This window comes from Onychostruthus taczanowskii, unplaced genomic scaffold, assembly GCF_017590055.1.
Source record: "Onychostruthus taczanowskii isolate IOZ18803 unplaced genomic scaffold, ASM1759005v1 scaffold94, whole genome shotgun sequence".
Classification (NCBI taxonomy): Eukaryota; Metazoa; Chordata; class Aves; order Passeriformes; family Passeridae; genus Onychostruthus; species Onychostruthus taczanowskii.
In genome coordinates this window covers 2,464,753-2,608,931 of record NW_024507435.1, presented here as the reverse complement: position 1 = coordinate 2,608,931, position 144,179 = coordinate 2,464,753, and the positions used below count along the sequence as shown (strand labels likewise).

Sequence of the window (144,179 nt, the reverse complement as noted above, 5' to 3'; positions counted from 1 at the left end):
AAATTAAATGTTTCACCCTTACAGCATATTGGAACTTTTAAAACTTGTTTTTTAGAATGCAGATTTTTGCTTGTTAGCATTTTGTTGTCATTGCAGAGCTGCGTACTGGCCCATTTTGCTTTCTGTGTTGCATTTTATTCTGGCAAATATAATATGGAAATTTGTCTATATTTTTTTGTGCCAGTTGACATTTTCAGGTACATTTGAAAAAGAACTCAAGTGTTTCAGGATATTTTAAAAGCAAATCTGTAGGTAATTGAAAAAAATTAATTAATCTATGTTTATAGCTGATGTGGAGAGGGGTGAAGGGACAAATGTTGCATGTAGAGTTATTGCACGTTTGTTTGGCAGTAGATTTCCAGATCCCTTCAGTGTACAATGAGATGAAGATGGAAAGAAAGAAAAAAAAACCACCAGCTTAAGTGAAATGATTGTTTTTGTTAATTTTTTAAAAATATTAGTGGACTGGGAAGAGAACTCCTATTTATTTATTGCAAAAGTGGTGCTGATTTAGCTGGATCACTCTGTCATTCATTAAACTGTCAGAAGAAAATGAACAATACTGGGGAGTGGAAGAATGTGAAAACTGTAGAACCCACTCAAACACAAGAGAGTTTCTCATGTGTCTGACCATTCATCTGTCACAAGGGACTGTGTAGGGATTACAAAGAACAAATGGGCTGGTTGGTGTCTGTTGGCCTCACGAGGTGGAGCTCCTCTCCTTCCTTACTTTACTCTAGGCTCTTGGAGGAATTGCCCTGATTCTCAACATTGCATAGAAATACCTTCAGTCTGTGCTTCTGTCTCTGTCCTCCTGGCCACTCACCAAGTGTTGCTGCTCTCTTTTATGCTGCTTGTAGCATTCATTAGCCACATGGTTAAGTGGATAATAGACACGGACCAGTTGGAAAGGGATCAGGTTTTTGATTGTTGAAGGCTCTGCTGAGTGCCCAGACCTTGCAGATCACATGCCTACACCAGTGCTATTCTGGCGCAAATAGAAGTCAGGACCCTCTTTCTCTTTGGGGAGTAAGATGAAATTAGATCAGTTTTAGCTTAAAACTATGCCCTGAGCATGTGGCTGGATATGATGCTGTCTAGTACAATTGCCATTCCCATAGGAAGAAAGGGATTTCTGTTACATTTCTGTGCCAATTAATATACTTCCTCTGTTGCTGGGGCAAGTCCAGAAAACTGGTCTGATGGAAATGTTTTTTCTTTTTTGGAGATTGGCAGAAGACTGACTAAATCTTCTGTCAGATCAGCCAGCAGGACTGTCTTTGTGGTTGCACTGTTACCAGGTCTGGTGGAGAGGAAGCTAAGGAAGAGAGAGGTGAGGGGGAAGGAGGCAAGGAGAAGCTCTTCTTTCAGGAGAAGCCCACAGTTGCACCAGATTGGAAGGTGTTGGAGACATATTACATCTAAATATTTAAAATAACAAAGTACAAATTTGAGTAGAATTTCAGTTGAGGGTACATTTCTTTCTGTCCTCACAGAATAATCACCTGTTTTTGAATAAAAAAAAGTTGGTCTTCGGTCATAAAGGGAAAATTTAATAAGAATTAGAACTACTTTTGTCATTAACAAAACAAACCACTGTTTTAATTATTTTGAATGCTTCTGGGGTTTTTAGCTCTTTTGAAATGTTTCTCTTTTTTTGTGTGTGTTAATAAAGTCAGACTTAATAATCAGATTTTGCAGTATCCACAGAGATTAGCTGATTTGGGTCTTAAAACCAAATGTAAAGTAATATGAATAGTAGCTCATTGAACAATTTTATTTACTGAATAAAACATTAGATTTATTACATAGTATACATGGACATAGTTGAATTAGCAAAACAAAATTAATTGCAACTCTAATACCTCATAAAACTCGAAACTTATACCTGCTTGTTTTAAACATTTGAATACATTGGTTTTTTTGTTCCACATGACTCAGATTCCCACCAGCCTGCTAAGTGTGTTAATTTATGAAAGCTGTAAAAGGCAGGCATTAAAAAAAGTCATAGAGGGTGCAGAGTGCCCTTCAGCACTGATTACGTGCTCATTATCTCTGACTCCCCTTGTGCGCTTTGTATCCTGGTTCTTTAGTCTCAGGAGACACATGCATGTGGTCCTTTGTCCTGAGCTGCTGCCTGGGAATTAAGGGAGCTGTGATGCTCCTGTTGTCCATCAGCTCAGGAGATGCAACTAGTGAACAAAAGGGTGCAGGAATGAATTAAAGCACAGGCAGAGGCACTGGCACAATGTGAAGAGAGATTGAGAGTGTGCATATGGTGATACCCTCGGGGTGGCAGGAGGGAATTGAAGGCACCTGAGGACCTCCCTCATCCAGAATATTGGTGTGTATGGGTTTTCTGAGCTTCTACCTCTCTACATCCATCTTCTGGATGAGTGCCACCGAGCACTCACTTGTCATTTGCCTATTCATTATCTGTTCTCTTCCCTTGGCCCTCTGACAGAAGAGTTTGGGGTATAAAGCTGTTAGTTCAAGCTCAACTCAGACAACCTGATGACATTAACAAGGGAAAGGAGGATGTGTTCTGAGAAAACAGTGGGTTGTTTGTTCACTACCATTGTTTTAGGATTAGGACTACTGCCTGCACTTGAGTAGTACATGCAGCACCAACTCAGTAAGTTTGTTGATGACACCAAGCTGTGTGGTGAGGTCGACAGGCTGGAGGGAGGAGATGCCATCCAGAGGGACCTGGACAGGCCTGAGAGGTGGGAGTGTGCAAACCTCATGAAGTTCATCAAGGCCAAGTGCAAGGTCCTGCGCCTGGGTTGGGGCAATTCCAAACATGGATACAGGCTGGGCAAAGAGTGGATTGAGAGCAGCCCTGTGGAGAGGGTCTCGGGGGAATTGCTGGATGAAAAAGTGAATATGAAAACCTGTTGCACTCTGGGCTGCATCAAAAGAAGCATGGTGCATGTTGAGGCAGGGGATTCTGCCCCTCTGCTCTGCTCTGGTGAGACCCCCACCTGCAGTGCTATGCCCAGCTTTGGGGCCCCCAGCATAAGAAAGACGTGGATCTGTTGGAGCAAGTCCAGTGGAAGGCCATGAAGACTATCAGAGGCCTGGAGCACCTTCCATATGAGGCCAGGCTGAAAGAGTTGGGGTAGTTCAGCCTGAAAAAGGCTCCAGGAAGACCTTAGAGCAGTCTCCCAGTACCTAAAGAGAGGGCTCAGCTATGCCACGTGAGCCACAGATATTAAAGTACACAGTGAAGCTTTGTGGAGCTGGACAACTTTCCAGAACAGTTGGTTTTTCCCCAACTACTTCTTCATTAAATAAATAGTTAAATGTATATAAAGACTTATACAAAGAGCACTTTTAAAAACTCCCGAATCCTCTTGCCTTCCTAATTAGGTTTATTTTAGAAAAGAAAACTTGTTGGTTCTAATGTATAGAGCTGAGTTCTAATACATTATTTTCTTTTATATTATGTCAATGTTGGTAAATTTGAGCTTTGAAGGCACCCTAGAAGTTTGACTGTATTTTTGTAGGAAGGACAATTATAGGCATAATAACTGCTTAAAATCAGGTTTCATAATGTTATTTAAATATTGGAGATTTATATTCCAAACATTGCTTATCATGTGATATGTTGCCATGAGGCACAATGCTGTAAATGCAGGGAATCAAAACTGTGCTTGTCTAGTCTGTGCACAGCTGCAGGCAGCCTCTGGACATGTGCTCAGAGCTGCCCTGCTGGAGCAGGAGAGCAGCCACTGCTGAGAGGTGAGCACTCCAGCTGCCTCTGGAAGGTCCAAGAGTTTGGCTGCTTTTGTGGTTGTCCACTATTGCGGTTTGCTCTGAAGTGCTGAATTTTAATGTCACACCGTTCTTAATCCTGTATAATTCAACCAGTTTCCAGTGTGAGGCCTTTGAAAGACTGGTGGCTGTTCTCTTTAAAGCTTTCTTAGATAGAAGTGAACATTGAGTACAGGGCTACAAACTGATTTTGCCAGGCAGGATGGTGGCTGTAGCATGTACTGCCGTTGTGCAGCAGCTCTCTGCTTTGTTCTGGGTTCCACAGAATTTGAAGGAGCTTCAGTTTCAACTAGGACCTCAGTTCGTACTTGACTTTACATGAAGCAGTTGTAAAACTTTTAATGTCTGACTTTTATTTCACTTGAAATGGGTTGAAAGCATCTCAGGCAAATATATAAATCTCCTCATCTTTCACATGTAATGTTAACAGGCATTTGAAGAGATCAATGTAAAGTCTTATGAGATCCATAAACCTTTTTGATTGCAGAAGGAAAATGTGTTCATTTCTGAAATCTCTCTGAGAAGTAGAAAAGAAAAATAGGTCATTAATCCAACGTAGAACAGAAAGTGTGAAGTTACAGCTTGCAAATTATTTTTGTTCAATGTACTATTAAAAGATGGAGACTGGTAACCTTTGCAACTACAGAATTACAGTTCTTTTTAAAGCATTTACAGAAGATGCCTATTCATGCTATGGTTTTCAGTTTTCAGATGAAGAAAATATGCTGGCTTGCTTGAGTTGACCTTTGCAGAGTTATCTCTCAAAAAGGATCTGTAGTGCATGCTTTTTTCCTTACCCTGACCTTTTTTCAAGGAGGAAAAGAGAAAATGTTGAATGAATTTGGTATATTGTATCTTTCTCAGGGGATAGATTGGTTGATAGTTTTGGCTATGTCAGGGTGAAAATAAAACTCTGTGTTTGTGACAATTGACCTGAGAGCAGCCGTCAAACATGTTTTTGAGTCATGAAAGTATTTTAAAATGTTCCTGTCAAACAATGGCATACAAAGTTCTTCCTTGACCTTGGAAATTATTGCTTGTTTTAACAAAACAATCTTGTGGGATCTCTAGTTTCTGTGAATTAGGACCAGTAGGGTTCTTCAAAATTAATCTGCATTATCATTAATGTAATAAAAAAATCCAATCCTCCATGTCAGAGCATCATAATTAATTTGTTCTAGTGTCAGTCTGCTTTCTATCATGCTGCATTTAATTTTTTAATGGAGGTTACAGGAAGAGAGAAATCATAACAGGACACTGAGAATTGAACTCTAATTTACATGGGAAAATATTATAATAGTAAAGTAGCAGTAAATTTCCTTTGGGAAAACAAGGTTTTCTTTGGTACTGTTTTTCTTGGTGAAGTTGTATGTGCTTTGACCTTGTCCTCAATGACCTCAATAGAATAATTCCATAGACTTAAATTCACTACAGGATTTAATGTATTTTCCTTTTTCTTATATTCCCTAGATAATTTTTCTGATTTCATAGGAAAGATAAATTTATTTTACTTTTAGATAACGAGCTTGTGCTAATGCCAGGATGTTATGAACATTTCTAAAGCTTTTGCACAAATGCCTGTGTAACTGAGTTAAGTGAATCAACATTTTCATTCCACATTTAAAATAATTTACACTTCTTGTTCTTACAGTGGCTGCAACATAGAAGTATCCTTTCAAGTCCCTGAAGAAAGAATCCTGTAAGTAAACTTATGGGAGTTAAGAGTGTGTTACATATTCTATATTCTTCCTAATGGACAAGTGAACAAGAAGTCACTATGTGGCTTTTCATATGTCCAGCTTGCCTAACAGAGCTCAGACAGAGGCAGACGTTACACCTCCTACTCCTGTTAATTTAGGAGTGATTTTGATTGCACATAATATAATATTATATTAAAGCAAGTCTAAAGGTGGACTTTGAAATGACATCTCGAGGATGAATGCCAGTTTAGTCAGAGGGCATGTGTTTGCTACCAAACTTTATTCTCAAAACTTTTGCACAGTCTTTCTAAAAATGAAGAAGTTATAGAAATCTAATTTTTTTGTAAGAGTATTTAATATATTAGCTTTTATCTCACTGCAGCATTACATTTCTAGCCCTTTCCAGTTGCAGTCATGCTGTGGATATAAAAAAAACTACTACAAATCATGAAAGAAGCAGGAATAAAATATCACAATACTTCGACATCTATGGCATTATCTCCCTAAAGAAAATGCTTTGGTGTAGATGAAGAATTGCCTCTCTTCCTGACAATAAGGATCCTTCAGGTTGAGAAACTTTTTAAAATTCACTTTCAAGAGCTGTATCAAGGCTAGTTAAAGTGCTGTAGAAGTACCAGTGTAACCATTTCGTCTACACAAGTAATAACTTAAAGAACACAGTAGTTTTATCTTTGCCATCTCATTATCCTCTGGACACATATATTCCCTACTCCTGGCTCAGGTAGTAGAAGTACTTTGTCCTGGACGATTTTGGGTGCATACTGGGGTCTAGGAGAATTGTGAGAGCTGAAGAAACCTCATAGTCTCCTGTGCAAGTTTCCTGTCTCTAAGGTGGCAGTGTTACATACAACACTTTGCTGTTGCTAAGACCAAAGACTCTGTCTGTCCCTCAGTAAATACAAGATATATAGGTCCTCAGCTAAACTAGAGGGGAGGTTTGGTGCTTTGCTGGGCTTCGCAGGTATTTTGGGTTTTTTTTTTTTTTTTTTGAAAGCTTCCTGCAGAGTCTGGGTTTGGAGTTTTGTGTGATACTGTCATGTGTCTGCAAGTATACATAACTGTAAGTAGTTTTTTTAAATTCAAAGCACAGAGAATGTATTTTTCTTTCGCATCTGGACTGTGGCTGCAGTTGACAAAGTAGTGTTTCTAACATATAAGTGACAGTACATTTCTGATATTAGGATAAGAAAAGGAAATTAGTTACCATTTTGTATTAACTTCATTCTAATATTGCAGCTGCTTGGATTAGAATCAGTTTCCCCTTAAAAATGGGAATGGTATTCATTCTAGGATAGCTGGCAACCACCCTTCACTGGTAAATCCATTATGTAATTGTTACTGGTGGGGGTAGGAAGATTCAGTAACAAGTACTGTGCTGCTAAATGAAACTTTTTTAGGAACAGGAACTCAGGATATTGCACATTACAGAGTGGATCAAATTAGTCTATCAGTAGACTTCATCCAGAAAAAATGTAAGAAAATTTTGTGCAATTTTATGGATTGCCATATCTCTGTCTTGCAGCTCTTTTCAGTGAAGAAATGGGTTAAAAATCCTTTCTCAGATGGTGGATAGGGAACTTGAAGCCATATTATCTATATGCTTTTTCTACAGCCTGTGGTAGCACTGAGAAATGTTGTGGTGTGGTTCACAGCTTATCTCCACGGGCAGTTTTGTTGACCCAAATGAGGGAGTGGGGCATGTGAATGAATAAGAAATCTTAAGCTAATACCACCTTTTCTCCACAACATAATCTGATGGTTTTTGTTTAAAGTGAATTAATTTTTTAAAATGGAATGGGGTGGTCCTTCATGAACTTACCTGAATAAAACCTCTGTGGAAAAAAATACCTCTCTGGAGATGATTGCAGTGTGACTCATTAGTCACTCACTTTCATCAGTGGTGACTGAGAGAGCTGAATCATTTTGAAAACTGAAGACTCTTTTTCTGTATAAAAATAAACTTGTATCAATGAATGTTATTAGTGGATGACTGAAATGTTGTTTAAACCCACGAGTCCTTTAAAATTATAAGAAACAACATAAACATATTTTCCAAATAACAGTCTTAACTATGGAATTTAAGTTACTTTCTTCATGCAGATGTATCACCCAGAGCCTCAGATTCATTTTTTTCCCTTAGCTGGAGGTGTTTGGTAGAGCTAATAGGCAGAGATTTGCAAGGAAGTTCCTTACTTATTTGAAATAATATATTATGGTTGCTGTTAGTGAGCACTAGAGGGCTCCTTAGACTAAAGCAAAAGAATACAATGTCAGGTTTGTCATCGAGAATATGTCTGAGGCATTTTGGTATCTTGAATTAAATAATCAAAACCAATGTTTTCATTAGAATAGTTTAAGGCTTCCTTTTTCAAGAAAAAATAAGTCAGTGTATTTGAAAGGAGAGGAATATAGCCTGTTGTTACATAGCAAGTGTTTGAATTTTTGAGAAGCATTGCCTTTACATGTAGGCATCCTACTGGTTTAAATTTTTATACATTTTTTGATTAGCAGTAAAGATTTTTTTCATGTTCCCTTTCCAAGTGGTTTATTTTAAGATCACTTATGTTTATGGTTTATATTTCTTTCTGCTTGTCTGTCCACCTTTAAATGTCTTTCCTTACATGGTGGTTAGTTTATAATAGGCCCTGTATTATGAAGCCCAAATCTGCCTTGCAATCTCATAAATGTGATTGCTGTGTGCAGAGGTGAATGTGAAAGAGAATTCTCTTTCTGCTGTGTGCAGAAAGAGAATGTAAAATGTAGCTGTGGTTCTTTGGAAGTGTTTTTCAATACTTTGGACTTGCTTTTCAAAAAAGGGCTGAACGTTATACGTTTCATGAATGTCAAAAATGATTCTTAGATGGTCTGAATTTCTAGTGCAGCCTAGAAAGGCTTTGCCATCTTACACTGGCTGATGTGTGGACTGAGTGTGTTTATTCCAGTGTTAGCTGATACCATTTGGGGAGAGAGGAGGGCCTATAAAACCTACTCTATGCTGATGGGAAAAAAACCCAAAACATAAAAGAGGATCACTCAATAAGCTGTAGGAGAACAGTGGTCTTGTTGTCTTGGTTTACACAGTCTTTGTAGTCAGATTTTTGTTTTTATACATCCTCTTGATTTTTCCTTGTATATTGGTTCTTGTGCATAATATTTTTGAGTGTTTTTCAAGGACAACGTGGTATTGCAGAAGGTAATTGATATTAGAGAAAGGGAGAGACATTAAAAATGGAATTAGTTATTATGGTACCCAATTTACATCACTCTAGGTAGCATAATTTTTTATTGTCAGAGGGAAGCCTGAAATTATGAACCAAAATTAGTACAACTGCGCTTTCAAATGTAAAGCTTTTTACATAGACACAAATGTACACTTGTTTCAAGTGTAGACTTTGTAGAGAACAATGAGTAGGCTGCTAATCTAGAAAACTGAAGGGCATTTTTTTCCCAATAGCAAGTCAATCATCAAAGCAGCAAGTGAGACTTTAAATAAAGGCTGAGAGATAGTTTATTTGTGGGACCAATGTCCTAGAAACCAGTGAAGATTTTTCTGTCTTAAATAATGTTGGCAGCAGCAGGGTAATTTTACTTGAGACACTTTCTTTGTCAAACATTCCCCACTTTGTTGTATTTTCCTGGCCCTAATGTACTGTATCCCGTCACAGGTATATGCAACTTATTTTTAGCCCTTGCTGGTGGTGTTCTGTACAAAACATTCTGCCTCCAAGTGGAATTTTTGGAAGTAAAGAAATGTAATGATGTAGTGGGCCCAAGAGCAGGAGATCTATTTGAACTATCTATTGAACTAATCTATTTGATTTATCAAATCAAGTGATCAGAGTTGATCTTGATTTATCAAATCAAGGTCAGAGTGATCTATTCCCATCTGGCTTTTCTTTTAGGTTCCTGAGACTTGGTGACTCAAAATAATCCTTGTTCAAAAGGGGGCTATGAATTTACAAGAAGGAGTCTTTCCTAGTCAGAAAAGATTCTTAATGTTAAGTGAAGTGTAACCTGACCAGAACAGCTTGCAAAGAGAGCAAGGAAAGAACACTGTGGTCCATTTTATAATTTTCTCTCCTCCAAGTGCCATCAAGCTCATTTAATTGCTTCTACATGCTAGAAGCTCTTGGGGAAAGTGGGAGAAAGAGAATATTTGGAGAATGGTATCTAAGAGTGATGGAGGTGGAATTGGGGTGCTTTGCCTGCCAGGGAAAAAGATAGGGAAAGAAGATACCGTGTTGAAAAGCAATAGGCTGAGGCATCTGCTGTACTGAGGTCAGACTGTGAGGAGGAGTGGGGAAGGTTAGGGGGAAAGGAGGCAAAGAAAACCTGCTACAAGCACAAATGGTCCCTGGCTAGTCCTAAACCTTCTACCCCTCTCAGAACCCTCTAACTCCTTGATGGTACCCACTCCCTAGGGACCTTTGGGAATCTGTCCAGATCTCTTTCACGTACTCACCCTTTCTCCATTGCAATCCAACAACTTCCCCATCTACCATAACCCTACTCCTATCTCCTCTGCCCTACCTATACCCCTGCTCTTCTGCTGTTTCCAGATATTGCTGGCCCAGGAATGAGGACAGAAATACTTAGTTTCTTCTCATCCTTAGGGCAGTAGCATTTAGTTTTATCTATCTTGCTGAGGTGCCTTGAAGTGATTCCATGGAGGATAGCATAGCTCTCTTCCCCCAAACACTGCTAATATTAGACCTAACAATTACCAGAATCAAAGTAATTTCAGTTTTCTTTGAGGATGAATGCACTGTCTGTGTAGTTCAGTTTGCTGCACACAAAGTGAATTTGAGTTATGGACATTAGACTTCATTAAAATTTCTTCTGGCCACTCTATAGCCAAAGACATGTCCAGATGCTATATTTCTATTTTTCATCACTGATGAAGCATGATGTGTGTGGTGGCTTAGATTAGAAGACTGCAGTCTTGGATCTGTCTCAGCTGCTGCTTCTAACTGTCATAGAACCAAAATAGCATAAGCTACAACGCAGTTCATAGAGCTTGCAAAACACACTTGCCTAGGGAAAATGCCAGCCAGGTATCAAACACTTTGGCAACGAGAAGGTTCCTTTGATATAATCAGCAGTTTATCCCATGAGTGCAGTCTAGGATTAAGGAGAGCCTGTGTTGGCACTAAGCTGAATAGACTGAATGCTCAGTGAAAAGAACATAATGCATTTAAAAAATATTTCAGTCTTCTGTGTCTTGGTTAGCTCTATTTGACTAGGCTTTGTTTGAATAAAAACTAGAATGTGAAATACTGTGATTCCGGGAAGCCCAAGCTCATTTCCTAGTTCTACTAAGTTTTTGCTAATGTGACTTTATATATATATATATATGTAATTCCTACTTGAAATAATTGTAATATTTTTAGCTTTTTCAATTCTAGGTTTTAGGGCAAGATTCAAATAATTGCCAAGAATTGCAGCACTTCAGGAGGAAACCAAGTTGTAACAAATAGAGTCAGGAAAGATTAATGTATTTCACATTATTAAAAGATAAAGGCTTATGTTTAAAAGAATCAAGTAATTCTAAAATGCTAACTTGTCTAAGGACAGGGTTCTTTGAAGGAGAATAAATTTGTTCTGTATTACATAAATTCTGAAGCAAAAACTTGCTGTAGACAACATTTGACTATATTGCTAGTAAAAACATTTTGAAAAATTAATGAAATGTATAATTTTGACATTTTGTAAATAAAAAATTATGCTAAGCCTAATCATCAACAGAAAAATCAAGAATTAAAAGCACATTTAGAACTCTGTCTTTCTGATGAAAGAAATCCTGTTGGGAATTTTAACAAATGTAGGGATTGGGAATTTTAACAAATGTGGGGAATCCTCTTTCATATGTAGTATTATTTGCCTCAATGTCTCTTTCAGTTTATAACAAGTTATATGGATATTGTTCTTCAAAAGCATGGCTCTTTCTAGAGGAAAAGGTAATGTCTATGTGGATTGTAGAGAGGCAGTGAAAGAAAAGGAAGGGAAGTGAAATGTTAATGTTAGACCCTGACTTCTGCTGATAGAAAAAGGTGGTGATGGGGCCAAACCAATTCCCATTACTTTGTATACCAATAGGTGTGGGAATGCTGAAGAGGTCTGTGGTTTTGATGAAGTTTATAAAACCCACAGATATTTAGTAACCCATATAAGCAATATAATTAATAACTTCTCATATAAATGCAGCTTATTCTTAATCTCAGAAGCTGGGCTTTGGCCACTATTATCACAGCTAAATACTTTTCTGTGATAGGTATGCAGATACATTTTTCTCTACCCTTTATTCTAAAATTGATGTTTCCCAGTTTTCAGCTGAGAAGTTAGCTGGAAGTGGGAAATTTTATGTGGGTGGTGGTAAAAAATAACCCTTTTTCCAATGCAAAGCATGCAGACACTCTCAGTGTATCCAAGACTGTGTCCCTATCTTTCCATTCTTGCTTTTTTATTTAGTTTCATGGGACAACCTGTCCAAAGATTCACAAAGACAGGCTGGATCCTGTAGACTTGCCCTAACTATCCATGTTCATTTTGCCAAGAGTCCATACTTTTTCCAGTTGCACATTTCCTCCATAGAGCAAATTTTGCTTTTGGATCCATGACACAGTTTAAAAATACAAATACAAAAACTGTCTGACTGCTATTGAGGTCTCTCTTTTAACACAGTAGCCAAAACCTTGTTAAATCTCTTGCTGATAAAGGTCTGATATCTCTCAGCTAGAGGAAACTGAACAGCTTGCCACAAGTCCATCTTTTTTGAGGAATTGCATAGCACATCCTCTTCTGTCATGCCAAGGCCTTTCTATAGGTGGAAGATAGGGTTGAGAACTTCAGTCTGAGGCAGCAGCGCTGATATTCTTAGATATCTTCTTACTGGCTTCAATAAAGTGCATAAAACTTAGTAACACACTTAGTGGCTATTTTCTCTCTTTTGAGTTAGCTGTGTGAATAAACTCCCAGAAGCAGAAGTTGTGCAATGAAAATAATTATCTCAGGACATTTTGAAGGGTAAATTTTCTGGTAAGTCTGTCGTGCTTACGTGTTTCCTGAAAAGAACCATGAAGCATCTCAGCAGCCTTCTCAAGAGACTAGATTTTCTGCCTTCAAAGAAAACACAGGGTGTCCAACCACCCTGTGTATCCCTTTGTCTGTCCATCTTCCCTCTAATGGTGTTGGACTCACTGCCCAACTTGTAGTGGTTCCTGCCAGGTTGGAGGAGACAGAGTTCAGGTCTAGTTCATTATGTTCAGCTGCTGCTGGTCACCCATCAGTACAGATGTAGCACTAGGCTGGCAGGAGCTGGGAAGGAGGAAGGACGAGTGCAGTGACTCTGAGAAGGGGAAGGGCATGGAGAGGAGGCAGTGCAGAAATGCTGTGGGAGGACACTCAGGCCGAGCTGTGTGTGTTGGAGCAGTTCAGGTATAGTGCAGGATTGCTGTGAGGGAACATGGGCAATACAGCCGTGTTGCACTGGAGGGCTCAGGCACTGCATTACACTGTGGGTGCTAAGTGGAGGACATGGTTCTGTAGGAAACCAGGCTTCATTAGTCCTGCAGTTCCCAGGGTGACTTACAGAACAGTAGGCATGCTTTGACATATGGCTGTATACCAGCAAAACTTCCTGTGAATGGCTGGAAGACTGAGTGCTTTCTTTTGTTCCAAAGACACATTTTCATTTCTACAGAAAATGGAATTATTGAGGGCCTGCTGAGGATAGAAAGCCTGTAATTTATCGGGGAACTGCACTGGTAGGCATAGCTAATCTGCCTAATCCATTGCCATTAGCATTGAACAGACAAAATGTTGAAAGCATACCTAAGCCTGCTGGTGATACAAAAGCGCCTAAAGCTAAATAGATTTTTTTGTTTCTTGAGATTTATAGCTCACATATGTTTGCTATACAAAAAAACCCAAATCCAACTGAATAATATTACTGTAACTTAGTTAAAGCTTTCTATTGACAGTATAAATCATGAGGACAAAGCTAGATTCCCTTTTATGTGCTTTTAGAATATGGATATAAAAATAGATCTTTTTGTGTTCATATTTCTTCACAATAGTTTAAAAGAATGCAGAGGCAGTAGCTCTACTGAAATGGATCTTTAAAATCGAGACTGGCATGTAGTTGCATTAAAAGGGAAATTCAAGCTCCTCTGATGAGCCTCAGTTTTAGAGGGGATGGAATTATCTTTGGTCCTTGTATGCAACTCTGCTGATTCCCACTGAATCCTTTCAAAAGAATACTTTTTTCTAACATTCACAAATGTGATTGTTTAACAACATTATCCCGCACAGCATAATGTAAACAAAGTAAAAAGGCAGAAAGAGGAGTGAATAAAACTTAGTGAGCAAGCTGTGGTCAGTGTGGAAAAACAAACAAACAAACAAAAAAAAGGGTAAAATGTAGTTTGGTGCACTGTTTGGTGCTCTGGATCTCAAAGGTTTTTATCCTGCAAATGAGCCACTGGGAACACCAATAACTTCCTCCTCCAGCAGCATCTATCTGATTTCAGTTAACAAAGATCCTCATGAACCTGTTTGGTGTAGTCTGATGAGATAATGTGTTAAATCCTGTGATAGCTGGTCGTAATTGCACTTCTCTTCAGACATGATTCATCTTTTACACAGTAGTGTGTTTTTCTTCAGCCTACTAATGCCAGACACTATCCAGTTATCACAGCTCTTAATTTGCATTCTCTCTTTAATGTTTTCTGTGCTTTTTCACTGCAGTAGCTTTGACTAAGTAGTCTTCTATTTTATTGACTATTCCCCTTTTAAGCTAGGGTAAATAAATAATAACTGTGACCTTCGTTTTGAAGTGTTCAGTATTTATTTTGTTCTTGAAGAACCACTGAATAACTGGTCAGAGCTGGTTTTCAGGTGACCTTGTAGCATGTTCATTTATCACCTTGCTCAGCAGCTTTTTGAAGGAGATGGGGTACAGAAGCAGAGGGCTTTTATCACCTTTGTTTTTTACCTCTTGGAAACCTTACTGGAAATTCACACACAGTGCTCGTATGCATTAGTGATTTTGCCATTTGCAGAAGTTGAAAAGCTCATTAGATACCATCAGGTTTGTTTTATGCATGATATTAAGACGAATAATGCAATTGTATGATCAAAATACTTGACTAAAGGTTGTCCAGCACTCCAGATGTTGGTAACATGCTGTGTGAACCTTTTGACTTTCAGGCCAGACCCCTCTGTCAGTGGTGTCTTGTTTTACTGTTTTACTCCCAACATGGAGCAGTTGTCCCAAGAGGAAGTCTACAAACGTAGCACAGCCCAGAAGAGGCTGAATAGCTGCAGAGAGCACAAATGGGCCAATACTGTTTCCTTGTAGTTGGTGTCAGTATGGGGGGAAGGGACTGAAAAATATATGTATATAAAAAAAAGGAGAGCTTGTTCAGTTGGGTCAGGCTGGCAAAAAAGATTAATTGTTCTCACTTGGAAGTGGAGGTGGAAATAGAGGAGGAGTTCTGGAGCCCATGATGCTTCTCAAAGGCAAAAATCTTTCTCAGTGTCTAAAATCGTGGCAAGGCAGTGCTCGAGAGTTATCTGAGCTTCAGGGGAGCAGAGTACTGTTCTGCACACACTTCATGGGTTTCAATTACTCTGCCAGACAGTATTGAGTAGTATTGAGTCTGCCACTTGACTGGAGGCAGGCTTGATAAAGACAGCATTCATGATAATTAAATGGCTCAAACAGACTTTGAAAAGAGAAATGTGTCTAGCTAAGGACAGGGACTGTTGATCTCTTGCTGACTTTGTCAGCAGGGCTTGGGACTTTGTATCCAAGGAAAGGCAAAGCTTTGTGTGACACTGCAAGGGGGCTGAGTCAGGGGATCACTAACCTGTCTGCCTGGCTACTGTCAACCCCAGTGACAGACAGACAAACAGAAGCTTTCTAGAGCCTGGTCTCTGCATTCTTCTATGTCTGTTTTTTAGGAAGCTGATCCACACCGAATTGTTCTTCCAGTGTGGTCCGTGGAGCCCTCCTTCATTTCATAGCATTTAAACACTCTGCTTTGTTTCTATCTCCTAACTAAGAGCTAATCCCCCCTAGAACAGTTTCCTTGTATCATTTTTCAGGACAATCAGTTACTGAAGCTCCAGTTACACATGCCAGGGAAAGTTCCTCTCAGTTGTGCACGTCAGCAAAATGTCTTCCTTTATTAAGGTGACTCCCATTGTGGAGGAAGGCTACATGGCAAAACACAGACTCTGCCAGAAACACCTCCGCATCTGAGGTGTTGGCAATATTTGTGTCATGATGAAGTAATTGGAGCACCCTACTGATTACTAAAACAGGTTCTTTCAAGACCTGTCTGAAACAGTGAGGATTTTTGAGGGGGAGGGGGCAGGTAGTGGGGGGGTTGGTGGATGAACAAGGAAAAGCTGAAAAGGGGGGAATCTCTGAGGAATTGTTCACTTAATGCCATGCAGGGACTGTCAGCTTTGTGATAAAATGTTTGACATCAACGGATGCAGGAGTGCTTTATGAGATGGGGCTCTTGAGTCTGGAAAAGTATTCTGGCCAATGGATAAAATCTGCTTGAAAAAGTTTGTTGTTGTTTTGGGGATTTTGTTGGTTTTGGTTTTTTTTTTAAGTGACAAAATGATCGATTCTGGAAGCAGTGAAAGAAAATGTGTGGTTTTGTTGTGAGTGGTTTTCAGGCATTAGGTGTTACCATCAAACATCCTGTGGTGCTGGCTGTGGCTGTTCAGCTGTTTGTTCAGTCCCTGCACTGGCCTGTAGCTCGTGCTAAGAACCCTCTCTCCCACAACCTTTCAGCAGGGAGGATTGCTGCTTCTCCTCTCTACCTTTCTGATCCTCCACAACTCACTGCTACTCCCTTGTCTTCTGCCATCAATGTCATCCTTGCTTGTGTTGTTATGTTTTATGTGGGCCCATCTATAATAAAAAGCACCTTGCCTTATTATTCATAAGGGAAACATCTCTTCTTTCAGCTTCTTTGCTTCCTCTATGACTTGTACCAGTGGCTAGCCAACAGTGATGACTAGTTAATGCTGGTCAAGAATTGCAGCTATTCATTTTCTTGATGAGGAGGAAAGGAGACTGAAGAAGAAATGTCAAATGTTCAGACTGGTTTAATTGTGTACAAAGGTATCTTGTATCTTCTTCCTGCCTTGCTTTTTGTGTTATTTCACAACTCTTCCTCTGGTTCCCTCTGCTGCAATTCAGACTGTGAACTCTTTCTGACAGTGTTTTTGGATGATACCTGGCAGGGGGACCACGGTCTGAAGTAGGGTGCAGAAAATCTGTAACATAAAAAGTATTGATACCAGGCTACTTCATAGTCTCACAAAGTACAGCCTCTTATCATTACTTTTAAAAGAAGAAATGTTAGCAGTTAGGAATTGTCAAATAGGTGTTACCTGAAGGAGTTGCCTTCTGATAATCCTATGCACACATTAATGACAAACATTAAAAAGTCATGGTCATGCACATTACATTTGCAGTAGCACAGGAAGCCAGATGTAAATACTAGAAGAAAAAATTGCTTGTTCAATACGTTTCACAAGACACCTTTAAGGCAAAAACAAGATCAAGCACACTGGAGCATGTTATATATTTTTACAGATAACAAAAAATCATGAGCTAGTGCCATATTCACAGTGGGATATTTGGGATTTTGCTTACTCATGGAAGTAACTATTCTGAAGAAAAGGTGAAAAGATTTTAGACTTTTAGGGTAGATTCAGACAGGTTTCATACAGGTACTGCAGGAAGTTTTAGGAACTGTCTGCCAAACATTTTTTGTGGCTGAGGTAATAAGATAGAAAGGGCATGAGTCAAAGGGAAGATAGTGGGAAGGTGGGAGGAAGAATATGGGAAGAGATTCAGAAATGAGAGGTATCAGTGGCCCCTTGGCTCCTCTGCAAGAATTTTGTATTTATTTTGTATTAGCATGTAGTATTTAGGCAGGTAGAATGTATATGGCATTTATCTCTTCTACCTTAGTTTGGCAGGATTGATGGAAACACATGTAGACACATTGTATTGTTTGAATGATCATTTGTATTATCTTTGAAACAAATATACTTCATCATATCAGTGATGTTCACTAGAAAACTTATTTTTATAGGGACTAAATTTTCATCTTTTAATTCACTCCAGATTTCCCTTTGAAAATTTGTGTTTCACTGCTTTGTCCTTGAATGCAAGACACTTTACAGTCTGTAACAAAGCATACATGACAACTGAGGCATGCGTTGCATACTTTGTGTATAAGTAAGTAAGGTTTTGGAGTTTTTTTGTAGTGTTACAGATGATAAAATTACTGTGCTTTTGTACAGTAGGTCAGAGGGTGTTTGTGGCAAAGTCTAGGAAAAAAAAATTCTAAACCTTTTATCTGTGCTCCAGGTGTTTTTTGTTAAAGAGCTGGAAAGCCTATTGCAAATTCCTGAAGTTGACTTCCAATGGTTGAAACCAGCATGTCAAATGAAAGTGTTTCCTCTTTACTTCCTACTGTGTGTAATGAAACTGAAAGGCTGTACATAGCCACACGTTTGAAGAGTACCCAGTAAAGTGCCCTAACTTTTGCTATGATTTTGTGAAATGATCAGTCTGATCCTTAAAGGTTTGAGCTGATTTAAGTCTCCTGCTTAACTGAATTTCTTAGGGAAATAGAGCTCATGTGGATTACACTATTTGTCTGCTGATATGCTTGACAACTTTCTGAGCCATCGATGTAAAAAGTCAGGCAAGACTCCCCTGTTGCACATTTTCTGGTACATCCAGTCAAAAAACCAGCATCACATATAAGGCTCACTAATCAGTGTGCATGTGGGGCAGTGCAGTTTATGACTGCTCCGGGGGCACTTTGGAAGCGATACCAGGGAACTAGGGTTATTGTTTCAGTAGTCTTAAGGCACACAAATCCTTAGAAACCAGCCTTTGTCAGTTTTGCTGCTCAACTACTTCTTCACATACAAGTTTGGAGCATAAAATCTGCTGAATAAATAAACCTCCATTCCTGAGGAAAACCATGGTTTGCAATGCCTTCTGAGTGAGGAAAATAATTTACTCACTGTCTGTTTTTCAGCAACATGCTGGAAACACTTGTACAAGTGTTAATTATTTTAAATTCATAAACTTTTTGGAATCTTTTTACAGTAGAAAAAATAAAGTTGTTTGGCAATGGATGGTATAGAGAGCAGAGATCTCGATTGTCAGTTTATGGATGCTTTAATTTGAGAGAATCTTAAACCTTCATACAGTGCCAATAACAGATTTTGTGTGGTCTAGACAGAGTGATGGATGGGCCTTGTGGCCCATTATAGTATTGAAACTCAAAACGTCTTGGTATCTGAAGTGTTGCACATTTGGGTTATCACTAAGAGATAAAAAATTTATTGCGCACTTGTTGCCGTTTGAAGGAGGCTGAAGCAACTTCTCTGTTTCCTGGAAAGACAATCAAAGAATGAAAGCACATTATTGGAATTTTTCCTTCACCGTCACTATCTCCATTCCCGTCATACTCTGCTGTGTTTAGTGGAAATTAACTGCAGCAGAACATCCAGAGAACATCTGATTTCCTGTAAAACATTAATTTTATTTATTCTTCCTACATGTTTTTCAGTTCTCTCCTCTCCTTCCTAGTCCTATTGACAACAAAAGAAATCACACACAAGATCAGCTGTTTGCTTTATGTAAAATATTGCATCAAAATAATGACTCATTGGAAAAAGATTTCACACAGTAAACACACTCACAAATACCCACTCAGGTCAGAAAAAATGTTATCAATAAGGACAAAGGAAGTTGTCATTTTAGTTTTTGAACAATCTTGATTCATGTTTCCTGTCATTTTCCTTGGGGAAATAGAAACAATTATCATTAAATAAACAATTTAACAGAACTGCTAGAAATACTTCAAATCTTTAAACTAGTATTATCAGGAATAAATCCATAGTTGAAATAAGCTATAGTCTCCTGCTGTCCAACTTCAGTTTCCACATGCAAGTTTGGGTGCTACATCTCACATCACGATCTGATACTATGTTTAACCCAAAGGTGAGAAGCCGTTGTTGTAAACCCTGTTCCTGTGGCAAAATGTGATGATCAGCATATTTCAAGAGGATCTCAGGTGGAATTTCTTGGTTCTTACCAAGTTGTGCTGTATAATTACTCTGAGGTTTGCTCAGTAGGAAGCAGCCTGTTTGTTCCAGTTTTGTCAGCCCAGAGAGGTGCTTTGTGCTGCTTTCCCAGCTGAAACCTGTGGCAGCTTGCTCCCTGGGACATCCAAAGACTGGTGGCATGTTTGTGATCACCAGGAGGGGTGCTGGGTATGCTACACATCTAGATTTTGACACTGGCTTTGTTCTCTGCAAGGGTATTGGGAAGTGCAGTTTGTCATCTTTTTGTTTATGTTGTTCAAAAAGCCATGAAGATGTACAAAGCTAAAAGGTCTTAGTGCTTTTCATGTGATGTTCTAAATACTCGGTGTGTATGATTCTCCTTCCCTTTCACTTGCTTCTTTTTTGGTATAGCAAATGTACTCTATTCATGAGCCAAAATCAGAAAGACTGGAGAGTGTTATGCTCAGTCTCTTCATGCTGCTAATTTCTTATTCAGGAGAGTGAAATGGTTTCCCTGCCTTTGCCACTGTTAGAATTATAGAGCATTTTACAGCCATTCCCTCTTGACCTGTCACTACTCACCTTTGTAAAAAGTTTCTCCCTAGCTCTCATGTAGGTCCCTGGAAAGTGCTATAAGGTCTCACTCAACTCTTCTCTTCTCCAGGCTGAACAACCCCAGTTCTCTCAGCCTGTCTTTGTAGGAGGTGTGCTCCAGCCCTTTGATCACCTTTGTGGTCCTCCTCTGAACTCACCCCAGCAGGTCCATGGCCTTCTTGTGACCTGAGAGGGGCAAGCATCACTGCAGGTGGGGGTCTCAGGAGAACAGAGCTGGGGAGAATCCCCTCCCTCACTCTGCTGGCCATGGCTCCTGTTACGCAGCCCTGCGTACAATTGGCTTTCTGGGCTGCAAGTGTACATTGCTGGATCACGTCCAGCTTCTCATCTACCAAACCTTCCTTGAACTTTGTGTTGAGCTCCTCCTTAAACTTCATGTTCCCTCACACCTCCTTGGCAGATTTCAAGATCCTGGAAGTTTCTTCCCGTCTGCCTTCTGCAGGTGGGATCTGACCTAGCTTTGCTTGTTTGGTAAGTGAGAGAGGTGTCAGGTTCTTTCTTGCAAATAGGCCAGTTGTTTCTCCTATTGTCTGAAGTCTCTTCCTCTTCTTCCACAATGCAGCATTTCCATTCCCTGTGATTTAGGATATTGTTTTTCCCAAGCTGTGTAAATTGCAAGCATGTAGAGAGTTACCCTAAGGATAATGAAAGGAAAAATTTAGTTTAGAAAAATTTACTCACAGTCAGAGGTCACTGAACAGATTTCTTCACCTTGTAAGATAGAACTCATGGAAACTAAAAATTCAGAGTTCACACTTCAAAGCTTTGTTTATATATTTTATATATTTGTTTATATTGTATAATGCAAAGTAATTCTTGACGGGAACGGATTTATTGATGCATTTTGCCCCGACTGTGTTTTGTCATATCCCAGAAAATATGTATACATGTATAAAATCAAAACTTGGAGGAAATACTTGATCTGTTTAAATTTCTTCCTGATGAGTATAGGGCAGCTAAGTGGAGCCAGGGGCTTTTCAAAGATGAAGTCAAGCTTAACAAAAAGATGAGCTCACTTGTAATTTCTTCAATGACCGCAGATAGTACTGAAGCAGAAAACACTATTTGCTTGGATTTTAGCAGTGTTTGGAAAACCAAAGGTTTTGGTATGTCTCTTGCCCTCCTGCCCCTGATCAGTCGTGTAAAACTCCGGTTTCTTTTCCTGGAGATTCTCTCAGCCCAACTGAGTACCCCTAATTTTATAAGAGTCTTAAACAAATTACCAGGTTAAAAGCACCTATTTTTAATTAAATTACGTAGCAGTTGATTGTAACAGATACAAAAATAAACATTAAGGAAACCCTTCTCAAATTATTTCAGTGCAACTGAATAAATCTTTACGTCACTTGCAGTTAGCCAGCCATGTGCTTGGTTTTGAGTTCCATATCCTAATTTTGGGATTGTTGAATTTAACAACTGCTTGCTAGCTGGTGAGTGTTAAAGGTGTCCTTTCAAGGAGATTGTTGTAATTGCTGTCTGCTGTGCTCTGAGCAGAGGAGAGAAAAAAGTTTTATCACTATCCTAACGAGAATGTGAAGCAATCTTGGATTTTGTTACTTCAGCTGTGATGTGATAAGAATGCTGCCAGCAAACAGCTGCACATGTTTTAACACGTTGCTGCTTCTCATCTGGGAAGTGGTACTGTGTCCTTGTTGAATGCTGCCATTACAAAGGTGGCCAGCCTAAAGCAGCAGGGAGAAAATAGGATCACTCAAACAGCCCTGCTGTGGTGCACTGAGAGGCTGAAATCCTTAGAAGTTATTAGTTGTGTTACCTGACCACATGATTAAATTCCATAGAAAGAAAAGTGGATCTGGACAAACCTTTTCATATCTGGTCTCATCATAAATGGGTGAGATGTAAATTCTGGTGAGGAAAGGAGACTGTAAAAGGGGTGTGGAAAGGCATTGAGACCCTTCCTGGAAGCTGAGTAAGGAGAGGGGATGCTGGGAGAGTGGGACAAGTTCTTGGTTTTTCCCTATGGGTATGCTTCAGCTCCATTATTTCCCTGCATAGCCAGTCCATTGGAGTAACCGCTGTCCAGCCCCTCTTGGAAAATATTTCTCACCCTAAATAAACCAAAAGCTGTGTGTGTCATACTTCAAGAAAAGTTATGACTCAAAGGTATATATTAGCTCCTCACCTTGGTCCTTCCTGCCAGATGTCAGTGAAAGTCCTCTTGTTGGCTTTTATAGCCATAAAATTGTCTCAGCTTTGTCTCATCTCTGACCTGCCCATCCTTGACTTGAGAGGTTAGTTAAATCAACAAGGTCTGGGCTGAAATGTATTATTAGGTGCCCCCTGCAACCCTCCCCTCCAAATTCTACCTGTCTTATAAACCTCTAGATGGAGTCTCATCAGGCTAAGGCAAAGCCATCACCCAGGAGACTGGCTTGGGCTGGAAGGAATAAAGCTGCCTCTTACTATTTACAAAAAAAAAAAACAGTCAAGAGCTTGAGGCAGGACAGAAAACACAGTAGAATCAGAGACATGAAAACAGTGCACATTTTTATCTCATGACAAGGACAGGTTGATGACCTCCTCTGTTACAGAGGAAGCTTCCTGTGTTGGCTGCCAGGATGGTTTTCCCCTCTGTTTTTAAACTGATGGTGATTCTGATGTCTGAAATCACTGCAATTCCAGGTACATTACCAAAACACTTCGTTAAAAGTCAACAGAATGTGTCATTTTGGGCACACAGTCAAAAGGGAAAAAAAAAATCTTTGCTGGATTGAATGTCTGTGCCATGCGCTGAAGTTAGCTATAAGCACAGTTAATAGAAAATCAATTTATCTGAGCCTTAAGTTATCCCCATGAAATCTTTACATACTCTTGTTAAAAATATGTGCTAACTTTAAGAGAAGGCGGGAGAAGAGGATAACTTCAGTGTCTCCTCTTTCATGTGTATTTAGTATGGTTCCTTCAATGCTGCTTTGTAAATTACTCTTTTCACAGCTAGAGGGTCTCACATGTTACCTGATGCCCATAAGAGCTGAGCAACTCTACTTCTGTTTGTGTAACACATGACTAGGAGAGCAAAGCAAGCTGTTTGGTTTCATTTTATTTTTTATCATCAGTTCATGAGGTGCTGCTGGTTTGGGGGGGCTACATGTGCTGTCCAGCTGGGGACCTGGGACCTGCTTGCACAGGCTGGCCTCTGGGCCTGAGAGGTGTCCCATGGCCCTGGCTGCAGTGTCTCCAGAAGCAGTGCTGTCACCTCATTGATGGCCACTGTGTGGCTGGGGAGGGACACAACTGCCTTGTGAGATGGTGGCTGGCACACCTCATGTCACAGGAGAAGGTCAAGGTGGGGTGTGACAGTAGCCTCTTCCCTGTGTCCTGAGTGCAAGGAGGTGGCTGAGGATGTGCCCTGGCCTGAGAGCGCTGCTCTGGCTCCCCTGGGCTGGATGTCTGCTGTTCACTGGCAGCTCATCAATGTCTTATTTATGGCAGGCTCCTAGAAACTTAGCTTGTTTTCTTCTTGCAGGCTGGTTCTTCATGTACATAGTGAGCAGAAAGGAGTTAGCCTAAGCAAAAATTTCTGTAAAGCTGTTTGGTTGCCAGTGGCAAAATGCCTGCTCGTGGTGGTGCTGGTAGTAGAGCTCTGCTACCAGCAGGTTTTGCTCTGGGGGCAAATACACTTTGTCTCTTTTGATGTTTTCAGGTCTCAAGAAGACAAGGTGCACTGGAATTCCAGTAATACACTGTTAAAGCCATTGGCCTGGATCTTTAAGCTGAAATTTCTAAGCACTTGAAACCCACCCACTGGGGTAGCAGGCTGACTTCTCATGGTTTTCTGCTGAGGCTCTATTTTATTTTTTCCCCTCTAACACGGTTCTGTATGGATCAAATACCAAAATATAGTTTAAAGTATAAACACAGGAAAAAATACTGATGGAGAAGAAATAGAACTCATGGAAGCCATATGATTTTGTTTGGAGATGGTCCACTGTGCCAACAAAGTTTAATGAATGTTGCATTTTTCTTGGTTCATAGGAACAGGATGAGTGCAAGTCACCTAGCACTCTTTGTATCTGAGACAAATCCACTCATTTTGAGATCATAATCATAAATCTTCAGTAGACAGTGTGCCATCCCACTCCCTTTTTTTACTGTAAAATTAAAAGCTCTTTACATTGCACCTACTATTCTTTCAAAATAATTTAACTTGATTTATTTCACTCTAATAGAAAACTCCTTATAATAAAGTTTTATGTTTTAGCTAAAGGGATTAATGAAGATTTCAAGCCTGGTTTGTCAAGGAGTGACTTGCATACCAAGTCAGAATTGTAGAACAATAGGGTTATTTAAACAAGAAAAGATGTGGTCCTGATTTTCTTGTAGCTGTACTGATTAAAGCTTGTCTGCATGCAGAATATTGCATAGCTCTGTATTTTTCTGCACTGACATCTGATTTCTAGATGGTTGTATAAATACATATATGGAATAGAGATTCCTTTTTAAAACATTTGGTTTATGAAGGTATCACAAATGACTTTTTATGGTGTAATTCCCCTTTAAAATAGTTCCCATTGAAGACAACTATTAATAGTCCATGACATCAGGGGCGTCACACTTTCAACTTCAGATAATATATGTATACTCCCTCTGCAAAACCCCTTCCTGTTTTGTTTTCAGCATTGGTTATGCTACTCATTAATATCTATTTCTGTTGTGAAACTATCTCTCTTACATCTACAAATACTTTCTTTTTCCACAGGGAAATAGATTATTTGCATGTACACTAAATAAAATTGATAAAGACTAATTTTTTAGTTAGGCTCTGATTTTAAAAAGCTTGTTATAAAACCTCTTTTTATATTACACCTATGCACAGCAATTGCTGTTCAGGTGATTTGTTGTTTTTTTTTAGTTGAAAACTGCGAAACATGATATTGAAATTTTTTTTCCCTCATAAACTTTATGTTTTTTCTTTATGTAGAATTACAATGAAACTGTTAGTTATACACTAACTCAGCGTTTTCACTTGCTGTTAATGGTATTTTGTTTGTGGGATGTCAGTGATCTTTTCACTGGTCACGCTATTACTTTTTTACCCATCTATGTCAAAAATTAATTAGTAATTTCAGTTAATGAAGAGTGGCTTAGTCATTTCTGAAGTATTTCGAGTCACTGCAAGGATGACACAGCCATGTTAGTAATTAACTATGCCAGCCTTTATTCTTATTCTGGCTAGTAACTCAACTAAAAGTTTCCAGTGATACTGCATTTTGACATCTCAAAGGCTCAGCTATTCCCCCAGTCTGGAGGTATAAAAGCATCAGTTAAGCGTGTCCAAAAAATTAATTGGACCCTTTCAGTTTTGTGCTGTCTATCACAGCTGTCCAAGAAGAAGGCAAACGGGGAGAACTTAGCTTGTGCTGTGTCTGGAATTGTGTGACAATGTGAACTTCTCTTCTATTTGTTGGCTCAGAAAGGAAGCCAATCAATCTGGGTAAGAGATTCAGGGATTTGAGCTGGGTAGCAATTTTAGCATGACTCATAACACTTCATAAAATTAGCTTGCCAAGAAGATGTGCTTCTGTGAAACTGTGAAGTACCTGGGCTTGAGGTACAGCTGGAAGAGAAATCATTTTGACAGAAGAGCTCATAAAAGTCCAGCTCACGTCTTTTGGTGATGGCAATTGAAAGAATCATCAGTATTGATCATCTCAAGTCCTTATAGCCTGAGCTCCTGCACAGTGCCACATCACCTTCAGCTCCCCTTTGCTGTGGGGATCCTGGAGAAGCACAAAAGTAGGGGCAAATACTGAAGAGAAGATGGAAGCAGAGGCATAGCCAGCTGTCCACAGAGCATCAGTAAGTTATTGTCTGGCGTGTAAATCCGGGCCCCACAGTTTAGGATTTGACACCCAAGAAGTGGAGTGCTTGGAACAAGCATATCTTAGCATTTCCAGTTAATTAAATGTCTCGAGAAGCATTATTTTTTTCAACAATTTTGTGATGTCTAAAGGAAAATAATTTTGTTGTAAGCAGTTTTGCACATTTATGCAATCACATTATAACTTGCATGGAGACAGTAGGAAATGGGATAAAAATACAATGGGATGTTTGTAGCCGAAGTTTCTAGAATTTTTGTGCATTTTAATGTACTAAATCTAGTTTTCATAGTTTAAAAGAACACCCCCCCCCAGACACAAGCTGGCCTCATCATACCTGAAGGGAAGATGGGTAGTCTTTGTTGTAGTTCTGTCTCTTCACTGGTGGAGGCTACTTCAATGAAGCTTGTTTTTATTTTGTTGTGCCAGCAAGGAGTAAGTACCAAACCAGATGCTACTTTTGCTACTCTGATGTTGGCAGCTGCCCTGCTCTGCTTCTGAACTTACTGCCCTGCTGTTTTTCCTACACCTGCATGAATGACATGATTTTCTTCATCCTCCCTCTCTCACCACTCTCCTCCTTGAGATAATTGCCTTTTGTTCATGTGCTGTGGTGCTGAGCACAGGGGCTGAGAACAGGGAGAATTTTCCTGCTGAGCTTCATCTGTGGCCTATCAAGTACTTGTGTGATGGAGGCAGAGTAGCAAAGGGGGCAGCTGCAGGAGGAAAATATAGGAGTTGGAAGCAAGAGGGAAGGTAGTGAAGAGAGTAGTGATAGAGGCTCAAGCTATTTCATACTAGAACAGAACATGAAGCATAAAAATCTAACCAGAGAAGGAGAATTGTTTTCTACTCATAAAGTTGTCCAAAGAATTCCACATTTTCAGTACTGCTCTAGAGCCTAAAAAATAGCTCTGAGCCTTCAGTGTTTCTTGAGTCTTGTCTAGGACTGGCCACTGCTGAGAATATATATGTCTGCTTCTGCTGGGAATTGCTCTCCTTGTTCAAGTGGCAGTAAATGTGACGTGGCTCTAGTTTGCCTAATCCTGTTGTAACCGTGTTGATGAACACCATAAGGATCAGCAAGATCCCACATGTTGGAACAGCTATATTTTTTCTGGTTATTATCCCCTCCCTCCCTAAATATATATAAATAATATATAAATATATAAAATTTGTATATATAAAATTATATAAATTATACATATCTTACATAACTATATCTAACATTATTTATAACACCCAAAGGTATTTTAACACAGTGTTAAATAGATAAATTCTAAGTTTTTACTTATTCTAAGAGGAAAAGAATATATGATGGTAATTCAAGCAAAGCTGTAATATAAAGGAATAATTCAGCAAGGAGGCTGAATTAAAGTTGCACAAGCTTTTTTTTTTTTTTTTTCTTTCCCCTTAAATTAATCTGATGCAGTATAATTGTCTGAAAATAACTAAAAGCTCAGCTGTGAGCTTTTATACATCCCGGAAGAAATGCCTATATATAATTTTTCACAGGAAAGTACTGAAGGCAAAACGCCAGCAATGATTGCATGAAGTACAAAGTAAATTTATTTCATCATAAGAAAATTGTAGATTAACATTTATACTTCCTTCTGTTTTTCTGCACTCTCTGCACTCTGATATATCTATATTTCTTATCTGTGGGTGTGGTGCATTTCCTACAGCAGGAAAAGTTCTTGAGGGTTTGGTGTCATGTGGCACAATTAGATATTCTCCTGCTACTTACTTGGCTGATGTGATTAGGTCTGGAATACGGAACTGCAGGATTCCCAACCCCTCTTGCACACAGGGACAGCTTAAAGAGTGAAATTTTAGTATTGACAGAATGAGACAAACACCATCATCATTAAACACTCACATCTGAAATTGCATGGGTACTTTACTTTTGAGTTTAGATTTTTTGCTCACTTCCCCTCCAACGTCAACACATCACACTTTTTTTGGGTTTTTTTAGATGACATTTTTCACAAGCAGAAGCCAGCGAGGTTTCAGACATCAGCTGCTATGCAAACTGCTCTCCCCAGCAGGTTAATTTGGGAGGGCTTTGATGAGTGTCACATCTAAAGCCTCGCTGCTCTCAGTTTTACCTTGTCGGGGCTCGGATGGGAGCCGTGGTCGGAAGCTGCACAGAGACCCAAAGCCGAAGGGGAGGGTGTGCCTTGGCTGGGAGCTGGCCGGCTGTCAGGAATCACCTGCGGCTGAATTGAGTCTGGGATGGGAAGTAGGAAGTGCTGTGCTCAAGCTTCCTGTACAAATAAATGCAGCTTTCCCACAGCCGCTGCATGCGGGCTGTGACGCGCGTGTAAGATATAATGGCAGCGTGCACTTAATAGCAGGGAGGGGATGATTCCTCGGAGTGGCACGGGGGCTGGGAGACGAGCCCGGCTGCAGCCCTAAAAAGTGTTCGGCTGTCAGATAGCCAGGGACGAGGAAGGGCGTGTGGGAGCCAGCGGCTCCACTGCGAGCTCGGGGCTCTGTGACATCGCGGTTCTTGGGAATGCCCGGCTCCGAGTGCAGCCCCTGAAAAGTCACACAGCCGGCAGTGAGCGCTGCTCTCCTTTCAAGGTATGTTGGAATACAGCTTTCTGTCTGGTTTTCCTTAAGAGCACAGGATACCCTCAAAGAACAGAAAGCCAGCATTTGCTTCTAATGGAAGAAAGTGGAAAAGGTTTTTTTATTTTTATTATTTTTTTAAATTATTTATTTATTTATTTTTAGGTAAGGACTAAAATGATTAAGTAGCTAAAATAAATGTTATTTGTGGTTTGGCTAAAATCAAACTATGTAGTGCTTAGAACTGAGGCAGAAGGAGATCTTGACGTCCTGACTGTTAAAAGGCTGAAAATAAATAGACGTCAAGTACTTCCCAAAAGGGTGAAATTACTTTTGTCAGTGCAACTTTTGGAGAAATGTCTGTGTAAAGTGTTTAAAAATGCTGCAAAATTAGGATATATCTGTGTGAAAGGCAGTTGCTAAAATGGCATATGTATTAGTATAAATAGAAGAACTTCTTTCATACTGAAAAAATACCTGATTAAGCTGGAGGAAGCTTGAGTTGAAAATGCTGATACTTCCTCCTGGTTTAAAGGCATTTCTTCTGCTACAGTTTCATGCAGCTGGTATCAGGAAGGAAAAAATACGTTCATCTGTATTGTACATGTGTTAACTTCTAATCCGTGTTAATGTACACTTCTAATCTGATCAGGGTTTAGGGTTATGTCGTTTATGTAAGCACATACAAAATATAGCATACTTTAGTTTTCTAGTTTGCATTTAAATTTTTTTTGATGCTGAGAATAGACAACTGCATTTACTGGAATGTTTGCACTGCTTTCTCATCATAAGGCTTTCTCAGTGCAAAGCAGCTTTAGTAATGAAGATATTGCAGTCTAATTTATTTTAAAGCTCTGTATTTTCTGTAATACGAAAGCACTCTGCTTCCTAACTGCATACAGCAATATCAAATGTCTTCCTTCAGAGATCACTGTAAGTTGTAAAATATTTAAAATTACTATAGTAAAGAAAGCATTGCAGCGTGGCTTCGAATCCTCTTGGTCAATAGACACCAAGTGCTTTAAAGAAGTAAATTTTAGCAGAGATACAGGCTGTGACTGAAATACCCCCATGCAGCTTTCCAACTGCCTGGGAGCAGGCAGAGCAATCTGATACGTTTGGCTGCCCTCAGCCTGAAGGGCAAGTGGTCTCGGTTAAGGGCAGGCACTGGGTTTGGGATTCCAATATTTACGGAAATAGAAGTTTCAAAATCCTGTTCTTAAATATCTTTCAAAACAAACAGATTGTCCTGATGCTTGTCCTGTATAGGACTCGTCTGTGCCTGAATGTGAGTGGGTGTCTGAGTTGTTGCTTTAGCATGAAAGTGGCTGAAACCCTTCCATCAATGAACATAAGCTATTTTGGTGAAAGTACTGCACATTGATGAGGCTGCATGGCTGCAGTTATACTGCTGAAAGTAACGCTTTAGATTATGGATTGAGAAGTGTGTGTTTGCAGGGTGTCTAAAGCTGTAGTAAAGCGGAGGTATTCTTTCAAACTAAACCAGAGCTACTCCAGAGCCAAGTAAGTGTGATGAGAATCAGACTCCTTTTCTCCCATGCGTCTTACTGGCTGAAGGGGATATTTCACACGAAGTCCTGTCTGCTCACACAAGGACACAGAAACCTCCCTAGGCTTCATGTGGAACTAGCATTTGGCAACCTGCAACAGTTTCTGCTCCCCATGCTGAGGTATATTCTGCATGCACCTCGCTGGTGGTTGTGGGCTTCTTTCCCGCAGATGTGACATTTTGGTGATTCTGTTTGTGTGATACTATCCCTTGGGGCAAAAGTTAGCAATATAAATAGCAAACAATATGGAGCTTTTTTCTCTCTAGCTAGGTTCTTGGATTGCACTCTATTCTCTAAATGCTTCATAAGCTTTCTAGAAATAAATAGCGTGGAAGTGGTGGTCTGGCCTTTCCCTTTACGCGGAGGAAAGTATGTACTTGTCCATATTATTATTGTGAGTTTAAAATGCAACTGTGAGAATCAGCAAGCTACTCCATAGGGAAACAAGCAGTGCTAATGCTTAACCTGGTTCACAGCTCATTAGTATGCCTCTGATATCATGTGTGGTGTGAGCCTGAGCCCTGTGCCTGCAGTTAACCCCATTCAGATCTTTCAGTGGTGAGACCCAGTGGAGTGTGTTGCTTTGATGTAGCTTGAAAGAACTGCTGTAGACTTGCTGTCCCTCTTCTGGAGTGGGGAGTTTTCTTGAATGTGCCTGAAACTTCCCAGTGCCTATAGATTGTATGGATCAGATCCATAAATATCTCCTGGGCTAGTAGTACTGTGATATCTGAGACCATAATTACAGCTCTGGGCCCATGGATATCTCAGGCACACGTGAACAGAATACTGTGGCAGGCTGCCAGTGTCGCTGTGAGCCGAGTCCATCAGACCTCCTTGCATGTCCTAAAGCAGACTTTGCCTTCAGCTTCATGAGGCTGAAAGTGATTCTGGAGCTGTGCTTTTCCTCGGGTACTTACTTGCCCAGAGCTGGGTACAGTTCCCTCCTCTTCCTCTGGTTTCTCCATGCCAAAACAGAGCCCAGTATAATGCACTTCACAAATTGTCTTCTTTGCCCTTACATTCATTCCATTTGAAAACTAATCTTCTTTTGGTTTGAAAAGGGAAACATTGAACAAAACAAGAAAGAACAGACCCAAAGGGAAAGACAGCAGTGATATTAAGCTCAGCCTCTAGCATTCTGTATTTCTGCTGAAGCATAGCTGAGCTGCAGTGCTAGACTATGAGCCTTCTCACTTGACAGAAGCACAAGTCTGAGGGCCATCATACACTGCAAATTTGCCTAGTCTTGGACAAACATTTACAGAGATGCTTGTGCCAAATAACTTTGTGCTGATCAGTAAGAAAATAGTGTTTAGTAATCGTTCTGTGTCTCTTCTAAATGGTTTCAGCTCAGTGGGAACTGAGTGGGCTTTACATTCATAAAGTAGGTCACTGCTAGGAGATACTAAAACGCTAAAAAAAAAAAAAAGTATCTCAAATTACAAAGGTCCTTATCCTTCCCTTCCTGCTGAAGTAAAACTTTTCCAACTCCTAGTCTTCCAGGAGGAACAGAGGTGCCAAGTAGGAATTTTTAGGCTCCAGAGCATAACTAGGTTAATTGCATTGCAAACATGCTTTCAAATAAAAAATGTAGCTATGTAAAAAAAACACTTTGTTTATAGAGTTTACTTGATCTCTTTGTATGTATTGGTACTTGTGCACAATGACATATGTGTTTCTCATTTTTGGTTTCTTTTATTCTATTATAATAATGAAAAAATGTCATGAGTTGCCCACCACGGTTTTTCCTATATTTTTAGGGGAACCTGCTCAGCCTGCAAGAGAAAACCCATAATATGTAGTTAGAAAGGTCATCAGTTTACCTTCTGCTTTGAGTGTCCTTGGTTCCTGCAAGCACAGTTCCAGTTTTGGTGGAGCTTGGGCTAACCTAGCATCCTTGCTCCTTCTGAATGAGTCAATATCTCTGGAGTCCCAATGCCAGCCAGCACCAAGCACAATGATTTGGTACACATGAATCTGTCTTTTGGATCCATGCACACTAGAACAAATTCCCTGCATGGAGTTTCTTCCTGTGTATTTCCTGAGCTTGTTGTAGACGCTGCCATCAGGGGTACTTGTTATAAGTGCTTTTTGTTGCAAGGAGAGACAAGAGAGCACAGAATCATGGAATGCCTTGGGTTGAAAGGGCCCTTGAAGACCATCTAGTTCCAGCCTACCTGCCATGGGCAGGGACACCTTCCACTAGTTCATAGTCCTATCCAACCTGGCCTTCCAAGGATGAGACATCTGCGGCTTCTCTAGGCGGTCTGTTCCGGTGTCTCACTACCCCTCTGAGGAAAGAATTTATTCCTAACACCTAATGTAAATCTCCCCTCTTCTAGTCTAAAACCATTCCCTTGTTCAGTCACCATCTCCCTGTGTAAAAATGACTTTTCCTTTTCTTATAGACCCCCTTTAGCTACTGGAATGCCACACTGATATGTTCCTGGAGCCTTTCCCTCTCCAGACAGAACAATCCCAGCTCTCCCAGCCTGTCTTTGGAGGAGAGTTGTTCCAGCCCTCTGATCGTCTTTGTTGCCCTTTTCTAGACGTGCTCTAAACAGGGCCATGTGCTTCCTGTGCTGAGGACCACAGGGCTGGATTCAGAATTCCAGGTGGTGTCTTAGCAGAGTAGAGGGGCAGAATCCCCCTCCCTTGATCTCCTGCCTGCTTTGCTTTTGGTGCAGCTGAGGGTGTGGTTGGCCTTTTGGACTGCAAGCACTGATGCTGTTGACTCATGTCCAAGTTTTCATCCACGAGCACCGCCAAATCTTTTTGGCAGAGCAGCTCTCAATGAGTTCTTCTCACATTCTGTACCCATGTCTGGGATTGCCCTGACCCAGGTGCAGCACTTTGCACTTGGCCTTGCTGAACCATTTAGTTCTTATGCACCCACTTCTCTAGTTTGTCCAGATGCTGGTTAGGAGACAGAATACTGAATCACTTTTTATTAGAAGGAAAAATTACCATTTTACTGTCATGCTCATGCTTCTGCCCTTTAATTGAGACTGTCAGTATATTTCTGTCTGTTGCAAGCTTTTCTGCCTTTTGCTTTGTTGTAAAAATGAGGAGAGGATGGAAAGCATAAGATGTGAGTCATTACTCAAGGAGTGGACGTTGTCTGGGTATCTGACAGAGGCGTTGATGATATTCAGGTTTGGTTATACAAACTGTTGAATTTTCAGATAGACAGGAACGAAACTTGCAGATCTGAAAACATTTATGTGTTCTATATATTTGAAAAAGGGAAAAATCATGGGTACAGAAGAGCCATATCTGTTTTTGGGGACTGAAACAATTCCTTTGAGGCTACCTCTGCTTACACTCTTATGTACTGTATGTTGCTGTGGCGTGGGGGAGATTTCTTTGCACATGTATATATATAGCTGCAAATAGTTCAAAATTGCACGCTCTGAATCTCTATGTACATAGAAGGAAAAACACGTTTCATGACAACTAGCATCCAGGCTAATCCTTTGCATGCAAAGAAAATTCCAGAATTAAGTAGAAGCAGTGACACACAGGCTGGCACTGGTTATGTCTGAGCAGGAGATGGGAGAGTTCATGTGTTCTGCCTGTGATTAATTTTTGAAGCATTCTGTTGGAGGTGGGGAGATGATGAAGGAAAACAAGCCAGTCTTCCCCCCCTTCAAAAAAAGAGGGTTTCAAAGCTGTAGTCATTGGGGAAATGGAGCTGATCCTGTGGGCTGTTTACCATTGCAGTCGCTGGAACATTTTTCACGGCAGCGGGCCCTCTGCCAACCACCGATACTGGAACTCTTCCCCATGGGGTTTACCCATTTTAGGGCTAAGATAACATCCACAGGGCCAGCAACAACTTGCTTGCTGAAATTTTGCACAATGGAGAAGATGCAATCTTGCACCCTCTTGACCTCTCCACTGCCGCCCTGATGGTTTCAGTGGTGAGGACTCTTCATCACAGTTGCCACAGAAAATCTGTGGGAAAGGCAATCATGCCCTTTGGCAGGAGTGAAGTAGAAGCCACATACATGTACATAATTTAGACAATACTACTATGAGGACATGTATTTTTAGGATTGGTCAGTTTTTGTTGCAAATACCCAAGCAATGTGCATGGCTTGAGCAATTTCAGCCCCCTTGTTAACTTTGCTTATCACATTTTGGGAGGATGGACCAACAAATCAAGGAAACATACACTTGTGAAGAATAGAAAAAAGTCAGGAATTCTTGTCTTTTCTCCCAATTCCGCGACAATGAGGACGAAATGCCTGTTTTGCCTATGGGCATGAGTTGTCATGGTCATAATTAAAAGACCAGCCAGCAGAAAGTTTCTAGAAAGGTTTCTGTAAGACTGTAATCCTATAATGTAACAAGTCTATGAGTTCTTTTCAGTTCTACTTAGTCATTTTTCTGAGAGTTTGGGAGGTGGGGCAGGTTCTTTCCAAGTTAAGCTCCCAGTTGCTTATCTTTGTGCACATAATGCACAGGTCCATTGAAAAGCACTCCTTTGGAAATGCTCCCCTTGGCAGGACTTGGACTGCATGGCTAAGATCATGAAGAGACTAGCCAGTTGCTAGCAGAGGCTGAGGCACTTGAGGCTGAAATCTCATATGTTTGCAGGTTGCTGTTCTCCCTTGGAATTATTTCTGTAATGAATGTTGAAATTTGGAATAGAAGTGAGGGAGTGATGAATACAAACCTCTTACTGTGTTTGATGGACCCTTCTGCATTATTACATGTCTTATACTAACATCTGGATTTCTAAGTAGTTGCATAGAGCCCCTGAGAAACTAACTGTGTTCCCTGTGCTTAGCACAGTACAGGCAAAAGTCTTCTTGTGAATGCTTGGAGCCTGAAGCACAGAGACAGAAGGGGAATGTGGAAAATAGGGTGGGAGAGGGCAGGGCAGCAATGAGACAGCATTGTCTTGTGTGATAGACAGTGTCATCAGCCAAGCAGTTTTTTTACTCAGGTTTAAGCAAATGTTGTATTTGTCTTACACTGTTAATAAAATGCAGAGCAAAATAGATAATGTGTGTTAAAAATGTTTATTTTTAAAAATGGGAATATACAGTTGTTTTAATAATACATGTCTGTTAAAGTTAGTCAAGAGTATAAGACTACGTATTTTTGCTATTCCAGCATAGTTTACGTCCTCTGTTCAGCAGCATGTATGTGAGGCCTTTCAGAGGTTAGAGGTGCCCCAAATTCAAAGCGTGGGCATGTGGGGCTCCTCCACACTGGAGCAGTAAGCAATATGGAAGGAATTGCCTGCAGCAGAATTCCTCCCAGGATCTCTCTCCCAGCATGCTGGGCTCTTACCTTTTCCCATGCGTGGGATGGGAAAGAGGGAGATGAAATGTGAGTACTGAGAGTACAAGGAGAGAGATGCTAAGTCAGGGGACTGTTACTGGTGTTTACTTCTACTTTTTTGCCTCTGCATATCTGGCCATATAGCTGTAATTTTTCCTTTCCTCATCTACAGTTGCCTTTGGAAGGACTCATTGAGGAGCTGGCAGAGGAGTGGTTTAGGGATGCACTCTGACTAGTTTAACTACCAGTCAGGAAAAGCAGTACTAATAATTACTTCAGTAAATGTGTTTAGTTTCAAAACAGGCTTATGTCTGGGTCCAAACCTCTACTATTGTTTCTTGCCAAATTTCAGCACAGCCAGTAGCTGTTCATGTTGTTTTCTTAATGGCAAAGGCTTATGTTAGAGATAGTGACTTCCCCAAGGTCTAATCCTCAGATTTGACTCCCAGTCTTTAATTCACTGACTGTCCTTGTAGCTAAGACTTGAAAGTTACCACTGGGCAAGCTTTCTAAGTCATTGAGATACATTTGGAGCAAGGGCAGTTTTCAATGTTTTAATTATTTTATTTTGGTTACCTCAAATAACATATTTACTGTATAATAATGAGCAGTGTATTTGGCTGTAAGATTAGATAAGGGCAGATTAAAATATTATATGTATTAGTTTTGTTCACTGAGCAGTCACACAAAAATCATTATAGGAGGAAAATCAGCTTATTCTGTTATTTTTGTTGATGTAAATCTAAAGTTTTTTCAATGCTTGCAGTGAAAAAGTCTGTAGAACCATATTCTTGCAAGTTTGCACTTTCTGTGGCTTAACAAAACTACATGACAGAGATGTTAAAGGTGTCGTCTTATTGCAAGCACTGAAAGAAAAATTGTCAGATCATCCCTTCCAAAAATAAACACACATTAATTTTTTTTCAATAGATGGCTTTCAGTACATTCTGTTTTCCACTGCTTTCACTTTAACAATGTCTCTTTACAAGTATTTCCTAAAAATCCTTTATGTTAGAACAGGCCAGTGTTGCAAATGTCTTCTGAACACACCCTATCTAAACAGTAAACATTCCAGCTCAGGGATTTAGCATAAAACCAAGGTTTTGTTATCTGATTAACAAAAATAAACATTTTTTTCTGTGTCAAAGGCAAATTGTTACATCTGACTTTCTATTCCTGTTTCAGCAGAGACAGCTAGCCAAGTTATCAACCCATTTGACCTCCCAAAAGGTCAATTCCTTTTACTTAGTAAATGCCACAGTTACCAAAAGCCTTAATGTGGTCTGAAAGAAAGAACTATCATTTGTCATTTTGAAGAATGTGTTTTTATTTAATAGTGGTATATTACTTCTTGTCAACAGGATGTTAAAAGTAAAGTCCACCAAACTAGTTTGGGTGGAAATTCCTTGTAGCTTAGCATTAACATATGTTGCATAGTGTCATTAAGAGCAGAGGATGTTATTTAGAAAAGCTTTAGATTTTAATCTCAGACCTGGTAACCAGTACTTGGAATTTCACTTGGTATAATTTTGTTGTTTGAATATGTTTTGGAAATATTTGGAAATGTTTGATGCCAAAACACTCTTAGTTTTCTTGTCTGACCGCATTTTGTTTCACTGCATTTTGTGCTGATCAACTTTGCTGAGCACTTTGGGCAGGATGAACATAAAACCTGAGGAGATTCCTGCTGTTGACATCCTTCAGGACCGGGAGGTCACCATAATCCTGTGCCTGGGGCCAGCACCATCCCACTGCTCAGCGCAGTAAGCCTGTTACATCTGGGTCACCCCGTGATGGAAACCCACAGGCCTGCCCTGCACTCACATCCAGTAGATCTGGTGCAGGAAGCTTTCCAGCCTGCCAGTGTTGATAGAGCTGTGTCCTGCACATTGATATGTGCTAGTTTCAAGCGCAGAACTGACTGAAAGTGGTGGCTTCTGCAGTATGGTCTGACCTCATCCCATGCAGAATGGCTTGCTCTCATCCTCATGGACTCCATGAGTATTGCCATGGTGTGGCTCCTGTCAGTATTGGAAAGAACCAAATACCATGTTTTGATTATACATTTCAGTTTCATAACAGGCTGAGTTATTTCTCTTTTAGTTGACATGTTTTTATCTTTAAGTGATCCAAAAGTGCTTTTCCTAGCTCCCTTCAGCTGTGAGTTGCAGCATTTATTTCACCATTATCTTGCAGATTCCCTGTTCTTGACCTCTCCTGCTCTTTAAGAGTGGAAGGGGGAATCCCTCGCTTTTTTCCCTCTTGTCTGTTCTCAAGCAGTATGGCAAGGAAATCTATAAAGTATTACCACAATTTCTGTTTCAGAAAGAGAAAATATTCTGCTATATTCATTTAATACCCATGGTCTTCTTGTAGAAAACCTCACTTCCCTGAGGACATATAGACATAGGGTCACAGGAAGTTGCTGTGAAGAACTGGTGTTCTAAATTTTCAAAGTTATTCATACCTCACAGTATTACAGTACAGTAGTTATCCTACAAGTGTATTCTCAAAGCCTTGTGGAGACTGATATATATGTGTTCTAGTGGTGTTTTGGTTTATTAGAATGTTTTTGAATGATTGGGTGCTTGTGATATTTGGGAAGCTATTCAGTGTGTATTTTAAATATCCTAAATTGCTGGTATAAAAATTCCTGGCAGAAATCTGGATCATATTCCGAATTACTACAGTCAGTCCACTGCATTCCTTTAAAAGTATTTGATATATTTATTTTTTGGTTGCTAGCATGATATGACAATACTCCATATAGCTACTGCTTCTTGAACAGCAACTCAAGGTTTTGGGTTTTTTTTCCCAGGCATTCCAATGAAAGCAAGTGAGAGAAATTGCCTTTGGTGTGTTCTCATCTACCAGCACATTTACTTAGGCTGCTTGTCCTTTAAACAAGTTTTCTGACAATAAAAATTTTACAATGTAGAAAGCTGTCATGAAATGTTATACCTCTGACTTTTCTTAAGCCTTGCTCAAAGAAAACAGATATTGAAATGCTTTTATTCTCTCTAATGCTTCAGCTTGGTAGCATATTATGGTAATCCAGAAATGGGTTCTCCTTGTACACGCATGTAATCAAGTGCTTGCTCTTTTAAGGCTCAGATGTAATACAATAATTCTGAATATATTAAAAATGTATTTAAAATGAGACCTTCTATTTGTGGATCTGGTTGCTTTTTTTGAGAACATGATTTCAGAAAATCTAAGTACTTGTTTAACTTCTTAATAACCTCATTTAAATAAAGTAGAACATTCAGGCTTTGATACACAGGAACACTTAAACATGTGATTAAATGTCATTCTTGAAGATGAAGGCTTTTTTAAATTGTGGCTTTAGTCATATGTTTTACAGCCTAACTGGATCACTGTGTGATAAGTAATGGTGTATGGACTGGAGAGGTAGTTCTGTGTAGGCAGTGCATATCATAAGGAGAAATTAATGCACCATGGGTTAGTGGTCTGTGTGTAAGACCACAGACACTCCAGTGCACTTGACTCAGAATAAGATGAGATGCTGAGTTTAAAAAACCTGTCTTAGTAATGAATTTTGAATGACATTGTCTTGAGAGAGCTTGGACAGCTAAGGACTTGTAACCAAAACTGGTAATGATGTCATTTCACTGAAATTGATAGAAATGTGGGTTACTGACAGCTGTCTTCACAAGTCCTAATGTCACAGCTCAGTTTATATCTTGTAATTTGACCCCATTTTCTTAATACCACTCTGTTACATTTTTTAAATCTTTCTGTAATTACTTTTTCCCCAAGGACCTGATTTTTAGCATTGGTTTTGAACACTCATGTTTTTCAGTTAGTTTTCTTTTTCTATTTTAGTTTTTAAGGAGGGAGCCTTAGTTACAGGAAACAACAGAATCCTGAGTGAACAATGTCAAACCAGGTTTTTGTATGGCACTGAAGGAATTTCATAATGGGTGGATTACTTGAAAAATCTCTAGGGCATGAGAGAATGACTTGCAGTGCTTGCAAATGTGCCTCCAAGAGAGTTTAGTAAATACCTAGTACACTAAATAGGAGTGTAGCACACATACTGTGAGTTTGTTTTGATGCTAAATTTTTTTTTTTTTTTTGTAAAAGAGGGAAGTGCTGTGCTAGGTGTTAGACCCAGGTATATCCTTATACCTGTAGGGGAAAACACATTAAGGACCCTTTTTGTTCCATTAATGTTTCCTGGAGCAATGTGTCTCCTACTGGTGCATTTCTTGGCTTCCTTCTAATTGCAGGCAAAAGCATACAGCTTTGCTAACTTCAGCAGAATTGTTTGTAAGCATAGGAGTTGAAGTAGCTTCTCCAAGAGCTCTGTTTGGATGCAGCATGTGAAAAATGAAAGCATAACTTGTGGTGCTGAACTTACTCCATTGATTCTCCTCCAGCTTCAGTGCAAGAGGCTTTAATAAATTCTCTGTGATGTTTCTAAGTGGTGAAAGTCACATTCAGACACACTTTTTTTTAAGCTAAATACAGTGACTTGGTTGCAGGCACACCGACAATGTCCTGTTTTTGCAGCTCAGGAGACTGCCTGCCTTGTTTTCTTTATCGCATCTACAGAGTAACTTCTGTTCTTCAGTAGTAGTCGTGGTTTGAGGCAGCTGGGCAGGCTCAAGTGAGCCTTTTTGTGACTGTAACAAAGATGTTACCTTAAAATTCCTGCTTACAGGGAAAATTTCAGCAGTAGGTTGCATCGATTTTTGATACCTCTATGGAGCTGGGGTGGCTTGGCCTTGACTGTCTCCCAGACCCCACCCAGCTGCTCTCTCACCCCCATCACAGGAGTTAGTAGTTTCCACTTTGGGGTGCTAATGCCAGGATTTGCAATGGGTACCTGTCTAGAAGCAGGTATTACAGATATTTACTGGTAGGAAGTAATTTTCAAGGTTAGATATCAGACACTCTAGTGTCAGGAGGCCCTGAAGGCAAACAAGTTCTTCATTCCTTCTTCCAGTGCTTTTCTTCTGTTTTTCATATTTCGCTTAAAATCTCCATGCTTTCTGTTAGTGTTTCTGCTTGAACTTACCCTTCTCAGTCCTTTCTGCTTTGAGCACACTAATGTTTTCTTGCTTACGGGCAGCGTTGAGATGTTCTGGTGCTACAAGAAAGCAGAAAGCTTTGTCACTCCCAGAGACAAAGCAAAAGTGTCTGCAGGCAGATGAGTGGAACGGAAACGTTGAAGGGTCTGAGTGCTTGGCGAGCTGTGGTCCTGGTGACTGTGCAGTTTACAGCCCACAGGGCTGACCCTCCCCAGCTTGCTTGCATTCGTTCAGACTTTGTGGTCCTGCTTCGTCCTGTGGCATCAGCACCATCAGGGTCACAGCCAGGGAAGTATGAGTGTTCTTATGAGCTGAGCAGCATACAATTTGAGGAAAGATGTCCAATTTCCTGGAAATCCTGTGCAGTGTTAAAGGAGTATGATCTGCGTGTGTGTACGTGGCTGATAGAAGTAGACAAAAAAAATGGATCTTCCGAGTTCCTGAGTGTTTACGCATTCCGGGGCCAGTTTGACCCTTCCTTGTCGTGATTCATGCTGGTGCAGGATTCAGACCAGTACATTTCTCTGGATTTGAATGCCCTCAAGAAGTGTTTATCAGTATTCCGCAACATCTCATGGAGCCTGTGCTGCTGTTCAGTGGAGGTTTTTTTTGCGGAGTTGAGGTGCTGCACTACAGTTTCAGTGACGCATTTCTTGCTTTGTTTGGGATGCTTTCCTAAGCAGGTCATTTGTGTTTGTAAGCATGAAATGGAAGGTTTTAATGCTTAACTGTGTGTTGTATTTATATGAGTGTCCATTGTTTTTCAGAAACTTTCCATTTACTTTAATTTCTGATCACTTTTGTTCATATAACTAAATATGGAATGGTGTTTTACTTTCTGCTCCTTACTTGTTCTTCAGTGACTCCCTCGTCCTGTGCACAAGACATACACCCAAGATGCTTAGTTTTCAATCTAACCTATTGGCAACTCACTTGTAATTGCAATAGGAATTTTAATCCTCTGTAAAGATGGATGTGTAATTAAGTAATGACTTCAATCTAACCTATTGGCAACTCACTTGTAATTGCAATAGGAATTTTAATCCTCTGTAAAGAGGACTGATGGATGTGTAATTAAGTAATGACCGTCTGTGGGATAAGTGTAGCAAAGTGAAAGCCATAAAAATTCAGAGCAGCTGAGGTGGAACTTCATGGCTTCCCTGCCGCACTTGGAAGAGGCAGTTCTGCCAGGCTGATAAAGTTGAGGAGATAGTTGAAGATCTTGAGAGAGGACAACTGTTGGGGAAGAACAGGAAGAGTAGTGGCTGGGAACTGGAGGAAGATATTGTTACCACCATCTGATCTGATGATGATGAGAATGAGATCAGGTCTTCAGGGGAGGTTCAGAGCCCAGCTGCTGCTGAATGGTGCTACCCTTCTCTGTTACCCTGAGCTCTTCCCCTAGTGTGTGTCCCTTGGCAGCAGTAGCAGAAGTCCCAGTTCTAATGGGCAGATGGAAGGAGCAGTGGGCTGGGTTGCTCTGGGAAAAGCAGCAGGCCCAGCAGGCCATGTGCCTGCTCTCCCTTTGACAGGCGGGTGTTTAGTGCTAGCAGGATGGCTTTGCCTGTGCCAGCCTGAATCAGAGAGCTGCTTGTGGACAAGCTGGCCTCTCAGGGACCATGGGAGGAGTGCTCTTCCTGGTAGCCATGGTGTTTCCTTCAAGGGCTGAGCAGGCAGGACACGGAGCTGTCTCCATGTTCTCTGATGCTGTTTGCTTCGTTTGATGAGTTAATGGGGCTGCAGTGAGTGAGCCAGCCTGGGCTGGCTGGGGGTGGATCCTCTGATGTGCCAGGTTTGCTTGGTGCTGTCTGCTGGAGTTTTCCACAGGGACTCCTGCCTGTTTTAGGGAGAACCTCAGCTGTCCTCTGGCATCTTAGTGTGAGGGAAGGGTAAATGTGTGCAGGGGCAGGGAGCAGAACTGAATTTAACCTGCAGTCTTCAGGGACAAGGGGTATCATCAATGACAATGGGATATCATAATGAGTCCCTACAGCCATCACACTGTGGCATTAGGTTGCTACTAGCGCAGAGCAGTGTGTCAGGTGCCTGCTCTTCACTGTCACACTGAGTGCTGCATTTAGGCCATCTAAAATTAGCCTCTAGCCTTAAACCTCAATCATACACCTGAATCTTCCTACTGCTGCCTTAATGCTGCCTGCATGGAGGGTCATAACCCTTTTAGTAATAAGAAGAACACTGACTTTTGAAACAGCTCTATCCATTTTATATCCATTCCCTCATCTTGAAACATTCCTACCTGTTCTTTTGTGCATCTGTTCTTTTAGCATTGCTGCCTTTTGCTGTGTAAATGAAGAAATCTCAGATCACTGCAGAGTGAAGGTGAGTAGCTCACCTGTACAGATGCAGCTGCTGTTGAAAAGCAACCTGAGTAAATATGTTACAATTCTCCTAAATACTGAGATAACGTCTAGCATGTAGGTTTAAATAACAGGTAGTTCTTGATCTGCCATAGCGTTTCCAGTGACTCAGTGTCCCCCCCCACCCCGCTGCAGTAATTACAGAAGATTGTTGCAGTTCCTGACTCAGAGGGAGACTTCCTTCTAAGGCTTCTGGCCATGCTGGAGCTCCAGCTCTGCAGCTGTATGGAGCAAATTGTGAGGGACATCAGGGTAGCAGGCCCCAGGACTGCAACAAGGATAATGTGGGAGTAGTGTATGTTATAAACTAGTGATAGCAAGCCATAAAAAGAGAGTTTGCTTTGGATTTGTGGTCAGGAGTTTGGTTGCCAGAATCTTGGCCATGATGCTCATATATCTTGAAATTGTGTGCTTACAAGAAAGACATTCCAGGTACAAATCTGGTGGCTTCTCTGACAGGATAGTCTAGGATAGTCTAGGAAACTACCAAGTGTAAAAATTAAAAAGGAGTAAGTGTTCTCTGACCCAGATTTATTGTGTTTTTGTGGCTTTTGAAGAGAAAGTGTCTTCCTGCAGATTGTGGGAGCATGAGGCATGAAGCTTTGGGGACAGGCCTGGGGATGGGCTCAGCTGTCAGTAAGGTTATGAGGTGGGAGCCGTAGGGATAGGTTCCACAAACTCTATGAGCCCCATCATTCTCCCCCTAGGGAGGAATTCAGCAGGCACTGCAAGTTAGTACATCCCATATGCATTGATGGTCTGCAGCTGCGTTTACCACTCTGGCAGCCACAGAATGGCAGCAGGGATGTGCTGCCAAATGTGACCTGACAGCCCTGCCCAGAAGGTGCTCAGGAGTGCAGGGGAGGCCAGCAAAAGAGGACCAAAGGGCTCAAGTCTGTAGTTTCCCTCATGAGCTGTCAGATCTGACAGGCACATCAGTAGGTCTTGATTGGTTTCATGTTCGTGCAGCCTTTGTTTGTGATGCAGCTCTTCAGATTTAGTAGAGCTGCACTCTTGGTGCTGCTGCAAGCAGCTGTGCACAGCTGGCCATCAGGTCTCTGCTTGTAAAATATGTGTGAAGGTTGTCTTGCCATCAGCAAAGTGTATTCAGAAGGAGGTCTGTGGAGGTTGAGCCGAGTTTCTTAGAGGTGTGGATAGATTTTTCTGTGCCTTAAATACTGTAGTGAACCCCACTGTCTGTGCTGAGGTGAGTAAAATCTGCAAATAGGCTTTGCATTGTTTCAGCTTAAGCACAAGGATGTTCTCTAATTCCTTTTTCAGTGTTACTGTGTAAGAATGAGGGTCTTGAGATTTTTTTTATGATTGTGGTGCAGTGTTTTCAAATGTTTAGGCCAGAAAGCATTACATGCAGACATGGCATTTCCATCTGCTGCTCATCAAAGAAGAGAAATTTCATCCCCGAGCACTGCTGTGACGTGTAGTGAAAACATGGCTCTGGTGAGCATCTCTCTGTCAAAGTGCTAGTGCACTTGGCTCACAAACATCAGTTAGATGCCTCAGAGGTCTGTGAAATAAATAGAAGAGCTGGAAGCCAGGAAGTGGGATGCTTTTTGGTATCATTAGGGCAATGCAAAAAAGAAGACTGCACATGAAATGTTTTTACTCATTTGGTTTTAAGCTCCAGATCTGTGTGAAGTAGCACATGCAAGCTGAAGCCCTTTCCTGGGTTTAGATGCCTTCACCATCCCTCTTGCAATAGAGTGCCAGCTCATTGTCTTAGTGACAGAGAAGGTGAAGTTCATGGTACCCATCACCAACATTACAGACTAAATGTTTGAAGTGCTTGCCTAGAAAGTAGGAATCTGGTCTTGTCTTGCACTGCCTAGGGGAGTTTCCAAGCCACCAACTGGAATAGAAAGTGGGAGTGCAGACACTCACTGGAACTGTGTGGGTGCAGTGAAGACTGAAGGATCCCATTTGGGTGAGTCTGAAACTCATTTGAAAAGGCAGAGTGATATATATATATATATATATATATATATGTATGTATATAAATAAAAATGCCCCATCTGTGTGAGTTTTGTTTTGTGTTTGTTTGGCTTTTTCTTTATTTTGTTGTTAAGCAGCCTGACTGAGGTGCTTTGTGCCAGCAAGGTGAATGCTCTCAGAGAGCCCAGCCAGTTCAGGTCATTTGAGGAGGTGTGCTCTCTTTGTAAATTTTGAATGGCCTGAAGTTGACACTGGCTCCAAGATGTTGAGTAGTACATTTTGGGTGTGCAGGTACTTTTATGGATCTGAGATGTAAATTTTCAAAGCAATGGAAGTGACTGCATGGCTTGTACGAACTTTCAGCAGTCGATTTCTCTTTTCAGGCTGAGTTGCACCATTAATGACTGAATGGGCTCTGTTGAGAAGGCTTATCCTCACACCATGACAGCGGATGAGTCAGAAGCTGGAGAGTTAGCTCTGGAGCCTCTCCTCACGTGCAAGCTATGTCTCTGTGAATATTCCCTGGATAAGATGACCACTCTTCAGGAATGCAGCTGTGTCTTTTGTACAGCGGTAAGATTTGTAAATACACTTGCATTGCAGAAGCAGGGTAATGGAAGATGGACAGAACTGTGAGATGGGATTACTTGTCTTGTACAAGCATGTGTTACACCCATGCTGACACAGGATGCTTTTCTAAAGAGCATTTGGTGTTAGCTTGTCTTGCCTTATTTAAAAGATTGCTCTTGTTTAACTTTTGAAAATTTGTAACTAACGTATGTTCCAATAGCAAGTACTAGTAAAACCCAGGAATAAAGGGGGAAAAAGTTGCAGTTTAAGAGTGTTGGAGAACATACACAGTTTGCATGCAATCTCAGTATTTACTTTTTTTTTTGAAGCAAAACCTTGAAATATCATAGGATAGCTGTGAGCTTTTTTTCCCCTACTATCCTTTTCTGAGTTCTCAGGGACCTTTAAAGTCTTCTATGTAACTTTTAAGGGCAATCAGAAAACCTAAACAAAAATGGCCTTTTGAACCTTTGCCTCTGTGCTGCAGAGATGTTTCTCAGGTCATGTGTTGCCTATAGTAGTCAGTAAGGACTTTTTGGCCTGCAAATTCAGATCAAATAAAGCTGGTGGAAATGATAGAGGGAGAAGTTGAACAAGCTGATAAAAGCCCTACAGATAGTAGTACTCTTCTGGTCTCTTTGTCAGCATGGGAAAGGACCTTGTTTCTCTGGTGATAGTGACTGTGATGTACCTCACTAATGGTAACTAATGTACCTGACCTGAAAACAGGTCAGAAGTCACTGGAGGATGTTGGTGTAGTGGTTTTTTGTTGTTTTTGTTGTTTGTTTTTAATTTGTTTGCTTGTTTTGTTTTTTATTGGGGGGGGGGTGGTGTTCTTTTTTTAACTCTAGAATAAATGTACTTGGTTTTATTTTTGAAAAACAAATTGTGGATAAGCACCAAGCAAGTATGTTTATGTTTTACCCTTGATTGTTTGCATTCATGAAGAAATTGGATATTTGTGAAGCCAGATACGGTGAGAATATCTTCACTTACACTGAATTCAGAGTAGCTGAAACAGGATGAGAATCTAGCTGTGTATTTGAAGAAACTAAGCTAAGATTGATTAATATGCATTTCAACCTGAACTTCATGAAGTTTGTTTTCCATACCAAAAACAAACTTGCACGAGACATTTCTGTATTTTAGTTTGTAACAAAAGTTTGAAGAACATGTAACCTAAAAGGTAGATGTGAAGATACTGCTTTAAATACAAAAAACCGCAGAAAATTGGAAAAGTTGATACTTTTACAGTGGTCCCAGTCCTATCCCAAGAACTCAGTATCTCTGATTTAGTATTGTTAATGGTACATGAACCTCAGTGCTAGCTGGGTAGCGTAACCCTTAGGGAAGTGTGGCTGCCAGGCAGAGCTGGACTCTGCACTCCAGCAGGACGCTGGCCAAAGGGAGAGGCCAGGGATGGCTGTGCCTGCATGCCTCCTGTTGGTGTCACAGCTGCCATCACATCCATACACTCCTTCCCTGGCCAGCACCAGGAAGAGAGTCCTGTGAGCTTGGTGCTCCAGTGCTGTGGCAGCGTCAAGGAAGGTGCAGTCACAGTTGTTTGGCATCTGCGCAAACTTGGCTGACTTTGAACCCAGAGCCAGCCATGAGCGAGCCCGAATGCAGTTGGGAGAAGCCTTTAGACATGCTCTATTTATTTCAGTGGGCATAATATGCCTCAGTTGTGTTTATGCTCCCAAGTCCAGTGTTGGTCTGACTGTTGCCTGTGTCCCAACGTCCTCCCAATGGATGTGTCTGGGCTGATGCATGCTGAGACATGTAGATCTTACATCCTGTAACAAAGAGGGCTCTGGAAACTTTTAACCTGGCTACATGGCTCTCTGTCTTGAAGCCAGAGCAGTTTCTGGGAGTTGCATTTTTGGGCAGCCTCCAAAAAGCAGTGTCAGGAGCAGCTTGACATGGAGTGCTGGGACTTGCAAGGGGGACTGCTTGGGGCACAGCCTGCAGCAGCTCTACTGGTGTGCCATGCCCTAAATTTCCTCTCACCCATGCCAGAACATCTAGATACCTTCACACTACACTTAAGAAAAACTTTGGGGTAAGAATATGTGCTGTGAGCTATGGGGTTGAGCACCAATCAGTTTTGCAGCTTTTCAGCTAGCAATGCTTTCAGCTTGTATAGCTTATTCTTCTGTCACTAAGGGTAATTTTATAGATCCAGGAGTAGTATTAAATTTGAAATAGAAAAGGGCTTGACATGGAAATAATAGATTCTGCTCCAGTAAGCTGAAACCATTGCTTTTGTTAATTTTACATGTGAAGTCTTCTTTTTTTTTTTTTTTCCCTTCAACTGAAATGGTGATGCTGCAATGATGATTATTTTTCACAGTATTTGTGGCTGTGGAAACAATTGGAAATTGTTACTATTTAGATATCTGTGGGAGTGAGGTTATATTTCCTTTCCATTTGTAGTCTGTAAAACCAAGACATTCAAACAACTTAGAATTGTGTACAGCTATTTTTTTCAGCTTAGAAACTCTTGCAATAAACAAAATATCCCATAAAAGCTGTGTTCTAGCCAAAGTAAGTAAACTGCTTTAGAATGTGTATGTTTGCATTTTGGTGGAATGTTGCTAGTAGGGCAGGAGTTTTTCAAATAACTGTAAACATTTTTACTCTCTCTGTTCTCAGCAGAAAAAGCAGATGGCTTGCAGAACATACTTGCCATCTTACTTGGTAGCTCAGTCAGGTCTGAAGAGGCATCAGCCTCATGTTTTTCAACATGTGTTGCACTTGGCATGAGATTCCACTGCAGTGTGAGATACAGCACACATTTACACATCCCAAGAATTTGGAAATGGCTGTAGTGTACCTCATGACTTGGTTTCATTGTGTTCAGATTTGTATTAGTTTTGAATGACAGACTGATCTCTGAAGAGGGTTGGGAAGAGACGTGAGATATATTTTATCTGTGAAAGTTTTAGAGGACTGAACTTGACATTATTCAGTTAATTTCCTGTATCTGTAAAATCTTTGCAGAGTGCCATGCTGTGGTGCACAATTTTAGATATGGATATTCAGCAATATCTGTACTGCTCAAGCTCCACTATTTTTTGGTGCCTTTGTCACCTTTACTTATCCCTTTCCCGAAAGGGGAGGGGGGGGTCTCATCTGTTCCTGATACTGCTCATCTTGTTCCTTGTCTTCCCACTCATCCTTGTATATTTGGGTGGGATGTCCTTCTTATCATCAGGCCCTTAGGTTTACCTTTTGTTGCAATTTTCTCTTCCTTGGATGTGCAATTACTCAGGTTTTTGCCCCCACAGTGGTCATGGTGCTCACATATGTATGTGAAATAATTACACACTGTGTCTGTCCACACCATTCTAGTGTTAAAAAATACAGTATTTAATTGCACTTTAATGCATCTGGGTCCATAGCAAGCTAATAATAATTACTTCTGGATTGAGTCACTTACAGAATGATACTTTGAATATTATACTTATTTCTAATAAAAGTTCATAAATGTTTGCTCTTTTCCTTCCTTCTTTGCCCAGAGAGCTCTCGCAGTGCCTCACTCAGGTAAGACTCAGGAGTGCTCTGGTGGGGCAGTGCAAGGAATGGACGGGCCACACACTCCCCACTTTGGCTTTGCACAGCGCACTGGGTGTTGCCCAGGCTTTGGTGCTCATTAGACAGTCTGGAAAGTGTGCATCTAGGAGACTCCTGCCTTTTCAAAACATGGCTGAAACTGGGAAAGCAGCAGGGAGAGACAGTGAGGGCTATGATCACGTGCATCTTGCATCCCCTGGGCTGGAATTGCCCTGGTGTCTGGCACACTCTCCCCTATGGAAGCACTAGAGAGGAGTGCAGGACTAGCAGTAACACTGGAAATACCAAGGGCCCTATGAAAGACTCGGTGTGAGTCTGTAGCCTGTAGGCAGTCGTGAAGGTCAAGTTTTAGCAGGTGGGATAGGATTGCCCTGGTGGCAGTGGTGACAGGAGGGAACCAGTGCAGTGCTGTTGCAGAAATGTGGTCTTAGGGGTCAGTGAAAAACCCAGGGTTGGCTTTCCCCTGCACACCAATTCTTTTTGGTTGTCTTTCATCTTTTCTTTGTCTCCTCTTAAGTATTTCAGGGCCCCAATGAGAGCCAGGTGAGCAATAAATGGGATTGCTGCTAGTTATGTCAAGCAGCAGCTTATGTCCATCTATCTTGTGTATAATTCACTGACACAGGGTTTGAGATGTTGAAGACAATGTGTAACAAACAGAAAACAGAAGACGCTTTCAAGTATGTTATTCTGTGTTGTTGGCACAAGTTTGTGCAGAACTAGCATGATTCACCCTTTTTTTTTTTTTTTCCCAAGCAAATTCTTTGTTGAGTCTTGTACTTCTGAGAATTGTGTGAGGCAACTGAGTTACAAAATGTGGAAAACAAATACTGTGAAGATCTACCTGTTTGTTATTTTGGTGCACACAATGCAGTCCAAATGGGATTAAATTTCAATGCAGCCTTAGGAGAAGGAGAAGTTAGCATGCAAGCCCGGGTAGCTTCTGTGCTCTTTTGTGCTTCTACAAGTAGGCGGTGTTCCAAAGGCAATTGGAGAACAAGATTTTCTGCTGTAGCTGTGTATGACAGCAAGGCTAGGGCTAGGCATGGGCTCAAAAGGCTCCTTTGCTGCTGTGGGCAGTGTGGTACCATGGGCAGCCACCTGCCTGGTCCCTGGCGGGCCTTCAGCCTCGGAAAGAGGATGCTGATGGCTGCTTTTACTAGAGGAGAAGAAACTCTTAGAGAAATAGGAGTTTCTCTGTTGGTACTTCATCAACAGGAGGCTCTAAGGCTCCTCTGCTTTCCTTAATCTTTTCAAGAACAGCTGTGCATTGTCCTCCCTCCTTTGGCTGGCTGAATAGTGGTGTTTGGCCCTTAGTGCTGTCAAGTTTCAGATTTTTTGTGGAGGGGAGCACTGGAAAAAGTAATGTGAGGGGTCTTTGCAAAAAACATGAGCAGAAGAGTCGGAGCAGAGGAGACCAAGTAGATGAAGGACGAGGAGGAGGCAGGTGGCAAAAAGAATAGGATACCTGCTAAGTGAAACAACTGTGTATCAATAACCCACTGAAATAATACTTATTAAAACTTATGAGTAAGTGAGTATTTGGATTTTCCATCATCTAGCCAACTCTGGGTTTTAGTATCACTTTTGTTTCTTTGTCCTCATTTTCAAGAAGGGGTTTGTTCTCTTTTTCTCCCCATCCTATGAGACACCTTCTCACAACTGCACCAGAACACTCACTACCTTCTCCTCTTCCTAAATATACCTTGTGCTGCAGTGCCCCACTTACTTTATATAAAGCTCATCTCAGGTTGTTTTCCATTTGGAAGTGTTGACATTTGGGATCCCTTTTTTCCCCAGCTCGACATTTGAAGTGTTTCAGAATAAATTTTTTTTTCAAGTTTCAAAAAAGAGAATTCCTACACCTGGTAATATTGGCACTGAACACAAAGCACTTGTATAGTAATTTAGATGGTTTAAGAACTTCTTGCATGTATTTCTCTGTAGAGTAACACCAAAGGCAGAGTTGGGTTACCAAAAGAGTACCCATTGACTTTTGAGGTATACTAGAATACAGGAAGAGGGACTGCATGTTTCTGAAGTCAGTGAAGGTGGCAGCCTCTGGATGGTGGCTAAGAGAAGATGGGAGGAAGAGGGAACTAATGTTTAATGACAGCATTGCATCGATGCAGTTGGTGTTATCTCCATTTAACCAATGAAGAAATCAATGTGAAGTAAGTTGTCAATCCCTTGAAGTGCCGCAGTAACTCAGCCAGACTGTGACATAAACCTCATGTTCATGTCTGTTTTATAGCTGTTGGTAAGGCCAGGTTTGGCTTGACATGGATTTTTGGCAAGAGAAATTATATTTGCAGCTGGTTCCATTTTGTGAAGGGTGAGTTTCTCTGGTCCTGTTCTCTGGTCCTTTTCTGTTTGGTGGTACCACTTCATGGCAGCAATTACCAGGAACCTTTCCTGCTTTTTGTGAAAGGCTGCCAGGATGTCTTGGGCCTCATGGTTTCAGACTGTGTTTCTGAGCAGAATTCAGCATCACTGATAGATGTTTTGAGACAAAGGTGATGACAATGTATTTCTCAGGTACATTTGAAGGATCCCATAAAAAATAGGCTTGTGGACCAAGAGTTATGTTGGTACCAGTTATGTTCTGGGCCACTGTCATGTTTGCTTGGTGTTTTCACTTGGTCGTGACAAAATGAAATTCTTGTCAGTGATGTTATTCCTTCCCTCGTGCTGAGCCATGAACTGACTGTATGTTCTCTGAAGATACAGTGGCATTTTTTCACTTTCTTTCAAGCATCTTTCTTGATAAGTCTCTTATGTGGCCTGATCTTTTATCCATTTGATCTTCTATCCATTCATTTATCACTGTATCTGGTGCTTAGCAGTTAAAATAGAGATTGGGCAATATGCATATTTCATTGGAATTTTGTTTCTCATTTTGAAGTGTGCCTGTCATAAGTTTATCTGTAGCTAATTAAGGTATTTCTGGTTTTGTCATGTAGTTTCTAAAAACTTCAGTTGGAAGAGCCTCACTTTTTTTTTCCAAGTGAAGTACAAATGGCTCCAAGCTAATTGCCAGTACATTTGTTTCATCTAGTTTTAAGACCATTTGAGAGATACTTGAGGAGTTTGAGTACCATACATTCAGAGTGACTGACCCATTTTGGTGATTGAACGTGTGGAAGTGCAGATGTCACAGCAATGATGAACATATTATTAAACATTATATAGCTCTGCCATAAACACTGTGAGTACTGTCTAGGGGGGTACATTTATCTTAGTACATGTTTGATTAGATACTGGGTAGATCAAGGTGGTTAAATTTAGAGTTCTGACGTGAACTGTTTTACTAAAATTAGTGATACTAGACTGTGCACTCACTAAAGAGCAGGTAACATTTCTAAAGTATAAGAAATAAATGAATGTTATGTCTCACTGAATAAAAAGTACATAACCGTGGCCCAGAACTAAAATAAAAACTGAATGCCTGTCTGTTCATCTGTTCTGAATCATGAGACACTCTGGAATGTCAACTGAAAAGTATTCTCTCCATTTACAGTATTTCCGCACCCTGCCCCCAAACCTGGAGTTCGTAAAAAAAGCCTAGGCTAAACAAAAGCCAAACCCCAAACAAACACAGTTTTGAGAATATCTCTGGAAGATAGATTTAACATTGTAAATAATTCCTGTGGATTTTAAAAGGGAGACCTGAGTTTTTCTTTTTTTTTTGGAATGGAAGTTGTCTTCAAGTTACATGTTAGCAGTCTAGTTGGCAAGATGCCTTCGATAATTTTGTGCATTTTCACATTTAATGTAGATCATGGCCTAGTACTGTCTGGGAAATACGGTAGATCTGTTCTTTACCTTTCCATAACTGAATTAAAGACAAATCCCCTACTTATCCTATACCAACTGCTGCACAGTGGCTGGCAGCAGTATCGGTGGCATTTAACAGGAAAATAAGCCAGTGTTTTCTGTTTCTTTTTTTTTCCTAGTCCTCTCTCCATGTTTCTTAATAAAGATACCTGTTCAGTTTTGTCATATTACATGTGGGGTTTTCTTTTATGCTTCTGTATGCAAACTAATGAGGCTGCATTTTGGGAGCTGAACAGCTGCAGGCAGGTCGGAGAGGAGCAAGGTAATGGAACATGTCCAGGTACTTGAAAAGCATTATGCAGGAATGATTGAGATCCATCTTTTGTCTTTGATACATAAATTATCTGAAAGTGGATTTGAATAGAAACTTCAGATTTCACAGTGAAAGCACATCATTACATAGCAACCTAACACTGAAGTTACACTTTGAACTCATTTTTACGTTAAAATGCAGAACTGTTATGATCCCTTTGCAGAGCAAATGCATAACCAAACAGACATCTTTTTCTTGGTAAGCACATTAAAAATAGCCTCTGTACAATATACTTTTGGGGGGAAAAAAAAAAAGAAGGTGAAGTTAGAACATCATGCAGAAGTGTTGAAATGAAAAATCCATTAATAGCCTGAACAGAATTTTCATTCTTAGGGTCAAAGCTGACCGTAGAAAGCACTTTTGTTTATTATTGAAGAGGGAATCTTTTGCATTACTAGTTTGTGCATTCTTTAATTAGACTTTTCAGTGTATTTTTAAAGATGACTCCGTCACATTTCAATGTACTCTTTCAACAGACCCTTACCTCCAGGAGGGGAATATTTACTTGGGGATTTTGTGAGAATTTTGAAGAATTTGCCTAAATTGTAATCTTTCCTACAAGTCTTGCAAGATACAAAAAAATCCCCAAAACAAAACAAAAAACTAACAAACAAACAAAAAAACCCACAACAACAACAAAAAAAACAAAACAAAAAAAACCAAAAAAAAACCCACCAAAAAAACCTCATGGGTAGCATTTTGTGACATAGGTAACTGGATATTGATTTTATTTTATTAAATAGAGGAAGGTGATGTCCTGAAAGACAAAACCAGCATAAGAGGAAAAAAATCCTGCCCCAAAATGCTTAGACAGCAAATTATTGAAAAAAAAAAAGTCATTATACATTATGAATCTCAGTCAGAGAAAAAAGTATTTCTAGTAGTCTTTTGACTGAAGTTGTCCGTAGTCCAGCAGGAGCAAAACGTGCTTTGCAAAGCTAGATCAGCAACAAGACATTCTGTTAGGTGTACTGAGTTTTACTAGTGGAATTCTATGATCACATTTGAATTGATCTCTCTTGCTTGAATGCCTCAGGATTTTATTATGTTTCCCAGAACACAGATGTGTACATGATGTAGTTGCGCAGTGGGAAAAATCCGAGTTAACTGATTAAAGCATACTTGCAGGTATGGGAATTAAAACTACTTGTGTTGGTGTCAGCTTTTTATTTGAGGGGTGAACATAATGGAATCAAACTTCCAGTGTGTGATCTGTAGTCAGCAGGATTGTAACCACTTCAGCAAGACCTTGGTCAATTTTTAGTTTGTTGTCTCAACCATTCTGCCTTGGCTACGTGACACATTCATGGAAACTTTGCTGGCTCTGGCCATGGAAAGTAAGAGGATGGCGTTAATGTCACCATAAGCCACAGATCCTGTGTTGAGGCCACTCCAGCCACTGACTGCTCTCCATGCTCAAAAGTCACCATACTGCAGGAAATTGATTGGAGAGTGTAGCCCCAGTGTGTTGAGATCTCACGATTTCTAGTATGTCAAGATGAATACCCTTTTAGGCAATGCTTTGTATCACAGAAGGCAGAGCATCTTGATTTTTCCTTCACTTTAAAGAGCAGTTAAGTAGCATATGTAGTGTATGCAGTCTTCCTGAGACACTGCTGATTTTTGTAGACAAAATGCACAAAAAATCTTGCCATTTTGTGTCTGTAATAATGTATTCTCTAAAGTGTGGGAGGACACACTGCTGAGAAGGTCAGTCGTGATTCATTATACAGACATGGAAACATCTTTTCATCACATTTTTGGCTTGCATCTTTTCAGATACTCTTAGTTGCCACTTCTCAAGTAAGCAGCTAAATTAGTAGCTGAGCTGTAAATAATGGTAAAACCCTTCTATAAACAGTTTCTCTGCAAAGTGAAGGCATATTTTAAAATTTCAGTGATTTTCCAATGTTTCTTCTTTGGTGCTAAAGGGGAACAAGAAATTCACATCTTCATTCATGTACATACTTTGGTAAAAAACCTAATCCTTCAGCGATAAATATTAAATGCTTTCTTCAAGTTTCCCAGCAACTTTAAGCCCATTTTGTATTACACCCAAAGCACCTTCTTCAAACATAGAAAGTCAAGAGCAAATATTCCATATCTATAACAATGATTTAACAGGGAGATTTTCTGGGAAATGCTTGAAGATCCATGGCACTGCACAGCCCAATTACAAAATCTCTCCAAGCTGAAAACACAGCAACCTCTAAAAGAACCACAGAAGGCTCGGTTGCCCACTTACGTTCACCTACAACCAAGCAGTGGGTGAGAAGAGAAGAAGAATCCAGATCATTAGCAATCCTCAGAAACCTCTGTTCTCCTGCCTTGGTACCCCTAATGACTTAGATACTGCATATGGAAAATGATTGCAAAATCTATACTGTGGATCGAAGCTCCTTAAGAGCTTCATGCCCATCCTTGTACGGAAGCGTAATTGTCAGTTCTCCGAGCTCCTGTCCTGAGAGTCTAAATTAAGAACAAGCCTCTGGGCTGCTGCTGGGCCTGCAGTAACTTCTCATGCTTTGTCCTCCCGCTGTAACCACCTGACCTGAGCTGCCCCCAGAACACAAATCCACTGTACCATGCTGTCAAAACAAATTACTAAATATCAGGCGGCACCACAGAGGAGACAGAAGCCAGGATCTTAGCAAAAGTAAAAGGTTGCTCTCTCATGCTTGCTGAGGAATTAAGGCAACCTAAATGCTTTGGTGGGAAGGAAACATTTGCCCTTCGCCAAATGCTGCCCTGAGACTTGATCCAGAAAGTAATCAGGTCTCCCATGAGGAGATGAAGTGAGATGTAAGGAGGTTCTGCCCACAGATTTAAAAACACTCAACACACTGCAGCACATGCAGGCCTTGGAGAAAGGACTCTGAAAGCAGAATTTTCTATTTACATTATTTGTGGAGGAGGCTGTGTACAGGTACAAACCAGGGAGAAAATCTGTGTAGGGAGTGAGTACTTGGTGCCCCATTTCTCCTGTGATACATGCTGAAGCACGTGGGCAATGCTCAGTGCTTAATGAATGTGGAGCTGCAGGACAAGGTCACCCACAGCCTCCACCTGCATCAGTAATGGCACTGGGAGCCACCCTGGGCTCTGGGCATGCTTTTTTTGGGCTTTCCCTATGTCACCTGCTGCCACTGCCCAGACCATGATGGCAGATGTGGGCACAGCCCTGGCAGCTCCAGTGTCACCAGGAGTCCACTCCCAGGCACCACTGTGGTTCCATACCTGCTTCTGTTCACTGCTCACTGCTCTGTGAGGGAGCTGCTGTGCCGGGGGTGCTTTGATCCCGTGGGTAAACTGACTTTGTAAAAGCACTGTGCCTGGATGCCTTTGGGAGCGGTGGGCGAGAAGATGGGACAGGGCACTGAGACTGCTGTTGGAATAATAAAAGAATAACTGCTGATTAAATCTGGGCTGATAATCCCTAGGGAGCTAATACTGCCTTCAGTAACTGGCGTGATTTCTTTTTTGCTTTTCACCTGTGAATATCTCCTTCGCCTCCCACATACTACTTGCACCATCAATTCCTTACAACCTGCTCTGCTGCTTTCTTATAGGGGTGCATGCTGCAGCTGAATACATTAGTGCTTAATGAGATACACATTTAAAGCTTACCAGTTAGGTTGTATCCCAACGTTCTTCTAAGAGAATGCACTTCAAATATTTGCAAATCAAAAGTAAGTTAATTTAAAATGCCAGTAAGTTGATTCTGCTTGCTTGAGCTAATATCTCTACAGCTCATCAGAATTAAACAAAATGTGGATGTGGAGATTTCAGTAGAGAGACAGACAGAATAATAAAGAAATCTCATTTCCATTTTTAAGGGTCCTCATTATCCTGATGGTTTAGAGAGAATCAGTTTTCCAATAAAAAATACAAATGAGGAAATTTCTTTAATCTGAGCGCAATATGCAAGGCCTTCTCAGCATAGTCCAGACTAACACAGACTTGAGTGTTACATGCCTATAAATAATAAAACAATGGTTTTTGAAGAGTCTAAGGCTGCCATACTCGGTAGGGCTGTGATTTCCCCATTACTCACCTATTAGCTTTTGAACTCAGTGCCTCTTCCAAAAGTTGGCGGATCGACAGAGGTCTCAAAACTCTATTTTGCTTTGACATATTTCTTGAAAATTGATGGGGCAATAATGAAGAAATCAGCAGTACTGGGGAGGAGGTTTGTAGTGTGGGCATGAAATATAAAACTGTAGGGAAAAAACTACATTAGTCCTACTTCTCATAATATATGTTTATTTTCATTTACAGTAAGCATTGCAAGCTGATACCAAAATCTGTCAGAAGTCCATGCTTTGTTGTTCTGTTAATGGTGACTTGCAATTTATTGTATGCTTTGCCATTATTTTGAGGAGACTTTGTTGTTTCATTTTATGTAGAAGTGACCTTACTTACTTGTTTGTGCAATTTGGAGGAGCAATTCAAGCACTGTTCTTTGGTCCATTGCACGAGTCTTGTGCCATGATTTTACTGAAGACTCTGTTACACGTTATAAAGACAAGTTGAGTATATTTGAAACTGGCATGCCAGATAAAGTGTGAGGAGAATAGAGGGCTTTTTGAGCTTGGAGGGGAAGCCTGCTGTTTTTGTAATGGAACAATTTGGAAACATTCTTAAAGTGGCCTCCATGCTGGAAATAGACTTTGGATAGAAGAGAGGCTGATGATAAATTGTGGTAAATTATGGAAATTACTTGATCTATGGGGAGTGGGGGTGGGGCTGAGGACGAGGCAAAACTGGTAGCTGCACATCTTCTAGGGCAGTTTATAACCTCCCAACCAGGTGCTAAACCCCTTTTCTCTGTTGTATAGCTGAGAACAGTGTCTTTCTTGTAAATGAATTCTCCTACAATGGCGACTGATGGATGAGAGTCTGAATTAAGAACACAGGAGGAAAACAAAGGCAAAAAGCCTGTTTAATTAGGATAGAAGATACTCACCCCTGCCAAATCCTCCAATCCCAGTTTAGCAGAGCATAGGGTTTGTTAGGGCTGAAAGGTCTGACTTGCTGACTTAGGTAAACGCAGTGCTCAGCAGATGAAGTCATGCATAATTAATTGTTCTTTGTTGCATTCTTTCCAATGTAATCACTTGTAGCATTCACGCTTATAGTAATTGATGTTTGCTGTGTGCTGGAGCTTCAGGACAGCCAATTAAGGTGGTGAAGGTGAGAACTGCACAGCATCTCTGACATCTGGTTGTTACCAACATGTGGGCTATAACTTTTTTTTTTTCTTTTCTTTGCTTGTTTCTAGTGTCTAAAACAGTACCTGGAGCTGGCAATTCAAGAAGGTTGTGGTTCCCCTATCACATGTCCAGACATGGTATGCTTGAACCATGGGACCCTACAAGAATCAGAGGTATCTATAGTTCTCATACTTCTTCCTTTCTCTCTCTCTCTTTTTTTTTTTTTCAACATATATCCCCCAAATTTCTTTATCTGCGTAATAATAAATGTAATAATACAATGTTTCCTCCTTTCAATTACTTTTAATGAGCTTTTGGCAAGAGGCCTGACTGACAAGAGGCCATAGAAACAAACAGATGTTTTTTCAAGGGTTTTGCTCTTTTTTCCCCTTCCTCTATGCCTTGTGGGAGAACTTCCCTTGGCATCTGGACAGCCTCTGAATTACCCATGCAGGTGACTTAACCAGAATACCCAGAACTGCTGAGCCTCCATTAGACTGTCAGTTCAGTCAGATTTGATTCAACTGCAAACACTGAAATTCTTGCATCTTTCTTGAGAGCAAGAACTCAGATTGATGGTGTGTGAGGCCAGAATTTCCTTGTGTATGTTGATCTTGGGCTGCAACAACCAATTTGCAGTCCAATCTAATCATGCAGGGCTGTATAATTATATGGAAAGAAAGGTGCCTGCACAACACCAGGTAGAGGTAGATCTTAAGAGGTATGGAAGGTGTCTCTTGGGATACACCCAAGGGATGCTTGCTTGCCTGCTTTGTGAGGCAGGAATGTCCCTGCTGAGCCTGAGAATACAAGTAGGACAAAAAAAACCCCAAAACCCAGCCCAAAAAACCAGGAAAAATAAGATGGCTAAGGGATTTTGATTAGTTTTGTGCATTCTCTCAGCATTTGAGAAATAAAATCAAGGAAAATTAGATCTCCATCCTTGAACTGAAGAAGAGAAGTTTGTCTTCAGGATTCTCTTGAGCCCTGTGCACACAGATGCCGTAACTGTGGCAGAAGGATGTAATCCTATTCAAATGCCATCAGTGACAGTGTGATTCCTGAAACCAAATATTACTTTTACTCCAGAAAAAAATTCTGGATCTGCTCTCCAGCATACATTTGAAATATTGTGCTTAGTTGAATCAGGTCATGAGACTTTCTGCTATGTTTGTTATGGCATGCAGGCATATGGTGGACCCCTTTTTTTGGCTGAATCCAGCTATTGTGAAAAGCAGCCAGCTGTTTCCCTTTCTCCTCTTTCTGCAAAGATACAGAGAGGGTGTAGCAATGTCCTTCCACCCATTGCACCAGACTGGAGGCATCTAGCCTTTATTGAAAGTGTATTTTTAAAGGAAAATTACCAAATGAGAGGAAGAGTTCTGCTTTGTTCAGCCAGGGTTATAATGCTGTAGGAATTAAGAAAGATGTATTTCCCTTTAGTAAAAGAGACTCCAGGGGCATTTAATAATGGACCACTGGCCTAATCCTTGGGTGTTTTTTGGGCTGACAGCAGAATGACTAAACAGCCCAAAAGTGCCTTAGTGTCCCGTGGATGACTGAATGTTCTGACACTCCCTTTTGGCAATGTGCTTGAAACACAAGCCTTCAGCTTGAATAGCAAACAAATCCCCAACCTGGTTAAAATTACTGCTTATGTATTTTACCAAATATCTATTTCTTTAAGAAAAAAAACCACCCAGAAAAACAGTAATGACATAAAGAATAGACTGGCTCCATTCACAGTCTAAAAGAACAGTATGTAAACTACAGATTTATGTATGAACACTCTCTATTCCTTTTTTTCCCCTCCATAAATAAAGGCTGTTCTTTGTGAAAATGTGGCCTGTTAAAGTTATTTCTTGAAAAAGCAGAACCTTATCAGATGATACAGAATGTGCTTAACTAGGGCTATTGTTTGGCATGGAAGTACTATTTAGAGTTATAGTTTATTCCTTACACTCTCAAACTCCTGGTGTAAGAGTAGGAGGCTTCTCACCTCTGGGGGGGGGTCTGGATTTTTTTGTCTCTGGCTTCTGGCAGGAAAAGGTTCCTCACCAGGACCATGGTGTGAGGAATGACACGTTGCCTGTACTGTGGGGAAAAACAAAAATAAAAGGTCCTTTTTTTCCTCCTCTAAGATAGCATCAGTGATTTGAAAAGGTGTATTTTTCATGTCGTGTTTATTTCAGACTATGCTGTGACTGCTGTTCATCAGGTACTGTTACAATTTGGAGAAAAAATAACAGTTCAAATCGACTTTGTCATGGACACATTGCTAAACTGGGTCCTATACTTTGGGCTAAATGCATCTCGTTATGTTAGCTAAAGCAGTTGTTTTGTTTGCTTTTTTAAATGCCTTTTGCCATAGCCTGCTAAAGGGAGATAAAGGTGAATTCGGCATAATTTGAAGTGAAAGAAAACCTCTTCATTGGCTTCAGTGCATTTTGGATTGAGCTTTCTTCAGTAAGGAAACTGAACAGTTAATAACAAAGCTTATAAGCATATATAACACAGTATAGCTGTGAACGCAGTATAGCTATGAAAGTTCCTCTTCTTCTCCCTCTCAAGGTCCTTATTCAAGCTGTGTAACATTCCTTCAGTGCTTTCCAATGACCTGTTTGTCTTCATTTAGACAAATCAGAATTAAGCCCTGTTTATTTTCTCAGTAAAATTCTGGTTTGTCTAGTTTGGTCCTAAATTACTAGAGCTTTTTCAAAGCTCTTGCCTTGCTTCTGATTTGTGTTCCTTTTCAGTTGCTTTTGGGGGTTGGAGGGAGGGAAAAACTCTGGTAACAATTTAAACACAGAATAGAATTTTTTCTTGTATGTCTCATGAAGAAATGAGCAAGTGTGAAGAACAGGAATGTGTTTCTCTAAAACAGTTGAATATTTAATCAGTGCTTGGGGAATAAACTGCTTATTCGTAGAGTATAGGAGATGTTGGGAATTAAGGCTTTACTTTCTGAGGTCCCTCTGGACCTCAGAAAAAAATGTTCCAGGTTTTTTGTTCTTAAAATGCATAAAGTGAAAAGTCATTTGAACTAGAAAATTGTACTTTTCAGTGCTTTGAAAATATGTTTTCTGAAACCCCTCTGGCTTGGGTTTCTTTTTCCTTCAACAAAATCTAGTTGAAACTGGTTTATTTCCCAGTAGTTTTTCTTTGTTTTGACAAATAGTGCATTTAAGTAGAAGGAACTGTTCCATGGAAGTGCTTGAAATCAAGTGCAATCCTAGGTCACATCTTGACCTGGTACATCTAGATAGCAGCTGCTTGTAGTGTAGCTGTCTTGTAGCAGAAATAAATGAGGGGTGGTCGTGGCAAGGCAATGGTTTTGGCTACAGACTCTCTTTCAAATAGCTGGTTACACAAAACAGGGGAAGTTCAAAAGTAGTCTTGCTAAACAAAATGTTTGCCCTTTCAAGCTCCAGTGGCACAATAAACAAAGATTACTTGGATTCCTTCCTGGAAGCAGAAGGTAGAAGGAACATCTTATGTTAATACAATTCTCTTTAAACACGCAGACTTCTTCTGTCTAGAATATTCCTGTCTCTCTTGGGAACTTGCTCCATTGATTTAATTGGACCAGTTAATATCCCTAATCTAAATAAGGGGTAATTTATCATGGTTTGAAATGATTTTGCTTGGTGTGAATCCAGTCACCAGTGTAAACTATGAATCAGGGTAAATCTCCACTGCATACAGGGATTTCTACTGTAATACTTACTTGGATAATATCTAGGCAATTGTGCTTTGCTGTTTCTGATTCCTGTATTGTTCTAGGGTTTATAACATCTATGCAGTGATCCATGTATACATAATCTGATTTGGATTAAAACTGTGCAGCAGTCAGTAAAGGAGGCACTGATTTGGGTTCTTAAGTTTGTCCAGAATTACCCCTTTGCACGCAGCACAGATCCTGCTCCTTGTCCCTCTGTCTGTCTAAATCCGTGATCCACACCAGTGCTAACCTGACAAAGGTTTGTTAGCACTTTGTAATGCAATGCTGAAATAGGACAGCAACCCAGATCTTAGAATTCTTAATTGCATTATATTCCATACCTAGCCAAATACAAAATCCCACTGGGACTCAGTCTAAAATATCAGTATTATTTTTAATTTCAAAATTGGTTTATGTTTTGCTGCAGAAGAGACTGAAATGGTAAAATGAGAAGGAATGTGAGAAAATGTTGCAGGCTGACCTATCTTTTTCAGGGTCAAAAAAAATTTTTGTTCTTCTTATTTACTTGTTTTTAAATAAAACCTAGGGGAGCAAGTGAGAGAGCCTTAATTTTGTTTTTATTTGTCTCTCAATAAGAGAGGAGCTCTTTAATGGAGAATATGAATAATTTAGTATTTCATTATGACTCTAGTGAGCATGGTAGCTTGACAAAGAAAGTTGTGGGTGTAATTTCTAACAACATAGAGACTGAGCTCCCATATCCCTTTCAAAGCAAACCAGAGCCCCTGTTAGAACCATTTTACTGCTTGCAAAAGAAGACGGCGCCTCTGTGACTAGGGCTTTGGCAGAGGTGGGCAATGCCACCCTTGTAAATTCTTCTGCCAGTGTAGGATCTGCCCTTGCTGCCTGTCTGCTGAAGTGAGAAAGGGAGAAGCATTTGTCCTGCTGAACTTCCCTCCCTTGGCATTATCAAAGTTTGATTCATACGGGTGTGAGAGGAAGTAAGATCTATTCAATTTGCTTGATTGCCTCCTTGCATGTCCCTTGAAAGTCTGAGAATAGGTGGAGTAGTGATTTTCCCTTTCCACTGTGGTAGCCAGTATTTAAAAACAGGGGAGTTGTTCTTCCTTGGGTCCTGGTTACTGCACTACCTGGAAAAGTTTGCTGCTGTGTACACTGAACCAAATTATTTTGAACCCTTTCAATTTCCTTTGCTCTTTTGTCTCATGTATTAGCAGGGGCCCTGGTTATTGTGACATATTTCATGATATGATCTTTTTGGATGCTTGACAAGGATCCAGCTGGAGCCCTTTGTGGTAGTAAGCCTTCAGAATTTTGCTTTGGTAAATCTATATTTATACTTCAGGTGAATGCTGCTGTTCTTAGCAACAGCTCTTAGGTGTTCTTGTGCTGTGTAGCAAGAGGGTTTTAACTGCAGATATTGCCTACAGGGTATGGAAAATCAGAAAACTTATTTCAACTCCTAACAGCCTGATAAGTCTCAGATCAAGATATTTTCAGGAGAGGAGCGTTCTTGCCTGTATTTTTTTAATTAAAACCCCCAGTATTAAAACAAAAGGACAAGTTCACCAAACTGTTGTCTAGCATTTCTTCCTACACTGAATAATTTCATGACATGGAATAAGAAAAGCCTGCTTTCTGGTGTGCTCATGGTTCTCCTCTTTTGGCTCTTTGCTGTCTGCTGGATTGCTGGTTTGCTGCCTCCCCAGATTCCCATGCCCTGACCAGCCCAGAGATGTGAGTGATTGTGGAGGAGAAGAGGTGTTTGGGATGGACAGACACCCAGATGGGGCTTTAGAAGTTTTCTGGAAATGAACATTTAGACCAATGCCAAGTAGGAGGCGATAAACACCTAATCCCCTTATTGTATTTACTGCTGTCCTTCTCGATTAGGTATAAATGAGATTAAAAGTTCCCTGAGGAAAGGATTTGCTGTTTTTTTATAGGGACCTGATATTCATGTTTGTTTGTTTTTTTCCTCAATTAAGTTTTCTCATACAGCTTTCACATGGCACTGAATTCAGGCAGCAGGAATTTGTGCATTGTTTTCCTTGTGCCTGAAGAGACTAAATCTGTGAGAGGTTTTGGCTCAGCACCTCTCAGGCTGACCTGTGTGTGGGTGTCATCAGGCTTTCCAAGCCTGTGGGAGTCAGTGGCACAGGTGATGGGCTGCATACAGGGAGGGGGAAGCTGAGCTGTGAAGAGGATATGTAGGAAAAAAAGTGGAGCTGAGTGGAGCCAGTGGGGAAAGCTGGCATGGTATGCTCAACTTTTCCCCACGAGAATGGGAAGCGTTCAGCACTGCCTCTGCTTCCTATTGAAATCTGTGTTAAGATGCATAACTCTGCTCCTACTGTAATCAAAAAGGCTGATTTTTAATACATGGTAAATTCTGGGCTCAATAGAACTGCTCTTGAAAAAACTGTTTGTTAGAAGTAAAAACAAGTACAGAAGGACCCCAGCCAACTAAACAATCCACTCAAGTGGCTCTTACAGCATTGAGACTCACTGTTTTAATTTAGTTGTAATGAAGGAAAATTTAAAGTTGTTGCCAGTGCTCACCCAGCTAGAGAAATGCAGATGACTCTTTTCATTTTCCAAACTATTTATATGTGAAGCTGCCCTGGGGAGGAGTGGGCAAAACTGAAATGTCATTGCTGAAATTGCTAAATTCTTTTGACCCATTTGATTTTTTTGGTGTGTGTTTTCCAAGAATATTTCAGCTGACTTCTGATGAACAGGTGAAGAGTTTCCCAGAAAAAAACCTCTGTGTCTTACAGTCATATTAATCTTAAATATTAATTAATTACACCCATATGAATCTTTAAATTATTAAATCTTGACATAATTTGGATTCATTTTTGTATTACTCTGGCTTCAGTTAAATAAATGAGCCAAGTATCTGCTACAAAATACAGTTGTGTACCATCAAGTTCAATTGATTTGAGATATAAATAAAGCAATTTTGTATTTTATAATACTTTTTTTTTTCCATCTGTGAAAGAAAACTTATTCACAGCATGATATTGAATATATATTGGATTTTTGTCATTATATTTCTTCTCATGGGTGCTAAACCCAACAATTGAGAAGGACATCAAGGGCCAGTGTCCACTTCACTGAGGGCAAATTTTGCCCTTTACAATAATCTGGACTGTAGCTGGGTACTGGATGTGAGATTTGGAAACCTGTCACTTTGAAGCTGTCAGTTGTACACTGTCTCACAGTGCTTCAAATGATCAGGTCCCAGGTCTTATATTAGTCTAGGTTTATTTTCAGTAAAAGAAAAAAATATTTCCAGTGTTAGTACAATATTACAAATGGATCAGATAAAGAGAATAGTCCCACATTCTGAATCTGACTAACACGTGACTCCTGAAGTGCCTGTGAAGTTCCCTTTAAACCCCTCCATACCCTGTATTCGGGTTTGCTTATTAGTTTTAAATAGGGCACTTGGTCTTCTTACGTAGACTGTTAATTGGAGATTAGAGCATTTAGCCTTTTAGGCTGCTGGTTTAATTACGGTAATGTGTAAAATGTATCAGCAAAGCCTGTTTGTCTGTGCCAACTAAACTTGTTAACTTCAGTCGGGTTCCCAATAGGCTGCTCCGTGTCTAAGGCAAATTCCAATAGCAATGGCATTAGCTGTCTTGGCCCAAACCCCATGAAATGAATAAAAAATGGAAACCAGACTGGCTTTCAGTTCCTGAGAGCTAAGTGCCCCTGCCATTAACACTGGGAGACGTGAATGAAGAACCATTCATTTGAGCTGTATTCTTGTGCATGAACAGCATGCTGCAGTCTCCAGGGCTGGCAACATGTCACCCTTTGGTACACTAAACCAACATGAAATAAAACTGGGAAGCCTGAAGTAAATATGGAATCCACAGAGAAGGTTTTTGTGTGCATGGAAAGACAGACATGGGCTGAACTACTGGGTTGTGTGTCTGAAATAGCAGGGGTTAAGAACTACTTTTTTAAGTTTTGGAGAAGAAGTCAGGATGTGGAAGAATATGGTGCTGAAAGCAAGCTGGAACAAAAAGGTAAATTCTGAGCCAGCTCAGAAAAGCAGGTGTGTAGAACATAGTACTTACTAACTTTTTAAAGTTTGTATTTCTAATGCTTATTTTGTGTATTTCTCGTTTCAGATTGCCAGTTTGGTTCCTGTTGACCAGTTTGAGTTATACAAGAGGTTGAAGTTTGAACGAGGTGTGAAGCTTTTTGTCTCTATTACCTTCTCTTTTGTCAGTGGAGGCAGCACTGGTATATATGGCAGAGACGGAGCCTGTTGAGTGGGTTAAGGAAGAAACAGAGAAGATGTCTTTGCTTTGAAATAGTTCAAGAGCAGTCACCAGGTCTGACTGTGCTCCACAGACAGAAATTCTGTTTGAAATTCTGTTTTGCAGAATCAAAAAAGCAGCATCTTAATGAATTACCAGACTTCTACTCAAGCTTGCGGGCAGCACTCTCAGACTGTGCCTGGGGCTCCGTTGTTCTTCTGATGGCATGTTCATCTTGGTCCTCAAGCTGGTTGTACTGCTAGACCTTGTCAAGGTGCTAGAGGCTGGTGCTGGCCAGGGCACACAGTCCTTTTACACATCCATAGGGATCTTCAGAGCTTCTAGGTTACACATACTCTGAAATGCAATGTAAATTTTTGCAAGCATCCCTGCAAAATAGCTTTGCTTACATAGAAGCCTGATGTGTGTTCATCTAGTAGAGGTTTTCTTCCCAAGGAATAGTAGGTCCCCTCATTCCTGAGGAAGGCCTAATTTGTAAAGAAGTTTAAAACTGAAGGTCTGATTGAGGCCAAGCTTTCCTGTGCCAGATGTCACCTTTCTGCATAAGAGAGGTTCCTTGACAAGGCTGAAGAAGAAACTTGCTAGTCAGAAAGATGAGATCCCCTTCCTGGTTTTAAAGACTATCACCAGCTTGAAAGTTTCAGCTGGAAGGTGCAGTGTTTTTCAAAGAACTCAGTGCATGGTACGTGCAGAGTGGTGTGTCCCAGACACAGCCCCACTCTGCCTGTTCTTAAACTTTCCTTGAATGACTGTATTTATATTCTTGCTCTGTATGCCTGCTTAGATGCAGTGGATTGTGTAAGACAATGCAGAGGTCTGTAAAAATTAGGCAAAGTAATGCATTTGAAAAGTTGGTCAGATAGAAGCATACATAGGTTTTTACAGAATCTCATCTGACATGAATCCTTTGAATGACCACAAAGTAGAAAAACTGCAAAATACTCAAATATGCCCCAGAGTTTATGGGCAAGTGCAGATTGTAGCTATGATTTTCAGGCACTCAGGTCAAAAAAACAAAAGAAAAAAATCCCAAACCTTAGCTTATTTTTTATTTTTTTCTCCTGTTTTACCACCTTCTTGTTTATTCTTAATTTCTTACCAAGTCTCTCCAGTTCATAAGCTAATCAGTGGCTTGTCTACAGTCCTAGACAATGGAAATCAGAGCTTGTTAAATCACCATATTAAAGGGTTAAGAAAAAGAGACTTTCTTGCAATACATTAATCTGTTTTATGTGAAACCTTTTTTAACTGAAGACTCTGAAACTATTGGTTTCCTGGTATCTCTTCCTCTATAACTAGCCAAAGCTGAACTCATGATCTTTTGTCCAACTCACTGTTACTTTTTTTTACTGCCTCCCACACAAAGAAGCCTGAAACTTGTCTAGTTTTTAAATCCTCATTTCCTTTTCTTTCTTGCCTAAGTCTGACAAATCCTGTTCTACCTCTGCTATCTCTCTTCATTATGATTCCAAGATCTGTCCTTGCTCCTTTATGATAAAACTGGTGTCCAGGCAGCAGACTTAGACATAGCCCTTTTGCCTTGCCTTTTGGCCCCAGCAATAAATCCAGCTTACTGATGTCTGGGAACAACAATTCCTGCTAGCTGAAGCTCTGACCTGGACACCCAGGACTAATCCCAGCCTTAGCCAAGACCTTTTGCCTATCCTAGATTTAGTGCTGTCCCCAAGGCTGACCTTTCTGCACTCGTCAGTGGGACTTGGCTTATTGGCTTCTGCTGGCCTGGAGCTCCAGTCTCAGACCTGAGCCTTACCTGGCAAAGCCTGCCTGCCCTGGTCTAACACTCTTTTCTGAAACTATCAATTGACCTCACTGATGGCATCTGCTGAGGATGAAGTCTGACCCAGAATCTGTCCAGAGACTCCTTACTGATCTTCAAGTGATTGGTAGAGCCCTTCCAGACATTTTCCATTGTGAGATTAATTGTGAGGAAAATTTGGAACACCCCAAGAAGGACTTATACATCCGACAGCTGTTTCCCCCATCCCCCATCTGTGCTAGCTGTGTTAATAGAATATATTTCTTCTCATTTTCATTACTTTCTTTTTTTAATGGGCCAATAATATTGCGTGAAAACACAGTGAGAAGTTATTGGTATAGAATGGTGTATCTATAGACAATTGTTAAATTTAATAATAGATGCACTGATAATATGCTATTCTCTTGAGGGTTTTGTGTTCTTAGAATGCAAATGTATCTTATTTAAAAGCAAGATTTTTTTGCATATCTGTAACTTCTCTGCATCCAGTCAGGGCCAAGCCACTGAGCTTCTGTGAAGCATATTTATTAGAATAACAGGAATTACTCTATGTCTGTTTAGGATGGGGTTGATGTAGTCAACAGAAGTAAAGAAACAGAGGAATGGTAAGTGGTTAGGGGACATGCATTATGTTTGTTACTAGGCTGAGTGGTAGATGAAGAGAATCTCCATTTTATGCCTGACTCAGAAGTAGCCTGTTTTAAATGGAGATTTCTGTGAAACACAGTCATAGTCTTATCCTTTCAGTGAGTACCTGAAAAGTAGCCAGAAATTATTTTCTTCAGTGTGCTGCATTTCCCCTGTCTGCCACCTACATCGCACCTGTTTGGTTGCATGTTTTATGAAAACTGGCCAGATCCCTGCCCAAAACTGGTGCTGTTTGGGAAGACTTTTCTCCTGAGTTGAGGGAGCTGTGGCTGAACTGGCTGCAGGGAAGCAGGGGGAAAGCTCAGGAGAGAAATGGCCCTAACCAAGAGATGGAGCAACTTGCCAGAGCAGGATGATAGCCTCTTTCCCTTTTTTGGCTGTGCCTTTTTAGTTTTTTCTGGTTTCGCTTGTACTCCATGGTAAACCAAACAGTATGAGACAGCATGGATTGCAAAACACCATCTGTAGGTTCTTTGTAAAATGGAGGAAGTGGGAGAGGAGAGACTTTCATCTCTTGCATTACGTCTTCCTGCAACAAATTTGTAAAAAACAGGTTTACAACCCCACTCCCCTCCTCCCAATGATGTCAAAACCAGACATTCTGTCTTTCACCCAAACACAGAATAGGGGAATTTAGGTTTCGAAAATTTTCAACAGAAAACATGCAGAACCTATTGTGTGAAGGATTAAATGCAATAGCAAGTACTAGGCCATAGTCTTATTCAATTCAGGGTTTCTTTTAAGAGACACCAAAGGAACCTAGAGAAATAAAAATTTCTCAGGACATTAGCTTTTAAAAGTATGTAAATATGAAAAGTTATTTTATTTGCTGTGGCTCTCTTCTTCCTACTAACTAAGCTGAGAACTAATTTGTTTTTGCTTTCATTCAGCAGAAAGCAAAATGTTTGTTTTGGGAGGAAAAGAAAGTGTGTGCAAGACAGTAAGAGAAAAAAATGCGACTAGATCCATGAAATGGCTGAAGGTAGATGGTACAGGTGTTTTGCTGTCACTGCCTAAATTATATGTGACAGGCTTTGCATGGAAATAGAAATTCTGTACATCTGTTGGAGCTCTCTGACACAGTCTCAGAAATTACCCGAAGTCAGAGCACTGTGTACCTGTGTGTCCTGCAGCCTGCAGAGAAGATGAACATCCATATGTGCTTTCAGCAAAATTTTCCAGAGAACAGATAAATATGAGGTCCTTGTGCAGCTTTTTGTTTCAAGTGGGACAACTAATTTTATCTGCTGGAGGTACCTTGTAATGCCTTTTGCCATCTCACAATCAGGATTTCCATTGACTTCAGAGACATCCCTTCCATGTATTTATTTTCAGTGGTGGTACCAGAGGGCTCCCAGGGAAGGAGGAGGGATAAGGTAGCTCCTGCAGGCGTGACAGCCCTTTTCTGGGGAGGCTCCGCAGGGTGTGAGTGTTCAGCTTCACCTCATGGAATTCAGCAGCAAAATGACCAACAGTGAATGTGTCCCAGTGAAAGCTGGGCTTTTGTTGCAAATTCCTTGAATAAAGATTGGGAAGTGAGAGAGAGGATCAACAACTCTGCTGTGTGGTGATGACTGTAACAGTGTCTACACCCTGAATCTTGACTCCTGTAATAATCTGATACCAAACAAATAGTAATGATATGATACAGTAAATATTAACTGCAGTTTATAGATAAAGGAGAGTAAATAATGCATGGAAAGTGACTTGACATTAATTTAATTACAGTCCTTCTGCTGTTTACATGGAAGTTACTGCCTGGCTTGCACATGTCAAAGACTTGGAGTGGCCTAGTGCTACAAAAGACATGTGCTTCTCAGCAAGCAGCAGTTAGATTCATATTTTGAACCTCCCTGTAAAAAGGCAAGGAACACATTCTGTGTAGTGTATTTCTATTATTGCAATGCTTTCAGTGCAACTGCTTAGCAGAGGACAAATGCAGACCTGCCTAAAGAAGATCAGGCCCAAATGCCCATGGGCTGGGTGTGTAGCACTTTGGATTCCACACCCTTGTGCAGAATTGGGTGCTGTATACCTAGACACATGTCACTGGAACAAGAAGGGGACTGTATAAAGAGTTTTATTTCTCTGTTGCTTTTCAGAAGTCCACTTGGACCCCCAGAGGACATGGTGCCCCACAGCCGACTGCCAGACAGTGTGCCACATTGCACTGAGCGAGTCGGGAGCACCGGTGCCAGTGGAGTGCCCCGCCTGCCACCTGACCTTCTGCTCCTCCTGCAAGGAGCCGTGGCACGGGCAGCACCAGTGCCAGGAAAAGCAAACGACCCCGGTACCAACCGAGCAGGGGTAAGATGGGCATTCACGATGGCCGTGCCGTCTTTTGGTGTCGGGTTCATGGAGCAACTTCCCTCTAGGGCCACAGTTTCACCTCGGAGACTGTCGTATCTCCTGGTGTTTCCTAAATACAATACCAGTCTAAATATTACTTTAAATGCTAAATTTTGTTTTTTAATACTTAATATTGTCTGTGTACTTGTCTAGCTTGGGTTGCAACTGACACTTCTAAAAGGTGAAGCCCTTCAGGACTTTAAATCTGCTTAAAGGCTTTGTTCACATGCTAGAATTATGACCTGTGCCCATACCAAAAATCCAATATACCAATATTGCAGGATCCAAATTTTGCTTATACTGTGGTTAAGAAATCACCCCTGCTTGATATTTACAGAATCTCTGCATAGAAAAACCTTAACTCTACACAGTGTAAATTGCACTTGGAGTGAGAAGCCTTATTTTGCTCATTTTCCTTAACTGCAGACAACCTACAGATCAGGTTGTAAAAATCATTAATCTATAGAAGAGAGGCTTTTGTGTTTAAATTATGTCATGTCTTTGGCTATCCATCTTTGTTTTCAGAATTAGGTTATGTTGAGTCATGTTTTCGAAGTTTTCTATAATTTTTTTTCAATAACTGAAAGACTTAAGACCTAGAGCATTCTGCTTGCTAGAGAATCCATGGAATAGGAGTTGCCAAAAAACTCTTGCTATGATTTTTCTTTTCTAGGTGTGATCTCTGGCTATGGTGGAGTTTAAGCCTATTTTATTCAGACAAGGAGGATTCAGACAAGGATTATGAGTTGCATAATCCAGTCCTGTTAAATGAATTGTGCAAGGTCTCTGTAACAAAGTCCTAAGTTTTAATGCTATGGGTAATTAATTGTGGGTGTAGTGAGTGCTGGTTTTATATAGCATAAAGGCACAAAGCAAGGGATTTTCACTTTTATGTGATATTAATACTCTTACACCTAGTAGTGAGTGTGCTTCAATGTATTGTACTGAATACAAGAAGCTTCACACACTGTATGTGTTAGGACAACAACATTAGATGCTCCGAAAAATAAGCACAATACACATCAGGCAGTGGACCTGAATACCAACAATTATGTTCACATCTCACTCTAATGTTCTCTTACTTTTCTAGATTCCTTATTGGAGCAGAGACTGAGGCACCAATTAAGCAGTGCCCAGTTTGTCGAATTTATATTGAGCGAAATGAGGGCTGTGCTCAGATGATGTGCAAGAACTGCAAGCACACATTTTGCTGGTATTGTCTACAGAACTTGGATGTAAGTGCCACAAAAAAACCACCAGGGTAAAGAATAATGGGGTTAAGGGTAGTCTGAGGCCCTGTGCAAGCTCTTTTTAGTTCATTGCTGTCCTAGTTCATTTCTTGGCTCAATTCAGCTTCTGACTCAGTTGCTTTCTCTTCTTTCACCCAGTCCTTTTATTTATATCAGTGTAGTTTTTTTATTTCTTCCATAAACAGTTATGGCCACGTCTGTGGGTTCCATGTTAGTTCTTTGAGGGAAATGGGACTAACATGGTGCTTTCTGGAGGTTTGTTCCAGCAATACCTTGCTCCAATTCCCTCTTCCTAAACACAGTTTGGTTGAGAGTGAGGGAAATAGATGTCTTCCACCTGTTTCAACAGCAGAGGACTTAGCCTGTCTAAAAAATGGTATGGTACTGGGTGAAGGGGTTGTTCCATGGTATGGTGGCTAGGGAGAACTAGGTCTCCTTTACTAGTCCATCTCTAGTGCCATGTTTGCTGAAGAGAATGATTGGCTATTAGGCTTGAGGATAAAAATGTTGGCTCATGAGCGCAGATTGTGAAGTCCATGTTGCTAGTTACTTCTCAAAGGTGGCAAACCAGTCTCAGCTTGTGTGTACTTCAAGTATCCTAGCAGCATGAAGAGTCCTGGAGGTAATGCACTTGTATGTATGGCAGCTTGCCCTTTTGGCACAGTCATCAGTAACAGCTGTGGGAGCGTGAAAAGGACTTTACCAGCACTTGAAATAAAATGTTATGTGCTGCATGGCTTTTCTTGTCTTTTTTGTACTCCACAGCCAGCAAACAATGAGACTTCCTCAGTCTTCATCCTTTACTCAGCATGCTAAACAGGTTTCCCTTAGTGTTATGTCCCCATTCTGTGTGGGTGAACGTGCTTTTTCAACATGAGTCTTAGGGCTTGCCTCAGAGTACAAGCAGTACACAGTGATTGCTTAACTCTGTGCTGAACCAGAAGAGTGTCACATTCTTGCAGACTCTGCAGACATGCCCTTATCGAGTTTTTGCCAGTTCAAAGGGAGAAAGAGAGAAAGAACCTGTAGCTGTGTGATTCAAATGTAGTTTGTCTGAATGTGTAGGGGTTACAGGAGCTCCAGGCGTAGATGAAGGTAGTACCTGCAAAGCCAGAGAGCAGAGCTGAAAAATGAAAGGGGAAGCAGCATCAGGTTACAGTAAAGTGGTTTAGGGAGGGTAATGCAGGGCATGAGTCACCTTCTGAAGAAAAGAATGGGTAGTTTAATAAGTATTAATGATAAAAGAGAAATTAAACAGGATTTTTGTACTTTTTATATTTCCCTGTTAAGTCTAAGAAGAGAATTACTGTGAAGTAGTTACAGCAGGAGAACAGAAGGTAAAATACTTCAGGAAGATGATCCCTCACATTGCTAGTTTTCAGAAATGCCTGTTGTTTCCATTTCCCTTTATCATCACCAAATTATAGACCAGGTACTTGTGCAATTAGGTGAAACTCGTGTACTTATGCTTTTTAGAAGTGGAGGAGGAAAAATGCTGTATGATAGCTCAGGCTCCAAACATATGCCAATTTCTGAAACTGCAAGAAGTTACTCTAGGTAATTATTTGGAAGACAGGTGAAGTTGTCTGCTGGCAGCTGTCAGTTTCAAAGCAGTGCCAGGAAGGTTGTGTTTCCACTCTGGTCTTGAACTTCTCCTTGCAGTTCTGTAACCTGCTCTTACAGCTTCTCCTTTTGTTTTTCAGAATGATATTTTCTTACGGCATTACGACAGAGGCCCTTGCAGAAACAAGCTGGGCCACTCACGGGCTTCAGTGATGTGGAACAGAACACAGGTGTGTTCCTAGCCAGCTGGGCAGAGCTCTCATGCATGCATGAACCAAAGAGATTTTAGCCTTCAGAGAAGAACCAAGATGATTATTTTCATATTTTCAGCTTGTTTTGGGTGACCTATGCTATGTTTATGCATGCACATGCATATTTCATTTTCCATACTATCTAAATATGTATTTTTCACCACCCTGTCTTTCAGGTTGTGGGGATCCTCGTTGGACTAGGTATCATAGCGTTGGTGACCTCCCCCTTGCTGCTTGTGGCATCTCCATGCATCATCTGTTGCATTTGCAAATCTTGCCGGAGCAAAAAGAAAAAACCCAGCCTGCCGACAATCTAAAACTCTGTGTCTGTTTGAGTCTCCATCTGTACAGCATATGTATGTAAGAGAGCACAATGGTTGTGTTTTGGTGCCATACCTACCAGATAATGCTCCCTTTTTTTTGCCAGTTCTTGGGATAAGTGCCTATTCTTTACAGGCTGCTCTGTCACTAACAAGTCCAGATTATTGTGCAGTACATACAGTGTAGGTTTTTGCTTCCTGAGTAGGAAAACAGGACACCATTCAGTCCATATGATCTACCATTCAGGACTGATAGAACATTCCCATGTTCCAGCAGCTGCACATGACTTGATCCTGCTGCATTCCTCTGTCTTTGCAGATTCAGTCATTACTGTCGTGCTTGCTGTTGGTTCTTGGTGACACTCAGATTTCTCAGAAAGTTTTGGGTCTTTTGTGAAAGAGGGAGAGGGAAAAGCCTGTTTGGGTTCTTCTGTCTGATAGCTTGTGTCCAGTTAAATGTAACAAACCATTGAGAAAAATTTGTTGGGTAGTTTCCTGTCAACTGGCTGCCATGGCATTTCTTTCAGCATTGGCATCCATTTGATTTTTATCATTGATCTCAACTACAGGAGTAAAAAACCAACAAAACTGTATCTAAAATAGGGACCTCTTTTGAGAGACTGGACTACCTTGAGAAAGCTGCTATTTTTTTCACATCAAACATGACATATCTACCATGAAATATTAGGAATATGCATATTTCCCTATCATTGGGCATGTCTTTAGTCAATACCATGGGTGTAGCAAACTTCACAGTGAAGGTAATATTGTAAGAAAGACTGTGATACAGTTCCCATTTTGTGCAGAGCGTTGGGATCCTGGTTGAGTGTGTGCAGAGTGGCGGCATGGGCGCAGATATACCAAGTACCTATGGGCAATCAGTGTATTTTTTTTAACAGTTTACATGGGGTGGCAGCAAGAGCCCTGTTAAAAAGTTATTGAAACCAGACTAAGCCAAGCCCTTCTTCAAAACCTTATGGACCTGCTGAAGGGAATACTTGAGAAATGCTGTGTAAATGTGACCTCTGTCCATTGGTGGGTATTTCTTTTGTCCTGCTCAAGGTTAACAAACTCTGTTACTGATATTTTTTAGTTACTCCAAATCTGGAAGGCTGTCAGTTAATAAGTGCTTCATTTTAATTTGGTGCCTCACCATCAAACCAATTCAAACCCTGATATCAGTTACACCTGTATAAGTTCACTGAAAGCTCACTGAAGAGCTGGAATTACTGCAGCTCTTCAGTCAGGAGTAGCTGAGATCAGACTCTACTCCCTGGAGTTTATTTCCTTAATGGATGGTGCTCCTCATAACCGAGGCCGGTGGCGCTTTTGTTCTGGACTCCCGTCTGTGCATTCTATATCTGTGGGAACACATTCAAGTTTGCACTGTATAATTGGTTGTAATTCCAAACCCCTTTCCATAAGGGCTGCAAGGTTTGAAGGAGATGCTCAGCCCGAGCGTGGTGTCGGGCTCGCGCTCCGCCCGGCTGCTCCTCTCCGAGCACACGGCGCAGGTCAGCGGGGAGTGCTGCGAGGCTGCTGTGAGTGCTGTCTGCGTGTGGTGTTTGGCCGAGCCTCAGGAACTTTGCCTTCTTGGCAGCTGTAAATGTGACCTTTTTTCTGTTTAACTTCGCTCTCTGGTTACTGTAACAAAAGTGGCAGGATTTCTTCTTTTGAGAAAGTGTAGTCTGTTGAGCAGACTAGCAAGGACAGAGGCCTTAAATGATACTGTCTGTTTTACTTTTTAATTGATTTCTTTTATAAATACTGTCTGACTTTGCTACCAGTTGTGGCTGGAGGGCAGGCAGTGCTCGCCAGTGTGAAAGGCTGTATTTATTCTTCATCCTCAGCTTTGAAGGGAAGCAGAATGGTAGACAGTACATTCGAAATACGGAGTGCAATGCAGGCAACTGCCATTTATAATAAATAAAGAGTGTTTTCTGTATGTGTTTTCTTGAAGAGCACTAATGGTAGTGCTTTGGGGTACTTGTGACAGATTAAAGTGTCCAGCCCTTGGCTTTGCACTATTTTTCTACCTACGTTTTTATGGCACTGCTGTCATTTCCATTTTATTTATGAACTTGAAGTTGCAAGTCTTACTTTAACAAAGCCTCAAGGACAAAGATGTAGGAGCTGTATAGTCTGTTTAACCATAACCAGCATTGCAATGTACCAATATCCTTTGCATGTAAAAATTTGAGTGTTTTTCATGTTTTGTGATCTTACCCATGACTGATGCATCTTTTGCTAGTCTGGTGTCTTTCCTTGTCCTCTTCCTCCTTCTGTTGGCCTGTTTTTGCTAAATGCCTGTTGGAATGAGGGTGGCAGATCTTTTTTTCATTAATGCTGTTGTGTTAATGAAACTGTCAGGTTCTCCCTCTGCTAAAGAAATGCAGCTGAAGGCAGCTCTCTTGCACCAGTTTAAGTGCCTGATGAGCGTACCAAAACTGGTATAAATTAATAATGCAGGAGTTAACACAGCCTGGCAGTCTCAGCACCAGTCCAGACATCTAAGAAATCTAGATGTGGATTGGTAGCCCAGGCTTTTGCTGGAAGTCTTTACGCAAAAACTGGGTAAGGAGAACACGAGCTACAGGCACCCCTTCCTTTGGCTGTGTAGGTGCAACAAATGGACCAAGAAAGAAGCTCTAGACATCTTAAGAGCTTAAAATTAAAGCTTTGCAACAGTGTTTTTTTCTTAAAAGGCCATGTTCAGTGCTCCACGTGTCCTGGCTTTTCATTGCATGGGAATACTTGAGCATGTGCATTAAGTAGACCCTGGCCTGGCCGAGTCAAGCATTACCTGTACTGAAGTGCTGGCAGGAGGAAAGCCCTGTTGCTTTGTTTTCCAGAAGGCAGCTATTTTGCACCAACTGGCTATGCTCACAGAGTTTTCAGAGAAACATTTTAGCAGGAATCTTTTTACAGTGTTGGCTTTTACTTTTGTGTTGCTTTGGTTTGTTTGTTAATTTTGTAAGAAACATTAAAGTCACTTTATAAAAGATTTATTGAAAGCATGACAAATAATACTAGTAATAATTAGGGAGAATGAAAAAAGACATGACTCTGACTACATCTGACTCTTCTTAATCAAGATATCTGTAAATCCACTCTCCTGAACTCCCTCTGAGGGATGCAGTTGGTGCACATCACCAGCTACCAGGCTTCACTGCTCTTCCCATCTCTCTTCTTGCCACTGTGGTGTGGGGGCAGCAGCCAGGGGAGAGATCAGGGCTGTGGCAGTGCAGGTACCACACAGGAGCAGTTGCCCACCCTGGACTCATCACCAGTTTGTTCTTGGGTCTTTAACCACTGAGAGACACCTTGTGGGTTTGGGGCCTTTAATGTTACATGGAGAGCTTTCACAGATGTCTCTCTTGGAGAACAGAAGTGGAAAGTACTTCATTCCTTCTGAATCAGGAGCATTCAGACCTAATGAAAATTGGGCTCTAGGTGTTAAAAGGTCAGTTCCTAAACTTAAGAGACCACTGCTAGAAATCTGGATCTGTACTGCATCTGGCCACAAATCTCCATGGACACATATCACATCATTTCCCATCACTCACTGGTTATGTGTCAAATACAGCTGAAGATCCCTTTCAGCATTCTGTGTTCTTGTATTAAAATGAACATGATGCTACCTGCTCCCAAATCCATCTCTTAATAGAAAGAAGATTTTTGTCATGCTGCAGCTTAAGTGCATCTCTGTAGTATTTATTCCAGAGCTATACTGTGTGCTCAGTGCTGCCCGTCAGTAAGTGATGGTTTATTTTTGGTGCATGGGGTTACTTACCCCAAAGAAGGGCAGAAGGGGCAACAATAATGAATGTTTCTCAGTGCTTTAATGATGCTAAATGCTACATCTTGTTGTCTGTCCAGTAACACAGCATGAAGTCCAAAGATATGTTTAAAACGTACACAAAGTTTACTTGAATGAACTAAAAGAAACTGGACATTGCCTCCATATTTGCATGAAGAAATAAATACAAGTGGACAGGTACAACTGCATTTCCACAAAGAGACAATAAAATCAACTTTTGGCCACTCCATTTTTTGGTACCACAATGGGTGGTTGTGCTGTAGTGCCTGCTGCTTTAAAATTTTGAAATCTGTTTTGCACTGTAATCTCCTTCTCCCAGTCATTCTTTCTCAAACTAATTCCTTTTGTGATCTTATTTTTCATCCTGTATTTCAGGCCAAAGAGTCTTAGAGCAAAGCTAGTAGATTTCTTTGTATGAGGATAAAAATCTTCCAGCCATTTTCTCCCAGGTTTTAAAAAGAAATTTGATGCTGAGTTACCTGACCAAAGTTAGAAATTCCAGATTTGGCTTGTTTAGAAAAACTTATTGAGACTTAAGAAGTTCTCTTGTAACACCTAAATAAGGGCTGCTTTGTTAGAGCTCATAGATAAGGGAGCCATACAGCTTTTGATCTTCACAGAAGAGATGCTTCTGTTGTTAAGCAGACTTCTTTGGAAATGTACTGGGGGGAAAAAAAAACCCCAAACCCCTGCATCCTGTATGCATATTTTTATTATATAAATAAAAAATATTTATTTTGTATAGATTCATAATTTAAGAATTCAAACTCTCTGGAGGCTTTCTAGGGTATACTTCCCCAGGAAGATAATCTTACACATATGCTGAGGCAGTTGAACAGAGTGTGCTAGTTATAAAACAGTTGTCAGACATCTCTCACACATGAGTGTGTAGGATGAGATTGTAATTTACGTGACTCAAAATAAAGATGTGAAAATTTACCTTTCCTGGAACAGCAAGAGTTGGTTCTTCTGCAGTCTTCTGGAAGGTTAACTTACTGCTAAGACTCTGGAGAACTTCAGTCTCATTTTAATTTGTCCTCTAGTTAGCAAAGTAATGAAGTGAGAGCTGAATGATGTTGCTGAACAGGAAGCCCAAAGGTCTGTCTTGTGTCATGACACTATAGTTTCTCATAACCAATGTGGTTTTATAATTTATTATTATAATTTATGCAATGCAAATATAATTTATAATTAATAATTATGAAATACTAAGGATGAATTATCATTACCTTTATCATATGATATTTATTTTAATTGCATTCATACTGGAAGGCTTTTTTCTTCTGCTTCCCATAGAGAAGGTCATGGTGCACCTGCAAAGTAAATTTGTATGATATGGTGCAGTCCACAGTAAATGTTTCCTACTATTTTGTAGTTATATCAGAGGTTTTTTTATGATCCCTCAAGTTAGTTCTTTGAATCCAGGAAATCTCTGTTGTTTGGAAAGGAAATTTCCTAGCAATGAATTTTATTGACCATTGCCATCTGAGCTATAAAAGGTGATAATGATTGACAAGATCTACCAGCTCTTTCGAGGACACAACCCCATTCTTCTCCCTTCTTCCAAAGAAACTTTATCTTTTCTTGGATGAAAATTAAGGATGTCAGTAATTTGCTTATGCCTTCTGGATGTCCAGACAGAAGCTGCAGCTTCTGGTGGCCATGTGCCGGGAGATCCCAGAGAGGTTGAATGTGCAATGCTGCAGCATGTGTGCAGTGAGTTTCAAGAAGGTGCCTGAGCTTTACGGCTTCCTGGGGCCTGTGCAGGATGTGGTGGATGTGGTGCACAAGGGACTCAGCCAGTTGAGCCTTCAAGTGTCACCAGCTCTATGGCACGTGTTGTGCTGGGCTGTCTCACCATGTTCGAGTGTGTCCTGGATTTTCATCAGGGGCCCTGTCTCAAGCTTGCCCTTTCCATAGCTACCTGCCCACCTCCAAAACACCCCAGAACCCAGAGCAAATCTGTTCATTTTCCAAGTCTCTCGCTGCTGGCCTGGTCCACTTTCACAGAAGCTTCAGTTCACATGAGCTATTTGAAGCTCAGCTGGTCTGATCATTTACTTTTCCCTAATGAGCAAGGCTTGGGAATGAAGAGAAGCAGAACTGTTCCATACGTTGGTATTGGCATCACAGGCACCGAGGGTCGCTGTGTGAGAGCTCTTTTGACTGCCCCAGCATTGCTTATTTCTGAAGAAAAGCCTGTATTTTAAATGTGTGCATGTGGAAGTGTCCAGGTCTGACACTGGGTGTGTTTGTGTGTGTGGCATGAACCAGCAGCGGCCACAGACCCCTGTCCTGCCCCTCGCAGATTTTACATTCTGTTTATCTGGTTTTTTGGGCTTTTTCTTTTCCTCCAGGTAATACACTTTCTTCACCACTTTTCTTCTGGTGAAGGGCAAAAGGGTTTGATCTTTGTAAGATTTGTTAAAATATTTTTGTGTTTATAAAAAGAAAGCTGACATGTATAAAGAAATAAGTGCTTTTGTAAATTTTTTTTTTGTGGTATGATTCAGCATTTAAATGTTTTACAGATGCAGTTTTTTGCACTCTCTCTCTGCATATATTCATAAAAATTATATTTATTTTCTGTCTTTAAGGTTTACTTTGGGGTTTTTTTCCTTCTGATGTTATAAAATGCAATATGTGCAACATTAAAAAATCAGTGTAAAGACATTGTCTCATTTTCTTGTAATCTTCAACTGCCTTTAAAAAGATAACATAGAAAATTTATGGAAAGAATTTGAATACATCAGATGTGCTTAATGGAAATTTTGAGGATAAAAGAAGGTAAAAAAGCTGGGATTAAGAGTCTTGACTGTTATTTACTTTCTCAAGAATAATTGACATTAAAATCCTTTTAAAGAGTATGGGGCAGACTCTGGATTAGCCCTGGGAGCTGCTTGCAATGGTGTGCAGACAGCGGTGGCGTTTGCTCTCCATAGGTGGGATGGAGGATTACTAAAGATCTGCTGTCCTGCAAAGTCTGGTGGAGACTCTGGCTTGGGAGCTACCAGGAGCTGGAGCTACCCCAGGAAGTGGATGTGGGTTGTGTGGCAGGCTGCACAAAGCAAAGTCTGCTATTCAGAGCCCCCTTTCTCTTCACTGCTCCTCAGCCCTGCCTCTCCTTGCAGCAGAACGGGGCCTCCTGCTCTGAGTTTCCAAAGGATCTGATGGAAGGTTACATCCTGCTGTGCACTTTCAGACATCCATGCTCCTTATAAACGCCCACATCCTGCAGTGCTTACAAGAGACAATCACAGCTGTGGTTCCAAGCATCACACACGAAGGCGATGTTTACCGTTAAATATTTCTAGCTTAGCTACAATTACTCAGCATCTGAAGGTAGGATTTTCCAACTGGCTGACACATCCTTGAAACTCTGTGTGTCATCTCTGGGGCTTTTCACCTAAATACATTATCTGAAAGGTCTGGATAGTTTTGCCTCAGAGAACATGTTTTCAGGGTGGAGGTTGAGGAGAATACCACCATTGTCACTTCCAGCTCAAATTTTGGTCATGAATGTACATTTTTTTCCCCCACTAGTTTGCTTAGAGTAAATTCAGCACTGATATTATTCCACTTAAACACAGTAATTTTTTTAAAACTTTTTTTATAAAATGTGTATGTGTGTGTGTGTGTGTGTGTGTGTGTGTTCCAAGCTCTGCTCTTGTGCAACAAAGCAGGAGTAAGTCCACGCATTAACAAAGGTGATGACTTGCAGCAGACTGAAGGTGTACAGCACGGCACTTTTCCTTCAGAGGATCTTGCTGATTGCTGAGAAACCAGCTTTCTGATGGGAATGTGTCCATTCTGTCAGACTTGTGATGGGCACCAACTGCTGGCAGCCAGTGTGCCTGGTACCCTGCCAGCCTACCAGCTGCCAGTGGTGGGCAAACTGCCCGGCTTCCCACCTGGTAGACGAGTGAACTGCCAGCTCCTCACCTGGCAACTTTGAAGAAAACACCAACAAAGCTTTTCCAAGAAAAAGATACACATTTCTGAATTTCCAATATTTAAAGTTCCAAATCAGACTAGTCTAAGCAACCCAAACACCTTCTGGCCAAGAAAATAAAAACAAACTAAATGGATTCATGATTTGATCGCAGCTTCAAGGTGCAATTTCCCCTCCCAGCTCCTGCACTTGTCATGAAGATTAGTTTTCTTCAAAAGCTTTTTATTTCAGAGTTATTTGTAACCAAATCCCTCAATTTTGATATCTCCATGTTTTTTGAGATAACATAAGGTGTCATTTACCTTCTTAACCTCTGTGTGTGCACATCCATCCACTCACACCCACTTCTACACTACCCACAGTTTGATCCATCCTTCCAGTTTGACAAACACAACCCACATCATCCTCTTAAAACACCTTTCCTGGTCTCCCATTTTTGCTCTGGGGTGATCCTGTGGGTGGTGCCACCCACCCCATCATCATTCTGTCACGTTTTCCTGTGGGGCTTGTGACTACTCCTGGGAAACCTGCCTCCTCTGTAGGCAGCGCTGGCCTGCCTCTCAGAAGCATTGCCCTTGCAAATACCTTTCCCAATGTCCTTTGATCCTGGTGCCTGCCTGGCAGCTCCTTTCTCTTTCAAGTTCTACAGCTTTTCCGGTCTGAAAACTTCTTCATTTTAGGAAACCAGAAATCATGGAAAATTAGAACAAAAAGGCTTGTCTTTCTCCAGAGCTTTCCATGGATATCGCATAATTAAAAAACACAAAAAAAATCCAAAACCCCAAAGCAATCCACAACAAAAATATAACCAAACCAACATCCCATACTACCCACAAAATTATACTTCTCAGAGGAAACACTTTCCACTTAGAGCCATGGGTTACTTCTTGCGTGGGATGTCTCATGCTGAGCTTCTCAGCTCAGAGAACACCTTGTTAACACCTCTGTAGTGAGCCATGTCTGCAGCCTCTGCCATGCTGAGTCTCACAGGTGTACAACGGGCAAACTCAAGGCTTCAAATCTGTACTGTGATACTCAATATAAAAAAAATAAATACTTGTTGTTCCTTTCCCTGATCTGAGCTCTAGCTGAGCTAGAGAGCAGTGCACCTAGCAATAGGTGCACTTTAAAATTCAGCAGGATACTGGAATAACTGTGTCAGAGCTCTTAAGCAAGTCTTGTGTCCACACCTGCCTGAAGACATGCTTGTGTTTTAGCCAAAAGAGGAAAATTGTAGGATCTCAGATTTCTCAAAATGGGGTTATAAATGCAGAAGGGTGAAGCCTCACAGCAAGAGCACCCCATGTATTTTTCTTTAGTATTATTGAAGTAACATTTCCTTAGTCATGTATTGAAGAAATGAAAAATCTTTCCTGATGCTGACCCTTTCTTAGCATAATCTATTATCAAGCACAGCTGGTAATTTCACAGTCTCACCTTCGTGAGATCCATGCCAGTGTCAAGAGACTTTGAGAAACCTGCAGGACTGGCCAGTTACTAGGTAATTGTGTTTTCCTGGCTAAAAACTTTATATTTAAGCCCAGGTGGGTGCAGATTCCTGTGGTAGTGTGTGTGGTTCCCAGGTGTGAGAGGTATGAGACTGTTGTTGCTGCTTCCAGCAGCTCCTGCTCATCCTAGGCACCCCAGCTAGTGGGGAAGCTGCTCTGGCAGCTGTTGGATTGACCCATGTGAGTGTGTCTGAACATCGTATTGCTTGATTGGGTTGCCCAGAGGACTTGTGGGTGCTCTATCCCTGGAAGTGTTCAAGATTGGGCTGCTTAAGACTTTGAGTAAACTGGTCCACTGGAAGTTGTCTCTGCCTGTGGCAAGGGGTTGGAACCAGATGACCTCAAGGACCCTTACAACCCTAACTATTTTGTGGGATGGGGGCCTCTGGGTCACACCCTAGGAAGAGGACTCCAGGCAGTGCCCTGTGGAAGTGCCCAGAAGCAGCACTCCGGATAGCAGAGGAGGTAGTTCAGAACCTTGAGCCTTGCTCAGCTGAATGCCTCTTCAGAAAGCTTTGAGGTTTTTTTTAACTGTACCTGCTCCCATTTGGAGGTTTTTCTTCCTGGTCTCCCTGGGATTCCCAGTCAGAGCATACAGGGGGATATGCCATGGGAAAGATCAAGGGATTGATATCTGACTCCCTGGGATACTGAAGTTTGACTAAATTCTGTTCTGCCCTCAGCACTGCCAGGAGAGGGGAATTAATCTGTTTTCTGCTACCCTGTGTTCAGTTTTGCTGACCTACACGTTGCCTGGAAGGCATGGTGTTCCCGATGATCTTGAGGCTGGAGAAGACTTGTGGCATGTCTGCTACCAAAGTCAGCTGAAGTGAGCAGTGTCGTAGTGCCAGCAGCACCAAGTGAGGTAGTGTAATTTAAAAAAACACAATCAGAATGGATAGGAGACTTCTAGCTTTGTTCTGGCTGTGACTACATACAACTAAAATGTGACATGCCCTGAGGCCTCCAGCCTGTGTCATCACAAGGTTCAGTAGGGAGCAGTTTGTGGCTCCTCAGGGGCAGTGGTTTCAAAGTGGTAACAGGGATGTTCTGGGTTGCAGCCAGACCTTCTTGGCTGGGTGAGAGAGTGCAGCAGGGCCTGATAAATCTGTGGTGGCTCAGAAACCAGAAGAGTGCTTGTGGTAGTGGTGGGTTGGCTGGGTTTTACACTCATTTCTACCACCTCTGAGCTACGTTGCCTTCACATCACCCCATGTGTGGTCTAGGGCTCTTGGCCACAGGAGAAGTCTGGTAGACAGAGTGGAGGTTTGAGGTGGCTGTAAGAAAACTTTCCTCTTCTCTCTTCCACCAAATGTATAACATTTGGTATGGTGATAGTGTTTAATTAAAGGCTTTAGGCTGTATTGCAGATAGATTTTGGAGGAAAAGACACTTCACTGGTTAGCCAAAGGTGTCCTGGTTAAAGTTCAGCCTGTAAATATGAGCCTCTTACTAATTCTGTTTATGAAGATGAGTGATTTTCCATAATGTCCCATCCCTCATATAGACTGTGATGCTTGTGGGTTTTCTTTCTGCCTGTTTCCTCCAGACAAGTGGCACAGCTGTTCATGCTGTTATGTAATTACTTGAACTGGTGCCCGGTACAGCCACTCCAGAGGACCTCTCTGCCTGAGCGCTGTGAGAGGTGGTAAATGTGTCTCCTTCACAGGGCTGTGCTGCTGCACAGAGCTTGGCTTGGACCTGTTCATCACTTGTAGGGAGCTTGGACGGGCTCCTACCAGAGCGAGATGAAGGGAGAGTTTTGTCATGAATTTTGTCCTTTCACCTCTCTTCTCTGTTTAAGAATTATCTTCTTTTTACAGTGCCCTAATCCCATCTTAGATGAGCCAATAAAGCTATCTGTGTGCTTAAGGTGAGACCTGTTTATAGAGGAAACACAAGGGAAATGGGCATGGTTATGGAAGATTTTTGTCCAGTGTCCTGAAACCCAGCCTGGGACCTGAACAGGGCATATGAAAGGTGTTCCCCAAGAGCCTGGAAGAGGAGGCAGTTTTGGGGACGCAGGAGAATACATGACTGCTGCTGCCCCAGTGTCTCCCCTGCCTTCCAGGGCTCTGCTCACATTTGCTTCCTGGCAGCTAGCTCCCGGTGTGGCAAGACCCTTCCTCTGAGCCCCTCCAAATCCCTCTGCAGACGAATATTGCAGAGGAAAAACCTGACTGCAGAGACAGAAGAATCCTTTCAAAGCAGGGAAAGGCAAATGCCTGTGTTGGAGAACAAATCATGGGAGCAATATGTAAAACTACATTATTTTTGTTAATTTTTGTAAGATGACTTGGTTCAGCTGCCAGTATTGAGGCACATGGGATCAATAAAAGAATTCAAAGAAAAGAGCATGTATGAAAACAACAGGGGGTAACTCAGCAAAAATCAAGCATGCACTTCTTTGTTAATTAAAAGCAAGGCCCTAATTCTAAGCTTCTGGTGGTTCATAATCCCTCTAAGGATTTTGGTCACTCTTCCCGGCTGTGGCTTGTGGTTGTTCTTAGTGTTGTGTGTGCATGTGTGTCCCATTGCTGCCAATATGGTTTGTGCCTGTGTATAAACTTTTGTGGGATGGCAGCTCTGCAGGAGACAAGCCCTGAATGGCAGTGGGCACAGAGACTGGTGGGATTGCACGCCTGCCTCCCTCCAGCAGCCTCATCTGTTGCTGACGCCACCCAAGGGAATGGAGGGTGGTGCCACCTTCTTTTCCTAAGCACCTTGTGTCTCCTGATCCTGCATCCATGTATTTTGGGTGTTACTGAAGCATGGTGAGACCCAGCCTTCTAGTTAAAATCAAGGAGAGACTTGATTTTAACTAGACTGGTGGCTTTTGTAAGTGAACACCTTTGCTCCCGAGTGACTCCAGCAGACCCTGGAGCCTGTGCAGGCTGGGATGGGGGGTGTTACAGCTGTAAGTATCTGCAAGGGCTTCTCTGGCACAGGCTGTGGTGGTGGCCTAGAGGGAAGCCTGTGCCCCACACCACACCCTGGCAGGGAGGTATGTCTGCAGCTCACCTCTTCTCCCCCAGGTTGATCTGTAGAGCAGCAAGGTACTCAGTAATCCTGCTTCCACTCCTCTGGGAAGGCAAGTCCCTCTCAGACCCAGGGTTCGGTGTCTACAGCTGTCATTAAACTGGGGTCATGCTGGAAGGATAAGCACCAGTGACAACCAGGATTGCTTATGACCTCGGCAGTGGAGGTGTTATTATAAGCCCCATTACTCATAAGTTATCATTATACTATTGTATAATTTTATATAATTGCCATTATCTAACCATATATTTATATGCACGCGGTGATCTTGGAACACCTGAAGTGACTGGTTTCTTCCCAAACATGGTTATGCTCCAGTGCATGTGAAACTAAAATACCTGGCTTTCTGAGGCCTGGAGAAATCCAGGGGTCATAAGGCTTGAGCTATGTAGGACATTGCTTTGCTGCGGGAGGATGGAGGCATTTTCTGTGGGAAGATGAAGTTATTTTGTTCTTTGCAAATCATGTGTCACCATCATCCTTGTCCCCCTTAGCCCTGGCTCATTCTTTGAAATGACAGTGATTTTGGCTGCAGATGTGCCCTCTGCCTCTGGTTACGGGATTTTGCACATCCCAAGCTTCCTGTAAAGGCTGGCATTGATGTGGGCCTGCTGGGATTGCTGCTGGGCTGCTGCATTCCCATGGCCTGGCAGGACAGAGGAAGAGGAGACTGCTTTATACTCTATGGACTGCATCAAGCAAAGTATAATAACTTCCTCTCCAAGGTTTGTCTTAAAAAATGGATGCTAATGTACTAAAAGCAAAGATGCCATTTATTTTTAAACAGGGTTTAACTAGAAACCATTTGCACTGTTTCATGCTGTATCATTTGTGTTTCACTTACATCTTTGGGAAAACAGTGGGGGAAAGATGTGCAAGTCCAAGGTGGGAAAGAGAGAGGAAAAAGAAAAACCAAATACTGCCTTGGATGTAGGATTCTGCCATTTACTGTTGTGGTACCCACAGTAAATCCATTTGGTGCATCTCTGGGCTAAGCAGTAACATTGAGAGTCAAATGCCCTGAGGTAAAACGCAGCTCACCACCTTGCTTGCTTCCCTGAGGAGCACAGGGCAGGTGATGTGAGAGAGGAGCAGCAGCAGCGCAGGAACAGCGACTGCTCACCAGTGACTTTGTGCAGAGGAGAAAGTGAGTGTGGGAAGGGAGAAGGAGAGCGAGAGGGAAACAGTGATGAGTGTCAGAGAGATTTGTCTTGCACTTCTGAAGTTTTCCTTGTCCATCATAGCCACCATTGGAATGTTACTGCAGGTTGTTCCCGGGAAGCAATGGAGCTGCCAGGAAAGCTGTGGAAAAGCATCGGTTGCTGGCTGTGCTCCTTGCTCTGAATCTCCTGCCTGTGTCATGGCAGGGAAACGACTTGTGAGTGAGGGATTACATGAGTGAACAGGCAAAACATGGGCCAGGAAACAAAAAGCAGGTTACAATAATTGTCTGACTCAAAGGCAAAAAAATGTGTAGGATTCTTGCCAGCTGATTTCTCAGAGTGATTTAGTTGTTTTTCCTTTAATGTTGCCTAGTCTCTGCTGAGAAATAGTTGATGTGGGCACATTGTCAGACATTACTCTCCTGGAGGAATCAGAAGAGATTTTGGATGTTGGAGGTGGTGTTGAGGGTCTGGAAGTTGGGTTTATCCAAGTGGTAGCTCAGGGACTGGCACATGGATGGGCACCACAGCATGAATTACCCCATGGAGACCTGCATGTGCTGCTGAGCTGGTGTTAGTGTTGGCTCCACAGGGCACAAGAGAGGTACAGCTGCCCACAGAGGGAGGGCATGTGGGGACCCTTCTGCCCTGCTGTCATGGGATGTCACATGAGATCATGCCTTTTGCCTAGTGGATCCAGCACTGGGGTGGGACAGAGCCCTGAGCTGACATCTTAGACACCAGTGCCTAATCTTCTTCTCCAATACCTTTGGGGGAATTATTCAAGCCTGTGCTGGGGCTTCAGGTGGGCACATCTTTGATTTGGCTCTGCAGGTGGGGCTCTGCTGCGTAAGTCTTGGAGGCACCTGACTTGAACATCCTTGAGCAATAATGGGAAGCTGTGTTTATGTCCTTGTTCCTCCCTGTTCTCCTCCTCCTCTTCCCCCAAAGATCTTCCTTGTGTGGCCTCAAGGATGGGTGAAGCTGAGACACTGCAGAGCCACATTCCTGCTCCAGAAAGTAGGATACCCTTCTTCTCAGAGGTGTGGATTCACCATGATCATGCACTCTGCCACAGCTGGGCCAAGTCTCGGGGCTCTACACAGTGACAACAAGGGGTTGGAGAGGAAACTGAACCATGCCTCTGTGTGGGCTTGCTTGCTGGGCACTCATGGCTTCTGACTGAGCAAGTGCCAGCTCCCCAGATCTGGGAAGAGAGGGGCAGGAAGGGATGGGGCCATGGAAGCTGCCAGGTGGTGTCCATTTCTCTTATCTGACCTCTAGCAAGGGTGGGAATAGAAATGGAATAAACTGGTGAGGTTTGGCCCTACAAGGATCCACACACAGCAATTTCCCCTTTGCAGCAGTGGGAAGGTTAAATATTGATTTGCAGCACAGCTGTGTGCAAGCTCTGCTCCCCTGCCTGCCTGTGCTGCAGTGGTTGATTCTCTGGAAATAAGAGAAAATTCAGCCAGAGGAAGTAGGCTTATGTTCTCCAAATGCCACAACATCTGACACATCCAAACACGGTTTGTGTTGCTGGGATGATGCAACTTCTCATTAACTGGGATATGGGTTTTACCATGGATTGCTGTGTGTTTCAGCTGTGATGTGTGAGGCTTTGTGGGAGCAAAACAGTGTAGCTTTTCATGGAAGTTAAAGGATGTCTCTGAAATGCTGCAGACACTTCTCTGTGCGGAAAATTTTGCTATTACTTGCAGGAACAGAGCCTTTACAAGTCTGGAAACAACCTGGGTTTCTTCTGTGTACTGAAGGGCTTTCTAGGGACTTTGCTGCTTGTTCCCCTTTCTGCAGGTGTGACCCAAGGCAACAGCACGGGGTAGGGTTAAGAGGAATCACTGATGTTCTTGCCCCTCTGCCAGGCAGCTGCCCTCCCCACGGGACAAAGAGAGGACTAATCCAGAGGTTTCAGCTGAGTATCATTTCAGAGCCAAAGCTGCATGAGCGCTCTGGAACTGCAGAAGCAGCCACTGTGGCAAGGCCCAGGGAATGACCATCCCAGCATGTGGTAGATACAGCTGATGATGACAGCCAGTACTTTGCCTTTTAGAAGATTCATATCTTTTATCTTGGAGTAAGCACCAGAAAACAGAGTTAGACTTTTCCTGCTAAAGTCTTTATTTTCTTCTTGGTGTGGGCTCTGAAGGGTCTGGAAATGCTGAGGATTCCCTTCTGCTGCCTGTGAGGTTTTCCCTGGAACTGCTATTGGGTTGGATAGAAAGCTGGTGAGGCTGAAGGTTGGCTGCTGCTAGCAAATACCAGTGGGGTAGTGCTGCAGCAGGTTGGATTAAATGCTGGGAAAAAAGAGAGAGAGGGTGAAATTGAAGCCTCTGAGTGAAATGGGGCTCTCTGAATAGAGTCACTGCCAGAGTGAGTGGTACAGCAGCAGACTAACTGGATCTGGGTGAGACATCAAAGGTCAGAGAGTGTGTTTTGAAGGAGCAGCTTTAGCAGAGAGGAGGAAAGCAGCTTTAACAGGGAACGAGAAGCACACACAGACTGTATGAAAGAACTCCCTATTTCCACTTTGCTATATTTTCTATAGAAACCCAGTGCAGCAAGGAACCTGGGTGGTGCTAGCAAAGAAGGGGGAAGGAAGTCAGTTTAGCTGGCCAAGTTTGTGCAGCTTTAAGGCACAAGGCACAGGTCTGCCAAAATAACCTCTGACTCCTTCAGGCTGCTGCCAGCGCCAGCACTGGCAGCTCTCACATGCTCACTGCCTGCCATGGGACTGGTGGGACTGTAGCTGGGGCATGCTGCACCTCCCAACTCACAGCCCAGCCCTGCCCAGCTGTGTCCTGGCTGCAGAGGGTAGCTAGGGCAGGTCCTGGCTCCTGCACCAGGCACCTGTGGCAGAGCAGGCTGCAGAGGAGAAATGAGCTATGGGCTTCCTTGAGCTGTGGGCTGCTCTGGAATAAGTGTCAGGGGTTGAGTACTGGGGAGAGGATGAAAGGGGGTTTATGTGCACATGATGCTAAATGTGTCTGATATTAAAGGGGAATTGTAACTGGAGCATTGGCTTTCTGTCAGGTCTCGTCCTTCCTCTGGTAAGAGGTGCTCATGGTCTCCCCTTCTGCCAGTAAGGGGTTGAAAGGTTGTTATTATGGATATGAGGCTGGGGAATTTGTGTGTTCCTCTTTACCTTCTGTGGCTGATCCAGGAGGGGCTCAAGGCTGGTGCTGGCAGGTTTGGGCTCTCCCAGGAAGAGTCAGGCAGCTTGCAGAAGTGAATACAGGGGATATGCGTTTTATACTGTGTGGCATGAACATAAGCACTGTGCTGCTGGAGACAAAGGAGTCACCTCAAACCCATCCTGTCATTTTCACCTGAAGAACAAGCTTAAAAATGGAGTGTGACAGATGATGTATCCCAGTAGAACCTCCTCAGCTTCCCTTGAGCAGCACTGGAAGGCCCTTAAAATAGTCTCTCCAGGTGGTCACTGGTTGTCATTGCTTTCAGAGGTTTATGAGGGGTGCACAGTTTGAGAAGCTGCACTGTTGGGTGCCTCTGCGTGGGAAATAAAGCCGGGGAAAGCAAAGCTGTGAGCAGCCTCCTTGCTCCTAGTTCTTGTGCCACAGAAGAGTTTGAGCCCATTGTCATACATTTTAAAGATCCCATTCCATGTTGCTCTTTCTGCCTCTGGATAGGAGGCACCAATGTGGTGACAAAAGCAGAATATATGAGTGACTCTTCTGCCCTCTGAGAGGAGCTGTCATGGGATATGGTGTGGGGAAATGCACAGCACATGCTCAGGTGGGTGACTGAAGTTGTCCACAGCCTCTAAATGAATATTGAAAAGAGAATGAAGCAAATCCAATGGATTATTCCAGTTATTTTCTCTTCTCTGGCCTGCCACCCCATCAGGCAGGTGAGGAGGGCATCTCTGTAGGTACGTCAGGACAGAGGGATGAGTTGGGGCAGGCAAAGACAGTTCTGTCATGCAGATCAGTACAGTTATATAAAAGGTTGGCTCTAATAGAAAATAAAGCAAAAGAGATGTTGGTGAAAGAAACCCAGGCCTTAGAGCTGAAGGAGAAGTGGGTGTGTGTGGGAACACTCTGAAAAGCTGCTCCAAATTGTCACTGGTAGAAAACTGCTCAATCAGAGGGGAAGAGACAGAGATAATGGTGGGATATGGGAGGCAAAAACAGATATCTGGTAACTGAGGAAGGTTTTCAGAAAGCACAGCACAGAGCTCTGCTGACACCAAGTGTGTGTGACCCCTGCTGTTGTATGCACAGCTTGAGAAACCATCTACTAGAGAAACCTGGGGCCAGTGGAGGAAAGATGCTCTTGAGGAGGCATTTCCTGCTGGAGGTCCTGATTTGGGATGGATTGGGGATGCAGCTAGCTGAGGGCTTTTCCGGCAGATCCCCCTCTGCCACCTGGATGTACAACATTCAATCTTGGGAAAGCAAGAAGTGATATGAGGTAGGTGTGATAAAAAGGGCATGAAGAGAATTTGGAAATGGGATCATCCCTCCAGCTTCTTGGAAAGGTAACACTTGCCTGCATTTGAAACTTGTGAGGTTTTAGGCTCTATCTACGTGATTTTATTGTGTGTTAAGGATGCTGTTGGGTTGGTAAAGCTGCTGTATCCCTGGTGTCCCGGGTGAAAGGGATTAATGCTCCCTGGCAGAGTGAGCTCCCAGCCCGCAGGAGCTGCGGCGGCCCCAGGCAAGGGGAGCTGCGGGCACTCAGGGGGGCAGGTGCCCATCGGGTGGCCAAGCGCAGGTTCTTGCTGCCATCTAGTGACATTTATGGGTACCTAAAAATGTCAAGGAATGCTTGGTTCTGGTGCCGGGCCGCGAGAGGAGCCGCTGGCAAAGACAACGGCGGGGAAACAACCCTAGAACACCGCGGGGCCTGGATCCTGTGTCTCCTGCAAAACACCCGTGGGAAGCTCCGGCACGCCAAGACAGGTTGTGGTGGGTTATTAGTCATTAAACAGATTTGTTATTTAGTAAGGGTATAAGGTTTCTCCCCATATTTGAGGCAAAATTAAAGCTGGTTTTTTTCCTCCATAGCATTGTGGCTCTGCATTGGAGCAGGTTGGCTTTGTTCGTTCCTTGTACCAGTGCCCTGACAGGGCAAGGAGACCCTGAGATAAACTTTGCTGATGAATCTGGAGGGAACTCAATAAAAAAGGGAAAGCTCTAACTTTTTTTATTTATTTTTGTACTTTTAAATGCTTCAGGCTGCCCTAATAATGATGGACTACAACCCATAATATTTTTTCCCATGGAGAAGTGTAAGGCAGTCCTAGAAAAGCAGAGAAATAGGGCATTAATGGATTGTTTAAATGGTTTATTTGGATCACATAAATCTTGACCCTCCCAGCTCTAGAAAATTAATAGGATTGCAATTAATCTTAACTTCAAGCTGGACTTTCTTGAGCTTACAGGTGAAAATCTGTGCATTTTCTACAGAAATTGAAGAAGCTTCTATAAGTTCTGATTAGGTCAAGGCTTCACTGTAAAACTTGTGAGTCCTTTTACTGCTTCAAAATAAGAACATGACAAAGATAATATTTTTACCTTGGAAACATTTTTAGAAAGTTTCTTGGAGCTCCTTTTTGTGTGTGCTGCTGCTGTGGCCCATTCATCCCAGTATAATACGTTATGGGTACTCAAACCTTGCTCCTGTGTCTCTAAATACCCTTGACAAGAACCATCTTTGCATCCTCTTATCACCTAGCAAGCTTCTTCCCTCTGCCTCCAAACAGCACCTTGCAAGGTCTGTCATGGAAAGAGCATATTACACAATGACTTTTCCTTATATCCCCTTTTTCTGTGCCTTCCTCCCAGCCTGAAGCTTGGCAGGGAGACCCACTAAGAGGTCTTCTGCTGCTGAAAGCAGGATGCCTAGAAATACTGCAGGTGTCTCATTACCATTCTTTAAGTCCTTTTTGTTCCCTGGCATCTCAGGGAGCCGTGGTGCCAACGGTGATAAATCATTGGTGCTGCTGGTGTCTTTGGGGGCAGCCCTAATAATTACTTGGAGTGACCCTTGCTTTCAGCCCTCAGAAAAAACTTTGCCATCATCCCAGAAGAGCTTAAATCCTTGATAAGATGCAAACTGCTGGCACCAAGGGCAGCGCAAGCAGCCAAACAGGAATATAACACTCAAACTACTGCTCTCCAACCTGTGTATTTTTAAAACAAGGTTAATGATCTCTTGTTAAAAAGGGAACAAATGTGTAATGACCTTAAAAATGTGTTTATCCATCTATAATGTTTTAAAGACTGTTAGAAGGGAATTAGAGATGACAGTCCCCTTCTCTGGAGTCGGGAGGTTTGCTTGGACACAGGAAGGTGATGTATGTATGACCCCACAAGAGCTGACAGTGCACTCAGGTGGGGATGTGAGAGGTGAACTGGGGCTGCTGGTGGGTCGGACAGCCTCATGAGGGGGTGGTGGTGAAGTACTTCCCTGCTCTGAAGGTGACTCTATCTTTGCTGTGATACGTTTGCTATAATTTTTGATCACTGGGGAGGTAAAAAATTTGGACAGAGGTAAAGTCAAAAAACTCCTGGAGGAGTGCAGATGAGACAAAGGTGGTGAAAAGTGCACAAAAAGCAGAGCAGTGACTTTCACAAGGTGAGACACGTGCCATTTCCTCACGTGCCACATGTAGACAGGGCAAACTTTCCCTTCCTGGGCACGTACCATGGCACTACATAGCTAATAAGGTCCATCTGGGTTTGACAAGCCCCTGTTTTGCCCCAGTTTGTCCCCAGTAAGAAGCAGGAGAGATGTACCTGTAAGCTCTTGGGCTTGTGGCTGAGGAGGCTGCAGCATAGGGGCAGCAGAGTTGCTGCTGGGCACAGCCAGCTCCTGATGGCCACTGCATCCCTCCTTTGCTGCTCCCATCAGTAGGCCAGCTTCGTGAAACACCTGGCCACACCACATCTGGGCATTAATTTCGGGGCAGGGTAGAACTTTGGGTGCAAAAGGATGGGTGTGTCCTCTGCAGCAGTGGAGGTGTCATTGGTCACACTTAACGACCAAGAGTCACTACTCAGGAAGGATTTTGCACTTTGTCTTGTCCCACTGAGACCATCTGGAGAAATTTAGCCCACAAATACCAAATCCTGGGCATGTAGTACCCAACAGGTTTAATAATGGCAAGCTATGAGTGGAAAAGGCTCTCATGGAGCATTATCCAACACACAGAGTGCATGTCCAGGCTAGAAACAGGAGCCAATTTGTAACTAGGAGTGTTACTCTTGGAACAGTTTTCCTGGGCCGTACGGTGCAATCTCCATCCTTTTAAGTTGCCAAATCAAGATGCAATGTCTTTCCCAAAGCCGTGGTGTAACAAAGCCATGAGTAATTGGGCTCAGGGCATAGGAAGAGCAGCACTGTATACCCAAACTTATTAGATTATAGTTCATAAGACTCTTATGTTGGTGATGGCAAATCCTAATGTTTGCAATATCTTCCTTGCAATATCTTCCTTGCAAAGGATTCAGGTGCCTTACATTTCAAAGCTGTTCTATGTTACTTTTTATGTTCTGCTAGAATAAAGACAGGGAAGCAGGGTCTAGCAGGGGTCACACTCAAGTTCTTGCCCTTTATCCTCTCTTTCCCCCAATATATATAAGGATGCAGAAATGACCAGCTGGCTTCAATGAACCAAATCAGAAGATGACTCCAGTGAAGTAACATTTGAGGCTGAGGAAAAAGAGAATTATTATATTATATACAAAGTCCCATTCAGAGCCTTTCCTCATGCTAGGAACCATGCACATGGCAAACATTCAGATCAACTTCACAGCCAGCTGCATCAGAGGACCAAAATTTGAACCTCAGAACTCCTTGTAAAACTGATGAAAAACATATCAGAAAGTGCTTTGCTTTATTTGCATGGCAGGCAGAAAACTGTGTGTGTCTTTTGGAGTTTGGATAAACACATGTAAGCACACGAGTAAACTATAATCCTCTGATATTGTTTGAATTAAATAGATGGATTAAAAAAAATTGGTCTGGCTTTGTCTTGAAAGGATGCCAGAAGATATAATTTGGACAAGAAGCCTAAGTGAGATTGCTGAAGTTTATGTATCAAACCTAAAGCCCCCAGGCTGAGTGTTGGATGCTAAGGCAGGAAAAATCACAGGCTTAAAGTTTCAGCCATCATCTCTTATCAATCATTTGGGCTGGAACTCCTCAAGCAGAGAGTTTGATTTAAAAGTATGTAATTTTTTGTTGTGCTCAGCCACAGGGGTTTAACTGAGGGCAGCCTTCCCCAGAGGAGATATGCAAGGACTTCTAGTGGTGGATACGTGCAGAAATAAAACAGATGTGATCACCTTGGTTTTTAACACTGCAATCTATTCATTCCCAGCTGGAGCATTCCCGGGGTGAGAAGAGCAGCTAGAGTATAACTGCATCCACATAGATTCCCTTTTCTGTTTGATTTGGTGGCAAGAGACTTTCTTTCATCTCTTCACTGGGTCCTGATGCCTTGCAGATGTTTTAAAAAAATCAGTGCTTCTATTTGGACAATAATGTTTAATGAAAACCTCTTCACTGAGGTTTTCTGCATCTGAAGGCATGCTTGCTTTCATAGAAATGAGAATGATTTTGGCCTTTCCTTGAAGTGGAAAGTAATGGCGGTTTGCCATCAGGTTTGTCCAGTAGTTCTTGTGGTAGGTAAGGATGGACAAATTCCTGACATGGCAGTCCTAATCAGTCCTACTCATCTCCTCAGCTTTATCTCAGGTCATCCTTGTCTGTCTCAAGGGAGCAGCACTTCTGGGCTCTGTCAGACAGTATCTGAGCTGGGTAATTGGAAAAGGAGCTGGCTTTACCCAGGGAAATTTTTTGACAAGCTTAGATTTTAGCCTCACGTGGATTAAAAATGTTTTGGAATTTAGCGTTTGTTTAGGTAACCCATAGAGTCAGAGCTCACACATTTCTTGAACCTCCTGCAAGCCATGTATGCTTGCAGAAGCAGCGGGGACAGTGCTGTGTCCAGAGTGCCAACCACCTTGTTCCTGGCTCTTTAGCAGCTGTGGTGGCAGAGGGGCTTGAGGTGGTGGCTTGGTACAGCAGCTGGGTGAGTGGAACTGCCAGGTCTGGGTCCAGAGCAAAAATTCTTCTTTCAGCCTTGGTGCCCTTCAGCTGTGCCTTGTGGGACCTGGAAGACACAGAGGTAGCGGTGACTGTTGGGGATTTGATCTGCAACAGGGTTTTGCCCCTGATTCACCAGGGGCTTGTTGTATTGGTTTATTTAGGTTTCTCTGTGCCCTGCTCAGAATGGCTTTCTTAGGGTTTGATTTGATGTCTGCAGGATCTACAGGCAGTTCGTTGATAAAATGTCTCTATTCCAAGACTCCCTGTTTTGCTCAGTTAGTAACAGCCCCCTCAAACATATTCCCATTGAAACCTTATTTTACTATTTTGTATTATAGCTAAGTATTGTGTGTATTATTATATAAATACTCACAGTGAATTAAGTCTACTTATATTAATTTATTAGCAAGACACTTGTTAAATGCAGCCTTCAAGTACATCTCGGCACATATGGGCACTTTTTGGTTTAAAAGTATTTTGAAGATAAGTTTTGCTTTTAGCTGATGAATGAGTTATGAAGTTCCAGCTGCTCTGTATCAGTTGCAGTGGACTTTGTCACAGTTCTGGTCTCTGACTGGAATGAAACCTCCTCCACAAAACCAGACTTCCCTTGCTCTCTGTATTCTGACCCAGCACTCTTGGCTGCCATGATGCTCAATGGACATTTAGTCTCTCTATTCAGCATAACTGAATTTGACTGTAGTCATCTATTGAGGACAAAAAGAGTCTCACCTTCACAGCCTTCACTGTTGTTGATTTCTTCAGCTTAAGATGCCTATGGCAGAGATGTCTCTGTTTAGTCAGACTCTTTCCATACCTATTGTTTTACCTGATTTTTCCCCTCCCTAATATGGTACTGCTGGACATCTGTTTCTTGTCTTCAGTATGTGAAACAGATTTCCTTGGATAAAACACTTAATTCTTAAATGCATCCCACTTCTCTCTGTTCTCTCTCCTCTGAATAAGCTGGCATTGTTCTTCTCATAAAGTAATCCCATGAAGATCTGATTTTTTCTGTGGCTCTCTAAATATTTTACTATTAGTCCTTATCTTCCTCACAGTGTGATGCCCAAAACTGGAGACCATGGTCCAGCTGAGGCCTTACACATCATCCTGAGCAGAAGAAACAAATTGCTATGTATAGGAGCAGCACATTTTCTTTCCATTTCCTCTGCAGCTTTCTAATATTGGTCTTTTCTGACCAGTTTCTGTTTTCCAGAAAACTGTCAGTGCTCTGTCATGCGTTCATTCCTGAAAACCCTGAAGCTTCAGTATATCTGGCTTTGGTGTGCATTAACTCACTGTCCATCGCTCTGTTCTGCCTGTTCCTGGGTGTGCAGGACACACACACTCTAGGAAAATGCTGAAGTCTGTAAAGCCTGTATATGCTGGAGGGACAGCCTGAAGTTGCTGCTGCTTCCCTCCCAGCTAGATTATACCCAGGCTTTCTCTCACCTCATCCCTTACAAAATCGTCTTGGTCTGAAGTCTGGAGCAGCCTGGCACCCGGTCCATCTTAGAAATATTTGTCCATCTGCACTGTTATAATCACTAGTGGAGATTCTGCAACAGGAGAGGGCAGCAACTAAGAGGGCATTTTCTGGGTTTTTTGAGATCTTTTCAGTGGTTTCCTTTTTAGTTTTTTAAAATTTCCCTCCCCCCACCTGCCCCCCCCCCCCCCCCCAGCTTAATTTTATTTCTGTGTAACCTCAGTCAGTGGTTCCTCAGGAATAATTTATTTCCCTATCTTTTTAAAGGCTTCAAAGTTAGACATTTGCTTTATGTGGTTAGAACAATTTTCGTAGGACACTCATAGAATTTTTCATTGACTGATATAATTTATTTATCTGCAGAATATGTATTACCTGATATTTTTAAACAGAATACTGGTGGAGTTAAGAATTTTTAAAGGAATCCAGGTTTATTTGGTTTTACTGTAACCTGATGAGTTTCTTCCACTGGACAGAGTGTAAGAGAAACATCTCAGTGAGACACCTTGGTGCATAAAAACCAGAGCATCACTTATAACTTCCCTGTGGATCCAAGATCAGACTTTATAATATTGAAAATATCAGAGCAGTGTCTATTTGAAATTTGACTCTGCAAGGGACAAATGGATGGAGGTAAAGCAAAGTTAGAAAGAAATTTGAGTGAAAACAACCATGAAACAACAGAATCACTGCTTTGGGGAAAGAAAGGAGGGAAAAGAGAAGAAAAAGAGTAGTGAACTTCAAAAAGTAGACGTCAGCAAGCCTGGGAAACAGGTAAATGTGTGTCTTCTGGGAAGATAATCCTGATGAGAAATGAACTGTCAGTTACTGAAGCTGCTGTGAACAAAAGCAGAATGGTAAGCTATCCTGATGTGAAAGAAAGAGGAAACTGAGCAGAGCAGCATCCAACTGCACCAGGAGCCAAGACCTAGAAATCAAAGGGACTTGTGTGATAGGTAGAAATGGGGACTTGTAACTGACAGTGAGTGCAACAGAGCAGCATAAAACTGTGGGGTATAAGTGGAAAAAATCACGTGTGAAGCCAGTTAGGGGGAAAAACCATCTAAACTGCTGCCTTTCTATAAATAGGCAGAGGAAAATACACATATTTAATTTAATGAAAAGACGTACAAATAGCAGATGAGGCATAAGAGCTGGGAAATCCAACATTTCCTCCACTTTGTTTGCACGACCCCGATGGTGGCAGGCAGAGCGGTGTGGCATGGCTGCACAGCGAGGTCGGGAAAGCACAGGCTGCACATCGGATGCAAAAATGAGAAAACTCTTATGTACAAAATGACTCCTGCCACGTTTATGGTCTGTTTTATGGCTCTTATCACTAGGCATTTTCAAGGAGTGCGAGCACATTTCCTCTATCTCCTGCAGGAAGGAGCTCATTATTTCTTATTAATTAGGTCTTCAGTCACTAATCTGTTATGTACCTTTCCAGCAACTGTTTACAGATAAGTGTTGTAGGATCTAATTTATGGAGGATAATTAGCTCCTCCCTAATTAGAGTGAAGTGTGCCTCTTTTCACTCTGTGGATGATCGCTTATGAATGAAAGGCCACAAATGGAAAGCTCAAGATGTGCAATGTATCAGGAACTAATTTGCTTAAACTATTTCTGAAAGCTTATTCAATTAATACCCAAATAGTAGGCTTATACACGAGTGTGTGCAACTGACTTCTGTTGTAGGTAGGCGTGTGGTTGCCACAGAGTTGAGCATTAACGTCACCCTCAGTTACCGTACTCTGTGCAGGCACCAGGGGCAGCAGGTCTGCAAGCATCACCACGGAAGATACAGCATGTGGAAATAAAGAAAACCCTTCTGGAAGTTTTATCTGTTGCTTCATCATCTCACATCATATTCTCAACTCTGAAAAAGAACTAGTTGCAGCCTAGTGGTTGATAAATTTTGGGGTGTCCTTTTTTTTTTTTTTTTTTTTAATGGCTAGCCTGTGAAACTTGCAGAGGTGTCTTATTGCCGGAGAACAGATATTCACTCTCCTTCTCTCCTTTGGAAACCAGATGTTTATATCCCATTTGGCACCAAAATGGCTAACTATTTTCCAAACAGCTTCTCTAAAAACACTCTAGATTATTCTTTCTGTTACACAGCTATGGGTTATTGTCATAATTGGTCTCTGTTTCAACACTTTTACTTCTTCCCAAAACGTGGCTGTTTTTGCTTGTGACTGCCTATGGTCTCCTGGCTACAAAAAGAAAACTGGAGATTGGCTGATGATTGATCACCATGAAGTACAAGTGCTGAGGGTTGACGTATGTGCTGATATGTTAGAAAACCTGTAAGAGAATATGTGGAATTTATATAATTAAAATGTTGATAATTTATAATTACATAATAATCAAATTGTAATTTATATGTTTAAGATGTGGATTCATATCACAGCGTGAATGCAGATATAAGTTTACAGGGAGATATACTTCTTTCTGGATTAAAACAATGTTTGATGTTTGACATAAACCCACTGCTTGAGAGCCCACTAAAGTTAATGGAAAGTCTCTCCTTGAGTTTCTGTGTACTTCAGCTGAGATGACACAGCTAGAAATATCAAGGGAGAGCAAGTAGGCCTTTTCTAGTTAAGAAAAAATCTTGAAATATGTCCCTTAAGTATTTGAAATCCTGGAAAACAACAACACAAATCCCATAAACTTTTTCTCCCCAAGAGGTTTAAATCAGTTTAATGATTTGGGAAGTTATGTTCTGCTGCACTGCTGCCAATCTAACATATTGAGTGAGACAGAAGCTGGGGAGTCAGAGGGGACACGGATGAGGTTAGGATTACCTGCAAATTTCTCATGTTCCCTGAGACTGGAGAATTGCTTCAGTTCCCTGGAAGCCTAATACTGTTAATCAGCGAAGAAAGATTTCACTGTTTCATTACTTGCTGCAGCTGAAACTCAAGGAAATTACTTGGGTCTCATTATCAGATAAAGTTAAGATTCCAGTATAAAAGAAAATTCTTTTTTCACACTCAGGTCGAGAGTAATTTATTTTTTGTCACTCAGATTTTAAAAATAGAGAGCCAGCAGAGGAGAATACGACAGAACCACACAAAATCTGGATACCGCAGATCTGCTTTGATACAATAACAGTTTCCAGCCTCTCTTTTATCTTCATAACCATTCCTAGGTATGGTCGGAAGAGATTAGAGTGGCAAACTGAGCAGTACATCTGTCCACTGAGAGGCACTTGCCCACGCTATTATTTTGTGGAGGCTGGAGCTGTAGAAGGGGCTGTTGCTGTCATTGGGACCTGATGCTGGCCAGTGTACCTTGGAGATGAAATAATGCTCAGAGAACAGAGCGTGTAACCTTTCAAATCCATGTAGGGAAGCAGGGTCAGACTCTGCATCTGGTCTGATCCCAATTTTCCCTCGTGGGGAGTGACCCTACAGGCCTTCCTTGGGGCAGGGAATCTCTCTTTGGCATTATTGGCACCATACTTGGGCTGGGACCCTGGCCCCCTCTGTTCTTTGTGTGCCTGCTGCCACACTGAAAGGGATACCTGGGAGAGCCTGCTCGCTGCCACTGGCATCCAGCTGGTCCTCAGGCACCCTCCTACGTTGCCTGGGGGGAGGCTGATAACACAAGTGTGCTCCCAGCAGAGGTCATGTGGGTCTGTGAATGGCTTTTGAGTGGGATTGGTGGCATGTCTTTGTGTTTTACTGCTGCAAAAACCAGGTTTGTGACACTGTAAATCCTAACAAAACTCCTAGCTGTTGGACCTCTGTACATTTTCTCCTGGGAAGTCTTGCTGTAATGTAAGCCAAGCTGAAGGGCTTGGTTACATCCTAGGCAATGGCGAGTTTCCAGAGGGGTTTGATGCCAAAGTTCAGATGTTTTTCTTTTCCTTGAAAAACACAGTGCTGACTAGCTTAGGCTAGTTACAAGAAGTGAACTTACAGAAACAGGATATGCCAGCAGGGATGACAGCATGAATGTCCCCTTCTCTCTTCTGTCATTAGAACGAGATGCAGCTGCCAGCTCAGGTGCCTGATTGCAGAGCAGGACTGAAACAAAGGAGAAGCCCAGACGAGTTCTTGTTTTCCTTCTAAATAACGTGGTAAGTACTTGGCAAAACCTCTGGGAGTCTCAGTGGTGAAATGTAAAACCTTCCTGTCCCTTTGAGTCCCCAGCCACATCTGAACAAGGATATGTGACTTTCTGAAGGGAGCTGACAGGCTAATTGGGAGGTGCTGCGACCTTCACCCTGCTGTTCTTTGCCAATGTCCATCTTTTTCGCCCTGTGAGCTGGGAGTGTGGGGAGCCTTGCTTTACAGCCCAGAGGAAGTCTGGAGTGTCAGTGTTGATTAAAAGGGGCAGAGCAGTCTTGGCAGAAGTCTTGAGGGCTGGTGTAGCTCCAAGCCCAAAATCACCCAGTCTTTAAGCTAAAGAAAACTTATTGGATGTGCATTATATTTACTAGAGGACTTTTTTGCTTTCTCTTGTTCAGTGATTGAAATTGGTGTGCTTTTTCTATATCAGCTAAATATGACATAATGACCAAAGCTAAAAGTTAAAGTTATTCCATGGAGGAGAAGAGGCTGACAGAGGACTCAGTTGTCTCTGAAGTCAGATGGTACCTCCCAAGCACAAGGTTGTGTTACCCTGAACTCATTAGCAGTTAAACAACTAGAAGGCTGCCTCTTTACTCAAACCCCCATTTCCCATCAACTGCCCCCTGGCTCAGAAACCCCATTCTCCACCTCTCCTGTGGGCTGTGCACTGTGGCACACTGATGGAGGGCTTTTCTCCTTCTCCATTTGGATCAGCTTCTCACCAACTCCCTGTGTCATCCTGGCTCTCTGATACCAAGCTCAACCCTATAATTTTTAACAGAGAGACCTTAAATTTCTAAGGCACCTTATTTGCCTTGTTTTAGGAGAGTAGGATGCTCAGCTTTCCATTTCAGTCATCTGTCTGTAGGGAACTAGAATTAGCACTTGGCACAAAACTGGAAGGATAGTATCAGCTATGATAGTGATATGAGTCAAATAACTCTTAGTTGTTAGTTGGTAGCCAAGGTGAACAGCTCTGGCTGTAGAAATTGTGTGTGCATATTTGGATACATGATTCATTTTTAGTGTTCTTTTTTGAGTGGGAAGGAGGTCTAAAATGCCAGCACACAGCTATGACTCTCAGGGAACATAACTCTTGCAGTCATGTACCCTCTGGCTTTTCAGGTGCAACATCACTGGCCTCTCCTAAGCTGATCTTCCCCTTCTTTCTAATAGGGAGTAGAACAAGACTTAAAGAAACTGCAGTAAACTTCAATATTCATGACTTTTCTCCAGCACTGTTGTGAGGACAGGGATTGCATCCTTTTCTGTACTCCACAGAGCCTCCCACTCTCCTGAGCCTGAGGACTGCTCTGAGCATGCAGGGAAACCAGAATGAACCAATGCTGAGGACACCTCTGAATACTCTGGAGACTGCACCTTTGACTTATTGTTGCCCCTTAAATGTGACCTGGTGCACAAGGGAGTAGCAACCCAAGGAAAGGAACCACAAAAGCAGCTTTGGAGAGAGCAGGATACCCTCTTCTCTAGCCCTCGCATATAATCTGTTCCTCTCTGAGGCTTTCCTTTCTGTATTTATTTTCTGTACCTGAGGTGCAAATGAAAGGCAAACAATATGGGTCAGGTGTGATGGTCTTGGGTAATGAACAGCTGGGAATAATTACCTGCTACCAGGAGGAAGGATGATGGATGGAGGCATGGAGCAGCTGTGTGGCATCTTCAGCTGGCTGCTGTGACAGGAGGGGAATCAGAAATGCCCAGAGAAATTGCTTGGAGGGGCTGTGGGGCTGAGACAAAACATTAGTGCAGGAACAGGCTACAGCACCCTGCTGGGGCAACACTTTCAGGGACATTTCTTATTGTGAGACCCCTATGCTTCCTTCTGTAAAATTTAATATTAGCCTTGGCTTCCATCAAGACATGTATTTTCCTAATGGGCTGTGGGAAGCCTCTGCTCCACTTTTTTAGCCTGGAACTGTGAGCTGAGGTGTTCCACTGCCTTGCTGTCTAATATGAAGCAAAAGCAGAGAATATCAAGGAGAAAGGGGCAGCAGGCTGAGGTCGGCCTGAGTGTTCACATGGGAACAAATGTCCTTCTGAAGGTCTGGGATGCTGTGCCTGAGGAGGGAGGAATGAGTGGAGCCAGAGAGCCTCTGCTTTCTGCGACAGCAGAGCCAAACTCACATGTCATGGGCTATGTTATATGGCTGGGACAGTTCCTGTAGGCACCAGCTTCTCCCCATGGCTATTTCCTACAGCTGGGGCTGGGAGATTGCTGTCACCAAAATGCATGAGAATCTCCTACATAGCCAGGAGGCCAGTGAAGAGCCTAGGAAACTGTTCCCCTTAAATAGTTAAACGTCTGCCTCTCGACAAGCACAATGTCACATTGAATTTGAAACAGGGAACTTTTTATATTTTCCCCCCTGATTGTGCTGGCACCTGGCAGATGCCTGTTTACCACAGGCATCCATACACACAGCAATCAAAGGAAATCAGAGGCACGGATTAGCAACAGCTGCAAGTCATTAGTGGCAGCCATGGGAAAGCACAGCTCTGCACCCCGCTTCGAAATAACCAACGTGAGTATTCCAGAGCATAGGGGTTACCGCGGGGCACTCTGCGGGCACCAGGGACAGCAAACAATTGCCTCACTTGTCTCTGGAGATGGCTTCTTCCCTCTGCCCAAGGCAGCAGTGTGTGATCGATGAATCAATCACACTTTATTGGCCCACTGAACATTAACTCTTTGGGAGGCTAACTTTCACCAACTGGTAGTTGTTAGAACTGGAGGATGGGGTCTCCACCTGTACAAAATTTCTAGTTTTTCTTTTTTTTCTTTGGGCTGACTGCTGGCATCTTTGGCAGTGTCTCAACACAAGTGAGGACTTGGGATCTCCTAGAGTTAATGCTCATTTTACAGGAAGTTTTGTTAGAGCGAATGCAAAGCAAAAGCTGACCAAAAGCCTTATTTGTGTATCTGATTTCTTTATTCAATTCATTTTGAACCAGAATAGAGTCCAAATTTTATTTAAAAACTTAATGTTGATTGAAATTTCCATTGCAGATTTAGGCAGCTTGGGTTTCTATTTTGATCAGTCCCCGGAAAAGCTGATTTTACTTCAAAGCATCTCTGACTCTTGGAGGAGCAGGAAGCTGGTGGCCTATTAATAGAGAGCAGAATCCAGCATCACTGAGGCACGGCTGATTCCCCAGCAGTCCTGACATATTTGGCTCTATCTGTCCTCATTTCTCTCTGGCTCAGCATGGTTTTCACCATCACAGGCACGGTCCACAAGCTGTGTGTGTGGTCTTTGTGGTCCACAAGAAGAACCTGCCTGCCTTGCCCCAGCCAGATGGGAACCCCATCCCTGCCTTGCACTTGACCATTGCCATGAGGAGGTGGAAGCATGTGAAGGAGTTGACAGCAAGAAGATGTACAAATGCTGATAGCGGGTACTTCAAAATACCCCTTGAGCTTCTGTTTTTTCTCAAGGAGGGGAATAGGAGGAAAATAATGGAAGCAAGGAAGGTAGTCACAGAGACTAGAGAAATGGAAAGTGGGGGCACAGAAAAAGACCTTTCCAGAAAGGTCAGGGCCAGCCTGACCCTCGTAGCCCCTGGGTTTCTTTCCAGTTGCCAAAGCTTCAGTTACTTTCAGCTTCCCACCTTGCATCTCCCACCACACACCTTGTTTCTTATCTTCAGTCCCAAGCCTCACTAATTATCAAGGTCTGGTCAGATCCAGCTTTCTCCAAATCCCTTTCTCTTATGTTCTCTCTACTGTTACTAGAAAAGTTGAATTTGGTTTCCCCACAGATAACATCATTTACGTGGAGGTAAAAAGGGGATTTAGTCTTGTCTTCAAGGACTCTTAAGATGGCTCTGCAAACAGTAAGAAACACGCAAACAGAACATTAAAGGTAACAAAGGGAAGTATTATTTAAAAGTAAAATAAAAGTGAATAGTCTCAAAAGACCAAGCACTGCAAATACTTGCATCTTCTAGTGCAAAGGTGAAACCAAGGAGAGGAGAGGGTGAAAGCATGTTAGTTCCAACATTCCCTCAGTTCTGCAGCTGTTTCCATTTGAACACTATTTTAGGATCACAAAAGTCTACAGAGAGCAAGACAGGTATTTGTAAAGGAGCTTCATTGCTACTAGCTGCAGAACGTGAGGTGGCTTTTTGTGTGGTGCCTGAGGGAAGCAGACTAGCTCTGGGAAAAGTCCTAGGTAAGTGCTTGTTTTTAAAGGATTTACTGATTTTCTCTTAAGTTTGTGAAATGTTGAAAGAGTGCTTTCCTCCTTCATACTTTTGCTAAAATGATGAGGAAAGGAAGATGCACATTTCTGATAAACTATTTCTAGGGGTGTTTTTTTTTTTCTTCAGTAGGAGACACTGTTTTCTGCATGTTTTTCTGTCCTGTCTTCAACTTAGGAGTTACTGTTTTACTTGCTGAGTTACAAATCATGCTGAATTTTGTTTTAGTACTTTAAAGTAAGACTGGGTTTCCTCCTTCAGCTCAATGTAGTCTCACTGGCTGGCGTTCAAAGTACAGTGTGCTGTGTGCACTTGTGGTGCTCAGGTGTTCTGGGCTCTTCTCTACCTTTGAAATTCATAATGAAACTCCTTCTGTTCCAGCTAGATGTGCTATTCCAGACATTTGCTTGCTAATGTTCTGAGAACGGTGGATAACTTGTACTTCTGACACTGTGAAAGGGACTTTGTTGTTAAAACTGGCAAACAATCATATAAATATTATGCCTTCAGAGAAATTAACATCCTGTCTTCTTGATATTCCTTTTTTATTTTCTTTTTTTTCCCCTACCTGTAACTGTTAAGTTCATGTTGAAAGGACCATAGTCCATCTCTGAACTCTTAGTAGAATCAGTGCTGATGTGCAAAGAAAATCTGAGGGAAGATCAGAAAAATGATGAGGTTGTTACAAACTATCTGTTTATGAAGTGAATCTCAAGAGGTTTGTGCATTTCAGTGAATCAGAAACAGACTGAGGGATAACTTGATCGTTCCATAAAAGTACCTATATTTGGAAGACGTAGACACCTTTTCCAGAACTATTTTTCTGTGAAAGAGCTGCTGTCTAGTCCCTGCCAGTTCCCTGAGTTTAATCTTGGTAAGAGAGATGGTGTTGCAGGTATTTGAGTAGTGCAGATAGAGGAGCAGCTCAGCAGATGAGAGCTTCACTTGCGGATTTAAAATGAGAAAAAAAAAAAAAAAAGAAGATTAATTTTTTTGTTTGGTGCATTTTTTTTTAACAATAAGATTATATGTGAACTCAGCAACTCCTTCTTGGTACAAGGATCCTTTCATTCATCCCTGTCTTTGAGGATATTCAGGAAAGAAGGGTTTCTTTTCATGGGGTAGAGTGCTATGATTCCTGTTGGGCCACAGATGCAGAACGGATGTCAAACTTTATTCTTGCTTGCTCGTGAGGGGTTTTCCAAGCTTGGGGAATTTGTTCTCCTGGTTTTTTAGCTCTTATTTTTCTCTGAAATATCATGGTCAGCAGAGCTCTGGATAGGGGATTTAAACCCCTGTGGATGGGGATCTAAACCCCTATGGATGGGGCTGGTTATATAATGCCCAAAGTCAGAATGATGTGTGGGGTCAAATAATGAAAGCATTAAGGCTTTGTTTGCTTTTCTTTGCAATATAGACCACAAATTGCCTTTCCCAGATGTCTCAGCAATTGAATTTCCAGCCATTACAGAGCTGTGGGGTCTAATAGTGCCACCAGCCCTTCCAACTCTTTCTGATACACAGGCAGTGATGTAGGCTCTTGAATAAACCTTCCAAAAATTTAAAACCTGGGCTTTGTGGTCAATATGAAACACCCTGGTAGGTAGGAAAAAGTGGTCTATCAGACCACTGTTGACATTTAACACAGTGTCACGTGGGAAATATGAATCCTGTGTTAAAGGCCTTAATTTCCAAGTGTCAGATTATTCACAAACACAAAGAGGGGAAATTAAGGATAGATATTAGGAAGAAATTCTTTACTGCGAGGGTGGTAGTTACTGGAACAGGTTGCCCAGGAAGGTTATGAATGCCCCATCCCTGGCAATGTCCAGGGATGTCCAAAGCAATGTCCAAAGGCTCTGTGCAACCTGTCCTTGTGGGAGGTGTCCCTGTCCATGGCAGGAGGGTTGGGACTAGATGATCCTAAAGATCCCCTTCCAACCCTTAATGTTCTATGATTTCATGTATAAGTAACAGGTTTTGATACTAACTTTCATAATGAGGGGCAGCAAATACTCCTGGCAGTTTGCTTGTACTTGGAAAAACAGAGATCTCCTGTAGGTTATGTGTGTATCATAGCTGCAGAGCCTACAGAGAGATGGGGTTGTGAAAATTGAAAGATGAAGCTTCGTCTCCCTTCTGTAATTGATGACTTCTAGGCTAGATCAAAGTTAATGTTTTCAGTTTTTTAAGTCTGAGTGTGCATGAGCAGTAGGTGAAATACATGTTTGGGGAGCCTTAGAAGGAAACTAGGATCTGGATTTGCACTGTGTTTTTTGTCTGTTCATCCTTCAACAATAAAAGCAGAAGTTTATTATTGTAATTCTGATTCTTTCTTCGCCCCAGCAGGCAGGCAAAAGGATATGCGATGTTTTGGTAATTTTATTTCAAAGCTGAATAAAGTGTCTGATACCTGTTAGCTGGTTTCAACTGGCTTTCTTGTCCGAGGTCTGTTGCACACAGGACACTGACTTGTATCTCAAAAAGTTCTTGACAGGGAGCTGTGGTCCTCACTCAGCCCATCCCACTCTAGTATAGCATGGGTAGTCACAGTTGTGCTTGGTCAGTCTCCTCGCTCCAGGGATTGCAGAGGAAACTTGTGTTTCTGAGTTTAGCTCCTGTGAATAATGTCCAAGCTGGATGGCTGGAATTGCTCTAAGAGGATGCTATGAATACCTGTCTTTATGTAGCACTGGCATCTCTGTTCAGGAAGGCCCTGAATGGAGCATCTATACTGACTTAACTGCTTTTCACATCTGTTGGAGGCTGTATGTGTGTACTCTTTCAGGTCAAGAAAAATGATTTTGTAGAAACCTTGCTGTTAAAATGACTTGCTGCTCAGGATTAAAAACCAGAACGATTCCATTTTCCACTCCTGACAAGGATCTCTAAGTTTCCATGAGCACAAATACTCAGAAAAACTATCTCAATCTTTCCAGGGAGCTGTAGTGTCTTTGACAAATCGCAGGGTTTTTTCCCTTTAAATAAAGCCCTGGGGTGCTTTGCAAGATGCTCTCCATTCTGATTCACCATCTGAGTGTATTTGTACATGCAGGGGGAATGGGGCTGTGTTGCACGTAGCCCTAGAGGCCTCATTAAATTGTGATGTGTGGTGTCACATTTCAAACTCACAGTTCTTGCTGTCCCTAGCTTAAAACTTGATGCAAATGATGAGTAACAATGGTCCAGAAGCTGTCTTGACAAAAAAAAAGTGCAAAACAATGTATAAAATTATCTGAAATACCCACTTGTTTTATGTCCTTGGGTTTTCAATTGCTCAACTCCAAGACCATTGCACTTGAGTTGTCAGAGGTGTGATGTGCCCTTTACTCCCCTCCAAAACACAAAGCATTAGAACCAAGTAAGCACTTTGGAAAATGCTCTTCATGACTAATGCGTGACTGGCTGGGATATGTTTGGTCATGTCTTTACACTCTCAATTGTGTTTCCTCAGGAAATCTATCAGTGCTGTTTTGATGAAGGTCAGCATCTGTTTGTACTCATTTAACTAAAAGAAATGTATCGAGAAGGTCAGCAGCTCTCTTAGACCTGAGAGAATAATTAGCAATAAATTATTCTACTTCACAATTGTATTTTTTTCCCTATTTGTTAATTATCTTCAGCCAGCTTATAAAATGTGTCAGCACTAAAAGAATTATTCACAAATAACTACTTGACAAATAGTTTGAAAGGGTGCTGGCAGGCGCTACGGAGGTGGCATGCTCCCTGCCTGGAGGAAGGCCAACAGGGTCACACCGTGGTGGAGAATGGGCAGGACATATGGTATTGGGCTAACCTTGGTATGCAGAAGAGACTTCTCTTGGCCACACACAGTTTCTGTTCCTTTCAGCTTCAAGGTGCACTCCTGATACTCCAAAAATCCCCAGGCAGGCAGCAGCAGACTAGTCCTGAGGTTTTAGAGAATGCAAGCTGCATTTGTTTCCTCAGAAGAAAAAACTTTAGTTGGGGTTTGTTAATATCAAGCTCTCAAGACCACCAAACCAAAACAAATCATTCCTGGGTCAGGAAGAAATTAGTGTTATTTCAGGGATGTCATGGTATTATGAAATGTCTTCAAATGGTGACTCAGTCAAGTTGTGACTTTTTTTTTTCTTTTTTTTTTTTGGCAAATGTGTTCTCTACGTACTTCTGCCTCTTTGGTTCTGAGCCTAAAAATAAGCATGAAAAAAAGATGGAAGAACAATGTGCTGATGGTGTTTTGGTGGATGTCTGTCTTTTAGAAGTCCAAGTCGAGATGTTGGATTTGCACCAAAAAGTGCTGAATTGTCTCCTTCATGTGTCAGCAATTATTCTCATGAATGAGGACTGTTGGAAGAACCTGTCTACATCAAATTCAGGTCCAACTCTGCTCTTGTGTGAAACACTAATATAAACCAGGAATATTAATCTTTGCTGATCTGTGCACTCAGTATACTACTTTCAAATTATGAAAAGCAAGCTGTTCTTATAGTTACTTAATAGATTTAAGTGATGCAATTTCTGACTTAACAATATCACAGAGGGGAAAATAAGTCTATAATAAAACACTACTTCATTCAAAATTTCTTATTGTGCATTGGGAGTTATGGGCAATGTCTTTGTGGAGTCAGCCTGACTGTTTTAAAGCTCAGGATTTTGTGTGTACTGGATACAGTAACTTGTTGACTTTTGCTGTCCTTGTGTGTGTCCTTTTTCTAGGAGTATCTAAAAGTGTTGACCCAAAGGCACTTTCTATAATGGTAAAAGATAAGCCTGTCCCTATCTAGATTGCTCTTTAAACTTCAGGGGCATAACTCAAGGAGGACAAAGATGTAATGTTAATGAAATGAGCTCAAGTACTGGCAATCAAGTTAATTCCTTAGGATATGTTTGATTGAGTAATAAGCTGGCTAGTAAATAACCCTCCACCTGCACTGATTTCTTTTAAAATTTGTTTGCATAGTTCATGCTTAAGTGGATTTAAGATATCTTCAGAATAATCTTGACATGAAGAAGCTGCCAGAGGACAAGAACAGTCTTTCCTCATTGGTTTACTCATTCCACAGCTTGGAGAATCACAGCTAATTGATACTGTTTCCATTTAATTACACATAATTTTTCTGTTTTGCTACCCAGTGAGCCAGGAGAAGAAAACAATACTCTGTCTACATGCAAATCTTCCAATCAAGAATTTAAAACCTTTATGCTCCCAAATTTGTTCTCTTTATTTCAGAATGAAAATGTATGTGCTTGGGCAGGTTCTTACAAGCTTTCATCAACTGGGGTTGCTGTCACTGATGTTCAGACCTGTAATTTAGTGCAAGAAGCTTCCCCCTCCCTTTCCCTGCACGCTAGGGTTCAGGGTCGACATTTAGGCCTGGTGTCAGTGCTCCCAGCTCCCATCATTTTGGGCAGAGGTGCTCTACAGAGTAGATGTTCTGGTCCATGGGCTTCTTGTGCTTAGAACTGAACCCCCTTCCATGTTGTCACATTCCACCTTCAACCCTGTGCGGGAATGGCTGTATCTGTGTTTTGGTGAATGCTCTGCTGCAGGTACCTGGAATGTTGCACTGATTGCACTGGCTTAATGAAAGGTGCTGAGGCAAAGAGTAAATGTAGAGGGATAGGGTGGGGAAGTTAGAGGCTTCAGAAGAGAGTTTTTAGTATTGATGCTCCAATGTAGAAGCCAATGGGAGTGGGTTTGGACGGAGCTCTTGGGTGAAAAATACTTTTTGCACGGATGGCGGGAATGTTGCTGGAAAGATGTGTGTGTGTGTGTGTGTCTAGTCCCTCTTGGCAGTAGAATCTGCAGAGGCCTATGCAAAGCTTTTGGAAAGAAAATAGGAAATGCTGTAGGGAGGAGGAAAGGGGGAAGGCTAGAAAGTATTTTTAGTAGAGAACTGCCCATGTTTCCACGAATGATGGCAAAGCCTTCCTGCTCTAGTTTGGAAAAGTAAATATTGGCTGTGGGAACAGTGCTCCAGATGCACTGAATCTGCTTTCCTGATGTTGGTGGGCTCAACCCTGTGGACCTGAGGCTTATGTTTGGTTCATCTAGAGGCTTCAGAAGGTAGGAAGGCTGATTTTTGCCTTGACATGCCTTTTCCTTTAACACGGCACCAAGTATGCTCCCTGAGCAAAACCAGGCAGTCTGTGTCCCAAGCAAGCCTTACTGACTTGTACTGCAAATTTATGATGAAGACCCGAAAGCTAATCCTACAATGTGACAAAAATATGGAGGGTTTTAAAGAAACCATTGTATAATGTCAGCTGTGCTTTTTCTTTTTCATGAGAAACTTTTTCAGCACAAGTGGAGTGTTGAGTCCAGTTGTTTGGATGAAGGATGGGATCTCCTGGCACTTTATTGCAGAGAGGTGGGAAGCCACCAGGTGCTGTGGGCCAGCTGCTCTCAGTGGGACTGTGCTGTGTGGGACCTCCCCAGCTCCCATGGCCAGGATGCCCTTTTGCCCTGGAGAGTTTGGCATCTCTCATATCTTTTTTTCCCTTCCCCTTCTGTTTTAAATTCTTGCAAACCCATCTGTTTGTACCAGGGCTGGTGACTAATGCAATAACTCTTATTAGGTCAAAATAGCTGAAATCATACGGCAATTACACATGCACACTCACATGCACACAGAAGGGTTGTTCCCCCTGCCCCCCCCTTTTCCCATCTCTGGAACAAAACATTCCCTCACTGTTCCGAGGGCTGGAGCAGCTGCCCAGCTGGCAGGAGCAGAGATGTTAATGCTGTCAGTGAAAGGATGAGTCACTTTGCAAAAGTTATTTAGGAGGGTCACCCTTCTTGTCCCCTTTCCCCTCCAGCCACTGATCCTTTTGGGTTCATCAGATGCTGGAGGTCTGCACTGGCTGTTGCCCACAGAGAGCACAATGAAGACTTGTCAGGGCAAGAAGGCTCCTGATGGGAGTTATAAAAACGAGTAGTCCTGTGTTTGACTGATCTGTTAGTCCCCTGAAAAAAGCTTCTGCCTGTCTTGGAAGCATGTGATACCAGGCCCAAGGCTGCCCTTTTCTTTATTTCTGTGTGTGTGGTATTTTTTTTTTTTAAGTTGATTAGAAGGGAGTTCCCAGTGTGTGAGAGGAAATGAGAAGTAAAAGATGTAAGGAGAACAGAAGACTGTAATACAATTTCTTTTGGTTCTTATTTTTTTGGAAATTGGTCACTTAAAATCTGCCTTCTTCCTAGGAAAAACCAGTTCCTTAAAAATTTTTGGAGGATGCAGAGCTCTTCTAAGACCTGTCTCTATCTGAGACCCCTTTCATGATCTGAATCTTGTCCCAAACCCATAAGATCGTCCTGATGTTTCCTGCCTCTGCAAGCTCCTGTGGGACCAGGGTGTCCCAGGAGCCAAACCTAGTGCACAAGCACTACTTTCTCTCTCAGTGAGAGCTTAGCAATGTGTTCCCAAGTCAGCTACAAGTTTGTCATAGGGCAAACATGGCTTGTTTACTTTCTTAGCTGGGAAGACCTCTGACTTTTGTGAAGTTAGCATTTGAAAGAATGCTGGAGGCCAGCTGCTGTGCAGGCTAGTGTTGGTGTAGTCATTGTAGTTTTGCTTATTAGATATGCTCTGAAAAAGATAAAATAAAGGTCTGTTTATCCTGACCATTTGCTATGCTTTTCAATTCTCCCTCTTAACCTGAAATTGCTGAGTGTTTGCCATGGCTGTGCCCTTGCACTCTCATGTGCATGCAGTGATGGACACTAAGCCCTGCAGTTCCCCTTCCACAGAGCCCTTCCACAGAGTGCCCTTCAGGCACAGAGCTCTGCTGAACACGTGTGGTGTCCCCTTCATGGCCTGAACCTCCTCAGGTGAAGCTGCCACCCTGCAGAGTTCTGGTTACCAATGCTAAAACAGAGCTGTTGCTGCGGTCATGCTGCTGAGGTGGGAATGGAAGTTGTTCTGGCCTCTTCTGTGATTTTTCAATGTGCAAAGTAAGTTTGTGAATGACATGCATGGACCATCTTCTGTGTCCTTCTCCTTGAGTCCATAGCACCTGTGAGAGGCTGCTGAGAATTTTCTATCACTTAATGTCAGTAGTTTCTCTGTCTTCTAATGTGTGTCAGCAAGTCTGCTCGAATTTCCATTGACTGCTAGGAGGGTTCAGTTTCCTTGATCCTCATTTCCTGTCATTGGTTTGGAAATGATAGGAATATTTTTTAAATTTAGTAGAGGGAGAAAGAAGAAAAAGAAAAAAAGGGAAAAAATTTTGAGAAGGTTCAGGCATCCTTGATGACAATAGCTCTGGCTGGATAGAGGAATAAAATTCTAAATCAAATCTTTTGTTGCTTTTAACACTTAAAATGTTTTGACACTTCTCATCATTCCTTTAGAAATGTTTCTCATCACTTCTCAAGTGATCTGCTCGTGACAGACAGGCATGCAGTCCCTTTCAGGCTGTGCCACAAATGGAGAAGCGCTGGCTCACAGTACTGATGTGGCAGAGACTTCCACTGATAGCCAGTTGCATGTTCCCTTCTAAGCACCCTATACCCTTGCTGAAACAGCTAGATTTAACTGGTAAATCTCACAATTGGTTTAGTTTTTTTTTCTTCTAGATGATTTGATGCTGCTATAACAAAAAAAAAAAAAAAAAAAAAAGTTATTCCTTATTTCTAAAAGCCAGAAAAGTGTGCATGTGTGCCCATGTGTATGTGTTTTCCCCCTTTTCCTCCCTCTGTGCAGCTTTCCCCTGGGGTACAAAGGTAACTGTTTAATTTGGTAGATAAATTGAAATTCTGGTGTTTGAAAATGGCAGGCAACCTAGTTAAGCAAACTTGCATACGTAAGTGGGAAAGAATGATCTCTTGATGGAATTTAATATCTTTTTAAGATAATATGTTCCCTTCCTTGCTACCTCCCTGGAAATATACCTGTAAGTTGACTGTGAAATAAGAAGCAACTAAGTGTGCTGACAGAAGAAATACAAACCCAGAATACTCATCGGTGCAAAGCAGTCTTGTGCCATTTTGTGGATGTCTAATTGGCCCCATGTAAAATACCAAATTAAGCCTGAATATTCATGTTAGAGCACTAAAATAGCCTCTATCAGAAGTTTATTCTGTTCTCTGATATTTTTTGTCCTATTTTCAACCTTTATAGAGGTGACACATCCCTGCTCAGCGTTACTGGCTGCGTATTGTCAGTCTGGAGTACTGGCGCTCCATCTGTGAGCTCCAGCTAGCAGCAGGTACTGTAAATCATAGAGATTCATGACAAGGCTGTGAAGCTTTCTGAAGGACAAATCACAGTATCTGTGAAGAAAATTACTGTATCTAGTAACCAGGAGTGGCTCTTGGTTTGTTAAATGCTGCTGGGATGTGTTTGGTGATGCTTTAATCATCGTGAATCAAATGCACATAAACCAAAAGTGTATCCATGTATGTTCTCCATCACCTATTTTCCTCATGTGTTCACTTTCACACTCATGCATATTTGTTAAATGCCTTCAAAAGAACTGAACTGAACTGAAATGGAGCATTGGACTGTTCCAAGGTTTCCTTTTAGATATGGGAATGGAGAAGGTTGAGTTACCCAAAAGCATGTGTCCCCATGCTGCTACTGGCTTGAATGGGAGGGACCAAAGCATAGTGGGTCCAGTACCTAAATAGCCACAGTCTGGAAGTCTTCCAGTCTGTGAAGACACAGGCTGCTTTGTGGTGATGTCCTTGGAGACTCAGCTTGGCTAGTTTGGAAGCAGGTGCAATTTGGATTCAGATGAGCACCTTTTGCTCATCTGAATCCAAATTTTGGATCTGTTCCAAAATTTGCATTTTTGGATCTATTCTTCCCAATATTGTAGGTCTTAGGGTGTCCTATGGGACACCAGTGGATGAGTGCTCCCAGATGGTAGAGACTGGTGGTAGGAACTTTTGGGATATAGGAGGAAGTTAATGGCGACCAACAGGGTGAAAATGGTTAAGCAAAGGGACCTGCCGAAGAAGACGAGGCAGCAGCAGCCCAAAGTGAATATTCTCACTGTAGGATGTGGTGGAAGAGTGCTTAAGGCAGATAATTTTTTGTGAATCAAATGCCGCAATGCCCAGTCAATGCAAACTCTACAGTGCTGATGGTCAGAGCTTGTCCCTTTGTGTTTGTGTGGGACTGCCAGTGCTGGTTGAGGTGGGAAGAAGGGGTGTGACTGGGAAGGGGGAAGACCTGGGGGCTCTCTGTACAACCTCTGCTTGTGCAACCCTGCTCCATCTCCTTGACTTCAGTGGTGTGCAGAAACACCCTTGGACTAATATGGATGTACTCAACAACCATCTGCAGGGAACTGCGCCTGCAGAAGCTGCCCTGGCACGTCCCTCAGTACATCCTTGGGACATCTGTGCGTGCCTAGCTTCATCCTCTGTATTTCCAGCTCTTCACATGAATTCTTGAGGGAGACGAGAAATGAAGCTATTCCTAGAAATTCCACTGCAGTTACATGTCTTTTTTCCTTAACTGGCGGACTCGTCCTTGCTTCTTTTTGGTGCCAATGTTAACACGTCTTTTGGCTGTTAAGGGTAGTTTTGAGACTTGTTTAGAAGAATCTCCTCCCTTTTCCCTGTGTGCCACTTGCTGTGCTCTGGGGAAGGGTGCAGGCCCACGGCTGTTGAGTATTTCACTTTGTAGGCTTTTGAGTGAATACATTTCCGTCCCAGTAAGAACCTGGGCTCAGCCCAGAGCAGCACTATGTGCAGGGAACAACAAATGCATTGCAAATTGTTTCTGTGCAGTGCCTGTTCTGTGTGGGGAGCTCTGAGTTATGAAGCATCATTTTGGCTTTAGGGTACTTGTTTACAGTCTGGTATGAAGCCAGGTGCATAAAGGCAGGAGAGAAAGGCATTTATGTGTGTTCTTATGCATCAAATCTCCTTGCTTGGGCTGCCTTGTCATCCTATGCAAGACTTTAATACAAAATATGGTTCTGCCCTTGGTGTGCCTGACTTTGTGCTCTTGAAAACAGGAGAGAGATGTGCTTCCTTTAGGGTTGGCCCTGCTCCAGATTTCCTGGAACCCCAGATGTGCCCCACTGAGCACCCCTGCCATGACTGAGCAGTGCTGTTAATGCTTCTGGCAACCAAAATACAGCTGGTGACTTTTGTTTCTTCCCCTCGATCATGATGGGGGAAGGAAGCAGGGGAGATAAAAAGAAGAAAAAGAAAAGGGGTAAAAACCCAAAAGCACATGTGTGGAAGGAGAAAACTTCCCAGCTCAGTTTGGGATCAACCTGCTTCCCACCCTGCTGCCCGGGGGATTGTTTTTGGTGGTGATGCCTTTGGCACCATGCCTGACAGCAGCCATTCTCTCCAGTTTGCTGCTCCTAAAACACACTTTGGGCAAACTGTGTTTGTAAACCCAGTTGACAAGAGTGTTCTCACTTAGGACAGAATTCAATTGCATGCTGGAGTCAAACTGAGATTGAGTGGGACTTAAGCGAAGCTTAGGAGAGACCTGGGTCTCATTTGCAGGCTGTAACTGTCCTGTTGCACCAAGCAAGACCTGCAGCTTGAGGCAGGCCTGGTCCCTCTCTAATATTTGCAGCTGGATACAAGGAGTCAAAGAGGGACTAACTACCCCTGTTAGGGTAGGAGTTTGGATTTGGTTGATCCTGGACCCTGCGTGCATCAGTGATGTGGAGGCAGGAGTGATTATCTCCATCCAGCAGCACAGGTCTGTCCCTGGACCTCATCTTAGCTCAGGTTCTATCTCTGGACTGCAGATATGAAGCTGGAGGGTCTCCAGAGGGAGACCAGAGGTGTAGCTTTTGAGGGGAGAGGATGGAGAATGGGATGGGAGGAACTCTGTTTGGGTTGCTATGGGAATTGACAATACAAAGTAGCCCCTCTTCATTTTTCTTGTTCCCACGGAGATTTGATAGAGCGTTGATGCTGTTGACTTCCTTTTCCTACTGCAGCGGGAACTTCAGGCCCCTGGGGCCCCTGTGTGTGTGTGTGTGAGAGAGAGAGAGATCAAAGGAAGGGTGTGGGAAATATGGCTTCTCCTATATGTCCTTCCCTGGAAAGCACTCCCATAAGGCCTGTTTGGCTCTTATCATCCCAGACCATGAAAGATAAACTCCCTTCCTCCAATCTGAGTAGCCCCATGTAGTTTAGGATTGACCCTATGGGCAAAGGGCGAGTCTCTGGCTTTGCCCATTGCACAGGTGGGCTTTAGTTGGCTCATTGCCAAGGACAAGCAGCTTTGAAATGGTGTTTTCTGGTTTTGGCATCTGGTATCAGAAGTGCATTGTGGTCAAAAAAAGTAATTTTCACATCAGAGGAGTAAGCTCAAGAAATCAAACTTGTCCACTTCTGTGGGGTTTTATTCTTAATTTCAACAAGTAAGTTGAAGCAAAGTAAGTGTGAACCTCACCCATCTCTGGTTGGAGAAAGCATGCAATTCCACCGATGAAGCAGTGTTTCCTAAAATAACAGCTTCGGGAACCTCTGCAATCTGTTTCCCTGTCTCTTACCCTTTTACAAGAACTGAGGAGCCTTTCAGCATTGTGAAGCAAGACTGCGAAATAGCAACCAGAACAAGAGTGCCTCAGTCTCTCGCACTCTATCTGGGGACCTAATGGGCTATTATTAGCAGGGGATACCAAATACATTCTGTAAATATTTGAGAAGCCCTGTGAAGACACATGCTCTTTTATGAGCCCCACAATCGTTAAACCCAGGCAAAATGCAGCGGATGAGCCAGAGCCGTTCACGGTTATCACCCCATTTTGTTCTTGTCTCTGGAAGGAAATGCACTTGGATGTCTCTTGGGTCAAGGCTGAAAATTCTGTCCCTAATTCTTGGCAGAGAGGGTTTATTTGCAAGGCGAGAGTAGACAGCAGGGCTCCTGAGCCCCTGGGTTGGCACATGGTGGTTCTCCTGGCACAGAACTCGTGTGCTGGGGTCTGGGAGATGGTCTGAAGGGTCACCGGGCTCCTCCAGCGTACCTAACTTTTGGGGTGGGGGTGGGGGTGGGGGTATTTCCTTATACCTTTTTGTCCTCTTTCAGAGTAGGGGTGACCCGCAATCTCGGTTTCCATCGCTAGAGGGAGGAAAACTACACGGAATTATCACCCTCTCCGGTCTGCTCGATCCATGCACTCCAGGCAGGAGAGCAGATGCTCTTAGGACCTAATAGGTGAGGAACATGTGGAATTGTAGTAGGTGGGCTGCTTTCCTTCGACAGAATTTAACGGGGAAAAAAACCAAGCCCACTCTTTAACAGAAGCAGATAGAAACTTTTTTTGTATTCTTGAAGCATTGCACCACAGACACCCCTTCTTTTTTATTGAAAACACAGCAAATTGAAATTAGTTTAAGAGCAATATCTTGGCAATTTCAACCTAGCAACGTGAACACTGTTGTAAAGACAGTCTGGGAAGTACTGGAGAATAACTTCCCTTTGCTTTCAGAACCTATTTCATGAAACCTGGTAGCTCTTCACCAGTCTGCCCTAGACTTGTGATTATGAGAATTACCCCAGGTCAGCTTTGTCACCAGAGAGGCACTGAGCAGCTACGCTGTTTTTACCTTCATCTGCAATTAAGGGGACCATCCATTTTCCACACAAGGTGTGGTTTGGTTAAATTAGACAGAATTTAACCATTCTCTCTAAATTAGACAGAATGTCAGAATGAGCTACTGTCCCTGTAAGAAGAAAACTAAACGTGTATCTCTACTCTAGAATTTTTTATGATGGCCATGGCCATAGTACTGTGCTGTAAAATGCTGTAGACAAAGGTGTTGCCATCTCTTGGTAGATATGCTTTTGAGGGGGTGCTCTTGAGGGATGACAGTAGACCTTTTTTTTTTCCCTAATAATGTTAAAAATGAAAGAAAAAAAGGTAAAGGCAGTTCATTTCAGCATGGAAGTAATAGTAATAAAAATAGTAAATAAAATAATAATAAAAATAGAAAGAAAAACTGACTAAGAATGAATGTGACCATAGACTGTCTGTTGCTCAAGCCTGAAGAGATAAGAAACAGAGACACACTAAAAGTCAAGAGGAAAGGCACATGTGTGGATTTTTATTAATTTTTTTCTTTTTAAATTTATTTATATGCTTAAATAAAAGCTGTTATATGTTGTTGGTAGCAGTAGAAATCAAACAAAACAGTCAACACTTTTTTTCTTTCATAATGAAAGGAAGCAGGAATGGTGCAGGACTCTAACTCTGGAAAAAATTAAAAGAGGGAACTATAACGAGATTCTTAATGTGTGACTCAGAGGTGGTCAAACTTGTAAATGTCTGGGTCATTAGCAGGAGGGGAAAAGGACAGGGTAGAACTACACTGAACATGCACCCCCTCATTCCTCCTGCCTTTATATTTTGATGCAAAAAGGAACGTGCACATCCGTATTGTGCAAAATGTGGCTTCTGGCAGTGAAAACAGCATGAAAGGGCTGAAACAGCAGCAGGTCCCTGCAGGACAGAACAGGGGGGTATTGGGCTGTGCTCCGGGCTCAGACTTCCTTGGGGAAAGCTTTGTCTGGCTGCAGTGTTGGATGGGGCTGGCAGTGGTGGAAAGGAGGCTAATTTCTTCATCCAAAGCCCATCCGAACATTGCCGGTGCTTGGGAAGAGAGGAGGGAATGAGTGCCCGAGAGGAGGGTGTGCCAAAAAGATGTGGCTGGCAGTGGAGCAGCTGGCCTCTGCTGCTAACTCAGATTGGCTTGCCCAGGAGGATCCTAATTACAGCGCAACTGCTGTCTCCATAATCGCTGCGGCAGGAGCAGCGCGGGCCATAAGGCACTGAAAGGGACCTGGATGTGGCAGAGGAAGATTATTAGAGTTACTGCACTCTATTCTGGCCATTGAGTTGCACAAAACCTACCAGATGTCAGGGAGGAAGAAATGGGTCATCCTCAGTGTAGGCTTTTGCACATAATGTCATTAACTTCTTATAGATGAACAATGTGATTGCACAGTGGGTTGTGCTTAACTGAGAGTATTCATGGGGAAAGCTCTGGAAATGCAACGAGTCTGCTTGGGCACTTGGGTCTGATTTGCAAAGCAGCAGCTACTTGTGTGGGTGGTGTCAGATGGGAATAAGAAAAGATGCTCAGACAACCCCTGGTGAAGGACTGTAGCTGTGTCAGACGTTCCCTGTGTACCAGGAATGCCGGCCCTCACCCACCCGCGCCATCCGCTAACAAATGAAATCATCCTTGACAAAACTGGGGCCTGGCAATTATCAAGAAAAGCAGTGATGAGCAATAAGAAAACTATGCTTTAGGATGTGAATGCTATTATTTTTTGTTTCCTGGTATGTTTCCAAGGTCAGCTTCTTCAGATATATTTTGAAACCAAAATAGTAAGCTCAGACAACAAGCATTCAGGGGGAATGTATCAAAGCAGATGTGATTTTTGTAGTTTGGGCAGTGTGCTGGCAACTGGAAGTTACTGCTCATGCCTATTGCATTTAGGATCTAGGGTAGGAGTTGCTCCCACCACTTCATTTACAAGACAGAAGTATCAAAGATTTTACAGTGCTCTTTTTGAAGTGCTCCCTCAGAAAAGGACTGTGAAATGTTAAACCACATCTTTGACTTTCAGGCCAAGTGTTCCCCTAGTGGAAAATCTGGTGCTTAGTCCTTAGACGGAAATAAGGGAAGCAGGGTGCAGGTAGTGTTATTCCCTGCATCCTCCCACTTGCTTCCCAGCAGAGGAGAGCCCCCTCCTTCTTCCCCACAGGCTGTGCCCGAGGCACACATTTTTCCCTTGCGCCAGACTTTAATCACATGCAATCGCCTTATGGATAGCCGGGGCAGTAATGGTGATCTTAAACATTGCTGGATGCCTCACATTCGCTTTATCTAAGTCTGTTCACACTGTTGCAGCTTTTCTTGCTGGTGACGATGTGGCGGAGAAGGACAGAGTGAGAGAGTGAGATAGTGTGGAAGTGGGAGGCCGTGCCAAGGTGACGAGCTATTTTGCATTGGCATCTGATGGTGCTAATCAGGAACCATGTACTTTAGAAGGTGTCTTTTGATAACGCGCTTTTATAATTTAACCCTCCTTATATTTTTGGATGTATAATTTGTGTAGGGTTTACAACCTGAATCTGCTTAGGTGCCTCTGGTTTCTGACACAGCAGCAGCCTTTGAATCAGCGAGTGTCTGCTCTTGCTGCTTAATCTCTGAGGCAGCCAATTTGGGGACAGAAGGAGTCTTTACTTTATCTGCTCCAAACACACTTGTACTTTATTCCTTTGTATTGGGAAAACAGGAAAAAAAAAAAGAAGCAAAAAAAGAAAAAAAAAAAAAAGGCAAGAAGGGCTGTGTGTGAGAGCACGTGTGTGTGTGTGTGTGTTTATATAGTATGGAAGACAGAGACTAAACTGAGCAAGTGTGGGAGGGTGAGAACCTTTATTGTGCAACAAACTGATGGCACCAAATATGCTGCATTTGTTGTGAGTTAAAAGGTTTATACAAAGATTTTCTTAGTAGTGTCTAAGATCTTAATAGGGTAATTAATCTTTCTAAGTGTTACTGCCAGATTATGGGATCAGCTATTACCCCTGGCTACAGAGTACTCCTTTGTGTGCTGCTATGAACAGGACTAAGTGATGAGACTACTCCGTTTGCCAAGCAAAGATATGGTTGCTGCGAGCTTGTTTATGTTTGAAATGTGTTTTCTGGTGCAGTAAGAGAAGGCTGCATCATTTCTTTGGGAATATTGGTGCCCTTTAAAATGAGTCTTATTAGGAGAAGAAGGACTTGAAATGCTGTAGAATTTCCAGAGCTTTATAGAAAAGTGCATATATACTTTAAGAGACATAATGGAGAGTTGTTCGGTTTGACAATTTTTTTTTTCTAAAGCAGGAAAATAAATAGATAGCTAATGTAATTGTAAGAAAGCAGCTGTAGGAATAGATAAAAAAGTGGTCTCTACTTAAAAACTTCTGCATGGAATGCAGAAGCCAAACATTTTAGTTGAGGAATTAAAATCCAAGTTGTGTTGCAGCAGGATAGGGTAGGACATAGAGGATGTGGAAGAATTTTCTCAAGAAATGAGCTTTGCTCAATCCTGTTTATTCCTAAGAGTGAGTCAAAACTAAAGGTTGTTTTATTTACTAGATAAGGAAACTTTTTTCCCAGCGACATTGCAGTTGTGGGGGAGGGAGAAGAGGAAAAAGCAGCATATTACTCCTGGTTGTCAGTCTTGAAACAACTGGGTCATTCTGGAGAAATGCTTGGCCAAATTTTGACATCTCCTGTGCTGCTGAATGAGCAACCTCTGATCAAGGTCAGTACAAACTACTCTGTCCACATCCTTTAGCCTGATCTAGTGAAGGCTGTCGTGTTCTTTAGTGATGATCAAGGAAAACTCCAACTCCAGGCTTTAATATATAATATAGCTGGCTTGAACCTGAGATTGCTTTTAAGCCATCCCAGAGGCATCACCTGTAAGTGGCTGCTCATGTGTGGGCAGGTGTGCTTCATGTGTAGTAGCAATGGTGACACTGTCACGTGTTGAGATGAAATGCTTTGGGCTGGGTCAAGTTTCTAGGCATTGGGTGGGAGAACACATTCACAGGGTATGTGGGAGGAAACTTTTGTTTTGCAACTGGGAGGTGGTCAGTTTGGAGAAAGGCAAGGAAAAGGGTGGTCATGGAGCCTGGAGGAGGAGGAGGAGGGGAAGTTGCCACCTTCTGCCCTGCTGGAACACAGTGATGCTGATGGCATGCTGCAAGCCTGGGGTTAACAGGGGCCTTCCCTTTATGAGAGCAGGTACCTCACACAGGGTTAGCTGGCACTGCCCACTCATCTCTATGGTCACCTTGGGCTTGTGTGCTTTCTTATTTGTCTGCTCTACAATGATTTACAGCTGAGCAATGATGAAAAGGAGAAACTGCAGAACCTTGTTCACCCTCTTCTCAGTCTCAGCAGGAAGTTTACATTTATACAAGGCACAGAGAATCTTGAAATTGTGCCAAACCACCAGAATGAAGTCATAATGCTACAGCTTGGCATAGTGTTGAAGAAGACTCCCCCAGGGCACACTGTGTGGAAGCAGGAAGTAGGATTGAAGCAGGTGGTCAAACAGGGCTTGTAGGTTTTTATTCTAGAGGGTGACACACCCCTGCCTGTCTTGTCCCTAGATTGAGATGGTGAAATGCCAGCACTGCTGTCTTGGTAGTGCTTGTACTGCGCTGAGCTGCTCCTGGTGGGCTCATCTGGGTTCCTTTGTGGCAGCTCCTGCTGGCTGGCTACTTGTTAGGATCCAGGGAGGAGTGTGACTTTGGAGATGCCAACCTTATCCAGAGGGTCTAGGGAATGGAGCTGCTTATCTGATGGTGGTGGGGTGGGAGAATCACCCAATTCCTCCCACTGGGCTGCACCAGTGGGGTTGTTCATGAGGACAGAAAAGGAGGGTGATACTTATCCCATATCTCTAGGAGTGGTGATGGTTTAAAGCCCACCGTATCTTTCCAACCTGCTGCAGAGTCATCATCCTTGCTTTAAGTGATTGGAGTATGCTTCCAAGGAATTGAATGTTTGCCTGAAAGCTACAATGAGCTTCTGGCTCTATCCTGGTGTCCTAGCACATGCAGAGCCTCTCCCCCCACACCTAGCACTGGGATTTCTCACTCTGTTATGCTGCAGAGATGTGCTCTTTTTGTAAGTAGATGTCTCTATCGGTCAAATTACATTTACAGCTTTCTGCATTCAGTATTTGGGATGTAATTTGCTTTACAAATCTCAGTTTGATTCTAGAGGTGATATGCAATGTGAGATGCTAAAAACTCTGAAAGAAAGTCTTTGAAGATAATTACAGCTACCTTACCACAAAGGAGCTCTGAGGGTTATAAGGAAAAAACCCAAACAAATCCCTATTAATGCAGAATGAAGATGACCCAGTTGTAGCAGGGACCTTTCCAAATGGAAAATTCAAATCCAGGAAGTACAGAATCAATGTACATGCCAATAAAACATTAACTCTGGCCCCCTGGAGCTGGTGCTGCTCACTGGGAATTATCTGCAACCACTCCAGCTGCAGTCACTGTATTAGCTGGAGCAGTATTGAACGGTGGAAGGATTAGCTGGAGTTTGGCAGAGCTTGGAGGACAAAAGGAAAAAAAAATTCAGGGTGGGTGAGAAGAGAAACTGAATGCACATACCTGTGTGTGCGTATGCATGTGGGGGAACTCCAGAATTTCACTTCAGCACCAAGATGCAGTAAGGAGATGTACCTAGAAATGAGGTTTTCATGGTAGAAAGGCAAAAGATAACATGGACTTACAGGTTTAGTGCTGGAGTGAGGTGCTGCTGTAGGCTGTGTGTCTGGGTGTGGGTTAGATGTTCCCTCTGGCACAGCACACCTGCAGTGCAGTTAGCACTGGCACAAGGAAGGCCTTGGATGCTGTCTCACTGTGGTCATCAGTGGTTGTCCTCCTTCCTTGCATCTCTACACAGCGTGTTGCTGGGGAACCAAGGTCAAGAAACAGTTGTGCAAACTGAATTTTCTTATTTTCAAAGGATTGCTTATCCAGATTGGTACATATTACTGGGCAGCCCAGGCTTTCTGATAGCAAAGATATTTGTCAGTGAATTTCCCAGGTTTATTCAATAGTAATAGAAAAGGTTTTTTGTTAATCTTTTTTTTTGTTGTTGTTGTTGTTGAAAATAGTGATGACTTAAGCAGTTGAAGTTAACATATAGGTTTGCTTGGTATATATATCACTAAAAAGGAAATAGGGTGTCTTATGATCAAGTGGTCATGTTCTTTTTATGGTAACAAAATCAATTTTGTTACTGTGTAATGGAAATTATAGTAATGTTTTCAAATGTCTGTGGGCTAGCAGAAGAGGAAAGGAATTCAAAATTATGGTCTGTCTCTCCAAGTCTTCAGTATTTTCTCCTGTGGGGGCTGCAACAGCCGGCTGATACATCTCCATCCTGCCTCCCTGCATTTCAGGTAAGGTGTAGTCTGAGTCAGCGGAGATTTCAGGCATCTTTGAAGAAAGATTTCCTGGCCTGTGTGTGAGCCAAGCTGGCCCTCTGATATGTCAGATGCACCTGAACCTCTTCTCTTATCCCTGGTTTTTGGCAAACCCACAAACTGAGGCAAACGTTGCAATGAAGTGCTAACATTATTTCAAGAAGGCGCTAAAAAAAGCGCCTGGGAGAGAAGGGATTTATTAACAAGTCATGGGACTTTGGTAAGCCTCAGGCAACATTTTCAAACTGTTGCTCTCCCAGATCAGTCACTATAATTATACTACTTCCCAAACAGAAAAGGACAACATGGGAAATTCATCTAATGTAATATCATAGGTCTGAGCCTAGAAACAGAACAAAATGGGTTATGGTAACATAATAGTAAAATAGGTGTGACTGCAGAATAGCGGGTCAAAGCAAACCTTCAAATGAGTAATTATTTCTTACTATCCTACTTGTTCTATTTAATCCTTAGGTATTTAATTACACAGTTTTCCTTTTCTCCTGTCCTAACATGCACCACCAGGCAATTTTTTTCCTTTGAGCCTTGGAAACAGTATGACTGGAGTGCTTTATTGGAGCTACTCTCCTAAAAATAAAACTTTGAACAATCTGAGCAGTAGTAGGACCAGATTTTGTAATTACGGCTCTGTCTGGAGGGCATATGATGGATGAGGGTCCTTGTCCTGGGTGCTGTACCTCTTGTGTTAAGGCAGGAACTTAAAAGCAGTAGAGCTCTCAAGAAAACCACTATATACAGTGAAAGTTGCAGCCCTTATTCGGAGTTAATTCCATCCTTTGAAATGGGTTAGGTTCAAGTTCAAACAGAATGTTGCCTCAACAGTGTCCCTATCTGGGGATGAGAGACTAACTTCTTTGCTAGGATGTTCACTGGCTAAATGTAGTAAATGATGCCTCTGTGTTACTAGCCTGGAAAAATAGGACTCAAGTGTTTTCTTAAAAAAAAAAACAATGCAAAAATCCCGCTTAGGTGCTTACAATGTTCCTGTCATTTTAGTCTTCAAACGCCTACTATTCTAACATCTCAGCTGATAGCACAGTGAAAAGTAAATCTCTCTCAAGCATTTTCCTCCCTCTGAGTAATAGCTAGTCTAATAATAGTTTGACTCCTACCACCACAATAGCTCTCTTCTATAAAATGTGTAAAGGGAGGAGGCCAAAGATTTCATCTCCTTTTTGGTGATCCCAAACTCTTGTGGAAGTAGTGCAAGAGTACTGAACTTGGGCCCTGCACTGCTTATGTATGACCCTAAATAGGTTTTAAAGGTTTAAATGTTTCTCAGCTTTGACTACAAAAAAATCCAGCAAATCCAAGCAACCAACCCTCCCCAGCAATACATGTCCCTTTCACTTTTAGTTATTTCTCTCCCCTCTTGTGTTAATATTTCCTTTGTTAGTGTTTCTGCATGAGATCTATTTATTCATTTATTCTGTGCTTTTACATCAGCCCTAAATGATCTTCCTATTAGCACAGGAAGCTGGCAGCAGCCAGTCTGCAGCCTTTGGGTAGTCAACTAATTAAGGGAAAAGCAGGTGTGGATGGATCTATTGAGTCTATAAATAAGTGCCAAAATTTTAAGTTATTGGTCTGTGAGTGTTAACAGGTGGAGCACAGTTTTTATACCTTCAATGGAGAGAAAAAGAAGGGTTAGAGGAAATGATTTCTTCCCCCACGATTTAAAAGCTCTTCAGTAACAAAATATGTCTGCTCTCAAAAAAAAAAAAACAAAACCAAAAAAACCCACAAACAAACAAAAAAAAATCCCCAAACCAAAAGCCCTTATCTTGTACATGTTTACTCTTGAAGACAAATAAAGGTGGTGTAGGAGTTCTTATTTTCGTTGACATAGACTGGGCGATGAAGTGGTTGGTCTGCAAAGAAATAATTCATATTCTCAGGCTGACACTCAGAAACATAACTCACAAATTATTACAGATGTTAGTGCCTATTGTTCCTTTGCAGTTCTGTTTATAAATAAAACTTTCTCTGCCTTCAGTCAAATGTCCAAAATGTTCTAATCTGCAAAAAGCCTCTTCCCTCAATGCTAAAGGAAAATATGATCTATTGAGCAAAGTATTATGCAAGGGATTTTGTGTCTAAGAATATATTCTCTCCTCACACTGATTTATCCTCCTCCCCAATTTCTGTGCTGGCTTTCTTCCTTTGTGCTTGATTTAGTAATTTATTCAAACAGTTCTAACCAGGGGGCATTTTTCACCAGGGTGCAGTGGCAAGAGACCACAAAAGCATTTCACAACACGTACAAAATATATTAAACCACTTTCAGGGTAGTATAACGTGATAGGATAATGTTAGAATAAAAACATGTAAACCAACCACCTACTAATTCGACTGGTTTCATTAATTTTGATCTGACTGATATAAAAGTCTTCTTCATGGATATGTATTAATCTTTTATGGGCTGTGTATAAATGTAAATGCAAGCAATAAATGAATGTTTATACTAAAGCTTGCAATCAATCTGGGAAAAGCAAGGTGAGAGAAAAACCCAGCAGTCAAAACATATGCATTGTTTATGTTTAAATAAACTCTGGGAGCATCTAACCAAGCTAACAGGTGTTGATCTGGAGAACTAAGGAAGGGGACAGGTTGTCTGAAGATTTTGGGAGGCACTGATGGTTTTAGAGACTTTAATTTCTCAATGTGTGTCCGGAAGTCAGAATGGGACATTTACCTTTCCCCTTTTTTTCTGCCTCTTAAATGCTTAGAGATGGGGAGGGGAAGGGTTTTTGAGGTTAGATTGCTCACTGTGGATCATCTTTTACTGTCAAGTCTGCTTCTCAAGGCACTCAATCATGTGCACATGAGACCTCTGCCTGCTAAGCTATAGGATGCTCTGGCTTGGAAAGGGGGATGTTTATAACTTGGTTTTGCCCCTTTTTGTATGGTTAATGAGAGATTCACTAGAGCAGGGATTGGGACAGGGTAACCAGCCTTCCCAGCTAAGTGTACTAATTAGTCTCTCTTTCTCTGTCTCTTAATGAATTCATACATATTCATTGAGAAGCAGAACAGCTCCAATAGGAGAGAATCAAGGAAAAACTGAATACCCTGCAGCCTACCTGATGGTTATAACTTTCTCCTGATGGTTAGAGAGCATGACTTAATTTCTTTGAAACAGGTGGAGGGAAGAAAAATACTTTTTAGCCTCTAGGGTGAATACTCTGACCATTAGACTATTGCAGGCAAGATGCTGGTCCCCTTTTGCAGCATGTGTGAGTGTTCATCCTGAGTTCTGATCTTCTTTCACTGCAAGTGCCTTAAATATAAACTCTTTTCAAACTGGATCTGAAGAAAATGTTTGGCTTGCGATTGTTTCCTAGACAAAATAAATCTTAATTTAAAAAGCTGATCTAAAACAATTAAATATTTCCTTTCCTTATACTGCCCCAGATATATTTCTTTGGTTTGATTAAGGTATAAGGAGTCAATTACTGATGTCATTTTACATAAGTGCTTTTTAAAGCACTCAAACCCTACCCTACTTTTGGATTTAATCCTCAGGAACAGTTATGTCTTGCCATGCAAAAAAAAAAAAAAAAATTGTCACTAGAACAGAAATTCATAAAAAAAGACTTGAAGATAGGTGAGTAAGCATAGGTAGAGAGTACTGACAAAATCCATCCTGCTGATGTAAAGCTGGCTGTGAAATGGATGCTAAAAATAAACCTCAGTTCTAAAAGTCAGTTCTGACAGACCTGGGTCCTGTTTCTTTCTGCAACATAATTTGCCACAATCTGTGGGCTGATGTTGCAGTAAATTAGGTTCGTGATACTTACTGTTAATGAGTCACTGAATAAATACATCTGTATAAATTAGCCCACAATTTGCCTGTTGCAAAAATAAACAGTTTTGATTTCCTGTGTGAACAGCATGGCAAGCATTGTACACATGTAGTTTTACTAAACACTGAAGATGTTTAACTGTGGGAAGAGAAAGTGTTCCCAAAAAGGTGCTTGAGTGGCATCTGGCGCGATGAAGGTGTTCACACCTACTCTGCATCCCACCAAATTGGAATGGGGACCTGTAAGGCAGGGTGGGGCAGGAGGGGTCAGCATACGGATCTGGAGAATCAAGCCCCTGAGGTCTTAGAGCTATCATCTTGTTTTAAACTGGGTGTCCTCTGCATCAGCATGTATGAGAACAGCAGTGTTCAAGATGTTGTGTTCTGGTAGCATGGTGGCTTGAGCCTCATTGCACTAGATCCTGTGTAAGACCAAAGTAGGAAATGTTCCACTCTCAAAGTATTTTACACTTCAAGTCCGAGAAGATGTAATAGTACTTGGAAGGAAGACAACAAAACCAGTAAGGAGGACTTGGGTTTATATAGGCCAGATATTTGCACAGTCACAGTAGATGCTCCTATGCTACTTTTGCATGTTTTTAATCTCCAAGTATGGTAGTCCAAGTGTTTTATAAGTTACCAAGTCTGGAAAAACTTGGCTACCTGTTTTTTTTTCCTGTGACAACTTCCCCCTCACCCTCCCCTCCCCACTCCACCTCCCATGCAATGACTTCAGCTGAGGATATGTAGAAACAGAATTTAGTTCAATTCTCAGTCCTTGTGAGCTGAGTAGTGTTTTGCTGTGGAGCTGTGCTGCAATTCAGAGAATAATCATATCATGTCAGTCTCCCTGAAATGGTGCTCTGTATTAAGCTCTGGGTCATTTCCAAGGGTGGCAAGGATCTGCCTGTCTGCTGGCACTAGACATGTGACCTCAGTGAAATGTCTCCTTCAGTATCTACAGGCTGTGATGTGTCACACTGATACACATTTCTACCTTAACACTCACTCAACAGCAGCTGCCTGATGTGACAGTGTTTTTCTAATTCATAGATATCCAAGGAGATGGAGGCCTGTGTAATGTTATGTCTCTTTGCCCAGCTGGTCTGATAAAATGGATATCCTCACACGAAGTCATTAAGCGAGTGGCTTATGATAGCATGCAGGAATGGGAACTTCAGCGCTTATTCCACCCCTGTCCTGTTGCAGACATTTCTTCTGGAGATTGACTCATTTTGTTAATGAAATAGATCTAAAAAATACTTAGCAAATTGTACGGTCATTTTGGTGGCTTCTTTGGGTTGGAGATGACTTCAAAAGCATGTGCTAAACCTTTGACTGGTTGATACTGTTCTGCATGGGTGGCATTTTCTAGGCAAAGAGTTGTGAGCTTTTTAAGCAGATGACTTCTGTCTCTCCTGCCATCCAGCATGGTCCTTGCTTGTTGGCACACAATGCTGTGCTTCCTCATCTTCTTTATGTCTCAGAATGCTACATGCAGGTGGCCAAGCTGGAATTTACTGGCTGGCTGCCAGCCCAGGGAACATGTGTACCCTGCTAGAGGATGCACTTGTCAGGATCCACCAGCCCCAGCCAGCAACCATACACACAAAGCTCACTTCTTTGACTGCCTTGTGTGCTGTGGGGGGAAAATGCTGAGAGGTATATGGAAAGCACAGGATGAACTAATGAGACAGCTATGCAGTGGGAAACCCTAATCTGACCAGGTGGAAACAGGGAGAGCAGGGCTATTTAAGCTTAACCTTTTAACAATGAGATGCTTCTCTGAAAGTCTGTTGTATACTGAAACAATAATGATGAAGTTGTTTATTGTACGCACATGAGTGCATATGTGCACACACAAACACACACATGTGTATATATGTGTATATATATATATATATATGTGTATACACCTGCACATGATTTATACATATCTGACTCAAGTCAATTTGATTCTGCAAAGTAGTGAGCAAGCTTGTTCCCAGCTGAGAAATTTGTAAACTCTTTTATAGTGCTGAAGAGGTATTTGCAGAGGCTATTATTTGTCCAGCAAGGTTAATGTCTCCAGGCTCCTGCTCTGGTCAAGGGAAAGGCAGAAACTCCGCCTATATGCTAAAGCAGCAAAGATAGAATTTTTTTTTTCTGGTAATTTCCCTGTGGGGGAAGACTTGACTGAGATAGTCTTTTTGGTAGGACTGAATAAATGCCCATCACAGGCAGATGTGAACTTGGAGAGGCCAATTTTTTCTGGTTTTGAGAGAAGTGTCTTTAAAGTTAAGTTCCTAGCTCAGTGTTGAAAACAGGCTTGTGGCTTTTAGTCAGAAAGGAGGGCTCCTGGCTTTGCCCCCGGCTGCCAGCAGCAGGACCTGGAGGGACTGCCCCGCTTGCTGCAGGGCAATCTGGGGGCCTGAGGCTGCACTCGCTTCCCCCTCGATAAGCTCTAAGCCTTGGCTCCATTTCACAGCTCTTCATGGAAATGACTCCCTGTTCTGGGAGGGACTCCATCTCTTCTCAAATGATAATGCAATCCAGACATGAACTGGCAGAAATGTCATGAGACTTCTTATTCTTGTGTATTTCCAGTGCAAATGTTCTCAAAATATCCTGGGAAGGCAGCCTTGGCATTTTTTCTATGAACTGACACTGACCTGACAGCTTATTGTGGTTTCTTCCCCCAAAGACAGTTAAATGGAAAAGAAACTGAAGAATCCCTTTCACATCCCTAGTTTTTTTTTTCCCAACTATACTTATATTAAAAACTATAATTTTTCTACACTATTTTGCTGCTCTGTCAAAACACAGTTGTACTCCACCTTTAAGCATATGCCAACATTGACTTAGAACATATCAGCCTCTGTGTCATGTGTAACATGCATGTTAGGAGGCTTAGTGCACAAGGCAGAAGAGGGCAAACAAGAATTGAATATCCTCCTCTGAGCACAAATTCAGAGGAGTAACTTCCTCTCTCGGTATACGGGCAGCTTAGGATGACTTATCTCCCTCAGTGCTGGCACCTAAATTTACTGCCTAGAGTTGGGCAGAGTGAATAGCTGCTGGTTGTTACATTTGTGTCTTGAGATGACAGGATCCCTCTTTCTCTGCTTCCCTGTTTCCTCAGGTCACAGACAGGGGTTCCTGATATACGCTGAATGATAGAGGGAGAAGAAGTGTTTCACAGGTTTTTTCCAATTTTATTTTCATATGTGAAGGGGCTGCTGATGTGGTACAAGAACAGTCACTGGCAAAAAGACTCTGAGGATTGACTGGGGTCAAGCACTGTTTACAGAATCCTCTAACAGCTAGAAAACATGAGTGCCTGATTTAGTGAGCTCTGATGTTGTACAGTGATAGGGAAGGACCTTTATATACACCTTGGCCCCCTCTGTATGTATCTGCCCATTTTAGGGGAAGGTAGGCTAATTTTGAATTCTCTGCCTAATCTAGACAAACTTTCCTGAGAAAGAGATCCTCGATTGTCAAAACCAAATAGGTGATTCAGGAAAGAAAATCACATTTCTTCATGTGTCTGTCCACCATATTTATGAGTGGGTACAACAAGGTAGATGTGAGCAATTTAGCTGAAGTGTCACAGGAGGGCTCTAGAGCAGTTAAGAACAAACACTGATCTTCAGCCCCACGGAGCTGACCTTGCTGTGGGCTCTCTGTTTTCAATCCCTGAACCAGAATGGTAGCATTTCATACCGTGTAAATGCATAATTTTTCATACGATGGAGGATATGAGGCACTGAAGGGCTGGATCTGCTGGGGTTTTTTTCTAGCTGTTTTTTTTTTTTTTGTTGGGGAGCTGAGCCTGTCTCCTCTGGCCTTTCCTGGCATTCCACCAGGGTGAGGCACCTCTGTGGTCCCTGAATGCTGATCTTTAGCTACCAACCACTAAGATGCCAGAGCAGATGGGATTGCTGCTTAGAGTGGAGCTTGGGAAGAAGCTTTTTTTCATGTTTCTACCTCTCCCAAACACTTCTCCATGGCAGAGATGTGTCACCTATGGACAACTGAGCTGCTTCTTCCACGGATGAAAACCTGGGAGAGAAGCAGGTGATCCTCATGAAGCTGGTTTTGGGCTAGTGGCCAGGTTGAGCTAATAATTTGTATACACCTGATAAAAAGTCAAATGTGTCACCCAGCCAGGAACAAAATTTTAAAGCAAACTCAACTTAGATGAGTTGGTAACACCTGGCAACATGAATGGGAGTTCACAGAGAATTGAACTGCTGCACACTTGTTAAAAAGACAAAAAACACAGTCAGTACCAAAGCTGCAGAAGCACTGCACTGGTAAAACATCATAGCATGACAGGCACATCACAAATCTGTACTACAGAAGAGTTTGAAACACAATGTGTGGAAATATTTACAGACCATGGAGACCAAGAAATATTGCTGACATGGTTGGGTGAATCAATACATGAGGGTAATTAAGAAATGCCACTGCCTTCTGAGGCAAAATATATAGGTCCCTATCCTACCCTAAGAGTACTTACTGTGGACCTTTATAATGTTTTGCTGAAAGGAATGAAAAGTTCAAGGCATTTCTGTTCCTCAGCTGAGCTATCTGACTGGAGCCAGTATTGGCCTATAGAAATGTATCCCTTTCTTCTAGCTCTTTTAAGGAAAATAAAAAATCCTGGAAAGCAGGATTAATGAAGTGATAGGAGAAAGGAATATTTAAAATACAGAAAATTTAAAAATTGCAGAAACAGATCCTGAAATTTTCATGTAGCTCCAAGTTTGGTTCTGGGAATGTAGGGATCAAACAGAAGTATGTAATTTAGGATTTTTTTTTTTTCTATTGGATTTCTATAGATATGATTTAGTTTTTTTTGTGCTGAAGCAGTTGTAGGGAGGATAATGCCCCTGACAGTGTTTCAGTATAGACTCTGTTCATAGTTGCCATGTGGATTTTAATTTTTTTTCTTTCTTATTACTGGGGTGTGAATTATTATGCGACCTGTCAAATATGTTGGAAATTTAACTATTTAACTCTTGTGAAGGAGAAGGCAACTCATCCCTGCAGTAAAGCAGGATGGAGCTGGAGGCAGATTGGCCTCCTCTGGTTTAGATGCTAAAATTCATCTGAACTGCAGTGACATGGTCTGTGGTTGCTGCCTGGTTAGGGACAGTCTGCAGAGAACACGGTCCATGGAAGACATCTCAGAACAGACTCAGCTGAGAACATAATGAGCAGCAGAGCTGTTCCTCTGGCCCTTGATCCATCTGTGACAGCCCGGCAAAAGCTGCAGTAAGGTCACCTACCAACTAGTGCTTTGATGCTGCCCAGGCAAGATGGCACTGCTAAAGTAAATGGTGCCCCAGCAGAGAATTCTGAAGGGAAGCCATCTCCCGAGAGAGGAAAAAACAAAGCTGTTATAGGGACAGCCTTAGAAGAGAAGGGGTGAGTAGCAGGCATGTGTTGCACTAGGTCTCTTTAGATGCTAGCTGGATGAGAAGTTACAGCAGAACCTGAGGGTTTGGAAGCAGCCAAGGAAGAAGAGCCAAAAAATCTGGAGGCAGCAGAAGCTGAGTTTCTGCTAGCACCAGAGACCAGTCAACCCAGCCCAAGCATATTGTTACTGTTTTATTAAAAGGGTTGATTCGGAGAATGTTGTGTTTGCAATTCAGCATCATGCCTTGGAGCCTTGATTTCAAGCCTTTATTTATATGCTTAATTGTTGCTATGGAAATTCAATATTTAAAGAGGTAATTATTGCTGATCTTGTTGCATGTGTCCATTTCTGATGTCCAGCTGTTAGCTCTTTAGCTCCAGTCTAGCAGATTAATTACTACTATTGATTACTTTGAGCTTCTCTCTTCACACCTGCAGTCTGTGTAATTAGCCGGTGGCCTCCTCTGAAAATTAGGAGCAGTTTCATTTTGGCACCTTGCCATTTCTCAGCCATGTGCCTTACACTGATGAACAAAAGCAAAGCTATTTTAAATAGAGATATCTGGGCAATGAACCCTTTGTATTTTTGAACTATCTGTGGATTACTCAAATTACTCAATGTTAGCAAATATTACACCCCATTGGAAGACCCTTGATAGTAAAAAAAAAAAAAAAAGGTAAATTCCAAAGTACTGGTATTTGTTTTGTCTACCCACTAGTCAGTAAATGCTGTCCTGGCTATTTGAAGTTTATTGTCCACACTGCTTTTTTCAGTAAGTGGGACCCAACTCTCTGAATGCAATTATGTCTCCTTTCAACCTGCTTTCCTGAAGGGGAGTTTTCCTTTCTCTGCTATGTGTGAGAGATTTCCTACTCTTGTTGTTCCTACTGGATGCTACCAGAGCATATCAGAAGAACTTTAAGCAGGAGGGCAGGAGGTTTATGTGTGTACCCAAGAAGCCCTCATCTAGCCTCTCTCTTCCCAAGCACTGTGTTTGCCTGTTTTCCAGAGCCCACTCAAGGCTCTTCTTGGAAAAACAGATCTGTGCCACGTTCCCCTCTCTGAACATCACAAAGGCAAAAAAATAAGTGTTCAAAGGCTCTATTTTAAGAAACAAAATATAATTATTCTGCCACCAGGGTCATGGCTTTCTCCTCTCAAAAAAAGGAAACCTTTTCTTTATGTTTGCTGGGCTGCTAAGCAGAGGTCATACTTAGAAGCATTGTGTGATTTTGACATAAGAGGTGTGCTGGGTGGAAATGAGAGCATGGGGACAACTCTGTCTTTGCTCTCTCTGGGCAAGCATCCAGTCTAGATTTATAGCAGACCAATGGCAGTCCAAAGGCACAATACAGGTGGCCTGTGAACCGAAGTGTGCTGAAATTCAGTGTTCAGGAACTAACTTTAGTGTTAATGCTGCATGACTGGATGCTGTCCACATATTAGCAGTTTAATGTGCCATGGTTCAAGGTTTTGAGCCTCCAGAGCCAAGGCAGCAGTGAAGACCCTCTCTGCTTCATGGGTCTGACACCACCCTGAAAGTTGTAGTGAAGTTCAGGGGAGAGGAGACTCATCCCCTTTCTGGTCAGATAAAGTAGTTGCTGTAGACTGTTTGGTACAGCGCTGGCCTCCAGACCAGAAGGTCCCCAGCTGGAATCTCATCACCGCCACTGTTTCTAGATTAAATTCTAAATTGTGTACTGTCATTTGGAGGCCTTCTGTGCAGGGTCTCACTGAGTCACCAGTTATTAGGAATGCCTCCTATTATCGCAGCCCTAAAAGCTATTTGAACAGAAGCCTAATGTGACTGTGATTTCCAAGGACCATTTGCTCTTATTGCAGCTCTGCTTTGCTGCGAGTGAGAAACAAACCAAAGTTGCTTTCAGATCACATGAAAGGGAGGGACAGGGAAGCAGTGGAGCTGGAGTGACATTCAAGCTGCCAACAAATGTAAATTCACCAAAAATAAACAATCTTTTTATTAACTAAATCAGGGTCATTTCTACTGCAAGAAAACAAACAGGTTGCTTTTCTTCAAGCAGGCATATTTTGAAATTCTTGCTTTTTCAAGTAGCTGAAAAATTAGCTGCTGAAAAACTGTGTAGGACCTATGCACTGCCATACCCCATGGGCCAGAAGGACTTTCTCTTCTGTAGAGGTGGAAGACATAGCAGAAAGACAAATGCTTGCTCTCTAGGAGAGAATGGCAGTAACTTGTGTGAACAGAATGGGAAACTACAAATGAAAATACTATTCTGAATGCACAGAGATGCACATCAGAAATCTATATAATATGGGAGAATTTGGAGTCTGAACAACACAGTTTATGGTCTGGATTTCAGAGCAGTCCTGATTTTACTTTGTTGACGATTTCTAAGACTTCTTAGTCCTAAATCACCTTTCATAAAATGAAAGTGGAATTTTGCCCAAAAGACGGATGATTAAGGTAGTAGGGAAACAGGTCTTTCATAAAGAATTTTTTTAGAAGTTCTGTTGTATCTACAGCTAAACGTGCTGTGAACAGCTTGCTCCTGTTCAGGAGGACTGATGTGAAATGGCACCGGTCCATTACAACTAGTGGTGCTGGGTTTGATGCTGGTTGAATATTTGGACAAATATGTGTATTAGTCTTGTATCATACAGTTGTATGCACAATTTAGCCCTGCCTTTTCCTTAGCCTAGTGCTGGGGTGTTTGGCAAGGATGAGGGGCTACATCAAAGAGTCTATTTTGAGCATGAGCTGCCAGACATCGTCTTCATATCAGATGGACTGCAGCCAGCCATGCTTACAGAAGGACAGACGTCTGGCGAGGGAGAAGACAACTGAAAGCTGGGGCCATTAGAAGAAGGCCATGGTGCTGCCAGCTATATTCCCTGTCCCAGCTGGATATATCCCATTTAAGATTCTGCAGCGTTGCCTCTAGCAAACAGATCAGTAAATGGGGAAGGAAGGATAATAGGATAATAGGGAGGTGGTCAAAAAGGAGAAAGAGCAAAAATGTTTCTGCGTCCCTTTTATGCATCCATATGCTCATAGAGCTAGCTTGCTGTACTTGGAGATCTTTGAAACACAGGACTGAAGTTCCAATGATTTCAAAGTGGCAAAATTCTCAACTGCAGCAGCAGAAATCACAGTTTCTGGACGGCCTGAGATGCAAAAAGTGTATTCCTACCATGACTGTCTCCTGGAATCTAAAAGCAGCAAGTGATCCTGTTTTGTTGAAAACTGGCAACCTGGAAAAAGTCAGTCCTGAATGTCCAGTGGAGTCACCTGAGCACCAGAAGCCTTTGTTATGTGTTTTAAACCACCTACAGGCATTGCTTTTGCCTGATGGAGACTGAGCCTAGGACAGCTTGCTAATACCCACATGTGGAATTCCATCTCATGGCTTGGGTGTGCAGGTGAGGAGGTTGCGCCCATATTTATGATGTGGCAGGCTCATCAGACTTACAGTCTGTGTCAGGGCCAGCTTGTTGAACAAAAGTGGTGGCAAATTGAAAGATTTCTAGGGTGACTGCTTTGCCCCTGAAGAAGGGTAAGGCTACTGGTAACACCTCTCAGGGGCTGCTGCTAAGTGAAGAAATGTTCTATTCACAGGTTGGGACTAAAACTGCTGTTAAGGGTCTGCTTAAACTAAAGGACTAAAGGTTTGATTGGAGTGTCTCCAACACCCTGAAGTTCTCAAAGTATGTTTCCCCAGCAAACCATTCATAGGCACCTACTGGCATTATCAAAATCTTCTGAGTGCCCAATTCAGGAGGATCTGAACATGGGTGCTTTTGGAGACTGCTGCCTGTACCATTCTGCTGTCTGAATCTTTAGGTGTGTATGCAGTAATGTCCTGCTGTGCTTAAGAGAGTGTTAAAGATGTGACTTGAGCAGCCTATCACTTAAGACCCTTTATGAGAGGTCTCATCATTTAATTTCTTATCATTGCTGCAGCTGCTTTCCTCCTTTTACTAGACTGTGAGGTACAGACTCTGCCATCACACACTTATGTGGCTCTCAGCACAGCTGGCTGAGACTGTAAGTCCTCCCAAGATGCAAACAGTAAAGAGGAATAAGAGCATGAGGTGGGTATGTAGTGACAGAAGTGAGATGCTCACAGCTGGCAAGTTGTGTGTCACTGGTTTGTAGATTTGAAATGCCATTTATATCCTGCTGCTTGTCTCAGTGCACTGACTTTGTTCATGTGCCAGGTGTTGCTTTTGGCCTTTGGCATCAGCCTGTGCAACCATCACGAACTTCACCTGAAGCTGTGCTGAAGTGCTGCGCTGCATTGCCTTTTCCTTCCCCAGAGTTTGTTTGAATTGTGATGTGTGTGATCCTTCCACTTAGTGACACACAATGGTTGTACTTTGTTTCTTGTCAGCTTGGGCTTTTCCTTTATTCGGGTGCAACTGGGAGCTGCATTTGAGCCATGATGGTTTTGGGGCTTTTTTCACCAGTCCCATGAAAATCTTTTGCTCTTGCTGGAGAACACATCTCGGAGCACGGAGTGTTGGGATAAGTTTCAAGCCCCGATCTGCATTTGAGGTGCTCGTTAAATCCCGCTTCTTTGTAACAACAGCTCGGGAAACCATTCCAACTTGCTGCCTATAGGAGCTGCCTGATGGAGCCGATAGCACACTCCGATGGCTCCTGCAGCCTGACATCCATCTGCCTTGCTTAGCTGGAGCATTTACTGTCCAGAGCCCTCCTGATAGCAAACGTTCTGGCTGTAGTGAAGCATCCAGAGACATTATTATGGTACTTGTTCCCAAAATGTCTCCCAAACCCACAGTACTGACTTCTGTGTCCTAACTGTCCTGCACCTTCTTTCAGCCTTGGAATATTACCTCTTAGGTGGAAGGGCTGATGTAACCACAGTGCCTCTTGGTATCCATTGAGGCATCTATGTTGCTCATGAGCTGAGGAATTAACATGGTGCTACAAAGATCCAGTGGAAACGGTGACAATCTAGGTTTATAAATATCACTAGATGTCTTCAGGAGCCATTTGAAATCCTTGATGTGAAATCCCTGTCTTGAGAGTACTTATTTTAGGCTCACATTTTTTTCTCTGTCAATATCAATACATGTACATGCCTATGCAAGTGTTTTCACATGAAATATATGAGGTATTTTTGTCCCTGCATAGGGAAGACATGGGTTGGTGTGTGTTTTCATGAGCCTGTGTGTCCCATCCACAGCATCATCTCTCACCCTAATGAGCTGAAGCTACATTAGCAATATCCCAGGCAGATAAATTGACTTTAAACCTTGGTTTGATGATCCTACTAAGACATTAAATTAATTCTGTTTTGCTACAAGCTAATTTATGACTTTGTGTTTATTCCAAAAAAATGTTGAATGTACAAATCAGCAGCAGACAAGGTAATGAATTATTCTACCTTTCTTCATGCTCTTGTCTTCACACTTCACTACTATAAGAATGGAAGAGGAAATATGAAAGAAATGTCTTTTGATGTATGAAATGTGGGTATTTTCTCATACTGAGCTGTATCTAACTGGTGTAAACACATAATCAAGCCCTCTAGGAGATGCTAATTAGTGCAGTAAATGTTAGTTTATTAATTGCCATTACGTTTCTCTTTGTTTCACCAGTGAATGTGCCTTTTCAGGAGAACAGATTTGATATGGTGTGTCTGTAGAATTTGTTTGTGTTCATGGCAAATGAAGACAAGTAGCCTAGCAAAGCTGTGATGAATTAACAACATTCTGTGCTATCAACGTTTCTGTAACAGAGTCCACGAAGTGCATGGGCTTCTGTGTGATCTGAGAAGAAAAACAACACAAAACAAAAAACCCTGGAGGATTTGATAACAATTTTCTGCTCCATCTCTCTACTTGGTGTGTTTTTAATGAGCCCTCCAAAAGCACAGGTAGTAAAACTTTTTCCTTTTTGATGTGGCAGAATACTCTGCCAAGACATACTGCAGGAGAGGCACTTCAAAGGCAAACAGACAGTGAATACAATTACGTTAGGTGAGGCTGCTGGGTATAATTGAGTTCCTCCCATCCTTGGAAAGTGATAGGTGACAGTCCCTTAACAATTCCCTCTTCCTGCTCTGCCAGCTTGTCATTATAAATCAATACTTACCCTGTGATGTTCACATTTGTAAACTATACCATTATCACATGCTATACTGCCTGTGTCAGGTACCGGGAGCCAAATAAAGGATCCAGTGAGAGGTCCCCCTGTAGGCAGCTGCAGCATGGTGTATAGAGAGGGCAGAACCAGCAAAGCCTGGAAGGCATCCCTTTGCCTCTGTGAAGGCTGCCAAAAATTGTTGGAAATGCTCACGCCAGAAGGTGCTGGTGCTTCCAGGAAGCAGAAAAGGGGATGGTTGTTCTGGTTGCAGAGATAGGGCAGAGCTAAGGTGTGGGCATGTCAAGCTTGCTGTTCTACACTATCCACATCATCACTGGGGGCCTTGGTTTTGGGAGGGAAAATCTGGGCATCCCATGGGAAGTGTGCCATGTTTGCCTTCCTCTCTCCAGTGGGAGAGTGTTTGGGTCAGCCCCTGTGTGTTTTTGTTCCCTGTGGTGAATGCCTTTCTGTGGGTAAAACACCTTCTCCCTTTGAATACTTTTGGTATTAATATTGTTATTATCAGGCATGTCTTATCCCATTGCTTTTTGCTTTCAGTAAAATGTTATCTCAATCCAGAGTCTCTGCTTTTTTCCCTCCTTTACCAGAAGAGGTGGGGGGAAGGGGAGTGAATTATTTGGAGTTTAATTTCCTGCTGGTGTTAAACCATCACAGCTGTGTGTGTTGAAGCAACTTAGTGTCCCAGAAGGACCACTGTGGAAAGCAGCATTGCTGGGTGTGGATCTAGGTCATAGCCTGACCAGGCTCTCAGGATCTACTTTTAGACTTTGTGTGGAGAGAAAAGCTTTATATATTTTTAATCACTTGGCTTGGGAAGACAAAACACAGGAGGAGGTGTTTCCCTTCTCTGTGGAACATGAGCGCTTGTGTTTTGATGGATTTTGGCTAAGACAAACCAAAACCCAGATAACTTTTCATGCCCCTTTTCCTGCCCATTACTTTCTACAAAGCCTTACACTGTGAAACAAAGAATATTTTCCACCCTGACAAGTGAAAAAGCTTTTTCATAATTTTCTTCTGTTATTTGCCTAGAAAAGTTTCAGTAGGCCACTGAAACATCTGAGGCTAGAATTCTTGTTTCATCCAGACCAAGGTTGCTTTGCCATGTCTTTGTATAGTTTGTATAGTCTCACACTAATCCTGTTCAGGACATCTTCTGTTTTATTTTATTGTACAAATAACAACAGTCCCATGTCAGAAACCTCTAGCTTGGACTTTTAAGGGTGTCTGTTCAAGAGGCAGACTCCTTCTTGCCCCTTAGACATATATCTTGCCTCTGTGCTTCTGCAGAAGTCAAAGGCAGGCATGGCTGGCTGTCTGCTGGGACTCTGCATGGCAGCAGTGGGTGCTGCTGTTGCAGGTCTTACTTGCCATTAAGTCACTGGTTTATTTTTTGGTGACAAAATAATAGTCATAACTAGCTTATAAATATGTAGTTCTTCTACACTCAGTTTGGAGGTTCTGTCCAAATGTTTGCATAATGAGTGCAGAAAAAAAAAATATTGGAGCACCTTTTATTTTCCAGATTGAGAAGATTTAAAAAAAATTGTAGATTTTGTGTTCAGTGTTATACTTCAGCACAGCTTGAGCAAAATTTCACGTTTTAAGTAAGGGGGCTTTGGTTTTTTTGGACTCTAGTAGCAGAAGTGTATGGAGGATGGACCTAGCTTAGAAATTTGCTACAAATCTGGAGATAGAAACTGGCTTATCCTCTGAGACACGCTCCATATATGCAGAATCTATCTGAATAAATGATCCCCTTACTTAACTGGGAACGTACTGTATATTCCATCTGCAGACTGAATGATTGCTCCATTTCAAGCCTCCTGACTCCCATGGAGCCATCTGGTACACGCTAGTTTGTACGAATAGGTGAGGATTCCTGCTAACACAACAGTCTTCAACGAGGCAGAGTGCTGATATTTAGCACTCTGCTTCACATCTGCGCGCA

At 42.0% G+C, this 144,179-nt stretch overlaps 1 protein-coding gene across 3 annotated transcripts; it reads left to right on the top strand.

The window, feature by feature from the left end:
* Positions 1-25,554: 25,554 nt before the first annotated feature.
* RNF144B (ring finger protein 144B) lies at positions 25,555-81,183 on the top strand. 3 transcript variants are annotated; one of them, XM_041426734.1, is made up of 8 exons: positions 25,555-25,689; positions 45,286-45,475; positions 58,480-58,584; positions 66,263-66,323; positions 70,943-71,147; positions 72,280-72,424; positions 74,143-74,232; positions 74,430-81,183. In XM_041426734.1, exons 2-8 carry the CDS (start codon positions 45,311-45,313, stop codon positions 74,568-74,570), a joined length of 912 nt encoding a protein of 303 aa, XP_041282668.1. In that variant the 5' UTR covers positions 25,555-25,689; positions 45,286-45,310; the 3' UTR covers positions 74,571-81,183. The 3 variants fall into 3 exon arrangements, with proteins under 3 accessions (XP_041282668.1, XP_041282669.1, XP_041282666.1); XM_041426735.1 differs by lacking the exon at positions 25,555-25,689 and adding an exon at positions 25,715-26,054; XM_041426732.1 differs by lacking the exon at positions 25,555-25,689 and adding an exon at positions 28,370-28,660.
* The last annotated feature ends 62,996 nt before the right edge of the window (positions 81,184-144,179 follow it).

Bases quoted from the DNA above. Each gene is read 5' to 3' on its own strand.
- RNF144B (XM_041426734.1), top strand. From the start codon at position 45,311: ATGGGCTCTGTTGAGAAGGCTTATCCTCACACCATGACAGCGGATGAG. The intron at 66,324-70,942 runs GTGTGAAGCTTT...GTTGCTTTTCAG, and splicing joins GAGGTTGAAGTTTGAACGAG to AAGTCCACTTGGACCCCCAG. The intron at 71,148-72,279 runs GTAAGATGGGCA...TTACTTTTCTAG, and splicing joins CCGGTACCAACCGAGCAGGG to ATTCCTTATTGGAGCAGAGA.